This window comes from Triturus cristatus, chromosome 5_2 (genome assembly GCF_964204655.1).
Source record: "Triturus cristatus chromosome 5_2, aTriCri1.1, whole genome shotgun sequence".
NCBI lineage: Eukaryota > Metazoa > Chordata > Amphibia > Caudata > Salamandridae > Triturus > Triturus cristatus.
The window spans coordinates 956,819,121-956,963,299 of record NC_140588.1 but is presented as its reverse complement, the minus strand read 5'-3'; positions in this window follow the sequence as shown (position 1 = coordinate 956,963,299).

Genomic DNA, 144,179 nt, shown 5'->3' with positions numbered 1-144,179 from the left:
GGGGGTACTTGCTCTTCCCGAATCTGTGCTTGCTGGCGCAGAAAAAGAAAGAGCTGATGTCAGCGCGCGTGTGCGCATCTAAGTAGCTCCAGTGACGTCATCTCAACTCCAACGACGCACGCGGAGCTGCACGACGACGCCTACTGACGCGCAGGGGAACTGATGACGAAAACTTTCCGGATCCAGTCTGACGCCTGGGGGTAATTCTAAGGTAAGGAATCTTTCACTACATGTTTCTTTCAGATATGAATGGCCATATTAATGACCCAAGTCTGCCCGGCCGGCAATCACAATGATTACCGACCGGCGGAAAAGCGGCGGATGGACTTTCCGTCCGCCACGTTACCCACTGCCATTGTAATCTGGCGGTGAGTAAATCAGGTTGCTATGGCGGGCGGATCACCACCGTCGGGCCGGCAGTGGCGATCCGCCTGCCATCGTAATCAGCCCCTAAGTTCGAGAAGACGTGGGGTCCCTGCCTGAAATACTTATCCAACACCTTCCAGGAACTCACCTTTCCAATATACCTACGCAGAGGGTTTGGGTCTACCTGTCAGTCTAAAACTACACACACAGGCTCTGCAGTGGCAGGCCTGAGGCATGGTTAAGGAGCTACTTAAGTGGGTGGCCAAATCAGTGCTGCAGGCACAATATTAGCATTTAATTGTCAGGCCCTGGGTACAGGGGTACCACTTTACTAGGGACTTAAAAGTAAATTAAATATGTCAGTTAGGGATAAACCAATGTGAACAAAATTAACACATTGGTCTTAAAGCAAGAAAGAAAAACAGGGAAGAAAGCAGGGGAACCCACCTAGCTGAAGGGGGATATTCCTTTTTTAGTACGATTTCCCTCACCCACCAAAGCTGGCATGCTTCATCTTCGGGAATCTCCTCCCACCGTGACAGCTGATTATGGTGCAGGCAACGAACCTGGCAGTGGACGAATGATAGCTGGGTCCACCAACAAAGGAAAGAGTGCACCCTGAGCCCCACAACAGGGTCCCCGAGTTAAGGCACCTCACTTGACAACTGCAGGTTGACTGACAGTGGATCCATTCTGTATTTGATAATGGACCACTGTTTGGTTTTGTACCTCTACACATTACTTTCTTTTGAGCAGCAGCACTTTTACTCACAGGTCCTTAAGAATGCCAATACACTTCTGTTGAGGGTAAAATGGCAACCTTCTGTTGTGACACAATGAAGCAGGACTAGTTACCTCTGCCATGGCCACTTGTTTTACCCGCATCCCAGATGTACACTAATACATTTGCTTACACATCCTGTAGTCAGTTTTAACCCCGATCACTTGCACACTCACCACTTGTTAGCTCACCATAGAGACTACCATCTCTCTATAACACATTGGCAGAGCTCCTCCCTCACAGTGAATGAATCTTAATCAGCTGTCACAGTGCTAGGAAATACCTGATGATGAAGCATGCCACCTTTAGTGGGTGAGGGAAATCGTTCTTAAAAAGGAATATTCCCCTTCAGCTAGGTGTGTTACCTTGTTTTCTTCCCTGTTTTTCTTTTAATTTTGTGAAAAGTATTGATTGATTGGGAGTCAACACCTGCAGGTCTATAAATCTCCTCTGGTCCTCCTCATTGTGATTGATGAACCAATTTTACCATGTTTAGGGGGAAGAGCAAAATCACTTTAGCACTCGTTAGCAGTGGTTAAGTGCACAGAGTCCTAAAGCCAGCAAAAGCGAGGTCAGAATAGTGGAGGAGGTAGGAAAAAGGTTGGAGGTAAGACTACCCTAAGGCTGTCAGGTCTAACACAGATTCATAGTATTATATGCATATTGCTAAACTAAAAAGGTAAATAATTTCACTTCACACTAATGCGGCTGGGTGCAAAAAATACAAATAGAAAAAAAATAAAAAAGGGTACAAACTGTCCATTTGACCAAACTCTTCTTCATTTGGCATCAGAAAAGCAGGAACAGTCTTTTCTCTTTCGTGCTGGAAAGTGGTTTAACTTTGTCGTGTAGTCACCATATGCTGGGGTCTCTGTCATTGAAGTTGTGGCATTTGAAGTGGCCTATAAATGGTCTAGGCGACACCCCTTAGTTTTCAGCTTGGCAACTGCTGGTGCAGGAAATGGGCAGATCCACTGGAGGATTTCATTCAAATCCGGGAATTCCAAGGATGGTGATATTCCATTGGACTAATTCCTGCTGGAACAGATGACCCACCATACTGAGCATACCTAATTATTGTCAGTAGCCGTGCTTGGCAATGAGCTTACTGCAATTTTAGTGATCAAATTAGTTGGTTCACATTGATGGACGCCATTGAGGGTATCTTTACATGAACTTCTAGGATGGTTTCTTGTAAACAGATTATTCATCAAGAGACTGGTCTCACTAGAGAAGCATTTAATTTACAAAATGACAGAGTCCAATTCTCACTCAAGGCAGTCAGCCATTCATATCCGAGGTAGAATGCCAAGTTTTCATGGCACTGCTTTTCAGTTGGATAACCAAAATTCATGTTGTTGGTTGAATCTAGCTTTTATTTCTTTAATTGAATTGCGGAAGGAAGAGAACACCACAGCCGGTGAACAAAGAACTGTTGGAAATTTGTTGAACAACTTCAAAACAGTGAGCGGAAAAATTATGGAATAAGTCCAAAACAGACTTAAAACTAGGTATTATGCCAGATCCAATAGTTTGAAGAAGTGCAAAATGCGAGCTTTGTTTGATGAATTGAAGATGGTGCGGGAAAAATCTGAAAATAAGTAGGATACTGGGTATGTGGTAGTTTGGGAAATCTCTGATGAACGATGGCTGTTTGTAAGTCAAAGGTTTCTGTGCCGAGTTTAGGAGGATCTCTGTCTACATTAATTATCACAATATGTTTGTTTAACTTATCAAGGCATATATTATCCATATCTATTTTGGGCCAAGAAACATTTTGAAGAACTTTCCCAGGGGTGGATACAAGTTTATACTACAACATTTTAGAGGGTTTGATACAGGTAACACATATGGTTGGCCACTGGACATTTCAAATCATATTTCATTTGTGATTAATTAATAGGTACAATTTTTCAGGAGTGTGTGGAATTCTTGAATGGCTGTAACAGGGGCAGCTAATAATTTACAGATTAAACCTGGCTTCAAAGTGTTACAGGGATTCACGCAGTGATGGAATCACAGAAAAGTGTCCGACCTAGAGGATTAGAACACCCAGTTGTACATACGAATGAGGGATTGTCTAGGGTGTAACAGTAGAATTCAAACAGTAACACCCAGATGCTTAGGACTAAGGTTTTGTGCATTTATTCAAACGGCCCAAAAACGTATACTCCTGACACTCATTAAAGTGGAAGGTAGTGATAGACAGATAAATTACTTCATGTAGGAGCCACGTTAACTTATGTGTGAGTCTTCTGCTAATGAAACCAGGGCATTTTCTATCTTTTCTATACTTAAAAAAGTGTAGGTGGATTCTTTTTTAACCATAGTTCTTTGTATGCCTAAGTCAAATTGTAAGGCTTGAAAATGATGCTCTCATTTATGAGTTGCCAAGGCACTTTGTTAAATTTTAGGGTCAATAGCGCCCAATTTAGCTGTGTAATAGCTCACAACTGAGCCTGTTCATACTGTATACAATTTAAGACTTTTTTAGTAGGTGAAGGGCTGATGACTATACAATGCTTATAAGCGTACACTCATTTGGAGAGTGTGTGCATGCTAATGTCGATAACTTGAAATATAGCTTACACTATTTCTCCGTCTACTTCCTGAATTCTTTCGACAGCTCATTATAAATAGCATATCCTGCTGCAAATATGAAGTGTTTAATTTTAGCCAGATGAAGACTCAGGAACAAGTGATTGGAATCCATATTTTCACTAATTGTAGACAGGCTGGAATATGCTAAACAATGTTGACACAGCTTACCAACACTGTATGTGATGACAGCTACTGTATATTCATTATACCTAGGTCTGGCTGATTAGCTAAAAGACGAGGAGTCTTGTATAGAAATGTGTGCATGCATACGTCAATATCAACTGGCCATAGGATTATCCTTTCAGTGTATAACATGGTCAAAATATAAGTACCATTCTGGATCATATCATTTAATTCGGAATCAGTAATGTTTTCCTTCCTTTGTCAATTTGGAAACTGTGAGGAATTGACCTTTGAAATTGAAGGTATCTTTATGTATGTACTCGTTCCAAATTGCTGGATGATTGTGTTCAGAAAAACAATTTCTTTGGGGATCTTGCATGGTCTAAATAAGGCTTCTTTATTCTGAATTTGCCAAAATGTTGTTCCCCAAATACTTTTCTGATCCATATTTTCTTTTGCAATGTAATGTAAGGTGGATGTGTAGAGTGTTGCTTGTCACCAGTGAGTGTGTCCAGGCGCTGAATTCTTTTACGTTTCAATACTCATAACCTTGTATAGCACGTTTTACCACAACTCTGTGGTAATAGACCACTGTGTGATTAACAATCAGGTTCATTTGAGGTCTTTCCGCTTTTTATGTATAATAGAAGGCTGATAGGTCTAACCAATCAGCACTGTTGAAATAAGGGAATTTCATTAGAAAATTTCAATGGCTATTTGTGGTGGAACCTTGCAATGCTCCCACTATGTATAATTATATATTTCTCAGGGAGTACTGGTTCTGTGGATGTAGAGGTGACCAAAGTAGTGGAAAGAATAGGTCTTTATGATTGTCAAAACTGTAATTGGCATGATGATGCATATTAATAGAAAAAAACACTCCGATAGTAATCTAGAAGTAGAATCATGGAGATATGAGCTATTCATCATGAAATCAGCAACAAACAACAGGCAATCAATCAGTAACGTTGAAAAACTGTGGAGCGTCTTGGCATGTCATCTAACTCAAATTAATAATAATTTCATGAAGCGCAATGTCTTGAAATGGCACCATTTCAATGTAAGTTGGCTCAGGGGGTGGCTCACAATACACTACAGTAGTAGTTGTGATGGTGGGATTGTAAAAATTGCAGCATCCGGTTTCTTGATGAAATTTGGCACTTAGTGTAAAGCTGGAGACACAGCAGGCTCTACAGCCCCCAGTTTGGGACTCAAGATTTCAGCCTGACTGTTCTTTATTGGAGTAGTTCCTTCAGAGTAGGGAGATGCTTTGAGGTTCTTCTTCAAAGGAACTTGGTGTCAAGGTTGGTCTGCTGAAGAGAATCTGCCACGTAATATCTTTGAACATGATCGATAGACACCTTCCTGTTCTTCTTTGAAGCAGACAGTCGAGGAAAGATTATAGTTCATGTGCCTTCTACCCCAAAAACTGAAATGAGTGGTCTTGCAGATGGCCCAAACACTTGCTTATGAGGAATATTTTCTTGAACAAGCTCTCACACTTTGAGGAGCCACCTGTCAGTAGCTTTAGAGACCTTATCTTCGCTGGTGACATCTAGTTGAATGCATCAAATTAGATAGCGTATCTCTCACATCTTGGAAGCCCTGTAAGCATTTAAACAATAACCCGGGTCAAACTTTTGTTCTTCCACCACCTTTCCAGGAAATATTAAAATTGGACCCATACACAAATACTTAAAAAATCATCTTGTACGGAGTGCAACCACCTAATAATCCTCTAAAAAAACCATTTAATGCTTCATTGACTCCATACAGATTATGTAGCCAACTCAGTCCTGTACTGAATACCCCCGTGCTCAAAGCTTGTTTAAGCATACCATTGGCTCACTCTATCAACCCATTTGATTCCTGACAGAATGAGTGTGAGTATTGCAGGCATACTCACAGAGTAGATATAGCATCTCTAAATGCCTTTAAACAAATGCCGGGCCATTGTCTGAAAGAAAGGTATGAACTGCACCCATTGATACTATGCACTGCAAGTCTTTTATGAAAACTCAAACATCCGCATTACTTTGGGGCCAAACCCACATGAATGTGTGGCATGAATTGACAGCAACTAATATAACCTTATATTGGTTTATTAATATAATTGGCCAAATATGGTTGAGGAAAATTACCCCAAACGGGTGGCTGGAGATAGTAAGGGAAGTCTGAGCTTGTCTTTAGACAGTTGAATGTTTTATTTGTTGGCAAATGTTATATTGCCATAATAGATTTTAGCTTGCTTAGGTAATTATGGCAAAGTATCTTTGCTGTAGCATGACAATTATGACACTTATGCCAGTGAATGAGGACACTAACCCCTCATGAGCTGCTTTAACTAGGTATAATATAATCTACACATTATTTTTTTTTTTACATTTGCTACTCCGGGTAAAGATACCATCAGAGTGCTACCTAGAGCGAAGGTGTACGAGTATTTACATGGTAAATTCTTCTGGATGGTTTTCACCTCTAGCTGTTGCTGGATTCACTGCCAAAATGTCCGTCTCAATCTTGGTTTGAGATCTGATGAATGACTGCGTTTGTGCCTAAGTCGGCTGCGCAGTGCGCTTTAGCATGAATTCCTTCACTTTTATGGGCCATGGTGTGTTGAACATGAACCAAAAGCATTGTGTCTTGTTAGACATCCACCTTTCTCCAGAGTTGTTTGTTTGTTAATGATTTTCCCTTTGAATCTCTTAATCCGTTCAGGCACCAATGTACTAAATCAACAATGTATCTTTGCACACAGAAGAATACATATGCACTGTTAGTGTGGGAACTGAAGAATCAGCCTACTGTAGCACAATCAGCAAGGCATGAATTTCTGACGCTGTGTAGTGAAATCATCTAGAATTTTAATGTGTGTATGCAGCGGTTTAAATTAGCTGTCTTCTAAAATTCACTGCACCATAAGCCATGGAGTAGTTCTGTTTAGTACCAACTGTAGGCTATGCAGGGCCATCCATGTAGAGCACGCTCTTGTAGTCCTTGAAGGGGAAAGTTTGAGGAGTTTGTGGTATGTTTTCTGTATATTGTAGAAATACTTGTGGTGTGCTGAGAGTCAAATAGTACTCAAATTAACTGCACTTAAAGAAAAAGCCCACTGCACCCAAGAAGATGTAGAGCAAGAACATTAGGAATACTTTCCTTTGTCGTTGCTTCTAGAGTAGGAATAGGACAAAACATAATGATACGTTTCTCCGGCAGCAACAGGAATGTGTTAAAAAAGGCTGTCAGCACCCCTGTAAGAATTTTCTCTATGGTAGTGAAGTTTGCTTCAGCTATAGAATACAAATGTAATTTGTAAAAAATTGTGTTTTTTTGTTTTACAAAGTTTGAGGTTGTTAAGGAATTCTGGGTAACAGAACCTGCTGGGAGTCACACAAGTCACCCCATCCTGGATTCCCGTGGATGTCTAATTTTCAAAAATGTATAGGAAAGCTAGATTTCCCTAGGTGCCATCAGAGTTAGGATCCAAAATCCACAGCTAGGCACATTGCAAAAAATGGTCCGTTTTCACTGGAAAAATGTGATGAGTCCATTTTGCGTTTTGGGCTGTTCCCTGTCGCGGTTACTAGGCCTACCCACACAAATGAGGTACCATTTTTATTGGGAGACTTTGGGGAATGCTGGATGGGTGAATGTTTGTGGCGCCCCGCAGATTCCAGAATTTTCCATCACAGAAATGTGAGGAAAATGTGTTTTTTTTCTACAAAGTTTGAGGTTTGCAAGGGATTCTGGGTAACAGAACCTGGTGAAAGCCTCACAAGTCACCCCATCCTGAATTCCCCTGGATGTCTAATTTTCAAGACGGTATAGGTTTGCTGGGTTTCCTTAGGTGCCGGCAGAGCATGGGTCCAAAATACACAGCTAGGCACATTGCGAAAAAGGGGTCAGTTTTCACTGGGAAAATGTGATGTGTCCACGTTGCATTTTGGGCTGTTTCCTGTTGTGGGTACTAGGCCTACCCACACAAGCGAGGTACCATTTTTATTGGGAGACTTTGGGAAATGCTGGGTGGTTGGAAGTTTGTGGCTCCCCGCAGATTCAATTTCGGAAATATATAGCTTTCCTTTATACCTATTTTTCACTCTTTATATTTTACCAAATGAAGTGCTTTAAACCCGGTACACAATGAAAAACCATTGCAAGACGTAGCTCAGTTATTGGCTCTTGGTTCCTCGGGTTCTTGGTGAACCTACAAGTCCTATATATGCCTGCAACCAGAAGGGTCCAGCAGACGTAACAGTACATTGCTTTAAAATATCTGCCATACTTAGAAAAAGTTACAGGTGAAAACGCTGGTCGAAATGGCTTTTTTTTCAACTCAATTTCAATATTTTTTTATTTACAGCTGTTAGTTTCTATAAAAAAAACCTTGGAGGATCTACACAAATGACCCCTTGCTGAATTCATAATTATGTCTACCTTTCAGAAATATATAAAATAGGAAAAATAGGCTATGTATCAGTAAAATTCCAAACTGTGTAGAAAATGTTGGTTTTCTGACAAACATCTGCCTGTTCCTGAAAGCTGGGAAGATGTTGATTTTAGCGCCACAAACCCTTAATTGATACCTTTTGCAGGGAAAAACAGATACTTTCTTCTGCAGCACTTTTTTCCAGTTTTTCTCTGAAAAATAAAAATTAGCTGTATTTTGGCCAATTTCTCGGTCCCCTTCAGGGGAATCCACAAACCCTGGGTACCTTTAGAATCCTCAAGATGTTGGAAGAAAAAGACGCAAATCTAGCGTAGATACCTTATGTGGACAAAAAGTTACAGGGGCCTAAGCGGGAACTACCCCAAATAGCCAAAAAAAGACTTGGCACGGGGAGGAGGCCTAGCAGCGAAGGGGTTAATGTATATTGTAATTGTTAATTTAACGTTGAAATGTGGATTGTATATGATTATTAATGATAATGTAACTATTTTAGCGATATTGTAGTCGATATTGTGTGAGGTGATATTTTTGACATATCATATGTTTATTTAAAGGTAACAATATTTTTGTTTCCGATATTTGTGTTTTTGATATAAGGAAAAATCTATATTTTTAACAACGATATTAGTGTTCTCAATATTTGTGATTTTATTAGTTAAGTATAGGATGTCCATATTTTTGTTAGCGATATTTATTTTCAGATATGTTTGTGTTTCTAAATTGTGTGTATTGATATTATGTCAGTGATCTGTTCCTGCAACAACATTCAGATCTATAGTTTAGTGGTGACTTGAGTGTGACTTTACCCATGATGGCATTCGTGTTGGTGTGATATGTGCAAGATCAAGAGAGGTGCATTGCCAATAAATATTTGCGCTTTTAATGATTTGCATCATCATCATAATGTCACTCAAGCTGAAAATTAGCAATTGTATGGTTTGCTAAACAGCTTAGAGCTCTTTTAAAAAGCAGATAAACGTAATACCTCCTCATCAAAACGTTTTTCAGTGAGTGGTGAGGGTATATAAATGATATACTATGTCAAATCATAACTACACATCTTCAGAATGCAGTCAGTGGTCAGATTTGAGTTTATAACAAGAGGCCATTTTATGTGTTTGCAGGACCTATCTGCTGCAAGAGGCAGGGGTATGTGTTGAGTGCTTGGCAAACAAATGACATCATAATCATACTTCATGTTCCATACATCAATTCTGCAGTAGCTCAACAAGGGCCACAACTGCCAGCATGTACACTGTTTATTAGGTGGTCAGGCTAACAGTAGTGCTAAATGTTTCAAGGAGTGGTTCTGTGTACATCTACATTCATGTTCTGTGGCCCTTTCAGCCAACACAGGCCACAGCCACAACCGACTGTGGTTCATTTAGAGTTCACAAGTCCCTATTGGTACTGGTTGGAGAGATTGGTGTTTGAAGGATATATCTGCATAACAGGGCCGTGGTATATTTTGAGTAGTTAGTACAAGATCATGGGCATGGGAGTATTTGTAAACATGAAGAATCCAAGATTTTGGAGTTACATAGTGAAAAAGAAACTAAAGCTGTATAAAATAGTGATAGGTGCTGATATGCCCTCTGGTATTGAGAAGAGAATGATGGGGAAGCTGATAGTACCTGACCTCCTAAAGCACTGAGAAGGCATTAGTGGACTGTAACGATCCGCCACCCTACCCGACCCTCTTACCAACCTTTCGGAACCGACATGGCATAGAGGAGTCTGAGGCGAGATGGTGGCATCCCAAAAAGGGATGTCAGGACCACATGCAGTCCCATTTATGCCAGGCCTTCGACAAAGAGGTACGTGCGAGGCTCCACTCTGAATGTCCCAGGCCTGATTTACCGGGCAAAGTAGCGGAGACCCCTGAAGTGGATCTGACCGTTGTCACATACCTTAAAAGTTTTGCATAGGCCCCCAAAAAGAGGATTCACAGGGACTGGCGTTCCTGCCAGGGCAAGTTACTGGATATTTCTGGGCCTCTGACTAAAATCCTAGAGCTGGGGCTCCAAGCCATGGCCATTGATCCTGACGATACGTGCGGTTTGCCAATTGGGCAAAGTTAATTGCGCTATCTCCAGCAAGAGACGAAGGTCTATTCTCCTGAAGCATGACCCCAAACTTACTGAACTGGCATCATCAGAGTAAGGTCCGATTGCGCAGGGATTGCTGTTTGACCTATCTAAATCAAGCGGGGGAATCGTGGGCTTTTAAATAATAAATGTTAATTATTATCCAGGTCCAGCATACATGCCCAAAAGACAGTGAAACAGAGTTGGTATGCAGATCCTAATAGTGTCGCAGGTTGTGATTAGTAAACAAAAGGTGCCGGGGTGTAAGTCAGGGGGCAAGCAGGAGAAGGATACACTCCTTATGGAAAGGAGACCCTCACACACCCAACAAGCGGGTGTCTTGCTTCATCATCGGGTCTAGCTCCTTATCGGGTCGGCGGTGCAATTCCCGATCAGGCACCCAGACGGGGCCTTCTTTGCGGAGATCTTTTTTCCAATGCCGATGGGTGTAGTGCGTGTGAGGGCCCTTATAATAACTAGTGTAGGTGAAGGTGATGTGTAGGGTGGGTGAAATAAAACAGGAGTTAGTGATCCACTCAAAACTATTTTAATGAATTGTGGTCACTACCCTGATTAAAACCAAAGTGAAACGCACATTCTCACTCTTAAGTGTATGAGGGTATGTGCTGAAAAGGTCAACATGTTTCTTGCCTGTTTATTTATTAAATGGCAATTCTTCAGGACCAGGATATTAGCTACCTACATTTTTTTGGTGGTGGTCACGACCTCATGGAGGTATCAGTGGTGACCACACGTACAGCACCCTAAAAAATGTGTGGTACCAGTAATTTTACATCACAACCTGCAAAATAAAAGAAGTAAAAATATTAAAAACAACACGGCTAGGACAATGCGAAGTACCAGGAGTGCTCTACACAGTAATAGCATATTGATAACGTGCTTGGGCATGAGTAAGCCGTGACATGCATCAACTGTGTGAGGTATCAAGGAGGCACGCTTAACAACCAGCAGTGAGAAAAAACATAGATGAACCCAATGTAGGGAAAGATCACTATTAAGATGCAGCACGAGGTAACTCACCCTCATTAGGCTTGTGGTAGCGTCGAAACCAATGTGGGAGAGCACTAAATTATAGAGTCCTAGAAGATTTTAAAAAATGAGACAAAGTGGAACAAGATCCAAAAGTAGCTGAATCATAAGGCCGTATTAAGCCCAACGGATCAGCGGTTAGCTATCCTCAATTATGGCGGGCCGAGGATGGGTGAGCGGGCAGATAGTTAGGAACAAGTTAAGAGGCCAGCGGGGGGGATTTATTCGCACCACCGTCCTTTTCGCCAGCTTCCCACTGAATATGGAGTTGCCGTGCCTAGGTGTAGCGAGAAAATGACCCCATAACCAAACCACCTGTCCATACTAGCCAGGTCGGTCTCCTAATGCACTCAAAAGAGGCTCGCATCCGCAGTCTCATTTGGTGGAACCTCGAATGTAGCGTGCCACCCATGGCGTCCCCAGCCCCTGAACCGATCTCAGTCATGATTGCATGGAAAGGCACGACCCATCCGAATTCCCGAATGGAAGCGCTGCAGCCTAGAGCAATCGTGTAAACCTCCAGGTGTGTCACGTCTCAAGCATCGTTGCCCACCAGAACAGGGGCAGTAGATACAGCGTTTTAGTACTCACGGTTCCGTAGTTGGGAACCTTCCGTGTTCCTACCACCTCTCTCTCTACACCTCGGTCCAGTTTGTCAAGAAGGGAACTAGCATCCATGCCTTAAAAAAACGCCCGCCGGTGAAGAGCGGGAGGCGGTACTTCCGGTAGGACCAGCGGTCCTTGTGAATTTCGGAAGTCTGTACCGCTAACCTCCCGTAGAGGAAGCGCATGCGCGGCTCATGAGCGGTCGCTACCATCGCGATTCAGTCAACTTGATGTATAATTCACACAGTCTCATGGAATGTAGGAAACGAAAGGAAGTAATTCCCACAGTCAACACAGGGCAACAAGGAGGAGGTGGCGTGACCCTGTATGTGATATGTACTGCATCAAGTATGGATAAATGTGCAATGTACAATCCTGCAAATAGAAGTATAAGCGGCTGAAGAGTGAGAGGACCACATGAGGTAGTGAGGTCATCTCTAATGTGAAGAGACAATGCAGAGTATGGGCCGAATGTGGGATATTGTGCTAATGGCAAGAGGGAGTGGTGAATAGGACGCTGGAAAGTAAGGTCCATAGATAACACTGTAAATACATAATTAATATCATGGGTAAAGGGATCAAATCTCATTAATGAAATTAAGACTCATGAGGGACAAGCACCCAGAGCGGGGATGAAGTTAGGAAACTCCAAGGTATGTCCTCATTAAGGCCATTTGTGTCCGAGGTCAGTCGCAGGACCCAACGTTGTTCTAGGCGGAATAGCACCTGTTTAGACATGCCAGGGTGTGATTCAAAATCTACCTATTGGAAAGAGGCAGGGGCATGTCGTTCTGAGTGGTAATGTGTTGTCATCTTAGTGTTGGTTTTGGCACATCTGAAGTTACTTTTATGTTCGAGGATGCGTGTCTTCACTAGTCTGGTGGTCATACCTATATAAAGTAGTCCACATGGACAGGTCATCATGTAGATGCAGTTTGACGAATTGCAGTTAGTGTGTTTTGAGATTGTCCAGGTAGTCCTGTTAGGGAATACCACTTCTTTGCTAACTTTTGTTTGGGGACACACAGAACAAGAACCGCAGGGATAGTGGCCCTTCACAGGAGGAAGATCCCATAACACTCTTTGAGATCTGATTTGTTGTCTCTTTGGTCTGGTGTGAATAAGTAAATCTTTGAGATTGCTTGTCTGTTTCAACGCAAATCTAGGTGGTTGTAAATCCAGATCCTCAGTGTTGAGGATTTTCCAATTATGACGGATGATATTCCTGATCCTAGTAGAATCAGGGGTTAATGTAGTGACGCAGGTGATGGACTGCTCGGGTCTTTTAATGCTAATTTCCAGTAGACTCTCCCTGTTGTTGTGTCTTGCTCGTTTACGGGCTAGGGAGACTACTTGTCTAGGGTATTCTCTTTTGATCAAGTCATTCATGAGAACGGCAGACTCCCTCTGATAATCTACCAGTGAGATTCAATTCCTTCTTATGCGTAAGAATTGTCCGAAGGGCAGGTTCTGTCTTAGTGACTTGGGGTGGTGACTGCTGAAAAGTAACAGGCTATTCCTATCTGTTGGTTTGCGATACAGACTAGTAGTGATACGTTGACCCTCTAGGCGAATGAGAAGGTCTGGGAAGGGAACGTCTGTCTCAGAGATGGTGTGCTTGAATTTTAAGAAGGGATTTAAGGTGTTAATCTAAGTGTAGAATTCGGTACATCTCGTACGGTCTCCTTTCCAAAGGATCAGGATATCATCAATGAATCTTTTCCAGAGCAGCACGTTCGCCAAGTATGGGTTGGTTGGATTGTGGATTTCTCTAGCCTCAAAGGCTGACATGTACATGCATGCTAGACTCGGTGCGAACGTACTGCCCATAGAAGTACCCTGCGTTTGATGGTATAGTTGTGTGTCATATTCAAAGAAGTTCTTGGTTAGTGCCAAACTGGTGCACTCCATAGTGAATGGCACTGGGCTGTTGGAGCTCCACTCATTATTGCTGAGCGCATCCTCGATGACTTTGAGGGTGGCTCCCTGAGGTATGTTGGTGTAAAGGGCCTCAACATCCAACATGACCAATAGATCTATTTCTTCTGGATGTTGGACACCCTCTAAAAGACGAAGGACGTCAGTCGTTTACTTAACAAAAGAGGGTGTCGTTTTGACCAAGGGTTGGATGAAGTGGTCGACAAATTGAGACAACGGTTCCAAAGTAGATCCAATCCCTGATACAATAGGGCGACCAGGCACAGGAGTGGTGCCTTTGTGAATCTTAGGAAGACAGTAAAAGTAGGGGATTTTAGGCTCTTTTGCTATGAGGAAGTTGGCTTCTTTCTTGGTAATTCAGCCTTCCACTTCAGCAGAGAAGACCATTGAACTAATTGTCCTATTCAATTGAGGAGTAGGATCTTCCTTAATAGGTGTATAGTATCTCCTGTCACTCAGCTGTCTGCGACATTCGGTGTCATAGACAAGTGAGGACATAATCACTGTCGCGCCACCCTTGTCCGCTTATTTAATGACGATATCATGGTCATTAGCCAGGTCTCTTATGGCTGCTGACTCACTGGTAGATAAATTATGGTAAGGGGCTCGAGTTGTCTCCACATTGAGATCTTTGAGGACCGCCTGTTCAAATGTCAATACTTCAGGGGGGACCATGCTACTGTTGGGAGTGAAAGTTGATGGTCTATGAAGACCGGAATCGTCCACAGTTGGTGATGGACGATCTTGAAAGAAGGCCTGCAGTCTAATCTTACGAAAAAAGCTCTGGACATCACATATATCACGGAATTTGTCTGTCTTGGGTGTAGGAACATAACCCAAGCCTTTCTGGAGTACCTTTTCTTCCAAAGGAGTAAGAACTCTAGTGGATAAAATGATAATCAATCTCTCTTGTCCCTGGTCTGGCTCCTGGTTTCCACTGATCGTGCGGGTTGTTCCTGCCACTGTACTCTTTTTTGCCCTCTTCTGTGCCCTCTTCCTCTGCCCCAACCTCTGTCTAAAAAAGGTGGCTCAGCACTATGTGGGAAGAAAGGTGGTGGAGGGCCTTGGTGGTACATGGGGTACTGCCAGAACTGGGGTCCCTGGTATGGGGGTATGTTGTATGATGGGTACCCTGGAGGTTGGAAAGGTCTCGTTTTTTTATTGTTGTTCCAACTGCCTGTACTCGAGTCACTGTTAGTTGAGGAGCCCCGTCTAGAGGTACCTGAATTCTCATCTGATGAATAACCTGTGCTGTTGTGTAATCAGCTTTAAGGTAGGGGCATACTATTTCTGTGGAAAACTTTTTGATATCTTTCTGAAGTTTGGAGATTTTTTGTTTCATTAGGTACTCCCTATTATCAGCGAGCTCGGCATTAATCTCTGCTAATTTAGTTTTATATGCTGTTGTTTGGATGATAACTTTGATTGCGCCCTCAGCTGCCTAAATCCTGATTAGCAGAGCATCTGCTATTCATTTAGCGGTATTGATAATGAGGATGAGCCAGTCCCTAGTGCACTTCCATGCTACTAGGGACCACTCCTTTTTAAATGTCGCATCCTCCAGAAAAAGACGAGGAAAGTTATTCACAATTAGCCCATTCGGGGCTATGTTGGCTCTAAGGTATTCAGTCATCATCGCACCGTGAAGTGTCACCTTAAGCCACTCATGTTTCAAATTGGATAATGAAGTCCAATCTTCTGTATGGCTACCAGAGGCGGAACTGCCATCGGGTGCCAGCAGTGATGGTGTTCTAAGTATTTCTGCTGCTGCTTCGTCGTCAAAGCTGAGTCCTTGATAGTTTTCCATGTGGAAAACGGGGGGTCCAGATGGACCCGTAAATAATATACATAGATCGTGACAATGGTGGACCTAGGTCTAAGTAAAAGCTGGTCCAAGGGGACGTAATAGAACCACCTGGTATCCTATATTTCCCACGGGGGTGACCCGTGCATACAATCTAAATCAAGCGGGGGAATCGTGGGCTTTTAAATAATAAATGTTAATTATTATTCAGGTCCAGCATACATGCCCAAAAAACAGTGAAACAGAGTTGGTATGTAGTTCCTAATAGTGTTGCAGGTTGTGATTAGTAAACAAAAGGTGCAGGGGTGTAAGTCAGGGGGCAAGCAGGAGAAGGATACACTCCTTATGGAAAGGAGACCCTCACACACCCAACAAGCGGGTGTCTTGCTTCATCATCGGGTCTAGCTCCTTATCGGGTCGGCGGTGCAATACCTGATCAGGCACCCAGACGGGGCCTTCTTTGCGGAGATCTTTTTTCCAATGCCGATGGGTGTAGTGTGTGTGAGGGCCCTTATAATAACTAGTGTAGGTGAAGGTGATGTGTAGGGTGGGTGAAATAAAACAGCAGTCGGTGAGCCACTCAAAACTTTTTTAATGAATTGTGGTCACTACCCTGATTAAAACCAAAGTGAAATCACACCCTGGCATGTCTAAACAGGCGCTATTCCGCCTAGAACAACGTTGGGTCCTGCGACTGACCTCGGACACAAATGGCCTTAATGAGGACATACCTTGGAGTCTCCTAACTTGATCCCCGCTCTGGGTGCTTGTCCCTCATGAGTCTTAATTTCATTAATGAGATTTGATCCCTTTACCCATGATATTAATTATGTATTTACAGTGTTATCTATGGACCTTACTTTCCAGCGTCCTATTCACCACTCCCTCTTGCCATTAGCACAATATCCCACATTCGGCCCATACTCGGCATTTTCTCTTCACATTAGAGATGACCTCACTACCTCATGTGGTCCTCTCACTCTTCAGCCGCTTATACTTCTATTTGCAGGATTGTACATTGCACATTTATCCATACTTGATGCAGTACATATCTCATACAGGGTCACGCCACCTCCTCCTTGTTGCCCTGTGTTGACTGTGGGAATTACTTCCTTACGTTTCCTACATTCCATGAAACTGTGTGAATTATACCTCAAGTCGACTGAATCGTGATGGTAGCGACCGCTCATGAGCCGCGCATGAGCTTCCTCTACGGGAGGATAGCGGTACAGCCTTCGGAAATTCACACAGACCGCTGGTCCTACCGGAAGTCCCGCCTCCCGCTCTTCACCGGCGGGCGTTTTTTAAGGCATGGATGCTAGTACCCTTCCTGACAAACCGGACCGAGGTGGAGAGAGGTGGTAGGAACACGGAAGGTTCCCAACTACGGAACCGTGAGTACTAAAACGCTGTATCTACTGCCCCCATTCTGGTGGGCAACGATGCTTGAGACGTGACACGCCTGGAGGTTTACACGATCGCTCTAGGTTTCAGCGCTTCCATTCGGATGGGGCGTGCCTTTCCATGCAATCATGACGGTCCACTGAGATCGGTTCAGGGGCTGGGGACGCCATGGGTGGCACGCTACATTCGAGGTTCCACCAAATGAGACTGCGGATGTGAGCCTCCTTTGAGTGCATTAGGAGACCGACCTGGCTAGTATGGACAGGTAGTTTGGTTATGGGGACATTTTCTCGCTACACCTATGCACGGCAACTCCATATTCAGTGGGAAGCTGGCGAAAAGGACGGTGGTGCGAATAAATCCCCCTGCTGGCCTCTTAACTTGTTCCTAACTATCTGCCCGCTCACCCATCCTCGGCCCGCCATAATTGAGGATAGCCAACCGCTGACCCGTTGGGCTTAATACGGCCTTATGATTCAGCTACTTTTGGATTTTGTTCCACTTTGTCTCATTTTTTTAAACTCTCCTAGGACACTATAATTTAGTGCTCTCCCACACTGGTTTCGACGCTACCACAAGCCTAATTTTTTTTTTTTTTAATATATTTTTATTGCAGGAATCAGTAAATCGTTACATAATCGACCAGCATTATATAACAAGCAAGATCAATGAGACACACCCCTCCGTCCCCCCGCCGTAAGTTTCTTACACAGCCATTCAGCCCACAACCCTAGGGTCGGGCGGCGAAATTCAATGGGGGCTCAGAAGGATGTCGAGGCTGGTCCGGATGATCCACTGTCCGTCATCTGCTTTTCCAAACAAGCCTATAAACCCAGAAAGAAAAACCCCACCCTCAAAAACGCTACGAACCAAAGAGAACCCACCCAACCCCGCCATCAGCGCACGGCAACAACCTCAACAGGATCTGCTAAAGGACCCATGGGGAAAGCAACAGAGCTGAAAAGTGCAATCGTCTATCGGGACTTGGGGCGAGCTGCTTCCTCACTTTCAGAGTCGCTGGGGGCGCAATAATCCCTAAGGGCCTGCACTAACGTCTCCCACTCCAGCGCTGCCTCCTGTGCCTTCTCATTACGCTGCCTCCAAGCTAGCTGGTATCTTAGCGGCTACCACAAGCCTAATGAGGGTGAGTTACCTCGTGCTGCATCTTAATAGCGATCTTTCCCTACATTGGGTTCATCTATGTTTTTTCTCACTGCTGGTTGTTAAGCGTGCCTCCTTGATACCTCACACAGTTGATGCATGTCACGGCTTACTCATGCCCAATCACGTTATCAATATGCTATTACTGTGTAGGGCACTCCTGGTACTTCGCATTGTCCTAGCCGTGTTGTTTTTAATATTTTTACTTCTTTTATTTTGCAGGTTGTGATGTAAAATTACTGGTACCACACATTTTTTAGGGTGCTGTATGTGTGGTCACCACTGATACCTCCATGAGGTCGTGACCACCACCAAAAAAATGTAGGTAGCTAATATCCTGGTCCTGAAGAATTGCCATTTAATAAATAAACAGGCAAGAAACATGTTGACCTTTTCAGCACATACCCTCACACACTTAAGAGTGAGAATGTGCGTTTCACTTTGGTTTTAATCAGGGTAGTGACCACAATTCATTAAAATAGTTTGAGTGGATCACTAACTCCTGTTTTATTTCACCCACCCTAAACATCACCTTCACCTACACTAGTTATTATAAGGGCCCTCACATGCACTACACCCATCGTCATTGGAAAAAAGATCTCTGCAAAGAAGGCCCCGTCTGGGTGCCTGATCGGGTATTGCACCGCCGACCCGATAAGGAGCTAGACCCGATGATGATGCAAGACACCCGCTTGTTGGGTGTGTGAGGGTCTCCTTTCCATAAGGAGTGTATCCTTCTCCTGCTTGCCCCCTGACTTACACACCGGCACCTTTTGTTTACTAATCACAACCTGCGACACTATTAGGAACTGCATACCAACTCTGTTTCATTGCTGTTTGGCCAACCGTTCTTGAAAGAGCTCTGTAGGTTTGTTGCCACCTTCAACAACCTGGACAAAGCACAAGGATCCCTTTGCAAGGTCTTCAGACCGGTTTTTGGCAGGGCCAGACGATTTTGAGGGCCTCAGTTCGGCCGTGGGTACTAACAGGGCCCTTAGAAGGGTTACTATGAACAACCACCTCATAGACACTGTAGCACACCAGAGCAAAGTCACTATCACAGTTCTCTAAATACCCTGATCCTGATCAGTATAGCGACATTTCATTCAATGTAATTGTGTCCATTCAACTGTGCCAAATAACAAAGAAAGCTTCAAACAATGGTCCAATTCCACGTCGAGATGTCAATAGTTCAACTTTATTCCAAATTCACACAGCAGCCGACGCGCGTTTCGTCCAACAGGGCTTCCTCAAGGCTCCAAGATGAATTTTTCTTTCATGTGATCAGTAAATCTCTCGCAAAAGAATATGGTGACAAGCTGTCGGGACGCAGGACAGCAGTAAGGACGTAATATGGTCCCAGGATTGATGATCGTTATATTTTAAACAATTCGGAATTTACATGCCTAGACTGATGGTGACTGGATCTGTTACTACGTACTTTACAGTTCACATTTGAATCCCTGAGATAGGATCATAACGAAGACCTACAATTTTTGCGAGATATTTACTGATCACATGAAAGAAAAATTCATCTTGGAGCCTTGAGGAAGCATCTTTATCATATGGGATTCTCCTCTCAAAGGAAACACCTAGTTCCTTTGAGGACTACAACCCCCTCTCTGAGAGGGAGGAGATCAGGGATGTTTTAGGTGCCTACTCTATTAGGATATTCTAAATCCACATATGAAGAGAATTAGTGTGAGTGAGGGCACAGCGCAAAGGAAAAACTAATGTGAGGAGAGTGAAAACTAAAACTAGCTAATGAGCGTAAAAAGTGTTATTTATTCCAATACACCCACTGCCAGGATTAAAAACAGTGCACCAGCGGTATGGATTTAAACCGCATTAGTGTGGTGGAAGATAAGGGTCAACATGTTTCAGCCTCAAAGCCCAGTCGTGGGCAGGGCTTTCATCAGGATCTATAATGATGCTGCTGCTTATGTGCTAAAATGATTAAACAAAAAAGGATACAGAACACAGACGCTATTTCAAGATCGTCTGTTCCATGAGGAACTGCTATCTACAGTAAAGAGAGAAGCCAAAATTCAAGTTTTTATATAAACATTCCTTTGAATGCTTAACACGGTGACTACAATAATGATTCTGTGAAGATGAAGAAAATGAGACTTCCTTACCCGCAATTGCTGGGTAAGAGACCTCACCTCTACCTGGCGACAGCTCAGGAAGGGGGCACCGCTCTGGAAAAAACGGTGCAAGTGTCATTACCACGCCATGTGCTATCATAGAAGTCCAAGGGTATTCTAACCAATTTAGGGAACTTAGATAGACATGAAATATAGAGGATAAGTAAAAACAAGGGAACCTGGTGGGAGACTGAGATCCTATGGGAGACTAGCAAAACGTCAATACTGGTAAGTGAACTACACTTGGCAACGCCCACTACAACAAGCCACTAGATGCGGCCCATTTACCTACAGGTATATAAAAGATAGGACTTAAAATTAGAACTAAGTCTTGCATCATGTCTAAAGGGATTTGTAAATATAGACATGGCCTCTAGAAGCATGACTGCCAAGCCCGCAATATCAGTGCTCTTAGTCCCAAATCCAATATAAAACTGGTGCAAAATCGATATGAACAACAACATAAAAAAATTAATAAATAAAAGGTGTATAAAGAGAAGCACAGCGTAAGCGCCGCCAAGACACTCACCTCTCCGTCGGTACTACAGATCCGATTGAGCCTGTAACCGGAGGTGAGTGCCTGAGGTAACCCCGCTCTCTTTTATATTGTCAGAGAAAACAGGCAATGAGCCTCAGGAGTGACAGAGACTCAGCAGGGAAAAATCATTCAACACGCAAGCGCCGGTACAGAAATACTATACGCCCGCGCATGCGCGCGCAGACTCGTATAGCCAAATTGGCGAGGCGGCGTTAAATTTCTCGACATACGCCTCCCACCATTCTGGAATTATGAAATTAAAAGACCCTGGGCCAACTAGTGTATAATTTCACTCTTTTAATATGTTTCCAATATTCACCTGCCACATGGTAAGTGAACAGCAACCCAAACACTTTAGAGCAAGAATTTGAGAGCCGCGCATGCGCAGAATGTCATACACATCTTGGGAAATGTAGGCACACGGCCATATAATTCCTGCAAAATCACCCCGTTCCTAATACACAGATTTAGAGAAAGGGGACTCGAGAGCCACACACGTGCAGCATTAAGTAGATATCCGGGAATGTGGTTCGTAAGATGCCGGTCCAGTATGAGATATAACCTTTCAGGGCCTCTGCAGAACATCAGTATTCAGTGGAAGAGAAGGTTTAATATAAAGCTCATAGAATGTGTAATGGTCATATGGACCAAGGATACATAAATCAATCTCGGCAGCTGTCCCATACTGAACCAACATAGTATGGCAAGGCACACTGTCCATCAAAACCACAATTCGAGTGAAAAGACATTAACTCCTGTTGTTCTTATATAATCATCTTCAGGCAACTAGTCATTCAAGGGCGATCAAACATATCAGCTCGAGAAGTTCAGGTGTATGAGTAGGGCGTGAAGATGCCCATAGTTTTACAAGCAACCCATTGCCTCACATCTCCAAAAAACATGTAGTCACTCCTCAAAAGTTTAGGGAAACAGACAGTTTAGAAAAAGAGAATGTCGCGGACCAAACTGCACAATAATTATTGCTCAAGCAAAAGGATAGTGCCCGGTCCTATCAAACATCATCTCTGACCCTCACTTCTTCAAAGACACCCACGGGATCTCATCATTAAGGCTTGCGCTGTCACTATTAAGTTTGTGCACCCACCTTTGCTCTCGTCTGAATAGGTATGTAGAAACGTCAGTAATGTGTGTTGGAATAAATGGTCTTTCCAACACTGTCCATTTCAGATCTTGCGGAGAGTAATGGGCTGTAATAAAGTGACTGTTCAATTTCATTGAGGCCTTCTTACACCTAATGGTGCTTTTATGCTCTAAAATGCAGGTTTTAACTCTGTGTATGGTCATGCCCTCATATCGGAGTGTGCAAGGGCAAGTGATTAGATAAATCAAGTTGTTGCCTTTACAATTCGTATGACTGGCCAAAACCCAGGGTCTTGGCATCCCAATGTTAATCTCCGTTGTATGCGTTGTGTGCGGACAAGCCGCACAGGTACCGCAAGGAAAATGTCCTTTCACAGGAGGTAGACCCCACAGAGTGTCCTGTTGTGCCTTCTGAACCTCTTGTGGGCATGTGTGCACCAATCGATCTTTGATGTTGGTGCTACTTCTGAAGGCAAAAAGTGGGCGTGGAAGTGGCGTAGTACCAATGTTCAGAATCTTCCAATTAGAAAAAATACTTTCTTGATTTTATTCGAAAAGCTGCAAAATGTGTTAACACAAGTCAGTCTGTTGGATGTCTCTTTCAGGCAGCTGGGCTCTAAAAGTGCTGCCTGTTATTATTGGCTGCATGTTTCAAAGACCTTTTGACAAGTTTCCTCAGATAGTGTCTGGCTTCCAGTTGAACCGACAAATTTTTTTCATGTTCTTGGTATTTGGTAGTTGATGAACAGTTTCTCCAGATGTCGGGCACATCCATGGGGAGTGTTTTCGCCCCCAGTCTGGCAAACCTCTGTGTTCACATTTTTGAACAAGATCATATTTTCAGCAGTGATAATCCATACAGAGACAAATATACGTCTATGGAAACGGTATATCGATGACATGCTGGTGATTTGGAGAGGTGCACCCACATCGATTACTGATTTCAGAGTATGGCTGAATAGCCGCAATGAATACTTGAACTTTACTTGTGAATATAGCAAGACCAGCCTACCATTCTTGGATGTCAGGATTTCTCCCTCAGATGGGGACTAAGTACTGAGCTATATAAAAAACCTATGGCCAGGAACTCTCTCTTGTCATATGAGAGCTTTCACCCCAAAGCCCTACGAGATAACTTGCCGTTTGGGAAATTTTTACGCATCAAGAGGATTCCAATTTTTACGCATCCAAGGATTTGATACTGTTTTGTATAAAGAAGGAACCCCTGACTACAGGACTTTAGATTACACCTGGATGAAACTCTGCTACAGATATCCCAGAACTTCGACAATCTACACGACTAGATGACTGAAGAATCTCTCTTCGAGTAAAGGAGTTACTCCCCTGCTTGGCAGGCACCAAAGATGCATCTGTCAGGTCTGCATCTCCGAAGCTCCCGCCGGACGCCGAAGACTTTGCAGCCCAGGAGCTAGGTTTCCAGACTTCCCAGAGACTGTCCCGAGTCCCCAGCAAAGCTGAGACCCGTAGCCCTCGTGGGTACCGTGGAACCGGAACCCCTGGACACCGTGCACATTTGCAAGTGCATCAGCTTCTCGACGTCCTTTGAGGCTGTTCATTGGCTTACTTGTAGCCCAGACCCCGAGCACCTTTCCCACCAAAGATTGCTGGCCTACACTCCACAAGTGTTCAGTGAGCCCGCCCTTTGTGTGTTTGCTAGAGGCTCCTTCGCGATCCCTGGTCCGTCGACTGGTGGGTCCCTGTGAAGGCAACTCTTACTTCAATTGGGCTTCCCTGGTTGCTCCAGACGTGCCCTGAATCCCCATGGCTTGGGGAGTCCCCAGGACCTTGCTGGTCCGCACCGAAGCATCTTTTCTCTTCCTGCTTGGGTTGCTGTTGCCAAGGCTTGTTGTGTCCAATCCGGGCACCGACACTGCAGCACTCATCATCCTTTGTGGGACAGCTCGAAGCCTCCTGGTCCTCGTGGCTGAAGAGTCAAGCTTCCCCTCTAGTCACCTGAAGCACCTGACATCGGTGGCCATTCGTCTATCATGCCCCTGGTCACTGGCAAGTGACCCAGACTCTGCCCCCTCTACTTTTAGGTTCCTCACATCTTCGATCCAGGCTTGGATCTCTTCGGACACTTTTCATCTTCCCGGTAGCAGCACTTTTCAGCAAGCTGCCATTGAAAACGACTACCTGACCCGACACCATTTGACACCTATGCACCCGGCTTCCCTGGGTGAGGTAACACGAGTACTCCGGTGCTCCCGTGGGTGTTGGCCCTAGAACCATCTAAGTCCAAAAGGGTTTGTTCCTAGTCCACTCCTAAGTGTCCTTAAACTTTAAAATTCTAACTGCGACTTTCCCCATAGAAGGTAACAGGAGCTCGCGGCTGTGTTCTCACACTGCACACGTCCCCCGTGGGTCCCCTGTGTCACTACCTTGGGTGGTTCGTTGGGGTCCCAGCGATTCTACAGGCTCTAGGCCTTGTGTCTAGTCAAGTCATGGTTCTTATACCACTTTCTTAATATATGGTTTGGTTCGCCCCTAGGGCGTATCGTATATTGTGCTAATTTACAGTGTTATTTGAAGTGTAACTTATCTGCTTTTGCCTTTAGCCTCATAAAGAGACTAGGGGTGTGTGTTTAGTAATAAATACATATATTTTATATATATACCTGGTGTGGTCTCCTTTCATTTAGCCACTCAAGAGATTATAGACTGGTAAAACAAGCTGCTTTACATTCCTTCAAGACTTAGCCTGAAGGCTGCTCTCCATAGTTACCACTAGGATAGCTTTCATTAAAGGTTGTTTTTCCTATCATCAATAAGGGGTTGTTTGAACTGGCGCGAGGTGTCCACTATGACTAGTGTATAGCATATACCAGGCCAACTTCTCACATTGGTGTGCAGTGTGTGGGATTCCAGCTTGCTATTGTTTTACCAGATAATCTCAAGTGAGTGACTAACTGAAAACCACTAAAGGTACCAGAGATACATATAAATCAAGCTTAAAATTACAGTAAGTTCTACTGAACTTAGAGTTGTGTGTCAAGGGCTTAGCACACCCTTTCTACAACTCAAGAGAGTTTAGTAGGCCACACTAGAGTAGGTAGTGCATACACCAAACCTTACTAGTGATGTATTCAAGGCCAGGAACCAATGGGTCCCTGCCAGAAGCCAGTGGGCTTCTACCATCCAAGTATGACAAACTCCCATTCTTGGAATTGAGAGCATTGTGTAGTACTAGGAGCCTGAAGACAGGGAAAAGTGCAAACACCCAACGCCTCATAGAGGTACTGCTGTTGGATAATCTCAGAAGGCCTTAAGGGTCTGAAGGGGTAGGCAGAGTGGGTGGGGCAGCAGATGAGGAAGGGCCTAGGGGTGAAGATACCCATGACCTGACCTCTGAAGCTGGCCAGGAAGATGACAATGATCTTAACCTGGACAATGCAACTCCTCCAGAAGATGAGGAAGATGGCCACAATGGCCCTCTCTTTACTCCACCTGGACGAGTTGGGAGTGTGCCTAGAAGGTCCAGATCTCCTTCTCAGGAGTATAACCATTCTGACACCTCCATAGGGACCTCTGTTCCCTCTCATAGGAGGGAATCCTCTCATGAGAGGAAGGAGAGACTGCTCAAGTATGAGGAAGCTCAGCTTAGGATCAGAAGAGAGCAGATAGTCTTAGAAAGGGAGTCCCTAGAGCTTCAGAAAGCTAGAAAAAGATTGGGACTAGAGTCCCTTGGTGGCAGCATCATCCCTATTGTTAGGGAGCGGTCTCATGACCATAGAAACCTAAACAAGATTGTCCCTCACTATCAGAGTGGGGATGACATTCACAAATTGATTACTGCACTGGAAAGGGTCTGTAAAGTACAGAGGGTCCCCCAGGAGCCGTGGGCAGCAATCTTGTGGCAGAGATAAGCTCCTCACTGTAAACGAAGAGGATGCTGATGATTACCAAAGCTTGAAGAGTACACTGATTGAAGGGTTTGGCCTAACCACTGAACAATATAGGTTAAAGTTCAGAGATACCCAAAAGGCACAGAATCAAGACTGGGTGGACTTTGTAGATTGTGCTACTAGGCTCTGGAGGGCTGGTTACTTGGCAGCAAGGTGTGTGATTTCAAAGGATTGTACAACATAATTATGAGGGAGCAGATCCTTAATAATTGTCAAAATCAGCTGTTGCATCAGTACCTGGTGCACTCTGATCTGACCTCTCCCCAAGAATTGGGAAAGAAGGCAGACAAATGGGTCAGAATCAGGGTGAGGCAGAAGGTTCAGAACCAAGGTGGTGACCCAAAGAAGCAAGATTCTAAGAACTCTGACAAGGGTGGGGAAAAGGATAAAGACCAGAAGTCTTCTCAAGGTCCCCAAAAATCTTCATATGGGGGGGGGGGCCCAATCTAACAAAGGTAAAGGCCAAAAGAAACCATGGTGTAAAATCTGTAAGCAGAAAACCCATTGGACTAGTGACTGTACAAAGTCCAAAGACTCAACTCCACCCACCATTGCCCCTAAGGCAACTGTTCCCCCTAGTGCAGCTACAATCGGTGGCACTCAGAATGAGGGTGTAGTAGGGTTAACCCTGGGTTCTGAGATGGACTCTGGCCTAGTCCGAGTTCCAACTCAGGCTGTCCTGATCTGTGATGGATGCATGGATAAGTCCTCCTTTGTGAGTCCCAGTAACTTAGGCAAATACAGACAGCAGCCTTTGAATAATGGAAAAGAGGCTTTGGCATTCAGGGACCCAGGAGCAAGTGTCACAATGGTGACAAAAGATCTTGTGGATCCTGGGCAGATTATACTTGATGAAATGTACCAAGTGACCAATGCTAGGAATGTCAGGACAGACCATTCCTTGGCAGTTGTTAATTTCGCCTGAGGAGGGGTAACTGGCCTCAAGAAAGTTGTGGTAGGTGCAGACCTCCCCATTGAATGCTTGCTTGGCAATGATCTATAAACTTCAGCTTGGGCTGAAGTGGAGCTCAGGACAGATGTAGAAATGCTAGGGATCCCTGCACATGTATTTGCTGTGACCAGGTCACAGGCCAAAATGTCAAACACTGAACAGGCCCTGGATTATGGAAGAATGGACCAGGTGCCTCCCAAGAGGAGGAGCAGCAGGGTTAAGGCAGTGCCTTCCCCCCTGACTCAGAATACAGATCAGCCTCCTGAGGGAGATGATCTTAGTCATGAAGAAGGAACTGTCCCAGGGGAGCTTGAGCCTGATCAGGTTGAGTTCTTGGGGTCAGGGGGCCCTTCCAGGGCAGATCTGAGCCAGGAGCAGCAAAGCTGCCCCTATCTTGAACCCCTCCGAAAGCAAGCTGCTGATTAGGCTGCTGGGAATGCTAGTGGCACCCATACAACTTATTGGGATGATGGACTCCTATATTCAGAGAGTAGAGACCCCAAGCCTGGTGCTTCCAGGAGGTTGGTAATACCTTTGAAGTTTAGGGGCTTCCTATTGACACTAGCCCATGATATTCCCCTAACAGGACACCTGGGCCAAAACAAGACTTGGGACAGAATTGATCCTCACTTTCATTGACCCCACATGTCTGAAGACACCAAGGAGTTTTGTCGCTCCTGTGTAACCTGTCAAGCCAGTGGGAAGGCAGGTGGAACCACAAAGGCGCCCCTGATACCACTACCTGTGGTGGGGGTTCCCTTTGAGAGGCTGGGGATTGATATAGTTGGCCCCATGGATCCTCAGACAGCATCTGGGCACAAATTTATCCTGGTGGTGGTGGACCATGCCACTAGGTACCCAGAAGCAATTCCACTTAGGACCACCACAGCACCTGTGTGACAAGGGCCCTCTTGGGTGTATTCTCAAGAGTGGGTTTTCCTAAGGAGGTAGTATCAGACAGGGGTGCAAACTTCATGTCTAGTTACTTGACTGCAGTGGGGAAGGAGTGTGGAGTGAATTATAAATTCGCCACACCCTATCACCCACAATGCAATGGTTTAGTTGAAAGGTTCAACAAAACCTTAAAAGGCATGATCAAAGGTTTCCCAGAAAAGCTTGGGCGCAGATGGGACATCCTTTTGCCCTCCCTTTTATTTGCCTACAGGGAGGTGCCTCAAAAGGGGGTTGGTTACAGCCCTTTTGAACTTTTGCTTGGCCATCCTGTTAGGGTTCCTTTTTGTCTAGTGAAGGAGGGATGGAAGTTACCTCTCAAACCCCCTAAACAGGACATAGTGGACTATGTGCTTGGTCTCTGCTCCAGGATGGCAGAGTATATGAAAAACGCAACTAAAAACCTTGAGGTTAGCCAGGAATTGCAAAAGGCCTGGCATGACCAAAAGGCTGTGCAGACTGTTTACCAGCCAGGGCAGAAAGTGTGGGTGTTGGAGCCTGTGGCCCCATCAGCCATCTAGGACAAGTGGAGTGGCCCCCATACAATTGTTGAACAAAAGGGAGAGGTTACCTATTTGGTGGACCTTGGAACTCCCAGGAGTCCCCATAGGGTACTCCATGTCAACAGACTGAAACCATATGTTGACAGGGCAGACATGGGCTTGCTCATGGCTACTGATGAGGAACAGGAGGGAGAGAGTGACCCACTCCCTGACCTGCTCTCTCAGAACCCTGATGATGGTTCAGTAGATGGTGTAGCCTTGGCAGGCAACCTCACTGTCCAGCAGCAAACTGACTGCAGGAAAGTTCTCAGCCAGTTCAGACGTATGTTTTCTCTGACTCCAAGCCAGACTACCTGAAGCACTCATGAAGTGGGCACTGGGGACAGTCTGCCTGTTAAAAATAAGATTTACAGGCAACCTGACCATGTCAGGGACTGTATCAGGACAGAAGTCCAAAAGATGTTGGAATTGGGAGTCATTGAACCCTCAGATAGCCCTTGGGCTAGTCCAGTAGTCCTTGTGCCTAAACCTCACACCAAAGATGGAAAGAGAGAGATGAGGTTTTGTGTGGATTACAGGGGTCTCAATGCAGTCACTAGAACTGATGCCAATCCCATCCCAAGGGCAGACGAGCGGATAGATACTTTGGCCTCAGCCAAGTTTCTAAGTACATTCAAGTCAAGTCAAGTCAAGTCAAGTTATAGGCATTTCTATAGCGCAAGACATATCACTCCGAGGAGTCTCATGGCGCTTGCAGCGGCTGGGAGCGGAAAGAACTGGAGAAGATTACTGATCGAATAACCATGTCTTCAGATTGTTTCGAAAACAACTATGAATGGGGGTGGATCGTAGGTCAACAGGCAATTTGTTCCAGGAGGCCGGGGCTAGGTAAGAAAAAGATCTACCACCTTGTCTAGTGGTGTGTATTCTGAAGAGGGTAAGCAAGGACTTGGTACTGGACCTAAGTGCCCTCTGAGGCTTGTACCAGCAGAGTTTTCTGGACCAGTATTGTGGGCTCTTCCCATAAAAATACTTATGTGTAAGGCATAAGACCTTGAAGAGAATGCGCTTTCTCACTGGAAGCCAGTGTAGAGCTCTAAGACATGGGGCAGAGGAAGTTCGATGAGGCAGGTTCAGGATCAATTTGGCCGCAATGTTTTGTAGAATCTGCAGTTTGTTTAAAAAGGTTTCGTTGATGGACTGTAAAAGTGCGTTGCCGTAGTCCATCCGGTTGGTGATCAAACCCTGAAGCAAAGGTTTTTTGGCTTCCAAGGGGATCCATTTAAAAACTTTCCGCAATGTGCGCATTATTCCGAAACATGTACTAACAATATGGTGACCTGGGCCCTCATGAACAGTTGATTGTCCATGTAAAAGCCCAGATTACGAACCACCTCTTTGGGGACAGGACAAGTGCCAAGGTCGGAGGGCCACCAGTCTGGAGACCAGTGTTCTGGCGCTTTCCCAAAAAGCATGATCTCAGACTTTGTACCGTTCAGTTGAAGATGGTTACTTTTCATCCACCTGTTGACGTGCGACATACAGTTTTTAAAACGCACCATGGTTTCATTCGGGTCAGGACCCAGTGTGACTATGATCTGAGTGTCATCGGCATACGACAGGACATCAAATCCGTAGGCTCTAATCACTGGGGCCAGTGGAGTCATATAAAGATTAAAGAGGGTAGGACTCAGAATGGAACCCTGTGGAACACCCATCGTGACAGATCTTGTAGAGGAGATACTGAGTCCCGACTGAACAATGGTTTTACGGTCCGAGAGGTAACTTCTGAACCATTTCAGGGCCTTACCACTGACACCAATCTCCCACAGCCGATGTATTAAAGTGCTGTGAGAGATGGTGTCAAATGCAGCCGACAGGCCGAGGAGTACAAGAATAACCGATTGATGTCTGTCCAGAGCCCGCCTGATGTTGTCTGTGACCTCGACCAGTGCCGTCTCAGTGCTGTGAGCAGCTCTACACCCGGACTGTGAGGGGTCTAGTAAATTGTGACTCTCCAAATGAACAACAAGTTGCTGATTAACAAGAGATTCCAATACTTTCCCGAAATAGGGGAGTAGAGAAATTGGACGATGGTTGGAGAGAAGTTTAGGGTCGGCCGTGGGCTTTTTCAGGATGGGCTTCACACGGGTAGTCTTCCAGCTTGAAGGAAAAACAGCTTCTGATAGTGATTTATTAAAGAGATCTGTAATGTTTTCGACCAATGCAGGGGAAATCGTTAGAAGTAGTTTTGGGGGGGATCAAATCAGTGGGGGAACCGGATTTTCTCTTTTGCAGGGCCTTAAGGACTAGTTTAGGACCGACCTTAGTAAATTCATCAAGAAGATGGGAAGGGGCCGTGCGGGCATCGGACTCGTTGACTGGGTCTGAACTATTGTCATAAAGAATCAAGGATTGGTGGATGGTTAGAATTTTTTCTTCAAAGAAGTTAGAAAGGGTGGGGAGGAGCCTAGCGCTTGACCAAGATGGCCGCGTGAGCTCTGAGCTCCCGGGACCCACGCGCCCTCCGTCGACTATCCTGTCTTAAATCCTGTTTTCTATGCACGGCATCTCGCAGATGACTCATTGCGGAGGCGATTGATGCCACCCAGGCTCGGATCGCCCACCGGGAACCGGAGTTGTGCACGGTGGAAGATTGAGGCCTATCCCCGAGGGATGCCAGGGGCTGGCGTTGGCAGGATGCCCGGCCTCTAATTGAACAACAACGGCCTGGCGAGGTGTGTACTGGCGGACGGAGAGCGCCGTACTTTCACTTTCACTTTCTCGCCCTTTGTTTGCCTTGGCCCGGGAGTGTCTTCTGCTGCTTTACAACCCTTCGGACGCCTTGCGGCCTACTCTGACTGGTTATTGCAGATCTGGCTTCTCCTGTTCCCTCTGACTGAGAGAGGGTCGTCTCTTTGCACCGGATTGCTCGGTGCCAGACATGTCGGGTAAAGCAGAGATGGACAAGCTGAAACCCAAGGCTACCAGGCGGGGAGCCTATACCCAATCCAATAATATGGATCGCTATGCCCAGCAGAGGGGATCGCCTGGTGGCTCGGGCCAGTCGCTGGACGTACAGAAGGCTGCCTCATCCCCGACCTCGGACCTCTCGTTGCAGGATGTCATGGGTGCGCTCGAGGGGATGCAGGCCTCGATTGGGAGACAGTTTGATGCCCTGGCGCATAAAGTGGATACCATCTTGGTGGATGTTAACCTGATCCGCGCGGATTTGGGCAAAACTAATGAGCGGGTTAAATCCCTTGATCTCAAGACCACAGGTCTCGCTGATGATGTCTCGGAACTTCAGACCGAAGTTCGTAAGCTGCGGGCCGAGAATGACCTCTCCGCCCGCCGGCTGGAGGACTTTGAGGGCCGGGCCAGGCGCAACAACGTGCGCATAATTGGGGTCCCGGAATCCTCGGACGAGGTCTCCGCAGATCTGCTCGTGGAGGACTTGGTGCTTAACCATCTGAAGCCTAAGGGCCTTGGGAAGTTTTTTGCCGTCGAGCGGGCTCACAGGGTTCCTGGCGGGAGGCCCAGGGCGGGAGCCCCTCCGAGACCGATTGTCGCCCGGCTTTTTCACTTCCGAGATCGGGACGCTATCCTGCAAGCTTCGCGGGTGATGGGCCCGGTCCCTTTCCAGAACGCATCAGTGAGTTTCTATCCTGACTTCACCCAGCTGGTGCAAAAGCAAAGGCAGAGTTTCCTGGGGGGGAAGAGACGCCTTCGGGAGAGGGACCTGAAGTATGCTATGCTTTTCCCTGCCAGACTTCGTGTGGTGTATGAGGACCGGACTTTCTTCTTTGAGTCGCCTGCTATGGCCGGAGACTGGTTGGACGCTTTGCCCCGATGACGGACTGGCGGGGACGCTGCCACAGACGTGGAGGGTGACCGAGATGGGCAGGACTGATGCCTTTGGAGCCGGACTGACTTGCTTGGATAATGACTTGAGCTGATTGCAGTAATACGGAGGGTTGCGGGAGGACAATGGGAGCTCTTCGTCCCTCAGGGTACTTTTTGTAGTTTTGTGTTATGGTAGGGCGACAGGCACACTGCAAGTTGGGGGGACTTTGTAAGCTGCAGCAGGGGTGCAGGGTGGGGGGGAGAGTTGGGATTTTGGGGTTGTTGTTGGGGGGTTTGTTTTTGCAAGGCGTAGAAATGGTTGTCAGGGTTACTCGATGGTGGCTCTTCGGGTGTGGGGTGGGCCTCGTTGTGTGTGGGGATGGGGGGTAGGGGCCTAAATATTATTAGCTGGAATGTGAATGGCTTGGGAGATCGTATTAAGCGGGGGATAGTCTTGCAGTTCTTGAAACGGTCTTTACCGGATGTGGCCCTACTGCAGGAGACACACCTTATAGGAAATACTTGCTATGCTCTTAATAGAAAAGGTTACAAATTCATCGCCCATTCGGGATTCTCCTCGGGCTCCAGGGGTGTGGGCATCCTAGTTAGAGCTTCACTACCTTTCAAGGTGGACTCCACCGTTGTTGATGATAGGGGGAGGTTTGTGGCGGTGGCGGGGAGGTGGGAGGGAAGAATGTTGGTTTTGGTTTCGGTCTATGTCCCTCCTGCCCTGCAGGCCTCCACGTTTGCAGATCTGGGAAGGGCCCAGTTGGACCTTCCGGAGGGTATGCTAGTGGTGGGGGGAGACTTTAATGCTGTTGGCTCTGGGTTTCTCGATAGGTACCCGCCCAGGGACACCGGGGGGGCTCAGAAGTGGCTTCCAGACTTTATAGATACACTCGGATTGGTAGACTGCTGGAGGCTCCGGCACCCCACACAGAGCCAATATACCTTCCACTCCAGGGCGCATGGTAGTCTCTCTCGGATAGATTACCTGCTCACTCTGGCTGCGCACGCCTCATTGGTAACTGAGGCTAGGCATATGGCGCGGGGCATATCTGATCATTCGCCAGTGTGGGTCCGGCTGGAGGTCGGCCGCGAGGGAGGGGGCAGGGTTGCTCCTATTAACCCCTGGTATTTTCGTGATCCCAAGATGCGCAGTGCGCTGTTGAAGACGGTTGACCGCTATTTTAAGGACAACCAGGGTTCCGTTGACTCGGCTGTGTCGTTGTGGGAAGCATTTAAGACCGTGTTGAGAGGGGAGGCCCTCTCCTTGGTAGTAGCCGCCAAGCGACGGAGAGGTGGAGAGGTTATGCAGGTTGAGGAGGAGATCGCGGCTTTAGAGGTGGCCCTGGAGGGGGAGGTTACAGAGGCCTCACTGCATGATCTGAGCTTGAAGCAAGCGGAATATAGGGACCTGGTGACGAATGCCGCCAAGACCCTCAGTAGGGAACAGCAGGGTCGTTTGTACGATGTAGGCGATAAGGCCGGGAAACTCCTAGCGTGGCTGGACAAAAAAGAACGTGTTAATAGGGTGGTGCCGGAGCTGACGAGAGAGGGGGGAGAGGTGGTTGTTGATCCCGAGGGTATAGTACAGTGTTTTTCGGATTATTTCCGTATGGTTTATGCCTCGGTTTCGGATAGGCCAACTGAGGACTCGCTTGACCTCCTGCGTGACATCGCTCTGCCCTGCCTTTCTGATGTAGATAGAGAAGATCTCGATGGAGATATAACGGTTGATGAGGTGGCGGGTGCTATCCGCTCGCTGAACTCGGGCAAGGCCTCAGGCCCAAATGGTTTGCCGATCGACTTTTATAAGCTGTTCCCGGATAGGGTTGCCCCTCACCTGCGCGCCATGTTCGTGGAGGCGCGGGGGGATGGGTTCCTCCCGCGAGACCAGCGATTGGCGACGATCGTTGTGATACATAAGGATGGTAAACCCCGGGATAAGTGTGCCTCCTATCGGCCAATATCACTCCTTAATGCTGAGCCGAAAATTCTGGCCAAAATTCTGGCGGGCCGCTTGGTCAGGGTGCTCGGAGACTTGATCCATCCAGACCAATCGGGTTTTATCCCGCACCGGAACACTGTGTTAAACCTTAGGCGTCTTCATGGCGTGATTGCCAGGGCGAGCACGCTGCAAGAGCCAGCTATTGTGGCGTCTCTTGATGCCACGATGGCTTTTGATACAGTGGAATGGACATATCTGTGGGCCGTGCTTGCCAAGTTCGGCTTTGGCCCTGGTTTCGTGAGCTGGGTGAGGTTGCTTTATGAGGGACCCCTTGCGAGTGTTGTGGTAAACGGGCGGGCGTCGACTCCGTTCCAGCTTGGGAGGGGCACCCGGCAGGGTTGCCCCCTGTCGCCTTTGTTGTTCGCCCTCGCCCTCGAGCCACTGGCGGCGTGGATACGCTGGCACCCGGATATACGTGGACTTAGATGGTCGCCCGATCACGAGGACCGTATTTCGCTCTATGCCGATGACATCCTGTTATATCTCGCCTCGCCCAAGAACTCGCTTATAGTGGTCTGTGACGTTCTGACGTCTTTTGGTAAGAACTCGGGTCTCGTCATCAATTGGAGTAAATCATATCTGTATGTCCTGAGCGGCGATGTTCCGCCTGTCCCGCGAACTTGTTCGATACAGATTGCCCAGCAGGGCTTCGTGTACCTGGGGATTTTTATCTCCACTGATCCCACTCTGCGTTATGAGAAGAACCTGCTACCTCCCCTGGCGCGTTTGCGGCGGGATGTTGCGGGCTGGCGGAGGATGCCGCTCTCCCTCCTCGGGCGCGCCGCCTTGTTCAAAATGATGTCGCTTCCACGGTTCCTCTATGCCTTGCAGAACACTCTTGATTGGGTACCGGCCAGTTACTTTCGGGAGGTCGAAAGCCTCCAACGATCGTTGTTGTGGGACGGGCGGCCGCGCATAGCGATTGCTAAGTTGACGCTTCCGTGGTACGACGGGGGTATTGCGCTTCCAGACATTCGGCGCTATTACTGGGCCACCCAGTTGAGCGCGATTAATCATGGATTCTATGGTCCGGCTCTAAGCCCCGGCTACGCCATGGACCGATGGTTGCTGCGTGGCGGTAATTATCATAGGGCGTTGTACTCGCGGTCGCTGGACTCGTCTCTCACAGGGCCCACTGGGGTGGCGGTGCGGGTGTGGAAGTTGGCTACTGACTCGCTGGGCTGGAAGGATAGGCTCACCCTTGCAACCCCGTTGTTTGATTCTGAAAAATTGGGGAGGCTTTGGCACACGAAAGGTTTTGAGAAGTGGGACTTGATCGGTATCTCCAGGGTGGGAGATTTGCTGATTAAGGGAAGGGTGAAGTCCTTTGAAGAGCTGCAGAAGGAGTATGAGTTGGGGAAATCCGAGTTCTTCCGCTATCTTCAGGTGCGTCATGCCCTGCGGTCAGTCCTCGTAGAAGGTGAGAGGGTGCCTGAGTCCTCTCCATTGGAGGACCGGATCCTCGATGGCCATATGCCAGAGAGTACGATCTCTCTTATCTATAAGAAATTGATTAATGTTCAGGCGGACCTGCTATTGGGGCTACGGGACCAATGGACTAGGGACGGACTTGAGCTGGACGACGAGGACTGGCAGTCTGCGGTCTCCTCTCCTAAGGAGGTCGCGATCCCGTCGCGTCTACGGCTGGTGCAGCTCAAAATACTCCACAGAGTCTATGTCACGGGGCCAAAGCTGGTTCATATGGGATTTTCTGAGGAGGGCTTATGTAGGAGGGGCTGTGGTATGGTAGGTACCTTCCTGCATATCATTTGGGAATGTGGCGTCATCACGGAATTTTGGAGAAGAGTCCATGCGGTAATGGGGGAGGTGACGGGCATTGCTATGCAGCCGGAGGCGCGGTGTTGTCTCCTGAACGTTTGGGGGCCTACTGATCACGATGAAGCACAGACCCAGTGGGTGACACTGGGTAACATGGTGGCTAAGCGAGACATTGCGCGCCTGTGGGGCTCCGTGGGACCCCCCACATTGGCTGCGTGGAAGGAAAACATGGACTGGAGTATGCTCAGAGAAAAGATGGTATATTGTGCTGGAGGGCGCCCTCGGAAGTGGCACGCCATCTGGGGGCGCTGGAACCACTATAGGGGGGGCATATGCCTTGCCCCTGATCTGGATCCCCCCGAGGAGCAGCTCTCCCCTTAGTATTCTTTCCAGCTCTGTACATCTATTTGATTGTTAACTGTCTTCTTGGGTCTCTGCTTTTCCCCCTTTTTCCTCTTATCACAGCACTGTGACTGATAGACGAGGGGGTCCGGTCTCCCCTGAGGGGCAATCACCAGTTGCATTCAGTCTTTTTCGCCTTGCTTGGGTTTGGGGTGTGTTTGCGTTTATTTAAAATAGAAACTTTTTGCTTCTCCTTTTATGCACTGTGGACGTTTTTCTGTACTGCTTTCTTGGAGCTGCCGAACCTCCGGGTTGTCGGCTGAATAGCTGTGTCCCTGTTTTTTCATGAATAAAGGTTTTCAAAAAAAAAAAAAAAAAAAAAAAAGAAGTTAGAAAGGGAGTCCACCCAGTGTTGTGAGACGGGTACGGACGGTAGGTTCCTAGGGATTGTAAATTCCTTCAGGACCTTATAAAGCTCCTTAGTGGAGTTGCCAGCCTCATTTATTCTGTTGATTAGGAACAATTTTTTTGCCATTTTAATTTCCGACATGTAGCTATGGTGAGCTTCTTTATAAATGGCACGGTCCTCAGAGCATTTACTCTTACGCCATTTGCGTTCCGCTGCACGACATGTAGTCTTTGTGACTCTAAGCTGATCAGTGAACCATAGTGCAGTTCTTATCTTGGTCTTTACCAATGCCGGAGGGACAATTGTGTCCAGTACAGTTAAGACTGCTTCCTCCAGGGTGTGTAATGTCTGATTTATGTTTTGGTCAGAGCTAATTAGGTCGCGGGGAAAGTGTTCAAAAAAGAGAGGCAGGGTTACTTTATGCCAAGGTCTTCGTAAAGAAAGATCAGTTTCCGGGGGCTTTTTTATGAACATATTTGGAATTAAAATTTTTAAAAGGTAATGGTCGGTCCATAATAGTGGAACAGGGGGTAGTACAGTCATCTCGGGCCGATTGGTAAAAAGAAGGTCCAGAGTGTGACCAGCCATGTGGGTGGGTTCATGCACCAATTGGGTAAGGCCTAAAATACTCATATTAGAAATCAACTTTTCTGCATCTGGGTTACACAGTGCATCAATATGATAGTTGAAATCCCCAATCAGAAGAAAATTGTCTGATGCCAGAGCGTGAGGAGCTAAAAGTTCCAATAGTTTCTCTGGGAAGTTGCCTTTGGGTCCGGGGGGGACGATACACCAGAGCCCCCCTCCAGGATCCATAATGGCAACCCTTCATTTTAAAAATACAGATTTCTAGGTGGCTTTCGACATGGACTTCCAAGAAAGTTAAATCAAGGTCGCCAATGGGGGCTATTATCAAACCCCCTCCCTTTGTCTGAGTCCTATCTGCTCTCATTATTTTGTATGGGGGGGGGAAGGCGACATGTATGTCTGGCAGGGCGTGTTCATGAAGCCAGGTCTCTGTGAATAAACAGATATCTGGGGCCTCTTGATCTAGAAGGGTCCAGAGATCAATGGAGTGCTTGGGAATGGAGCGGGCATTCAGATAGATTGCACTAAGTTGTTGGTGCGTTACTCCGTCTGTAATGCGAGGTGGGGCAACCTCTTCAGGTCTAATTGTGTAAGGAGTATTTGAGATTATGCTAAGACTCGATACGTGATAGTCTGAGTTGAGAGGGGTAGAAGTGTTTAGTTCTATGAGTTCTCTCCTCGAGTATTTTAGGATAGTCATATTGGAAGTGACCGGCAGGGTAGTTCTAGGAAGGGGTTGGACTTAAACGAGGGGAAGCAATTTCACCGTAAAAAGAACAGAGGTCCTGGCGTCTGGCGGCGGTCAGGCGCGGACGGGCACAGACGGGCTTGCCTTCGGCGCGCCACTGCGCGCATCTGCGCTCCTTCCCAGTTTAAATAATAATGACCAGAGAAAGGCTAGAACGCCGAAACGCCAACCTGCCACTTCCGGGACCGGAAGTGTATACTGCCAGCCGACCCTCCGCTCAATCGGCACAAGCCGTGGCGGAACGGGGTCTAGGCAGGAAGCTACAGGCAGGTAAGCTCAGAAACGATATGTAGCACAGAGATGGGTAAAAACACACAGAAAGTGTGAAGCGAACAACAAGTTTAATTAAATGAAGTAGCGACTCGTTTTGTAGATTAAAGCAATTCACACAGAGGATTTTACCGAGTGCAGTTTAAATAGTACTGGCAGATCAGACTAGCTGATGATGCAAAGCCAAAGCCAGCATTTTCTACCCCTGGTGGGCATTATCAATTTGTGGTAATGCCCTTTGGTTTGAAGAATGCACCTGCCACTTTCCAAAGGTTGGTAAATAAAGTCCTTACAGGTCTGGAAGACTATAGTGCAGCATGATATTGCTGTCTTTAGCTCCACCTGGGAGGATCACCAGGTCCACCTAAGGAATGTTTTGGAGGCCCTGCAAAAAGCAGGCATAACTATCAAGGCTACTAAGTGCCGGATAGCGCAGAGTCAGGTTGTGTACCTGGGCCACCTTGTAGGTGGAGGCCAGGTTCAACCATTGCAGAGCAAAATCCAGACCATAATGGACTGGGTTGCTCCAACTACCCAGACTCAGGTGAGAGCCTTCTTAGGCCTGACTTGGTATTGGGGGAGGTTTGTGGCGGTGGCGGGGAGGTGGGAGGGAAGAATGTTGGTTTTGGTTTCGGTCTATGTCCCTCCTGCCCTGCAGGCCTCCACGTTTGCAGATCTGGGAAGGGCCCTGTTGGACCTCCCGGAGGGTATGCTAGTGGTGGGGGGAGACTTTAATGCTGTTGGCTCTGGGTTGCTCGATAGGTACCCGCCCAGGGACACCGGGGGGGCTCAGAAGTGGCTTCCAGACTTTATAGATACACTCGGATTGGTAGACTGCTGGAGGCTCCGGCACCCCACACAGAGCCAATATACCTTCCACTCCGGGGCGCATGGTAGTCTCTCTCGGATAGATTACCTGCTCACTCTGGCTGCGCACACCTCATTGGTAACTGAGGCTAGGCATATGGCGCGGGGCATATCTGATCATTCGCCAGTGTGGGTCCGGCTGGAGGTCGGCCGCGAGGGAGGGGGCAGGGTTGCTCCTATTAACCCCTGGTATTTTCGTGATCCCAAGATGCGCAGTGCGCTGTTGAAGACGGTTGACCGCTATTTTAAGGACAACCAGGGTTCCGTTGACTCGGCTGTGTCGTTGTGGGAAGCATTTAAGACCGTGTTGAAAGGGGAGGCCCTCTCCTTGGTAGTAGCCGCCAAGCGACGGAGAGATGGAGAGGTTATGCAGGTTGAGGAGGAGATCGCGGCTTTAGAGGTGGCCCTGGAGGGGGAGGTTACAGAGGCCTCACTGCATGATCTGAGCTTGAAGCAAGCGGAATATAGGGACCTGGTGACGAATGCCGCCAAGACCCTCAGTAGGGAACAGCAGGGTCGTTTGTACGATGTAGGCGATAAGGCCGGGAAACTCCTAGCGTGGCTGGACAAAAAAGAACGTGTTAATAGGGTGGTGCCGGAGCTGACGAGAGAGGGGGGAGAGGTGGTTGTTGATCCCGAGGGTATAGTACAGTGTTTTTCGGATTATTTCCGTATGGTTTATGCCTCGGTTTCGGATAGGCCAACTGAGGACTCGCTTGACCTCCTGCGTGACATCGCTCTGCCCTGCCTTTCTGATGTAGATAGAGAAGATCTCGATGGAGATATAACGGTTGATGAGGTGGCGGGTGCTATCCGCTCGCTGAACTCGGGCAAGGCCTCAGGCCCAAATGGTTTGCCGATCGACTTTTATAAGCTGTTCCCGGATAGGGTTGCCCCTCACCTGCGCGCCATGTTCGTGGAGGCGCGGGGGGATGGGTTCCTCCCGCGAGACCAGCGATTGGCGACGATCGTTGTGATACATAAGGATGGTAAACCCCGGGATAAGTGTGCCTCCTATCGGCCAATATCACTCCTTAATGCTGAGCCGAAAATTCTGGCCAAAATTCTGGCGGGCCGCTTGGTCAGGGTGCTCGGAGACTTGATCCATCCAGACCAATCGGGTTTTATCCCGCACCGGAACACTGTGTTAAACCTTAGGCGTCTTCATGGCGTGATTGCCAGGGCGAGCACGCTGCAAGAGCCAGCTATTGTGGCGTCTCTTGATGCCACGATGGCTTTTGATACAGTGGAATGGACATATCTGTGGGCCGTGCTTGCCAAGTTCGGCTTTGGCCCTGGTTTCGTGAGCTGGGTGAGGTTGCTTTATGAGGGACCCCTTGCGAGTGTTGTGGTAAACGGGCGGGCGTCGACTCCGTTCCAGCTTGGGAGGGGCACCCGGCAGGGTTGCCCCCTGTCGCCTTTGTTGTTCGCCCTCGCCCTCGAGCCACTGGCGGCGTGGATACGCTGGCACCCGGATATACGTGGACTTAGATGGTCGCCCGATCACGAGGACCGTATTTCGCTCTATGCCGATGACATCCTGTTATATCTCGCTTCGCCCAAGAACTCGCTTATAGTGGTCTGTGACGTTCTGACGTCTTTTGGTAAGAACTCGGGTCTCGTCATCAATTGGAGTAAATCATATCTGTATGTCCTGAGCGGCGATGTTCCGCCTGTCCCGCGAACTTGTTCGATACAGATTGCCCAGCAGGGCTTCGTGTACCTGGGGATTTTTATCTCCACTGATCCCACTCTGCGTTATGAGAAGAACCTGCTACCTCCCCTGGCGCGTTTGCGGCGGGATGTTGCGGGCTGGCGGAGGATGCCGCTCTCCCTCCTCGGGCGCGCCGCCTTGTTCAAAATGATGTCGCTTCCACGGTTCCTCTATGCCTTGCAGAACACTCTTGATTGGGTACCGGCCAGTTACTTTCGGGAGGTCGAAAGCCTCCAACGATCGTTGTTGTGGGACGGGCGGCCGCGCATAGCGATTGCTAAGTTGACGCTTCCGTGGTACGACGGGGGTATTGCGCTTCCAGACATTCGGCGCTATTACTGGGCCACCCAGTTGAGCGCGATTAATCATGGATTCTATGGTCCGGCTCTAAGCCCCGGCTACGCCATGGACCGATGGTTGCTGCGTGGCGGTAATTATCATAGGGCGTTGTACTCGCGGTCGCTGGACTCGTCTCTCACAGGGCCCACTGGGGTGGCGGTGCGGGTGTGGAAGTTGGCTACTGACTCGCTGGGCTGGAAGGATAGGCTCACCCTTGCTACCCCGTTGTTTGATTCTGAAAAATTGGGGAGGCTTTGGCACACGAAAGGGTTCGAGAAGTGGGACTTGATCGGTATCTCCAGGGTGGGAGATTTGCTGATTAAGGGAAGGGTGAAGTCCTTTGAAGAGCTGCAGAAGGAGTATGAGTTGGGGAAATCCGAGTTCTTCCGCTATCTTCAGGTGCGTCATGCCCTGCGGTCAGTCCTCGTAGAAGGTGAGAGGGTGCCTGAGTCCTCTCCATTGGAGGACCGGATCCTCGATGGCCATATGCCAGAGAGTACGATCTCTCTTATCTATAAGAAATTGATTAATGTTCAGGCGGACCTGCTATTGGGGCTACGGGACCAATGGACTAGGGACGGACTTGAGCTGGACGACGAGGACTGGCAGTCTGCGGTCTCCTCTCCTAAGGAGGTCGCGATCCCGTTGCGTCTACGGCTGGTGCAGCTCAAAATACTCCACAGAGTCTATGTCACGGGGCCAAAGCTGGTTCATATGGGATTTTCTGAGGAGGGCTTATGTAGGAGGGGCTGTGGTATGGTAGGTACCTTCCTGCATATCATTTGGGAATGTGGCGTCATCACGGAATTTTGGAGAAGAGTCCATGCGGTAATGGGGGAGGTGACGGGCATTGCTATGCAGCCGGAGGCGCGGTGTTGTCTCCTGAACGTTTGGGGGCCTACTGATCACGATGAAGCACAGACCCAGTGGGTGACACTGGGTAACATGGTGGCTAAGCGAGACATTGCGCGCCTGTGGGGCTCCGTGGGACCCCCCACATTGGCTGCGTGGAAGGAAAACATGGACTGGAGTATGCTCAGAGAAAAGACGGTATATTGTGCTGGAGGGCGCCCTCGGAAGTGGCACGCCATCTGGGGGCGCTGGAACCACTATAGGGGGGGCATATGCCTTGCCCCTGATCTGGATCCCCCCGAGGAGCAGCTCTCCCCTTAGTATTCTTTCCAGCTCTGTACATCTATTTGATTGTTAACTGTCTTCTTGGGTCTCTGCTTTTCCCCCTTTTTCCTCTTATCACAGCACTGTGACTGATAGACGAGGGGGGCCCGGTCTCCCCTGAGGGGCAATCACCAGTTGCATTCAGTCTTTTTCGCCTTGCTTGGGTTTGGGGTGTGTTTGCGTTTATTTAAAATAGAACCTTTTTGCTTCTCCTTTTATGCACTGTGGACGTTTTTCTGTACTGCTTTCTTGGAGCTGCCGAACCTCCGGGTTGTCGGCTGAATAGCTGTGTCCCTGTTTTTTCATGAATAAAGGTTTTTAAAAAAAAAAAAAAAGAAGTTAGAAAGGGAGTCCACCCAGTGTTGTGAGACGGGTACGGACGGTAGGTTCCTAGGGATTGTAAATTCCTTCAGGACCTTATAAAGCTCCTTAGTGGAGTTGCCAGCCTCATTTATTCTGTTGGTTAGGAACAATTTTTTTGCCATTTTAATTTCCGACATGTAGCTATGGTGAGCTTCTTTATAAATGGCACGGTCCTCAGAGCATTTACTCTTACGCCATTTGCGTTCCGCTGCACGACATGTAGTCTTTGTGACTCTAAGCTGATCAGTGAACCATAGTGCAGTTCTTATCTTGGTCTTTACCAATGCCGGAGGGACAATTGTGTCCAGTACAGTTAAGACTGCTTCCTCCAGGGTGTGTAATGTCTGATTTATGTTTTGGTCAGAGCTAATTAGGTCGCGGGGAAAGTGTTCAAAAAAGAGAGGCAGGGTTACTTTATGCCAAGGTCTTCGTAAAGAAAGATCAGTTTCCGGGGGCTTTTTTATGAACATATTTGGAATTAAAATTTTTAAAAGGTAATGGTCAGTCCATAATAGTGGAACAGGGGGTAGTACAGTCATCTCGGGCCGATTGGTAAAAAGAAGGTCCAGAGTGTGACCAGCCATGTGGGTGGGTTCATGCACCAATTGGGTAAGGCCTAAAATACTCATATTAGAAATCAACTTTTCTGCATCTGGGTTACACAGTGCATCAATATGATAGTTGAAATCCCCAATCAGAAGAAAATTGTCTGATGCCAGAGCGTGAGGAGCTAAAAGTTCCAATAGTTTCTCTGGGAAGTTGCCTTTGGGTCCGGGGGGACGATACACCAGAGCCCCCCTCCAGGATCCATAATGGCAACCCTTCATTTTAAAAATACAGATTTCTAGGTGGCTTTCGACATGGACTTCCAAGAAAGTTAAATCAAGGTCGCCAATGGGGGCTATTATCAAACCCCCTCCCTTTGTCTGAGTCCTATCTGCTCTCATTATTTTGTATGGGGGGGGAAGGCGACATGTATGTCTGGCAGGGCGTGTTCATGAAGCCAGGTCTCTGTGATTAAACAGATATCTGGGGCCTCTTGATCTAGAAGGGTCCAGAGATCAATGGAGTGCTTGGGAATGGAGCGGGCATTCAGATAGATTGCACTAAGTTGTTGGTGCGTTACTCCGTCTGTAATGCGAGGTGGGGCAACCTCTTCAGGTCTAATTGTGTAAGGAGTATTTGAGATTATGCTAAGACTCGATACGTGATAGTCTGAGTTGAGAGGGGTAGAAGTGTTTAGTTCTATGAGTTCTCTCCTCGAGTCTTTTAGGATAGTCATATTGGAAGTGACCGGCAGGGTAGTTCTAGGAAGGGGTTGGACTTAAACGAGGGGAAGCAATTTCACCGTAAAAAGAACAGAGGTCCTGGCGTCTGGCGGCGGTCAGGCGCGGACGCTCCTTCCCAGTTTAAATAATAATGACCAGAGAAAGGCTAGAACGCCGAAACGCCAACCTGCCACTTCCGGGACCGGAAGTGTATACTGCCAGCCGACCCTCCGCTCAATCGGCACAAGCCGTGGCGGAACGGGGTCTAGGCAGGAAGCTACAGGCAGGTAAGCTCAGAAACGAGATGTAGCACAGAGATGGGTAAAAACACACAGAAAGTGTGAAGCGAACAACAAGTTTAATTAAATGAAGTAGCGACTCGTTTTGTAGATTAAAGCAATTCACACAGAGGATTTTACCGAGTGCAGTTTAAATAGTACTGGCAGATCAGACTAGCTGATGATGCAAAGCCAAAGCCAGCATTTTCTACCCCTGGTGGGCATTATCAATTTGTGGTAATGCCCTTTGGTTTGAAGAATGCACCTGCCACTTTCCAAAGGTTGGTAAATAAAGTCCTTACAGGTCTGGAAGACTATAGTGCAGCATGATATTGCTGTCTTTAGCTCCACCTGGGAGGATCACCAGGTCCACCTAAGGAATGTTTTGGAGGCCCTGCAAAAAGCAGGCATAACTATCAAGGCTACTAAGTGCCGGATAGCGCAGAGTCAGGTTGTGTACCTGGGCCACCTTGTAGGTGGAGGCCAGGTTCAACCATTGCAGAGCAAAATCCAGACCATAATGGACTTGGTTGCTCCAACTACCCAGACTCAGGTGAGAGCCTTCTTAGGCCTGACTTGGTATTATAGAAGATTTGTAAAATGTTATGGATCCATTGTGACTCCATTGAATGACCTCACTTCCAAGAAAATGCCCAAAAAGGTTCAGTGGACAGTTAGCTGTCAAAAGGCATTTGATGACCTGAAGCAGGCCATGTGCACTGCTCCCATTCTGCAGAGTCCTGATTACTCCCAAAAGTTCATTGTGCAAACAGATGCATCTGAGTTGGGGGTAGGGGCTGTACTGTCACAGTTGAATGATGAAGGTCAGGATCAGCCAGTAGCTTTTATTAGCAGGAAGCTGACCCCCAGAGAGAAACGTTGGTCAGCCATTGAGAGGGAGGTCTATGCTGTGGTTTGGGCTCTGAAAAAGTTGAGGCCATACTTGTTTGGTAGTCACTTCATTGTTCAGACAGACCACAAGCCCCTCTTATGGCTAAAACAGATGAAGGGTGAAAACCCCAAACTTTTAAGGTGGTCCATTTCCCTACAGGGGATGGACTATACAGTGGAACATAGACCTGGGAGTAACCATGCCAATGCAGATGAACTCTCCAGATGTTTCCACTTAGAACATGAAGACTCAACTGGTCATGGTTAGTTTAATGTCCCTGGGTTTGGGGGGGTTGTGTAGGAGAGTAGGATCTGCTTCTTATGGTTACCCCCACTTTTTGCTGATGTTTCACTGGTTTTCGACTTTAGTCTGGCTGGGGCCCTGCTATTCAGGACCCCAGCCTAGCTGCTTCCTCTCTAAATTGATTCCTAGTACCTTAGGTACACCACAGATTGGATTCTGGGGTGCCCTTATAAGTCCCTAGTATACGGTATACTATGTACCCAGGGCATAGGTACCCCAGAGCCCTACCAGGGGCTGCAGAATGTATTATGCCACCCCTGGGAAGCCCTCCAAAATGACACCACAGGTCTGCTACTGCAGCCTGGGTAAGGTGGTGCATGCACCCCTTACTGAGATATAGGTTCACTATATCTCACTTATCTGTACATATAAACCTATCAGTCACCCCTATGGCAGGCCTTATCAAAACTGAACGCAGGGTGCTTGGTTTTGTGTGAGAGCATGCCCATGCATGAGCAGAGCCCGTTTGCAGCCTTCGGAATCTCTTCTCTGGGGTTGTCTGTGATGCAGCCTGACCATATACTCTTAATTGCATTATAACCAAACGGTAAATGCTAACTTTGGACTCGCTGCACGGAAACATGTCGTGTTTGGTGTCAAAAACCTTGGAATCATACCCCTACACTAGTAACTGGTGTGGGAGTATGATCCCACCCTTCTAGAGGGAGAGACATGACAGCACCGGTATACCCGGTACCAGCTAACAGAGCCCTGGCATCACAAAATGTATGCTGCCAGCCACAGACAGGGGTCTGGCATCCTGCTGCTGACCGAAACTCCGGCAGGGGAGGCCTGGACAATAGGTTTCCTGTCACAGGGAGGTGTGTTACCACCTCCCAGACAGGCCTTAGTGGATTGGGGCTGAGTGGGAGCACTCCAAGAGTGCTTTGAAGTCCTGCACTGGGGGCACATTTGGTGTCCCTGTGCATAGTCCAGTTCAAATCGGTTGCAGGGACTACCAGCCCCTGCTCTGGCGCGAAACTGGACAAAGGAAATGGGTGTAGCCACCCCTCTTTCCAAACCCTCCCATTGCTGGGTCCCCCAAGTTAGTCCAACCCCTTCCTTGGGTATAAAGAAGGAACTCCTGACTACAGGACTTTAGATTACACCTGGACGAAACTCTGCAACAGAAATCCCGGAACTTCGATGATCTACATGACTAGATGACTGAAGAATCTCCCTTGGAGTAAAGGAGTTACTCCCTTGCTTGGCAGGCACCAAAGACGCATCTGTCCGGTCTGCATCTCTGAAGCGCCCACTGGACGCTGAAGACTTTGCAGCCCTGGAGCTAGGTTTCCAGACTTCCCAGAGGCAGACCCAAGTCTCCAGCGAAGCTGAGACCTGTATCCCTCATGGTTACCGTGGAACCAGAACCTCTGGACACCGTGTACATTTGCAAGTGCATCAGCTTTTCGACGTCCTTTGAGGCTGTGCATTGGGTCATTTGCAGCCCAGACCCCGAGCACCTTTTCCACCAAAGATTGCTGGCCTACACCCCATGAGTGTTCCGTGAGCCCGCCCTTTGTGTGTTTGCTCAAGGCTCCTTCGCGATCCCTGGTCCGTCGACTGGTGGGTCCCTGTGAAGGCATCTCTTACTTCAATTGGGCTTCCCTGGTTGCTCCAGACGTGCCCTGACTCTCAATCGCTTGGGGAGTCCCCAGGACCTTGTTGGTCCGCACCGAAGCATCTTTTCTCTTCCTGCGTGGGTTGCTGTTGCCAATGCTTGTTGTGTCCAGTCCGGGCACCGATGCTGCAGCACTCAACATCCTTCGTGGGACGGCTCAAATCCAGCTACTGGTCATCCTCGACGCCTCCTGGTCCTCGTGGCTGAAGAGTCAAGCTTCCCCTCTTCTCACCTTAAGCACCCGTCATCGGTGGGCATTCGTCTATCGTGCCCCTGGTCACTGGCAAGTGACCCAGACTCTGTTCCCTCTGCTTTCAGGTTCCTCACATCTTTGATCCAGGCTTGGATCTCTTCGGACACTTCTCATCTTCCCGGCAGCAAAACTTTTCAGCAAGCTGCCATTGAAAACGACAACGCGACCCAACACCATTTGACACCTATGCACCCGGCTTCCCTGGGTGAGGTAACACGAGTACTCTAGTGCTCCTGTGGGTGTTGGCCCTAGAACCATCTAAGTCCAAAAGGGTTTGTTCCTAGTCCACTCTTAAGTGTCCTTAAACTTTTAAATTCTAACCGCGACTTTCCCCATAGAAGCTAACGGGAGCTCGCTACTGTGTTCTCACACTGCACACGTCCCCTGTGGGTCCCTGTGTCACTACCTTGGGTGGTTCCTTGGGGTCCCAGTGATTCTAGAGGCTCTAGGCCTTGTGTCTAGTCAAGTTGTGGTTCTTATACCACTTTCTTAATATATGGTTTGGTTTGCCCCTAGGGCCTATCGTATATTGTGCTAATTTACTGTGTTATTTGAAGTGTAACTTATGTGCTTTTGCCTCTAGCCTCATAAAGAGACTAGGGGGGTGTGTTTAGTAATAAATACATATATTTTATATATATACCTGGTGTGGTGTCCTTTCATTTAGCCACTCAAGAGATTATAGACTGGTAAAACAAGCTGCTTTACATTCCTTCAAGACTTAGCCTGAAGGCTGCTCTCCATAGCTACCACTAGGATAGCTTTCAATAAAGACTGTCTTTAACCTATCATCAATAATGGGTTGTTTGGACTGGTGCAAGGTGCCCACTATAACTATTGGACAGCATATACCAGGCCAACTTCTCACATATTTTAAACCCATTGTTGATGTTGCTTCTGTAGTGGTGGCTAAGCTTTAAACAAGCATAATCGGAGCCTCCAGACCTTACATAGAATTCAAAATTTGCAATCATTCATAATAAGAATTTTCAATTCCATTAAGGACAAGGAAGTGTAGATTATCCCACCCATGCTATGTATGTTTTACAGTTCAGCTACATAATGGTTCTGTTTTCCTAATGTTCCCTCCCTATTTTGAATGTCCTGGCATTATGACATGTGTGGTGAGGTCAGTTTTATGGCTTCCGTTTTGCCTTTTATCAGGTTTGGATGGCAAATAATTCCTGGAGTAACGGATGTTCCTGGGCATTTGGATCATTGGTTTGGTGAAGAGTTTGTTCCCCATGTAGATGTTCAGATCGATGTCCAGATGTTCATCGGTTCCTGCTGGTCGGAGTTACGAAGCGGACCTAGGTTGGATCTCAAGTTTGCTGTGCCTGAGAATGGACGCCCTGTCTTTATGAAATCCTGATTTTGGATGTTTCTAGTGTTGTCTGGTTTCGAATTGCATTAACTGTTTCTTCCGAGATCTGTACAAAAAAAAAGGACACTATGTCATGTTGTAGATATTATATAGGGCAGTGGCTTTATGGTTGGTCACGTGATAGTAGGGTATCATGGGAAATGTAGTATTTTACAAAAGTGTATTCTGATTGGCTGCTGTTAGTAAAAGTAGTAAAGAAAAGAGAAACATAATCTTCGCCTCCATGTCCTTAATAGAATTGAAAATTCATGTCACGAATGCTTAAAAATTTAGAATTCTCAACCTGCAGAGAGCTGAGTCCCAACGCGGAAACTAAAGAAGAAGACGAAGATGCAGAGAGTTGGTCCAAGTACCGGTGGATACCACCAGCACATGTGCAGATGCCCACCACAACTCTGGAAAGTTGTGGCCACGGGCGGTGAGTAAATGTGAAGGGGAGGTGGATACTAGAAATCTGGGGACAAAGGGTGAGGGGAGGGGAAGGAAGATACTCTTAAAGATGAGCACCTAGGGACCTAAAAGAACGAAAAGCAACCAACCAGAGCCCCGTTGTGTAAAAAGGGGACCATGCCTACCCTCACCCCCCCCCCCAGTGAACCAATCAACTTATACTTAATAGCACCCCTACTCCAAACCTATGAGCACTAAAAGTAAAGACAGGGTAATAGTGAGGTGATAGTTACTTTTCAAAAACCGTGAATCTTACCTACCTTAGCTTCATTTATTTAGGGGCGCTGGTGGCAAACATCAACCAGGAGCTGGAAAAAAAGAAGAGAAAAGCCATCACTCTACCTTGTTGCCCAAGGAGAGACCGAAAAACAAGCCAAAGTTCATACAATCTACTTATCCCTATTTTGTTCTTTATTCTTTTCTAATAAAGCCATCATAAATAAATAAATTGAATATGCCTCCTAAGCCTTATTTCCGACCATCCCTCCAAATGGAAGAATAGCACATTATGTGATATATATAAACACGGGGAAGATGCATTTTAATTAAGCTCAGACTGCAGACATGCTACACCAAATAAAAGGCACAGCTGGAAGAAGACCACACTGCTGTGCTTCCATAAAACTTTACATTTATTACTAGGTTTACGTAGGCAGGATCTGACTCCCTACAGCACTGAGAAGGTATTAGTGTAAAAAGCTCACACTGCATGAGTGCTAGGGTACTGAAAAGGTGCTATCAGTCACTAGGATGATACTTCTCAAAGAAGCTGGCCCTTTCTGGCAAGACGTTATTGGAGCAAGGTAAGAGAGTAGGAGATCCTACAACACTGAAAGAGCTCACCACTGCCAGAACCCACTATCAATGAAAGAGTAATCCTGGAGCTCTCTATCACTGAGAAAGTCTTATCAGATGAAGCTGACATTATCTACTATTCTAAGGCACTGGAAATGAACTACTGGAGAAATGCCTAACTATGGAAGTTCTGTGGCACTAAGAAGGCTCTGACAGAACCCCAAGTCACTAGGAAGGTACTTATCAAACAAGCTCACACTTCATGAGTGCTCTAGCATCGAGAAAGTATTGGTGGAACCTTCAGTCACTGGGAAGGTACTTCTCAAAGAAGTTCACACTGCATGAGTGGCCTAGCTCTGAGAAGGCACCTATGGAGCCCTCATTTACTGGGAAGGTACTTTTCAAAAAAGCTCACACTGCATGAGTGCTCTATCTTCGAGAAGGCACAGATGGAGCCCTCAGTCACCAGGAAGGTACTCCTCAATGAAGCTCACACTGCTTGAGTGCTCTAGCCCAGAAAAGGCACTGAGTGAGCCCTCAGTGCTGTAGCTCTGAGAATGCACTTATGGAGCCCTCAGTCACTAGGAAGGTACTTCTCTAAGAAGCTGGCCCAGTCTGTCAAGACATAATTGAAGGAAGTTCAGACTTCTGAGGTTCTATAATCACTAGAATCACCCAGCACTGCCTGAGAGCCCACAGCAATAAGATGTACAATAGAAATGGAAAAGTGGGTAGAAGCAGAGATTAACTCAAATAGAAAGTTAAAAGAAGCTGGAAACCATTGGCGCTGCACAGGTGTGGGATGCGTAGCCAATACAGTGTCCAAAAGAGGATCACCTACCGCTGTAACTCTCAGGAATAAAGAAGAAATCATAATATGCTCCACACACACAAATACATATAGAGGGCCTTATTCACAAAGGTAAACTTACACTTTTATGCAAGTTTACATTTTTTTTCTTTTTTAAACTACAAGTTAATAGCCAGTTTACGACTGTGGAGACTCAGCAGTCGGGCAAAAAACTCAGTACATAAAAATATAAAACAGGCCCATCACAAAAGTGCAAGCTTACCTTTGTGAATCTGGCCCTCAATAGCCCAAAAACTGTCAAATGGGAACAGGGCCAGAGAGTGGCGGCTTGAAGCACCAGGAGCCGGTCAGAATATAGGCCTAGGAACGAAGTGCGTTGTTAGCAACCTATTCTTTTCCTATAAGCAAAGCATGGAACCTTAACCTCAGGAGTTAAATGATAGTATAGAAAGTCAAAACAAATAATATCCGTAATACGAACATATCTAACGATGTTTAAAATGCTAATAAGTTAGAACTCACTGCTCAAGTCCTCTAGCACTAAGACAGGGGAAACGGCCACTACAACGCATCCGTTTCCACGCAAACCTTAACCACGCATGCATTACAACGCATGCGTGGTTACCGCGAAAGCCTTTACCATGCATACCTTTACTACGAGATACGTAGTAAAGGCATGTGTGGTAAAGGCTAAAATTAGAAAAAGGGGGCTTGGGAGGTCTCCCCCCTAAAATTAAAAAAAAAGAGTGGGAAAAAAAGGGGGCTGGGGGTGTCCCCCTCCCCCCCCCCAAAAAAACTCACCTGATGTCACGTCGAGAAGTGCAGGCAATTGGCGTCGTTTGAGAGGAAATGGAAAGAAACTTCCTCTTTATGACGTACGACATAACCACAGAAGATGGAGAGGCAATGACGTGAAGAGGTAAGGGGAATTTTAGTTTAAAAAAATATATATATATAAAGAATTGAGGGTTAAGGGCAAGGGTAAATATGAGAAGGATTGGGGCCTGGGGGGGTCACGTAAGGGTACAGGGGAGGGGTATAACCTTTACCAAGAGTATGCCCTTACCATGCATAAATTTGATAACGAAAATCGTTGTAAAGGTATGCGTGGTAAAGGAATATTCGTGGTAAAGGTTATGCGTTGAAAAAGCATTCCGTTGTAACACATGCGTGGTAAAGGGCAGGCATGCGTTGCAACGACATACAACCCTGGCAATGACTGCCAGAGGAATGCCTCTCTGCTGTAGCCCTCTGGTATTGAGAAGGCACGTCTTAAAATGAATGATTCCCCTGGCTGTTTCAATACTGAGATAAACACTGTCATAAGCTTCCGTTTCGACGCTTTCGCTTTCGCTTTCGCTTCAGTAAAAACGCAAACAGCGAGGACCGTTTTTTTTAATGGAGAACACAACATGTTTTCAGTCTTACATCAGCAAAACCTATCGACAGACTTTTCCTTGACATGTGAAAACTACAGAAATAAAAGAAACAAACGAATTTCGATTTTGCAGTTAAAAACAACGTACATCAGTAAGTAAAAGCAAATTACTGGAATTCACAAGCATCGAATACTTTGAATGCTGTGACCAGGTAGCACCAGACTAGTCGCTTTTTAGGCAAGTCGATTTTTTAAATAACCTTTATTTTTTGCTTTACAATAAAGGTCACAATGGGTGTGTAGTTAAGAGCATGCGGTCTAGTGGGATCCGAATACAAGATACAATAATTGATCCAATATATCATGACAGTTGCCGTTTATATAAAAGCCCTCCTCATCAGTCTCACTGTCGCTCGCATCGGAGGCATGTTGATCACTCATAGTTGCCTCAAAGGTTAGGACATCTCTGCAGAGCACCCTCCATGACTATTTACTATCTTTAAATAGTAAACACACAAGGAAGAAAAGGCAAAGATAAATATTTAACTCTTTTTTGTTGTATAAAAATATTCTGCACGATCACACTATTCGACACAAGATGTTCCTGCAAAACAATAAGGCTGAAAATCTTGTCGTATTTGAATTACAATGGCAGGTATTTATGTCCATCAGGAGATCTACTGCACGAGATAATTATATACATCATCAGCATTACTGTACCAGAGAATTATGCTTTTCACAAGAGCAACTCTTCCAGGAAATTACGGCCATCATCAGTTACTGTATTAGAAAATCAGTCAACTGACTTTCACCAGGGTCTCTGCGCTGTACAGTACGGTCAGTTATGAAATGAGACAATTGTTTCGATTACAAAGGTCTGAAAAATGTAAATGTGTTGTCCTATTTTAGTGTGACTGCAACATGCTGCTGCTTGCCATGCTTTCTTGCTCATGCTCTCTGCGACTTAGGCGTGTCAGTCCAGGCACCCGAGATGTGAAATTTTCAAACCAGCTTGCACACCTGTAACTCTTTACATTTTTGTGATTAGTGAAGCCCTTTTTTTTATTCAAGTGAGTTCAGCTGGGCACCTGTTACTACTCTTGGTGAATGAATGAATGACCAATTTGTATAGCGCGAACATATACCCGAAGGCATCAAGGCCCTGCAACAGTTACAACTATCTGGCAGGAGCATATCTTCAGAGGTCAGATTTACAAAGCAAAAAAGCCAGGTCTTCAAGGCCTTAAGAAAAGGAAGATGTGGTTCTACGCCGGATATAGGTAGAGGAAGAGTGTTCCAAAGACTGGCCGCTGCAACCGAGAAAGCTCTTCCTCCCCATCGTGACCTCCTATATCTCGGGACAACCAGACGATTTTTATTGGCTGAACGAAGTTGTCTGGTAGAGACATTTCGGTGAAATATGTGCCTGATTCCCTTTGGTCCTGAATTGTGTAGTGCCTTATGCACAATACACAAGGCTTTGAATAAAATTATTTTTTCTGCTGAGAGCCAGTGCAATTTCTTGATGACAGCCGAAATTACGTGGTATCTTGTGTAAAGTAGTGAGTTGGTTCCCCAAGCAACACACAAGGACACTCTGGCTCGTGGACTGCAACACCTTTAATTGCACAAACTTATTGGGAGCGCCGGAGCGGAGCTCCGTACATATTGAATTCGGCGCGCTAATGCCGATCTAACGAACATGGCCGTTACGGGATGTCCGCTGACATCACACGCAGTGTGCGTCACAGACTAGACCGCTACACCACATCTCCCCCTTCATAAACACTAAAAAGCTACTGCAACCCTCTATGCAACAACAAAACGACCCCAGCTGGAACAGTCTTACTTGTTGTCCATGCTGAACTCCTCGAACCTCCTTGGCAACATTACTCTCCTCCCACATCGTGTCCTCGCACTGCACCCCCTTGGGGTCGGGGTGGTCTTGACCCCGTCCAGGCCAGATGTTTCACCATCTCCTCTGAGTCCTGCACCACTCTCGTCTGTCGCTTCCTGCTCCTCCTGGTTGTCTGGTCCGGGTCCTGTTCTATCCTCCCTTCCTTGTTGCCCTGTTCCCGACCAGGGACTACCGTCTCCCTCGCTGGATCTCCACCTTTCTGCGCCCGAGTCCTTCGTGGCACTGGCCACCCTTTTGTCACCAGACTCCTCTCCGGGTTCCTTCTCGTGGGCGCGAGTGCATCTTGCCATGCGATCTTGGGACCATATCTTCCCGTCGCTGAGCAGGGCTGACCTGGAGTAGGGCTCTACTACTTGGAACGGGGATGTGAACTTGCTGTCTCCTTTCTTCCCTTGCGTGGGCACTTTGACTCTCACCCACTCGCCCCTCTCGAGAGCGACGTCCTTAGTGTTGTGTCTTTTGTCATAGTATTCAGTGTACACTGCCTGCGCTCTCTCCAGGTTCCTGCGTACAACTGCTGGGGACCAATGGCTTTGTACTGTGAGTCTTTTCCAAGCCACGTTGTCCTTCGTGAAGGGTTCTCTCCCCCTGAGTACACGGAATGGGCTGTAACCCGTGGAGGCGGGTGTTATTCGGTAGGCCCACATCAACCTCTTTAACTCCTTCTCCCAGTTGACTCCTTGGCTGATCGCAGCCTGCACCGACCCCATTATTACTCTGTTAAATCTTTCCACTGCTCCGTTTCCCGCAGGGTGATAAATCGGCGTGTGCCGGACGGCGATGCCGTTCCTGTCCATGAATGCCTCCAACTTGGCCGATGTGAATTGCGGCCCGTTGTCGCTTAGCATCGCTTTGGGGATTCCTTCCCTGATGAATAAGTCCGTGAGGAATTCCAATATTGTTTCTGTCTCTGCGTTGTCATTCACATGGACTTCCGGCCATTTGGAGTACCGGTCAATGACCACCGTGAGGTACTTCTGACCACCATTTGCGTCTTGTATGGGGCCAAGTACGTCAATTGAGATCTCTTCCCATGGGTTCTCGGGGCAATCAAAACTACCTAGAGGCGGACGCAATACTCTTTGTGTCTCATCTGCGTTGCTACATTGCTCGCACGCCCTCACGTGTCGTTCTACCGCTATGTCTATTCCTGGCCACCAGTAGTCTTCTTTCGTTCTCCCCTTAGTCTTCACTATCCCCAAATGGCCTTCATGGGCGATGGCGACTATGCGTGGCCTCAGCGTGTGGGGGGGGGACTACTTTGCTTCCTCGCAACAAGAACCAGGGTTGATCCCCTATGGACAGTTCTTCCCGGACCTCCCAGTATTGCTTCAATTCTTCATCCATTAGCCTCTTGTCCGGCCATCCCTGGGTTACGTATGCTTTAACTGCTCTCGTTTTCTCGTCCCTTCCATATTCCGTCTCCCATTCTTGTCCGCTTATGGCCCTCTCGTGATCTCCGGTGAACGCCACAGCGTACTCCTCCCATCCTCCTTCGTCCTGGGCCTCCGTAACTTCCTTGGACGCAGCTCTGCTCAGAAAGTCGGCCACCTTGTTTTTGTGCCCGGGCAGGTACTCCACGTTGTATACATAGTCCAGGAGCCTCAGCGTCATCTTGGCGATTCTAGGGGTGGCATGTTCATGCCCGCAGGATGTGAGGACCTTCACCAGCGGTTTGTGGTCCGTGCGCAGCAAGAATCTTCCTCCCCACAGGAATTGCCGGAACCTCTCCATCGCCCACACCACTGCAAGCATTTCCTTCTCGATGACACTGAACTTGCTCTTGTTGGGAGCCAATGTTCGGGATGCAAAACTGATCGTGTTGGTTGCTCCCTTGGTGGTTCTTTGTGTGAGTACCGCCCCTAGGCCCCGGTCGCTGGCATCCGTAGTCAGCACCGTGAGCGCCGTTGGGTCGAACCCTTGAATGGGCACCGCCTCGCTGATGTGTCTCTTCATTTCCTCGAACTCCTGCTGTTGTTCCTCCTTCCATCGGAACGTGATTTTGTCCTTGAGCAGTGACCTCATGTGGTGGGTCTTGGAGGCAAAGTGCGACACAAACTTGCTGTAAAATTCCGCCATGCCCAAGAACGTTCGGATGTCTTCCTTGTTCGAAGGCATGGGTGCGTCCTTGATAGCTGCCACGTTGGATGCTTTGGGTTTGATGCCTTCCTGACTGATCTCGTGCCCTAAGTACGTAACTTTGTTCATGCCAAATTTGCACTTGTCCCATTGGGCCATGAGTCCGTTCTGCTTTAGCACCGTGAGCACCTCCTCTAGCTTTCTGTTGTGATCCGCTAGGGACGTTCCCATGACCAAGATGTCGTCTTGGAAATATTGTATGCCTGCCTTCTTATGGAACAGCCGGTACATGAGCTTTCGGAAAACGGCTGCCGCTGAGGCGAGTCCGAATGGCATCCGTACAAACTTGTAGCACCCGAAGGGCGTGATGAAGGACGTTAAGTGGTTACATGACGGATGCAGGGCAATCTGGTGGTAGGCCGACGTCAAGTCCACAGTGGAGAACCATTTTGCTCCTTGGGTCTTGGCCAACATCTCGTTGATCCTAGGGAGCGGGAATTTGTCCACTACTATGTTTTTAGATCCACACACAGCCTCACCTACCCGTTGGGCTTCTGCGCCACCACTAGGGGTGCCAGCCACTCCGCGTTGTCAATCGCCTCTATCACCCCATTGTCCTCCAGTCTCTGCAGTTCTTCCTGCACTGCTGCCCTGGTCCGGAATGGGATGTTGCAGGCTTTGTGGGACACCGGCCGGGCCCCCTCCTTCAGGTGTATCTTGTGTGTGAACTTCGCTAGGCGACCGATGGAGTCCTTGAAAACCTCCGGGAATTCTTCCTTCCACCGCTGTGCCTCCTGGTCTGGACTGTCGTCGGTCATGAGCACTTGCGTGCGTCCACCCGGGTTCAGTTTTATTCCTAACTCCCCCTGGTCCTTCCAGCCCAATACTGAGGGTCCTTTCTCCGCCACGTATAGTTTTCCCTCGCACGTTCTGCCCTTGAATTCAAACATGAGAGGGCAATACCCCACCATGGGTATGGGCTCCCCGGTGAACGTTACCGGATGAATGTCCGTTGGTTTCAGGCGATATTTTGTTCGCGTGGCGAAGTCTTCATCCCATGTCTTTCTCCTTATGATCGTGTAGAGCGATCCCGAGTCCGCCACCATGGTAACTCGTACTCCTCCAATGCACATGTCGCACTTCGGTTTCTTCTCCACCGAGCTCTCAATGCCCAGTATTTGTTCTTCTACAATTAAGATCTCGTCGTCTTCCTCGGGGTTCTCATCTTCTTCCCCTCTGCCTGTTTCTTGTGCTACATACTTCACTTGTTGCCGCGGGGATTTCCTCCGGCATACTTTTTCGTAGTGACCTAGCAACCCACAGTATGCACACTTCGCCCCGAACGCCGGGCAGCCTTTGTCGTTGGCGGTGTGGGTGCCACTCCCGCACCTGTAGCACACGTTCGTGCTCCACTGTCGCTGTCCTTGGGGTCTCGCGGTACGGGGTTGGAACCGTCTGTGGTTCCTCGTGCCTTGTTGTCCTGTCGACACCTTGCCGTCCGTGACCTTCCTATCTTCTACTTTGCACACCGCCAGCTCTGGCTGGCGTTCCCGTTTGGCCGCTTCCGCACATCTCCTGGTCAACTCAGCTTTCTTCACCAAGGATACGACCGTCTTCAATGGTGCGTCGCCGTTGGCCCACAGTTTCTCTTGGATGGAGGTGTTTACCGTGTGCATGATGATCTGGTCTCTGATCAGTTCTTCTTGCAAGGTCCCGAATTTGGACGTCAGAGCCAGTTTTTGTAGGGCCGCCACGTACTCATCGACCGTCTCCCCTTTGTTTTGTGCCCTGTGGTAGAAGTTGTACCGGTCAATTGCTGTGCATACTGCTGGACGGTAATGGGCATCCAGGTTTTCTATAGCATGCTGGAACACATTGTCGTCCGCTGCTTGTCTCACTTCCTTCACTAGGTCTTCATACACCCTTTGTCCCGCCGGGCCCAATTGGTGGAGTAGGATCTTCTTCTTCCTCGAGCTCGTGAATGCTGTCTCGCCCTCCTCCTCCAATGCCGATAGATAGTTCAGGAAATACCTTTTCCAATCCTCCCATGGCATCTCAGGTTCTCCGACCTTCGTAAGAAAGGGCACTGGATTCGTCAGTGAAAACGTTTGCGAGCTCATCTTCCCACCGGAACTGTGGCGTCGCCGACTTGTGGCGGAATTTCCAGGCGAACTGGCCTCTTGGGCGCCTCTGTAATCTCCGCTGCGTCGTCCTGGCCGGACTCTCCACTGTCCGTGTGGTGAGCACTGGTGTCTGCCAGCTTGTGGAGTCTTCCCCCCCCTTCGGGGCACGATTAACGCCGTACTGTTGCACGTGGCGAGGTCTGTGGGTGCGCACCCGCTTACCAGGCTCGAATCTGGATGATGTGACCAGAAGGCGCTTCCTCCTCAGCACCGCGCGCTCTCCGCTGCTCTGCCGCGCTCCCAATTGCGTCCTCCGAGTTGCCCAGCCTGTGCTTTGCCACCACGTGGGTTCTGGATGTAAGTGTGGGCTCCTCTGCTACCACCTCGTCGCCATTGTAAAGTAGTGAGTTGGTTCCCCAAGCAACACACAAGGACACTTTGGCTCGTGGACTGCAACACCTGTAATTGCACAAACTTATTGGGAGCGCCGGAGCGGAGCTCCGTACATATTGAATTTGGCGTGCTAATGCCGATCTAACGAATATGGCCGTTACGGGATGTCCGCTGACGTCACATGCAGTGTGCGTCGCAGACTAGACCGCTACACCACATCTTGGAACATCTAAGACCAGTCTTTCTGTCGCTTTCTGCACCAGTTGTAGTTTATTGATGGGGTCCCACCTTTTCTGCTCTGCCACCACCGGTCCTTCATTGTTGCCTCCGGTCCTAGGAAGAGGATCACAACAACCATACTGCCTGCCTGCACTCTTTGGCGCCCTCCAACAGCGTCACAAACAGCGCCTGGAGGCGCTTTAAAAACGGGCTTGGCTACCGCAGCGCAGGTCTCGGCTTTGCTGCTCTGCCACCACCGGTCCTTCGTTGCTGCCACCGGTCCTAGGAAGAGGACCACAACAACCATACTGCCTGCCCGCACTCTTTGGCGCCCTCCAACAGCGTCACAAACAGCGCCTGGAGGTGCTTTAAAAATGGACGCGGGCTCCCGCAGCGCGGGTCCCGCCTTTGCTGCTCTGCCACCACCGGTCCTTCGTTGCTGCCTTCGGTCCTAGGAAGAGGACCACAACGACCATACTGCCTGCCTGCACTCTTTGGCGCCCTCCAACAGTCTCACAAACAGCGCCAGGAGGTGCTTTAAAATCGGACGCGGGCGGGCCCGTCTGCGCCCGTCAAATACCGGATAAGGCTGGGCTGGGCCACCCCCCTTGATTCTTTCCCAGTATGCTTGTATTCTTGCGGTAAGACTACTTATCTATATTTAAGTGGGACATGAACTATATCGTATCTAATCTACACCGAACTCTGACCACTGAACAATCGTTAGTCCGATTTTATGTAAAGCATCATCTTAACAAACTTTCTGTTGAGGACTTTTATGGCATTAGTACGATACAAGCATGTATAAGCATGCGAATTGAGGATATCAAAGTATATGGATAGATTGTTGTGTTAATTCTGAGTTATTATTTTGCTATATTCCTATATTGATTGTACTGTGGTTAAATTATTGAATATAAGCGTACCTGTTTTCGGTACATGTTGCTCTACCTTCTAATACTGCCCCCAAACTGCACAAGTTGTTGATGGATATTGCTTGCTTGCCTAAGCCTTAACCCCACTAGGCTATTATATCAATTATAGCCCTACAAGAATAGCTCCAATACCAAAGTATTTGGGCAACAATGGGGAAAAGGAAAGCAGCGGAAACAATGACAGGGAGGAAAAAGATAGCAAGGACACAAAAACAGGCTAAATCTGCAGCAGAGAACTGTACTTTAGCTGCTATTGACGATTTAATAGAAGAGGTAGAAAATATGTTGTCTAATGGTAAAGAGTCCAGCACCAAGGGGAAAAGTAAAATCTCATCCTATTATAGCAGAAGAGACAAAGCAATCTCAGCAAGGCCCAACAGCCCAACTATTATAGTACACCAAGCCCACAATAAAACACCATTGCAACCATTAATTACACCTCCTTTAAAGACAGGATTGGGTACTGGCAAGACACCCCCCCTACATTAGATAACATAGATAATATAGATAGGAATCAGGAAAGCCCAATACATAGAGAGACTATAAATGTAGAGTGCTCTAATAGATACTTACACTTAGTAGATAGCTTGGAGGGAACACAAGCAGAGCAAACAATTGGAAAAGATGCAAGTAGTCCTATTAGACTGAGTATTATCGGGGCTCACACGCAGGTACAGCCACATGACACCCATTCACTTGTGTTGGAGCTCTATACGAAACTAAATGCAGTCCAAGAAGAGGTTCTAACACTTAAAAGGATAATTGAGGTACTAACTACTCACCTACATATAAATCCGGGAGGTGTAATTAATGCACTAGGGCACTGAAAACATATAAAGAAGAGATCTCATCATAACAACGCGGAGAATGCTTCACCTAGAATGCCATCCAAAGCAACATTAAATCATTCCCTAAACCAAACTTCAAATCAGAGCAAAAATACAACTTTAATACCTTACCCCCCACCTACCTTGAGGAGCTATGCGACTAATATGCGAGAGCTTCCTAGATTGCCTACATTGCACCAACAGTTGCAATATATAAACACAAACCTAGAAATTCTACACCCAAATAGACCATTACAGGGCGCTCAGGACCTTGGGATGGAGTATAGGGGTCCCGAGTGGAAACATGGACTACACCAGGCACCTCACCATCTGATTAAGGAGAAACTAAATTCTTACAACGTGTTTCTTACCAATGTCCCAAGATTAAAGCCGGGTACCAGGGAAGACAGGGATTCCCTTGTAAATAAAGTCACACATTGGATCAGGACGAAACGACAGTGCCTCTCCATAATAAGATCTGATATAAAAAGTGCTGAACGGATACAGCAAGATGAGGGGGATCTAGATGACATAAGGTTAACATTTTATTCTAAAACTATTGCTGAGAACGTAATAACCATGAACCTAAGAACTCATTCTTTTTTTAATTCTAAAATCTGCCTCAGGCAAAACAAAACCTGTATAGACAGATGTAGCACTGCCCCACACGCTTCGGGGGGTAAAGCAATCTTGAAGCTGTAGATTGACTGAACCAGGAGTGGAAACTGTATTCTCCAAGGGGAGGGGGGGGGGGCACATCGTACTTAATGGCTGGGGACCAAGATGTAACTGAATTGGATGACCAACTTAATGCGGACGCATTTCATGAAGGGCACAGCCCTAATGAAAGCCAAGCAATTAATATTCTGGAGTCAGAAGGGTTTAATTGTATAAATAATGATGGCAGCCCCACCAATAAACCAATGTATCCAACTCCAGATTGTGTGAAGATGGTGTCTTGGAATATAGCCGGCCTTTCAAAAAAACTTTAAGAACCTGACTGGCAGGATTATATTGATAATATTGATCTCTGCCTTTTTCAAGAGACTTGGGCAAGGGAACCACTAATCAAAGTAGGCTATAAAACATTCAGCATAGAGGCCCAACAATCAACTAGAGGAAGGCCATCAGGAGGCATCTTAATTTGGATAAAAAATCATGCAAATGCTTCTATAGAAATTTTACCTACTGTTACAGATGACATACTGGGTTTAAGATTAAAATGTCCAAATAAGTCGTGGCTGTATTTATTCAATATATATATAAGACCAAGAGAGCGTTCAAAAGAATCACCATTAATTCAGCATTTAGAAGAAGTCCTTGACTCTATTAAATCCAATGGGCCCTTTATAATTGGAGGTGATTTTATCTGCTGCTACGAACCCTTGTCGGGATTAGATACAATTTTTGAGGAAGAAGACCTAGCAATGGGTCCTGAGGACAGAAAAGACTTTGGGATGCTCTGTCTCTGCAATGCAATTACTTAATTTTACTATAGAGAAGGACTAAGGTCTTGCAACAGCAGATCTCCCTCAGATCTTGAATGCTCTAATACCTTTTCGAGAGGTCTTTCTTCATTCCGGATAGATTACATTATAAGTGTTGCTTATTGGGCTTACGTGCAGGACTTTAAAGTTGATGACAGAAGAGAAAGTGATCATTTCCCTTTGTGTTTAGATCTCACAGGGTAAGGTAATATTTTATTATATGCTTAGTTAATAAAAAACATTGCATAAAAGAGAAAGAAATGACATAATAAAATGATGCAGGCAATGTGTGCTTAGCTAAATAAAACAGACAGTGTTATCACATCAATATTTAATTCCTGTAAAAAGCTAAGGCCGTCTTGCAGTATGCAGAGGTCTTTACGCTTTAAAACCATCAGATTGAAATATTAAAACAATAGTTAGCCCTTTCCAGTTAAAACTACTTTTTAAAATATATATAAAAATCGGCAGGAGGTTATGAGTTGCTGTCATTTGGTTCAATGTTATGTTCCTTCTCTGTCACATTTAGTTTCTTTCCCGCCTCGTCGAGGAAGCGTACTAGATGGCAGACCAGCCGAATATCCTTTCCTTCAAAGCAGGCCTTGACTGCCTGTCTACAAGTTCTGATATGTAGTCTGTTAAAAGCGGGTTTTAATGTAGATCTTCTTTCCCTGTCTAAGCATTTGCATGTACAGACAATGTGTAAAATATCTTCCTTAGCCTTTGCACACAGTCTGCAGGATGTTTTGGACTTTAGCCGTTTCCAAGGCGGTAGGTGTGGCAATATAGATAGAACGCCCAGCCTGAAGTTTAGATTTTTTTTTTTTTGACCTGGTGAATCCAGTCCTTAGATAGGTTTGTGGGGAGCAGTTTTTATAGCTCTGAATGACGATCCATCCATGTGCTCTTTTGGAGAGGGAGGCTTTGTCTTCGAAATTAGATATAATTTTTACTGTTTTATTGACAAGTTCCTTAACCCCTTCCCTGCTCATGACGGAACCGTTCCGTCATGAGCCACGGTTGGCGTGTGCTCATGACGGAACGGTTCCGTCATGACAATCCTGTCGGCGGCCGCTCCGCCTGCGCGGCGCTGTTTCCCCGCCTGTGCGGGGCGACAACGCAAATGGGCGGAGTCATGACGGAACCGTTCCGTCATGAGCACAGCTCAACTGTGGCTCATGACGGAGCGGCTCCGTCATGAGCACAGGCCCACCGCGCTGCCCCCCTGCCCCCCCCAGCGCTGCAGCGGAATGTCCGCAGCAGCGAAGGGGTTAAAAGTTTTATGGACCCCGATTGTGTCCCAGAGAGCTTCTAAGGCCAAGCTAGCCAGGGCTCCTTTAATTAAATCAAAGCTGCACAGTCTTTTTTTTTGGTTAAGTTCATTCCATAGTAAGTCTTTTAGTGAGCCTGGTGCTGCTCCTTTGATTTTGTGCCAGCATTTCAGGTAGGCTCACTTTCGTGCGATTTGTTGTTTCAAAATGCCGAACTCTAACCTGATTTGAGCTGGTGATGTATAGCCTGGGAGGTTAAAAATGATTCTGAATGCCTTCAAAACTGTCCTGTCTAGGGTCTCGGCGTCTCTCCCTCTGAGGCACTCACTTCCGTAGGTGACGGTTGGAAGGAGTTTTGCACAGATTACCTGTAACAAAGGGATAAAGCTCGGGCCACCTATTTTTTGTTTGATGTTTTTTAGTGCAACTGCCAACAATGTTCCTTTGCCGTTTATAGATACTTTTTGCGGGAGAAATGTGCCTTTAGTGTCCAGAATTATGCCCAAGTATTTAAATTCGCTGACAGTGTCAAGTTTCTTCCCTTCCAGAACCCATTGGAAGTGGTGTGATTTCTTTTTCGGGTTGATAATCATCCTTTTAGTTTTGCTCAGGTTTATTCGTAGACCATTTCTGATGGAAAAGTTGCTTGTAGTATTTAGCAGATGTTGTAAGTCAATTGGAGTACGGCTAATCAGGACCAGGTCATCAGCGTATAATAAGTTCGATAGAGGGAGGCCGCAAAAAGTTTGGAGCATAAGGGCTGCATTTATCCAGTTCAGGCGAGAGATCTGCTAAGAACAGGTTGAACAGGATGGGCGCCAGCACGCACCCCTGCTTCAAACCCTTGGTTGTCGGAATTCTCCGTGATAGGCTTTCTCCAGCCCCTAGCTTAATTTGGATCCAAGTATCACTGTGTAATAGAATCAGCTGGTTCAGGAGTTTGCTCCTGATTATCATTTTAGACAGTTTTGCCCAGAGTTTATTCCTGTCAATACTGTCAAAGGCTGCGGAGTAATCTATAAAGCAAAAATATAGCGGTCTTTTGGTGAGTTTGGTATCGTCTATTAGAAGCGATAAGGCCAATATGTTTGTTGATGTGCCCATGCTTTTCTGAAAACCTGATTGGTTGATAGGAATAGATGCCGTTTCCGATACCCATTCTGTAATTTCTTCCAGCAGTAACACTGCATAATATTTGACATCATTATCTAGTAATGCAACTAGTCTGTAATGCTCAGCGATGTTTTTGCTGCCTTTCTTATGTATCGGAGAGATGATGGATCCTTTCCACGATTCTGGTATTATCTCTGTTTCCATGATGTGCAGATACAGTGGTAGAAGTTCAGATGCCCAGTAGTCCAGGTCACGTTTGTATAGGATCGGTGGTATACTGTTTGGGCCAGGCGCGCCCTCGGTTCTGCCCTTTGCAATTCTGTTCTTGATTTGTTTTGATGTAAATGTCCATTTGGGCTCAGTTTCTTGTGTACACGGGGCTGTGACAGTCTTGCTGTTCTCCAGGGGTGCTTGTGTATTAGTTAAGTTATCACTGTTGAAATAATCCCAAAGGTATTTAGACAAGTCCTGTTCTGTAATGTGAGAATTTGTCCCAAGTGTTCTTGGGTTCTGTATTCTCTTCATGGTATGCCAGAACCTAGTGCTGTTTTTTGATTTTGCATCATAGAGGATTTTAGCCCATGCTGTTTCTGTCCTTTCGTGGCGAGCTTCCCAGATGAGTTTTCTCTTGCTATTTTTTAGTGATCTGAGTTTAGCTAAGAGGTTAGCATCTGGGCCTGCCCGGTAAAGCGCTTGTGTTGTCTTGTTGATTCCTTTTTTAAATTGCTTTAAATCCTTTAGTTGTGATCCTCTCAAGAGATGATTTTGCGAGCTCAGAGATGGAGAGTGGGGCCTGTGTCGGATTGCAGCCGCTCTGGTTGAGTCCGTCCCCTCTTCATTGGTGTATAATGTGCCAAGAGTTTCGGTGAAGTTGCCCCATGATGCAATTACATTCGTGTTATCCTTCTTTTTGTCCTCCCAGAGAGTCTTTTCTTCAAGCAGGAAGTTCTCCAGGTTAGGAATTTTGCATTTGATTCTTCCCAGATTTATTGTGTACTCTGTGCATAGGCGGGCTGGTTGCTCAGTAAATGCGGTGCCATAAGCATCCAGAGTGATCTCTTGAGGGAGGTGGTCACTGTGATCTGAGATTCCTATCCTGAAGTTGGCTATTTTGCTGAAAAGGGAGTATGACATGAAGGTGTAATCAATAGTTGTATTTGCTAGGGCGCTGTAGTATGTGGCCGCCAGCGGGCGATCTCCCTGAAAATGCCCATTCAGTGCCACGAAACGTAAGTTTTCCAGGTCCCCGAGGAGTTTTTTGGCTGTGGTAGTTGGCTTGCCCCACTTGCTTGCTTCCTGAAGGGGGATCCCCCAAACAGAGAAGTGCTCTTCAACAATTCCTTGTCTTTCATAGGGCCCTGTTAGAAGCATGTTGAAATCGCCTGAAACTAAGAGGTTTGGGGTAGCTTCTTCCTCGAGTAGTCGTGATATGGCGGAGACCAGCTGTTTAGCATTGTTTTTTTTTGTCCCTTGGGTGAAGGTAAATATTAACTAATATTAGCTGCTGATTGTCTGTGAGACCTGTTAGTTCAAGCTTGATTGCTTGTGTGCCATTGGTTGTCGCTAACATCTTGGATAGTTCCCTGGCAGTAGATATTGTTTCAATGGAGGTAAATATTGCAAGGCTGCCCTTTGGGTGACCAAACTTAGATTCTTTGCAGGCCGGAAGGTGATATGACTTGTACCCTTGAATGTGAAGAGGCTCAACCAACCAGGTCTCTTGCAATAGGATAAGGTCAAATTCTTGAAAATAAAGTAGAACATCTTTGTCCGTGACTTTGGACCCTAATCCATTGATATTCCATGAGCAGAACCTTATTTGTTGCATGTTGTTAGGTGTATTTCTGCTCTGTCAGGTGTTTCTTGATCGGGAGTTAATAGTACGTGATATCCAGGACCAGCTGTTGGCGATCGTGTTGTTTTCACCCATTAACCTAGGATTCCTGGTGTTTGGTTCTGTGCTGCGAGCGTCCTTAGGTACTGAGTAAACTTGATCTCACAGGGAAATATTTCCTGCTACACTCATTATGTAAATGTAAATTGATACTCATTGATACAACCCGGAACGGGCACAGAGGTTATACAGCCTATAGTAAGCAATAATAGGAGGGCAGTAAAATGGCCATCTATACTGGAAAAGGTAGAACGCCTCACTTGTATTTATAATATTTTTAGTGACTTCGTATCGCTTTTTTTAAAAGTGCGTCCTGAAGTCATACCCATAACACAGATCAATCAGAAGTTAGTAGAAAATATAAAACCCTACCTAACTAAATCAGAGACTGGGAAGGCCAAACATAGTAACAAGATGCGGTTGTCTAACCCATGGTTAAACAAAGAATGTGTAGCGGCCAAACAACGCCTCATTAGGGCTTTGCAAGCTAAGGAGATAGTTATGATTAGGCAAGAAAGAAATGCATATAATAAAGTTCTGAAAGTAGCCCGTAGAAACTGGGAGGATGCTAGCTGGGAAGATTTGATAACAGCCTCAACGGCAGGTGACCAATGCTTGTTTTGGCGGATCATTGCTAATGGTAGTAAATTAAGTAATCCGGTCCAAGATTATAATTTGGACCCTTGCACTTGGCATAGACATTTTGACCATCTATATGCCCCTCCGGCTATAATAGTCAGAGATCCCACATGCAGTAACGAGGAGCTCATGATGTCAAATGAGATTGCATCCTTACAATTCAGCATAGAAGATACCACACTGGCCATAGCTGCTATTAAGTCATCGAAAGCTCCTGGCCCCGATAAGATACCTGGGGACCTCTTTAACCATGCGCCTGAGGTGTGGGCCCCATATATTAATCTTTTATGCAACACAATTGCTAGAGGGCAGCCCATTCCAGAATCTTGGAAGGGCACGGAGATCGTCCCGATACACAAGAAGGGCAGTAGGGACGATCCCGCTAATTATAGACCTATCAGCTTGATAGACATAATGCAAAAAGTTTATGCCAAACAGATCTTAGATAAGTTAAATGACTAGATGATTGAAAACGATGTACTTTCCCCATGTCAAGCGGGTTTTAGAAGGAGAACTAGTACCATAGACCAAGTGTTCAGGCTCGTAACTATAGCCTGGAAATACACAAGGCTGAGATCTAGCCACTTATATGTGGCCTTTATTGATTTAAAGGCTGCATTCGATTCAATCCCCAGAGATCTGTTATGGATAAATTTGTTGCAGCCGGGGGTACCAAAAATTATTTTAGTTCAGTTGATTAGGCTTCACAAGGACAATTTTGCCAAAGTCCGTTAGGGCAAAGGGGGCAACTCACAAACGAGATACAAGTTAAGAGAGGCGTGCGCCAGGGCTGCGTCCTGGCGCCAACTTTGTTTCTCTTATATGTTAATGATATGGTTGAGTTCCTGCAAAAATCTAAGCACGATTCCCCAAAACTAGGAGGGAACCATCTATGTGCATTAACATTTGCAGATGACACAATCTTGTTGTCGCAAACGCCAAAGGGCCTGCAAAATCTTTTAAATACTCTTGATGAATATTGCAAATTAAAAGTCTTGGAAATAAACCCAGTAAAAACTAAATACATGTCCATAAAGCCCCATAAGTGTTTTAAAAATGATATATTGTTGAATGGAGCGATTTTGGAGCGCATTTCCAGTTTTGTTTATCTCGGGGTGACCATCGATTCAAAACTTTCATGGAACATCCAGATAAAGAAATTGAGATATATTTTAATGCAAAACTCAGCACCAGTTATAAAAAAACTTTTTGCAACTATGACAAAGGCTACTACACCAGCCCTAGAAGTCTACAAGCCTAGGCCTCAAACTGCTGCCTTGTATGGCTCAGAGGTGTGGGGGGGGGGGGAGGGGAACTACTTAATTGCCCTTCCCCAAAATACACCTGTGATCCCCCTTATGTATGATCTGGGCATAAAACGAATTGAACAAAGGGCGGTTTGGATGATCTTGTCATATTGGATTAGAATATGGACCACCGAGGAATTGTAAACCTATAGACAAGCATTGAGTGAATTATTGGTTCTTGACATTCATATCACTTTCCCGTGGTTGGCCCATATTCGCAAATGGCTTTTTGTAGATTCTGGGAACAACGGAGTACGATGACCCCGGACTCAAAGCGGGAAATTAAAACCATTTATTGGAATTTTATTAGGCACAGTGTCACTTTAAATTGTAGATCTGGTACACTTACAATTCAATTCCTGATGTTCAAAACAACCGCCTGTTTTGAATCGTTTTTAGATGAAATCGAACCTCAACTCGCTAATGTATTGTATCTGAAATTCAGATATGGTACTCTCGAGATAAAGGCTTTTACATCTAAGTGGGGAACGATACAGGAAGGGGGAAAAGACTGTAAGTGTACACAGTGCCATTCAGGAAGCAAAGAGGACATTGCACATGTCCTATTTTTCTGCCCTGCTTACACAATTCCGAGAAGAAAATGGATAAAACCTCTGCGCAGAAATTTGAGTATTAGAAAATACACTGAAATGATGTGTATATTAAAAACTGATAGCTCCAAGTTTATTGTATTTGGTGTCAGTAGATTTTTACTGGCTATACATTTTATAAGGAGGAAGAAAGAGCTTAAATTTTAGATTTAAAAATTTAAAAATCTTTAGGATCTCATTCCTTATGGGAGTCCTATGAATTTTAAATGTTCATGTTGATATAGCCAATGATAGCGCAAAACCACTTTTTAATTTTTGAATTATGTACTGCTAAAGAAGCCTTGATGATATTGCACTCTGCATTTCGCACTTTATGGAACTCATTATTTTGGTGCTAACTGTAAATAATAGGTTTTATGTACTATATAGTAACCAACATGAGGACCAATGTACTGTATAAGCTTTTTTAACAAAGTTATTAGTATTTTTTGATGCTTTGATGATTCTGTGAATCAAATAAAGATGCTTTGACAAAGTTTATTGATGTTGGCCCAATTTGTATCTTAAAAAAATGGCATTGCAAAGTCCATCTACGATAAAATCAAAGATACAGCAGCTTGCTTCTGTGTGGCAAGAGAAAGAAATGGGAATATCTTTCTAAGGGTTCTTATGACCCAAAAGCACGAGGACACAGCCCTATTAACCTGGTGATTGAAAGATAGACTGGTGTCAACTATGACACCAAGATTCCTTGCTGATTCAACCGGAGAAAGATATGATCCCAATGTTTCTGGCCACCATGAGTGGGTCCATTCGGGGTGAGGATTACCAAACATCAAAACCTCAGTTTTGTCGCTGTTGAATTTAAGGTAGCTGTCTCTCATCCAGAGTGCCACCGACTTCATGCAGTTATTAAAATTGACAGCTGAGGCTTCTTTATCTTCTGTGGTAGACACAATTAGTTGTGTGTCATCTACATAGGACATTACCTCCGGCCTGAAAGATCTAACCAGTTTTGCCAGTGGGAAGACATATATATTAAAAAGGGTGGGGCTCAAGGATTACCCCTGTGGGACTCCACAACAATTGAGAATTGGGTCTGAGTAGAATTGGTCCATCTTAACTTTTTGTGATCCATCAGTTAAGAAATTAGGGCTTCATTTAGAATTGGATGGTGTTATGTTCCCGGGTTAGGCCCATGTATTAAAGCTGATCATTTCTTACATTGTTCTCTTTTGCATAGTAACATTTCTGCGGTAAACAATAGCTCATATTTGCATGCTCAACAATGTTGGATTAGTTTCCCTTAAACTACTTTGTTTACACATCTAGCTTCACAAAATATTATCACAATGCCTCGAACATCATGTAAAAGGCCTCTTTACACACTATGTACAAATGTCGTTCTAGCTTCATCTACAGGGCGACAGAGCTATCTATATATCCATATCATTGCTAATGTACAATGAACATCACAAGGCTGCTTTCTATTATAAATAATGAACATCCCGATAGATCAGTAGAGAAGGTACTTCCGCTGACACAGAGGGTCTCTGCAGGCTGAGACTTCACCATGCAGAGGTCTGACATCTTGTGATGGGGGCCTTCTTCTTAGACATATGTCCAGTTTGTGACCAAGATGGGGTCCTTCATTCTCTCCCACTAGGTTCTGGAGGTTGGATTGTCCCTTGGGGAGTTTCTTGGCTCTACATACACACACACTCTAGATGCACTTAGAGTAGGGTTTTGCATAGTAGGAGTACGCCTGATTACTTGCTTGTTTATATGCCTGCATACATACACTCTTTTAGCACCATGGTAGAGCTGTACCAGCTATTTACTCTTCTAGTGCTCATAATCACTTTTAAATAGCAAAAAGGGGGAAGCAGCAGCATTGCCTATACACCAATGCCTGAGGGAGTTCACTCCTGCACAGCAGGAGCGGGAATTACCTAGACTTACCGAGGAAATCTATGCCTACGCTAGGCAGAGATAATTTGGAGCCAGACCTGGGAAACCACAGGTTAAGAGTAGTTCTGAAAAGGATAACTCTAAGCCAGCAGCCGGTTCTTCAAAGAAGAGATGGGACAATAACAAAAAAATAAAACAAAACAGTCACGGAGTGGGTCTCCTCAGCAGGAATACACTGACAAAAAATATAATCTGAGAAACTGTGATAATATTAACAAGCCTGATAGATATCAGGATACAGATATATGACCCACTCATTCCTTTCTGGACTCATCCGAGAGAGATTCAGTGAGAGGTGGACGGTCAGAGCTCAGATCAGAAGAGCATGTGAAGCTGAAAAGGGAAGCTCATTGCACTTCAGATTACATCCTTAAAGAGGATAAACAAAATACTCAAAAACCTCAGTTTAAAAAAAAAAGTAGTGGGATTAAAATAAGACATGCCCAGACTACGGAGGACTCTGCTTCTGAATGGGGAGAGGGCAGTGACAATGTTGGACAGCGCAGCAGAAGTCACAATAGCTCGCCGGAACCTGATGGATCTTCTGGTGGTAGTAGTGCTGAATGGGCATATCAAGGTGGAAATGCGTAATACAAGGGTAAGTGTCCCACATCGCTTATACAAAATAATGCTCCAAATGGAGGAGGTCATACCCAGGAATGTCAAGGCTCTCTTTTGGGAGAACCTGACACATGGTTACGACGTTCTTTTGGTTGAAAAGGACTGGCCTCCTGAGTTCCTAATGGAATGCCTATTAGCAGAAACGGTTATCTTACCTGCCTTCTCTGACCTCGTTCCAGAATCAGATAAACATTCATACGTGCCAGAGTGGGCGTTAGTTCTAGCTCCTGCACTTTACTGCAATCATGTTGGGTGGGATGATGAGTCTCCTCACCATGAAATACCATTAAAATCTGTTCTTCAACTACGGAGACAATACCCAATAAAACATGAAGCTAAAAAGCCAGTTAGAGAAATCCTAGAACAACTTGAGTACCAGGATGTAATAGAAAATTGATCCTTGACCATGAATAATCCCTATTCATATTGTCTAGTTTTAGACTATAGCCATTTGAACACTTCCACACGAACATTAGCTGTACAAAAAACATATAGTTCTGCACTGATGAATAACATTGTGCGGAAGAAATTCAAAACAACCCTAGATATCTCACATCTATTTTTCTGCCAGAATATTGAAAGCTGAAAGCAGATATTTGACCGCATTTTCAGTGCTAGGTTTATAGCGTTAATTTTGTTGTTTACCTCAAGGGTATAAGAACAGCCAGGGGCAGATTTCAGCCAGGGTAACAGAGTTACTTCAAATTTTTGATGAGGAGGCATTGTCGTATGTAGACGATATTTATCTGATGGATGACGAACTAATGGAACACTTGGCTAGACTCAACCACATAATATTTAGGTTTGCTCACATGGGTTACAAATTTAATTTAAAAAAATCTAAAATTGCCTCAAAGGGTGGCTGCTGATCGGCATCGACCATCTAGGGGATGTCTGGAAAGGGGATTCCCCCGCTTCTTTGAGCACCTCCAAAGGGAATACGACTTGCTTCCCTCACAGAGATACCACCACATACGACTCCTACACGCCTTACGATCCCATATACCGTGTGGTACATCCATTCCAGAATATTCCCCAATTGAAGACAGGTTGTTGCTTGACCCCATAATGGAGAAACCCACATCAACCATTTATCGTAAATTAGTAAATAATATGCCTGACCCCTTGGTCAAACTTTGAACAGCTTGGGCCATGGATCTTGGGAGTTTAGACGAGGAAGACTGGCAGGATGTGCTGCAGGGTCCTAGAGAGATAGCAATCCTTTCAAGGTTCAGGCTGGTGCAGTTTAAAATCCTTCACTGTACTTACTACCCTCCTACGCACCTGTATGCATGGGGAAAGTGCCAGTCGGCGTCCTGCGTAAGGGGTTGTCAACAGGTGGGCACCTTTTTTCATATCATGTGGGAGTGTCCGGAGATCATCCCCTTCTGGACGAAGGTCACTGACACCATGTCTAGGGTAGTGGGGAAGACGGTTCAAATGGAACCAAAGTGGCTCCTGTTGATGATAAAAGGGGACGTTGATTGGTCAAGATATTTTGGAATATGGTTGGCCCTGGCTGCGGGTGGAGCAAAATGAAATATTGCAAGGGGGTGGGGGGCGCAGACAACGCCTCAGTGGGAGGACTGGAGGCGGGACCTTGATTGGTGCCAGAGGGCAGAAGAGACTGTATATAAAAGTAGCAGGTGCACTAAAAAATGGAAGAAGGCGTGGGCGCCCTTGCGGAAATACAGAGAAACTGGAACACTCATGGAAGGGTAGTTGTGTTGAGGGTTGCTGATTGTCCCTGTGGTTCCCTAACGAGTTTTTTCTTGTTAACACTTGTATTCTCTCTCATGTGGTATGTAAACACTGTTTTTGTACTGTATGGTCTCATGAGCATTGCTAATAAAAAAGATTACCCCCCAAAAAAAAAACAAATCTAAAATTGCCCACCTCAATGTCCTGTTTCTAGGATATGAACTGTCAAGTGAAGACAAAGGCCTGGCTGCAAATGTTTTTGAAAAATGCACATTGCTCAAACCTCCAACGAGATTACAATCCATTTTAGGATTCCTACATTTTAGCAGAACATACATTTTGGATTACGTAAAACAAGTAAAACCGTTCCACAATTTAATTAGACCTGCTTTTTCAATCAACCATTGGACACAGAAACATACAAACATTTTACGTTCCATACAAGCAAATATGATAGCATCCAAACATTTGCACACATGTGTGAACACAACTAACCTGGTAATCCGCCTAGTCGCCAGAATCACAGGGTACACCTATATCACTTTCAATGAAGGTGATACTGTACCCATTGCAAACAAATCACATTTGTACACCAACAATGAAATGCGTTTTACACCTACTGAAAAAATTCTCACAGCGGTACAAACTGCTGTAGTGAGAGAGAACAGTGGTCCTGGACCTATATTTAGAATGAATTAATCAAATTACTTTGTATTTTATGATTCAGTTAACCATAACATTGAATGAATTAATACAGCAAAAAAGAGAACGACCTGGAAAGGAATTCATCATATGTTTATTCAATGATGTATTGGATAAAAGCCATACATGTTATATTAATCAAATGAATTAATCAAAAGGAGGTTGCACCAGAGGAAGATGTGCAGTGAAAAGGAGAGGGTGCTCAAGTGTAAGGAAATCAGAAAAAAGGATACTTCAACATATTATCTGGAATTTAATATGTCAGGGCAGGGAAGCGCGGTTACAAGTCACCGTCTTAGCTGGTCTGTCCCAATGGCATTCATATAATCTTTGACTTTTGTTCAATCACAGAAATCAATTCTGATGCAGCACATTGAAAAGGGTATTTCGGGTACAGACTAAATACAAAGGGGCGTCGACGTTTCGATCCAAGGGACTCACCAAGTGCAGGAGAGTCAGAGCATGCCTGAGAAAACAGTGGAGCCAAAGAAGACCCTCAAGAGGACCCACAGACAGAAGGCACAGGAGTCGGATGAGGACCTCAAGCAGCTCACCAATGATGCAGGCCCACGGTGCAGAGGATATGGTGAGGACAAAGATCTTGGTAGCAAGAGATGCTGGAGGATGGAGCTTCTCGGAGCCCGAAGATCTCTGGAGAAAAGAGTCAACAAGCCTTGGCAACAGCAAGTCGATGCAGTGCACTCGGGTACTACTCCAGTGGTTCCGATGAGGGGTACTAACTTCAAACTTGCTGAAAAAACAGTGCAGGCCTCGAGGGAGTTGCAGAACCACCACCTGTGTTGCAGAGCCTTTCAGAGTTCGTGGGATGTCAGAAGCAGCAGACCGGTCAGGTTAGTTGCAGTGCCTGCAGATGCAGGGGAGTGACTCCTTCACTCGAAGGGAGATTAGTTTGGGTGTTTTGGATGCCCACGGGCCTGGAGAAGAACTTGTATGGAGCACAGGCACAGATGATTCAGTAGACTGGCAGGATGATGACACCAGGAGCAGCAGGAGTCTTCCAGATGCAGTCTTGGTTCCCAAAGCAAAATCCAACAAAGTCCAAAGTGCCCAGACGGTTGGAGATTAAGTGGTTTCAGATCTGAATCTTGTCCCACAACGAATTTGAAGAGCCACCCAGAGGTAAGCCCTTAAGCACCCTAAGGAAAGGTACCTCTCAGAGGAGGGGCTGGACAGTGGGGAGGTTTCTCCCATGTCCTTTGTCCAGTTTCACATCAGAACGGGAGCCAACAGTTCCCTGAACTGGTTTCAACTGGAGTATGCAAAGAGAGCACCAAATGTGCGCTTCAGAGCAGTTTAGTGGTGCTGGCAGGTGCCCCCACCCTAGCCCAATACACTAAGTCCTGTCTGGGAAGTGGTCACACTTCCCTGTGACACGAAACCTATTGTCGTACCTTCCCCTGCTTGAGCTTGGCTCAGCAGCAGGAGGGCAGAATTGTGTGTGTCTGTGGTCGGCAGCAGTCATAGCTTGCTGTCAGACTCTGGAAGACTGGTATCAGGAGCACAAAGGGCTTCCCGGAGGAGCCCCACAGTGCATGGAATCATACCTCCAACACCGTTTATTGTGTTCGGGTATGATTCCAACATGTTTGATACCAAACATGCCAGGGTTCGTTACAGCCAGTTTAGAGTTAACCATTGCTTAATGACACATGACCACTCTATGCATTGTAATGGCTGACGCACTAACAGTGCCTGAAGAATGTACTCCGGGGTTTGTCGGGGTGTCCTGCTCATGCAGGGGCACCCTTACACTTATAATCAAGCACCCTGCCTTCAGGATTGAAAGACCTTCCTTCGGGCCGACTTATAGGTTTTAAGTGTAGTGACATCAGATATAAGAAAAATGAAATCTGTCGTAAGTGGTGCTAGCACCAGTTTACACAGGCTCTAATGGCAGGCCTGTAGTCTTAATTTATTTGAGTGGTCGCCCATGGGTGGCATAATACATGCTTCACCCCATGGGTGACCCCTGGTGTACCATATACTAGGGACTTACAAGGGTACAGCTATAGCCAGTCTAGGGGGGTACCTAAGTACTCACCATGGTCCAATTTAGGGAGGAAGCACAGAGACTGGGGTCCTGATTAGCAGGATCCCAGTCAAACTAGTCAGAAAACCAGCAAAAAGTGGGGGTAACCATGAAAGCAGATCCCACTTTCCTACACCATGATAAGTGATGGTACTTTTAATTATTCAGATCCCAATTGGAAGGGGGGTTGGTTTGGCCTGTGGACACAAACGGGGTGTCAATCTAGATTCCTGGATAACACCAAAGGGATTAGGATCAATAGACCTGATCAGCGATATCTACAAACAGAACAATCTGGGGTGGTGACATCATACAGTGAGAGAAGAAGCCTAGACTAAAGACCTCAACACTCTCGCAGGTGAAGCAACAGTTGTAACTTCTTTCTAATGACATGGATCTCAGGGATTTTCTATTAGGTCCCCGGAACCCATGTTAAAAGCGCTTCTTGTACTGAATATTCAATGAGCTGTGGAAAATTTCTCACCAGGAGGCTGCTGAGAGATTGTATGAGATCAACAGGGTCATTGTGGAAAAGGCTTTGGCTGTGGTGGACAATAGTATGCTTACTTTATCGCCCAAAATGTATTCACTGGGCAACATAGTGTCTTCTGCAATTGACATTATACAGCAAGACATGTCTATTTTACAGCATGGACAGTCACAATTACGGTCCATTGTAATATTGAGCTGGACGTTGCAAACACTACGTTCTGGCCACATGCCATGGCGTTACATCAATAGTACGAGTTTGTTTTCTGCATACGATCTAACTGAAATCCAGAAAGTCATGGCACGCAGAGATGCAAAGTATACCATGTTTCACATTGAGAAATTAGACCAATTACCTTTCACCGTGGCTGAGACACCATCCACAAACTGGATAATCCATGGTTACATCACCCTACCGGTCACGACTTTCCAATTTCAATATTGTCTCCAATACCAGCAGGTAGGCAGCTACGAAACGCTAGGGGAAGGTTATTTGCATGAGTACTGGGCGTTACCATTCACGTTTGGATGCAGGAATGGGGACGCAGAGGTTTTCCTTAGTGGTTCTGACTGTGAGGATGCTTTAAGTGTGTCCATAGTTTGCAAGGACATTTCACTTCATAGTACATGCAATGCTTCAGTGGCGAACTTGTCCTGTTATCTGAAGGGTTCTCCGGCTGCCAAGATTCATCCAGTTTTCAAGCTGCTCTCCAATGGGAGCTATTTGATGGTGAATAATCAAGATTTCTGTGGAATGGAACTGGGCATCGCTTATCTGGTGACGGTTAATTCCATAGTCACTTGTTGCACACAAGTATTATTTCCACCTGCCTGCACAGTTAGGGAGGCAACGCTAGGGCCTTCGATAAATGTTTCCAACATATGCTTTGATTCTCTGAGCAAACTGAAAGCCATGCTTTTTTAAAAGGATGCAGCCTTAACTTTGCCCAGAGAGACGTTTGATCTCCAGGTTGCAAGGTCCTCGGCTAAGATACAGACACTACTTCACACTAACTTTCCACTGCATTTTGGGGAACTGGTTCACCGCATCTTTAATATGTTTGATACAAAGGGAATAGTGCACTCTTTTAAGTGTATCGGCTCTGGACTGGTTGGCACCTTTCAGACAATTTTTGGAGTTATACCATCTTTTATACACTCCGTGCTGGGAAGCGTTTTTGGAGGATGTCCCAGTTCAACCCGGAATGGAGATAGCACTGCTTTTGCTGCTGTGCTGTGAGCGCATGGTACACTGCTTTGGCATACCTTGGCTTTGAGAACTGAATGAGCACTGATTCTTGGCCTTCAGGCCTGTTCAGCTTCACTGCGTGCAACCTGTATTCCACTGCCTGCTTTGCAGCCACGAATGCATATTGGATCTATGCCTAGGATCTTAATCGGTCGCGTCACTGGACTTTGAAGTACCGATGGACCCCTTAAAGGCCCATAGGTATTGTTGTCCCCAGTGTATTCTATTGCTGATGAATGCATTCTTTGAGCCACCCTGGGATGCTTTGGCTCCTAGCGAAATGGACACCGGCTCTAAGATACGCTTACAGGATGCCGACCTTCCCTTAGCAGCTGATGTGGGAAATGGATGGAATTACCTTTGCTCTATATACCTGCTTCGAGGTGAGCCACTGGGAACATCTGCGGCCACTAGAAACATCAGTGTTGCGTCTTCCACTCTGAACACTTAAACAATTGGCTTTTCCGTGTGGTGGGAACCATTTGACCTGTTTTAAAAAAAAAACTGAAATGGAACAACATCTTTTTGCTTTATTTTTCTAGGCACAGTGGCTTTCAGAGTGCTTGGTATTTCAAATATGTATAATGACTTTTAAAGGCTTTAATTAATATTTTGAAGGAAAGCTTGCTTTTAGATGATTTTAAAAGTGATTTTAGACCTTCTTTCGTTTGAGGTATGGCCTGTTGGCTTTTTATGGAACAAATCTTTTTACTGATTTAGTTGAAAGGCATATCAACACATGTACACAGCCAGTTGCCTACAACCACAGGGGCCGGCGGCTATAGGACGATGCATAGAGTATATATATATACGCACACAGCTTCAATGCCTACAACCCGGAGGCTGACATCGCTTAAAAACATGCCTGAGGAATAACATCAACGTAAGCCGGCAAAGGATAAAGCCGGTATAGAAACAAGAACCCACCAAATGGATAGAAAACTCCGCCCTCCCTCCCACCCCCAAAAAGAAAAGGGGAAAACAGAGGGGAACCCATACCAGGTTCTTCAGGTGCTAGACAGCGACCCGACCCCACCCACCCGGCGCGACCCCAGTCCTCCCGCTAACCCAGGCGGGAAACTTCCTAAATCTGAGCTGGAGGTATCAGATGTAGGACTTGCAAGAGTTTGGGGCAAGTGACCTCATGGAGGTCTTTCGATAGTAACGTAGTGAAAGGAACCCATAGTTCTGTATATTTCTCGCCCTTCTGGTCTTGAACCAGCGAAAGGTGTTCCATAGCTCGGGTCATTCAGAGTTTATGGAGCCATGCCGTGTCATCTGGGACAGTGGTAGTTCCCCAGTGGACCAATATCGCTTGCCACGCCGTGAGCAACGCTAGCGCCATCTGCCTGCCTCGCAATGATTGTAACGGGAAAGTGAATAGATTCAGGAGTCTGAGAAGAGTGTAGGCCGGGAAGCGAGGAATCTCAGCGACAGATGCTGTGTTGATATCTTTGAGCACCTAATCCCAGAATCTCTCCAGCCTCGGACAGTGCCAAGGGAGATGTGCTAGGGAGCCCGTCAGGCCACAGCCCCGCCAACACTCCTCTGTATGGTTCTTGTCCCATTGGTGGATACGAGCGGGCGTAAGATACCAATAGAATGCTACCTTGATTGCGGATTCAGTTCCAGCAGTATTGTACGCCGTGTGGTGGGCTCTGTAATGGATGTTGTCCAATTCTGTGTCCGTAATAGCCCACCCCAATTCTGCCTCCCAGCGGAGTTGACCTCTGGAGCGCTTCACTTTCTGGTGTGGCGCAACAAGGACATAAAGTTCCGCTATGAGATGCTTGTCATCTTTTTTATTCGCTATCCATTTCTCGAGAGGGGTAAGCTTGCGAGAGACATGTGGTAAATATAGCCCAGTGCCAGAGCTATGAGTTATAGAACTTGTCCGTTCGGGGAAGGTCGAGGTCTTGGTGAACCAGGGCGAAAGGAATGATACCATCGAGGTTGAATAAGTGGCCCAAGCGCTTACAGCCTGCTTTCCGCCAACACTGGGCAACCTCAGACTTGCATCCCGCGGAGAAATCCGGGTTATCAACCATCGGCGTCATCGGGGAGGGAAAGGTTGTAAGGCCTCTCGAAAGCGCCACTGCGTCCCACACCTTCATTGTCGCTGCAGTGACTGGGGAGGAGTAGAGACCCCACAATCTTGATTGACAAGGGAGTCATATTTCGTGCCAGACATTCGCACCAGCTACCGCCTGGTCCATGATGGTCCAGTGTTTCTCAGCGAGTAGGTGGTTCCACTCCAGCACATATCGACATTGTGCGGCCTGCAGATATCTGTGGACTAGTGGTAGGTTCACCCCACCGTCACCTTTGGGGTGCAATAGTTGAATTTATTCATGGCGAGCTGTAGAGCCCGCATGGCTTTAGGTGGAGGTACTAGAGGCAAAGTCTGGAACAGGTAGAGTACCCTTGGCAGGACCATCATTTTTACCGCGGCAATGCACACAAACCAAGACAAATTGAGTTTAGTCCATCCGTCCAGCGCTTTCCGAGTCTGGTCCACCAGAGTTGAGTAGTTCAGCTCGAACTTGCGTGGGAGCGAGTGGGCCAGGAGAATGCCAAAATAGGGCATGGGGTCGCTAGACCAATGCAAAGGGAGGGTTTGCCGGCGGGCCTCTACTTGCGCTTGGGGCAAGGACAAGTTGAGTACCTGGGATTTGCCAAGAATGACCTTAAAGCCGGAGAGTCGTCCAAAGAACTCAAGTTCTCTGACCAACGTGAGGGAGGGAGGTGAGAGGTTGCGCGAGGGAAAGGATGACATCATCCGCATAGAGGCTTATTTTGTGGGTATCCCCTCCGAACCTGAGACCTTGGATGTCCGGGTGGTCACAAATTTTCTGAGCGAAGGGTTCCATGTAGAGGGCGAATAGAAGGGGCGAGAGTGGACACCCTTGCCTCGTACCCCTGGCGATCTCAAAGGGGGACAAGAATACTCCATTGACTCTAACGAACGCTCGGGGGGCATGGGAAATACACTGCACCTATTGGACGAAGCGGGGACGAAACCCGAAGCCTCGCAGAGTGTCGAATAGATATGTCCAGCACACCCTGTCGAATGCTTTTTCGGCGTCGACTGAGAAGAGCACGGCTCCTACCTGGGAACGGTGAACACTGTCCATGAGGTGTATAAGGCACTTTGTACTCCCGCCACCCTAGCGGGTGGGAATGAACCCCGCCTGGTCTGGATCGATTAAGCCCACCATTAGGGGGGTTCATCCAAGACGCCAGTATGCCCGTGAAGAGCTTCAACATCGATGTTAAGCAGGGAAATCGGGCGGTAGGAGCTGCAGAGTCCTGCGTCCTTGTTAGGCTTAAGGATTACAGAGATCGCAGCCTCAGACATGGAGTCCATAACCACCTCACTGTCTAGGAAAGAGTTGAACAGCCGGGTTAAGAGAGGAGCCAAGTTGTGACAGAATGTTTTATAGAACAGGGCCGGGTAGCCATCGGGGCCCGGGGATTTGTTGAGCTTCAGCGGAGCAATAGCTGGGATAACCTCATCTAACCAAATGGGATCTTCCAGGGGTTCCGCCTGCGCTTTAGGGAGTCGGGTAAAGTTGCTAGACTCCAGATATGCGCCTGCATCAGGGGGGCCGGCCACATCCGCACTATAGAGAGATTGGTAGAATTGTTTAAACTTCTCCACGATCTGGGGGTCCAAGTGAATTTCCTTGCCTGTAGACCGCTTTAGGGAGGAGATGGCCCCAGCCACAGCCCTGGTGCGTAATCTCTGTGCCAACATCCTCCCGCATCTATCGCTGCCCAGATCAAACTTATGGCGGACGCGCAGCAAAGCATACTACGCCCTGTCAAGGTCTATACGTTTAAGAAGCATCCGCTTCTTTTCCAATGACCACCAAACCCTCAGGGCCCCTGTGCGCTTATGTATCGCTTCTAGTTCTGCCACTTCCTTTTCCAGGCTCTGATGGGCTTCCTTACGCTTTTGGGTATCAGCGGAGGAGATCGCTCTAAGTTCCCCGCGGATTACCACTTTGAGAGTTTCCCAAACGGTAGCCAAAGAAGTCTCCCCAGTGTCATTGCGTTGAAGGTAGTCCAATAGCTTGGCACACTCTCTACAATGCTAGGGGAATGTAAGGGACCCACTCGCAGCCGCCATCTAGCAGGGATGCATCCAACCCCCTCTGGTCTTATGTAAATAGAGATATGTGCATGGTCAGAGATGGAGCGTGTAGCTATAGAGGCATCACTAATCCTGAGGAGAAGCAAGTTAGAGACACGGAACGTGTCTAGACGGGCATAGGATTTGTGAGCTGCAGAGTAATGGGTGTAATCCCGCGTGGTTAAATGCTTAAAGCGCTAGACATCGTGAAGGCCGCTATCGGCCAACCATTGCTTACCCTCCGAAGAGAGGGCAACCACGTGTGTGTAACGCTGACCAGAACGATCACAATCGTTGTCCATGACCAAGTTCAAGTCCCCACCCATAACCAAAGCAGAATCCAGGGAGGCCAGGCCTTCTGCAACATGCCTACGCAAAAAGGGCTCTTGATGTGCATTAGGTGTGTAAATATTAAGCAAAGTGAGAAGCCTGGCCCCCACTGAATCCGCAGTGTGAGGACCCTGCCCTTGGACTCGTAAAAAGTGGACAATACCTTGCCCTCAAATTTTGCCCCCAGAAGAATGGCCACCCCGTTCTTTTTCGCTGCGCTTGAAGACCAGTATTGACGAGGGAATCACCACGTGCGCATACCGGTAGTATCCTTAGCTATCAAGTGGGTCTCCTGGAGCATACAAATATCCCCCTCAGAATGTTCCAGTAAAGAAAGAATAGCAATGCGCTTTGCAGGATGGTTCAGGCCCCGGACATTAAGACTTACAATTTTCAGGTCTCTAACTATATCGTTGAGGGTCAGTTTGTGATGCGCAGCCATAGATTACAAGGAGAAAAAGAGAAAATGTTGAGCTGGATAGAGTGCGGGTCAATGAGAAGGAGATGGAAGCACAGGGCCTGGTACGGAAAACCCATAAAAGAAACAACAACAGTCACAAATAATAAGACGCCCCTCAATAACTCAACCCCAAAACCGAAGTTCGTCAACAAAGAAAGACCCAAAGGGGTTGTGACACTGGCGGAAAGGCACAAAGCAGAACACCTAGTAAACTAAGGACTGCGTAGGGGCATCCCGCAGATCTGGGCAAAGGGGCAGTCCCACATGCCCCCCAGCTTCACTCCGTGATACCCATCCCTGTGGAACTGTGTGAGATGCTCAAGGGGAGCTCGGACAATCTTGAGGTTGAGAAAGGGAGGAGAGAACAGCCTCCCATTCCTTCGCCATCACCTCTGGGTCTGGCTTCGCAGAGGCTGATGATTTACCTACAGTTTGCCATCGTGAGAGTCTCTGTGTAGCCCGGTCTCTAGGGCCTTCCCTCCGCTCTGCAGCTGTAATGTTTCCAGCCCCAGCAGGTTTAGAGCCTCAGCAAGCGAGCGAATCTGTCGCAATTTCCTTGATGTTTAAAAATTATGCGAAAGGCATGGCCCAACGAGTATAGAATTCCGTTATCGCGGAGATGGGAAGTGACCACTTTGAATTCTCGCAGTTTCGTTAACATGGACGCAGTAAGATCCTGGAAGAGGGCCGGAGAGTGACCTTGAAACTGAATCGGTTGGGCTGCCCGGGCTTTGCGTAGGATTTGCTCCTTGAGCTGGAAGTCATGTACGCAGATGAGGATGTCGGCCGGGGGGGCCTTCGCTCCTCTGGGCAGGCCCACACGATGCACCCGGTCCATCTGCACATCCCGAGGGGTGTCATCCTCCAACACTTGCCGAAAGAGGGCCAAGATGTAGGATCTGAGGTCGTCCCCCTCCGCACGCCAGGGCACCGCTCGGATGCGTATGTTGTTCCTCCGCAAACGGTTTTCAAGGTCTTCGGCGTGGGCCTGTAGGTCCAGGTTTTGGTCCCGCAGTCGAAGTACCTCCTGCTGCAGCTGGTGAAGGTCATCTTCCCGGCTCAGTTCGTGCTCCTCGAGGGCGGCCACTCTCTCGCCTACCTCATCTATGTCCCGCCGGACATCTTTGAGATCTGTAGACAGCTGGCCCTTAAAGTCTAAGATGTCCTCTTTGATGGCAGAAAACAGCTCCATCCTGAAGGCTTTCGTAGCCGGGCCGTCCGCCCCCTCCAGCGACTCCGATTTGTCCCAGGTCTCGGGCGCCATGTTTGCTGTATCAGGACCGCTTGACTGCTTAAGGAGCAAGTCTTTGAGGGACTTCTCCCTCTTTGCTCGGGCCAATGACATGGTGCTGCGGTGCGCCTGAGGGAGTATCTATAGGAAGTCTGTGGCAACGTAGCCCAACAGCCCCGCTGGGGCGAAGGAGTCGACAACTCTACTGCGCCGGCCGAGGGCCGTGGGTGTAAGCTGCAGGGTTGGTGCCCACGGGGCGTGCACTCGTGTTGCGCAGCAGGTGTGTGCCAAAACTTGCGAGTCCTCCACGATTGGGATCTGGGCGTTCCGGGCGACCCTCCACTCCTTGGGGACCTAGGCGCTCACGCGGTAGGCTGGTATGTGGATGAGCCTAGGTCTGCTCGAGCTGGCGGCGGATGCGGGGCCCAGTGGAAGCACACGGCGAGTGAGTTTCGTGGGGCGCGCGGTCCTCCAAAGGGGCGCACTGTTGTCGAGTGACCCCTAATGCCAGCATCAATCAACTTCTACCATGCGCCGAGATAGTGGGCTTCCAGTCCTTGCCCTCTGCCAGCAGCGAGGGGGGGCTCGGGGATGACCTTGACGTTCAATTGGGCCCCCACCCCAAGTCAAAGCCAGGCCAGCCAGGCAGCCGCAGCAGAGGAAGGACCCTGTCACGGGTAGGACCGCTAGAGGTGGGCAGGCCCTCACTCTCCGGCGACCCAGATGGCTGACTCAGGGCTCTCCATGTGGCGATGGGGTCTGTAGCTCCGTTGGGCGCCGACCTCCGTGCTGGGAAAGACAGGCTGCGGGCCCGATTGCTCTTGGTAACTCTGTAGAGTGCTGCTTGCAAGCCCCAGGCCTAGGGACACCAGAGGGGCGGTCTCTGCCAGGGCAGGGAAGGAGACAAAATGGCGGTCGATCTGCAGGCCACAAGCAGAGCAGCCACTATTACTCCGCGCTGAGCCAGAAAAGCGTTTACCGTGGGTCAGGACTGACTACTCAGGTGCCTGCTGATCAGGACAAGGGCTCAGGAGCTCATCTGTGCAGTTCCATTGCGTCCAGCATCCAGGTCCGCCAGGAAGCACAGCCGCACCTGCCGCAGCCACTGCCGCAGCTCTGCTCGGTCCAGCTAGGAACCGGGGCAGGAAGCGCCAAGGAAGCCACCAACTACCTCCGTACCAACACCGGAGTAATCTTGCTCAGATTCCGGTTTCCATATGCTCACCGGGGACGGGGCGAAAACAAAGCTATGCAATGACGGAGGGACGGAATTTCACATCCTACCGTGCTGCCATCTTGGCCACCCCCCCCGTTGGCTTTTTAGATATCGACCCTATGAGGAATGGGTGGTATGTTTCCGGGTTAGGCCCATGTAGCAAAGCTGCTTATTCCTTACATTGTTTTCTTCTTCACAGTAACTTTTCTGCAGTGAACTTTTGCACATATTTGCATACACTACAATGTTGGATTTGTTTTCCTGAAACTACTTTACACATCTAGCTTCGCACAATATTATCATGACACGTCGAACATCCTTTACAAGGCCTCTTTATACACTATGTACAAATGTCGTTCTATCTTCATCCATGAGGTGACAGAGCTATCTACATATCCAGAACATCACTAATCTACAACGTTCATCACAAGGCTGCTTTCTATTATAAATAATAAGCATCCTGATAGATTAGCAGAGGAGGCACTTGAGCTGACACCCAGGGACCCTGCATGCTGTCATCTCGTGAGGGGTGTCCATTTCGGGAAGATTCTTGGTTCTACACCCACACACACTCTAAGTACACTTAAAGTAGGGTTTTGCATAGGAGGAGTACGCCTGATCACTGCTCTGTTTCTATGCCTGCATATATACACTGTTTTAGCACCATGGTAGATATGTACCTGCCATTTACTCTTCTGGTGCTGATAATCACTTTTCTCTGCTTCTGTCGACTGATTATCGCAGCACATGTATTCTATACAAGAATAACGTTGGTTCAATAAATATATTGAAAACATCCCACTGTGTATTCTGTATATTTCCCAGAGCACTACTAAGCATGAGTGACTGAGAGAAAGGTTCTGATCTGTTTCCACAATCCCTTAGGGGTCAGGGTTGTCATGTTCAGTGGTTGCCAGAAACCATTCGCTCCCTGGTAAGGTTATGGGTGCTAACGGTGGCACTGTGAGCTATCTGGTCTATAGGCCAACATATCCTGTGGGGGTGCCCGTATTCAGTCTAGACACCTCACCCAAAGTCTATGTTGTTCAATCCAACACGCAGGTCCTACAGATTAGTGGGAACTACATGACAATGGATAGGATAACAGCCGACCCCACCGACCTCAAGAACTACCGCCCTATCTCGCTGCTCCCGTTTCCTGCAAAAGTCATCGAGAAGACCGTCAACAAGCAGCTGACCGCCTTCCTCGAGACGAACGGATCCCTCGACCTCTCGCAGTCTGGCTTCCGGGCCAACCACAGCACCGAGACCGCCCTGATCGCAGCTACCGATGACATCCGAGCCCTGCTCGACAACGGAGTAACAGCGGCCCTCATCCTCCTAGACCTCTCCGCGGCCTTCGACACAGTCTGCCACCGAACCCTAGTGCAGCGCCTCAGCAACGTCGGAATCCAGGAGAAGGCACTGGAATGGACCACCTCGTTCCTCGCCGGAAGGACACAGAGAGTCCGCCTCCCCCGTTCAGATCAGAAGCCACCGAAGTCATCTGCGGCGTTCCTCAAGGCTCCTTGCTCAGCCCAACCCTCTTCAACGTCTACATGAGCCCCCTCGCAGCCATCGGACGCCAACACAACCTCAACATCATCTCCTACGCCGACGACACCCAGCTGATCCTCTCCCTCACCAACGACCCCGCCACCGCCAGAGCCAACCTACACGAAGGGATGACAGACGTAGCCAAGTGGATGATGAGCAGCCGCCTCAAACTGAACTCGGACAAGACGGAAGTCCTCATCCAGGGATCTTCACCCTCCGCCTGGGACGACTCCTGGTGGCCCCCCGCCCTGGGCAGCGCACCCAAACCAACAGACCACGCACGCAACCTGGGCTTCATCCTAGACTCCTCCCTCTCCATGACCAGACAAGTCAACGCCGTCTCCTCGTCATGCTTCAACATCCTGCGCATGCTACGCAAGATCTTCCGGTGGATCCCCAACGAGACTAGGAAGACGGTCACCCAGGCCCTCGTCACCAGCCGTCTGGACTACGGCAACTCTCTCTACGCCGGAAACCACCGCCAAACTCCAGAAGAGACTCCAGCGGATCCAGAACGCCTCAGCATGACTCATCCTGGACATCCCCCGTCGCAGCCACATCTCCAGACACCTGAGAGATCTGCACTGGCTCCCGGTCAACAAGAGAATCACCTTCCGCCTCCTCACCCACGCACACAAGGCCCTACACAACCAAGGCCCAGGATACCTCAACAGCCGCCTCAACTTCTACGCTCCCTCACGCCAACTTCGATCGACCGACCACGCCCTCGCCGCCGTCCCCCGGATCCGAAGAGCCACCAGAGGAGGAAGGTCCTTCTCCTACCTGGCCGCCAAGACGTGGAACTCCCTCCCGACCCACCTCCGCCTGACCCAGGACCACCTCGCCTTCAGGAAGCAGCTCAAGACCTGGCTGTTCGAGCAGTAGGGGACCCCCCTCCCCCAGCGCCTTGAGACCCTCCGGGTGAGTAGTGCGCTATATAAATGCTGTGATTGATTGATTGATTGATAATCCATCAAAATGTGTCAGATAATCCAATCCATCATATTAGCCGTGCCATAGACTAGAATGCACTTGTGGTACAGAGGACAGGCTATCAGCCATATTTTCGACGAAGTAGCCGACTCACCAACTTCTCAAAAAGCCCTTAAGCATGTGACTGATATTAGCAACTAAGGGCCTTATTACGAGTACGCTAGTCTGACCAACACCACCCGTCCGCTATGGTACGAGAGTGGCACTGAGACCTAAGTGTGTTGTGTGTGTATCCACTGGCGTAACGAAAATTGAGGGGGCCTCCCTGCAAGGAACGTGACTCAATTAAGAGCTCTCCGGCAAGAGTGCTGTGCTGAGGGGGCCCCCTGGAGCTTGGGGCCCTCCCGCACTGCGGGGCTGCGGGGACCTGTGTTACGCTCCTGTGTGTATCACCAAGATGTAGCAGGAAGCATTGAACACAGTTAGACCAGACTTTCACTTAACAATCCTATGCACCAAGTTAAGATGGAAATGTATCCATTGGGAACTTGTGTGGAAGACGGCCTCATGTTTGGCTCATGTCATGTCAGACAGTCTAACGGGATTATAATTTGTTATGTGTTTATTGACTGTGCAATCAGGAGTTTGTTGTTACTTTAATTAATTGCAGATATAAGTCATTTGAGAATGTGACTACTGGATGAAATGGTTAGAAAGGAGGATGGGAGTCCTGGAACTTGGATGTAGATGCAAGAGTTTAAATTCAATTCACTGCACTAGAACTGTAGACTGAGGAGGGACAACCGGATCTCAGAGAAGATTCTACTGGAAGAATATATTAAAATGTGGTACACTGGTTCAACTTCCCCAGATTTTCTGTGAGTAAATGGTTAGTGATCAGAGGTGTTCAGATTACAAAGTGGCCAGTGGACAAGTGGGAGCATACAGTCCGACCTCACTCCTAGCTTGAGCTGGCAGGGAAAACATGTCAGGCTCACCCTTTCCCTCTCAACCTGAAACTTTCCCACTTTGAGAATGAGTTGCAGCAGAAAACAGCTCTCCTGGGTTTGAGTGAGGGTGTTGTACGGAAAAATGGATGATCAAAAATTAAAATAAAATAAGGTCCCCTCTTGAGGGGATCCTTAAGCAACCAACGGGTGAGAGGCTCTTGCATTTTTAGAGTATTGGATCAATTGTACTAATGGTGATAAAAACTAGGTCTTTTTGAAGACCTAGGGCCCGATTCACAGAACTAACTTAAGACAAAATCCTAAACTTACTACCATTTTGGTATTCACAGAAGGCACTTACTTATTTTGGTATTCACAGAAGGCACTTACTCATTTCGGTATTCACAGAAGTTAGGAGTCCTAACTTTAGGACTCCTAAATGCCTTCTGTGAATACCGAAAGTCTTAAAATTAGGATTTTTCTCAGTTTAGTAGTAGTATAGTTAGGACTCCTGACTTTAGGACTCCTAAATGCCTTCTGTGAATACCGAAAGTCTTAAAATTAGGATTTTTCTCAATTTAGTAGTAGTAAACTTAGGACTCCTAACTTTAGGACTCCTAAATGCCTTCTGTGAATACCGAAAGCCTTAAAATTAGGATTTTTCTCAGTTTAGTAGTAGTATAGTTCGGACTCCTAACTTTAGGACTCCTAAATGCCTTCTGTGAACACTGAAAGTCTTAAAATTAGGTTTTTTCTCAATTTAGTAGTAGCAAAGTTAGGACTCCTAACTTTAGGACTCCTAAATGCCTTCTGTGAATACCGAAAGCCTTAAAACTAGGATTTTTCTAAGTTTTTCTAGTAGTAAAGTTAGGAGTCCTAACTTTAGGACTCCTAAACTGAGAAAAATCCTAATTTTAAGACTTTCGGTATTCACAGAAGGCATTTAGGAGTCCTAAAGTTAGGATTCCTAACTTCTGTGAATACCGAAGTGAGTAAGTGTCTTCTATGAATACCAAAATGAGTAAGTGCCTTCTGTGAATACGAAAATGGTAGTAAGTTTAGGATTTTGTCTTAAGTTAGTTCTGTGAATCGGGCCCATTGTCTTTAAATCTGAACCAATTTTTTAATGGACACATTCATATTGCAGGCCATACTCTGCTGAGCAAACATTCCTTACCTGGACAGACCACCATTTAATTACATTTAGTATAGCTGTGACAGATTTGTCAAAGCAGGTGGCGAAAGCTAAAAAACTATTCTGCAGAGTCTGGTCGATTTATCATGCCAGAAAGGTTTTCCAGTGCTGTGACTTGGAGTCATGGGTCCCTGGATGCTAATATAAATGTGACGCTAGACAACTATCACTAGGCCTTAGCGGCAACATTGGACAAAAACACACCCTTTAAAATGTCTAAACAGACTTCTTCTAGGCCTCATGCCGCCTGGTTCACCAATGACTTACGCCTGCTGAAGGCAGGCTGTGGGAAACTTGAAAGACGATGGTGAAGTACTAAGGACCTAAATGATAAAGCAGCTTTTGAATTTGTTCTGATGGCATATCATGCCCTTATTAGCCTGCAACCAATGCGATTGCAATTTCCCATTCATTCCTATGGGCCTAAAGGCCCATAGGAATGAATAGGAAGCTATTCCTTATTTGCGACTCGCTATTTGCGAGTCACAAATAAGGAAAGTGTAGGAATCGCTATTATTATAGCGATTCCTACATGCATAGGATTTTGCAACTCGTCAATGCGAATCCTTAATATTCGCATCTAAGGACTCGCAAAATCCTAGCATGATGCATGTGCCCGCTAGTGTCATCAACTTTGATGAAAGCCAAATTGGGCTCTACCCTGGATTTATGCCCCTCCAAAATTGTGGCTTCTTTATCTGCGGAATTAGCACTGGCAGTGCTATCTTTATTCAGCCTTTCTTTGGAATCCGCTAATGTACCTTTTGCATGATGACCGTTTCGGTCATTCCTATACAAATAAAAACGAAGGATGACCCCAATAATTTGAGCAATTATTGTCCTGTCTCTCTTCTTCTTCTACTAGGAAAAATACTTGAGAGTCATGTAAACAGAGAGCTAATGGCATTCCTGGAAGATTATCTGATTCTGGGCCCCTCTCAATCAGGATTCCGAGCAGCCCATATTACTGAGACCTCTCTGGTGGCAGTTACAGTTTCCATCGGGCTCTCCTTGAATGCTGGTGCCCTGGCTATGCTGGTTCTATTAGATCTCTCTGCGGCATTTGACACCGTTTCACACTCAGTTTTGATTAACCGACTGTCTGAGATCGGTGTCTGAGGTGTTGTCCTGCAGTGTTTTGCTGATTTCTTAAATCGGTCCCAAATTATCACACTGTTTTCAGTCAAATCTCGGCAGGTTTCTCTCACCAAGGGAGTGCCCCAAGGCTTATCGTTGAGCCCAACTCTGTTTAACATCTATGTGGCTCCCCTGGCACAACATCTCTGGTCGTCTGAGTGGTGCCTTACAGAACTGAGAATCGCCCTGTGGTCTAGTCAATCGGCAAAGAACGTAGGGGTAAAAATTTACCATGAACTGTCAATGAAAAATCAGGTAGCCTCAATTAGAGGGACTTGTTTTGCTACCATGCGCATGCAGAAGAAGGTTTTCCCTTGGCTTCCTGCCTCCACCAGGAAAACACTGGTTGGGCTCTGATTATCAGTCACCTGGATTACAACAATGCCTTGATTATGGCAGCAAACGACACCCTTCAATCCAAATTGCAGGCTGTGCAAAATACAGCTGCGTGATTAGATTGTAATATCCCGGCAGGCTCTTCATCGGCCCTTATTCTTAGCTCCCTCCACTGGCTTTCTGATTTTTCAAGGTGTGTTGTCTTGTCCACAAAACCCTGCTACGAAATTCTCCTCAGCATTCGAAGGACAAACTGTCATTACTGTCCTTTACGCACTCTCAGATCTTGAGCTAAGGCTTTGTTAGTCATTCCTAGGATTCGTGCCTCTAGCTATGGTGGCAGAGCTTTCTCTTACATGGCTCCAATGGCATGGAATCAAATTTCTGTCCATCTACCCATCTGTCTGGATTTCACCCAGCTGAAGAGACTTTCAAAAACCTGCCTTTTTTTGTGATTGTATGTTGTACTTGAATAGGCTGAGCGACGAGATACAACTTCGGGTGTGATTTGCACTGCTCTATAAATAGATATAACATTAGGTAGACCGTATCTAACTCAGAGGGCAGGGTGCAATGTATTTAAAAAGGAGGACATGTACTTTAAACATTTTTACATGTCTCGGTAGTGAAAAACTCCCAATTTCGTTTTTCACTACTACAAGGCCTATCTCTCCTATAGGATGACATTGGGATTACATTATTACATCTTTTAAGTGTCATTCCCAATTGTGCAGAGATAGGCTTTTCAAGTTTGATGTCACTGGACTTCTAAATTGAAATCACAGTTTATGGTGAAGTTGGATTTTAAATTACAGTTTAGCATATGTCACTTTTAAAAAGTTGGCTTTTACTTACTGTAGCCGTTTTGGTGCCTGCAGTCTGTCTCTGTTCAGTATGGGGTGGGTGACAGCTGGGCTTTGGCCCCACGGACCCAATCCCCCGGAGACTGCCATTTCTCACTGTGTGCCCTGATTCCACCCAGTTTGCATGTTGGGGATCACAGGGAGCTTCAAGGCCCCCTCAGTCCCAGCTGGCTAACCGCCTCCTGCGGGAGCCAGCATTGCTGTTGCACACAGGGAGCTGCTAGAAATGCAGCTCCCTGTGTGCAAGAGCAGTAGTTTCATCTCTGAAAACTTCGCTACCAGAAGAGGGAACGGCTTGGCAGCTCCAGCTTCCTGGGAGCTAAGTGTTTGCTTTTGCTTGGCGGGAGCTGTCACTTATCCCGCCAAGCAAAAGCAAACAGATATGTCCTGGGGTTGGGCACCCTCGGACTTAGCAGGAGCTGGCCCTTTGAGGTGGTGGCCCCCCAAGGCCATATATGGCTCCAGGAGGTTGGCCACGGGGCCCCACTCCTTTCTTGTGCAAGGGCCTATGCCCCCCGCAATAATGCAAACATGAGCCCTGGTGAGGTGGTGGTCCCTGGGGCATAAATAAGCCCAAGGAGGGGGCCCCGTGTGCCCTCTCCTCAAAAATCAAACTACACATGCCCCCGGGACCTGGTCCAATATTAAAAGCAAAGGTGAAAGACTACTCTTTTTTTAATTCACTGCGATATTTGCATATTTTGCTTTGAATAAAAAAAAATGTTTTTTTTGACCTGCCGACCCCAAGACCAAGGCTAGGTGGTAGGGCATTCGTACCCTACCCCCTTTTCTTTTTTGGGCATTTTTTGGGACACGGCTGATGCCGAGTCCCAAGATGACTGCCAACACTTCCTGGTTGAAGCCTGGGCAGTCAATCAGAGCTCTTCAGATCTCTGCATGAGCTCGGTATTATTGGCAAAGGCTTCGAAACCCTAGATCTACAAATTTGGATTTCCTTTAATTTCTCACAAACTAATGAACGGATTTACACCAAATAACAAAAAGTGTAATCTGTGAACCAAAAGCTACCATTCTGCCAAATTCTGTGAAATTCCGTGAAGTGGTTCGGGCTGCAGGCGTGTCTAAAGACTCCATGGGTATTAACACGGGAAACTCACTTTTTTTTACCCCCTCCTTATTACTTGGCCCCCGCTTGACGGATCACCCCGAAACTCTCCATGCACAACTAGAATCACCGGGGCACTTTTGGGGGGAAAATTTCACAAAGATTCGGCAAACGGTGCCAAACATATAGGTAAGTCAAAAAACGCTTTTCCTATGGAAACATGGTCCTAACTATAACAACCTACTGGCGACTTTTTTGCAAATACTTTAACACAGTTTGATGAATAAACATGACATTTTACAAAAAAGATCTTATTGTGCATGGAAAGTTTCATGGTGATCCATCAAGTGAGGGCCGAGAAAATGGGGAGTCAAAAAATGTGTGTTTCCCATTTTAATTGCCTTAGGTATTTTGTTTTTTTAAAAGAATTTTATTTTTGTCCATCCAGCAGCATGTCATCACAATACATAAAACATTTTACATATGCACAACTTAAAGGTCACATAAGATTGGTCACATTTAAGACATATACCACTTTTTTAATTGTGCACTTATGTATAATTTAATAAATGACCTCCGTGGACATATCTCCTAAATTTGCTTTGCCATGCTGTAATACAATACATTATATCCGTATCACATCTCTCGATCGTCCTTGCTTTCCATAGTTGGTTTTGGATGTTATATGGCTGAGAACGTGCCCTTATGGTGTATCGACATCCCCTTGCGCTGACTGCAGGTATTGTACTAGTGGGTCCCAGAAATCTCTAGATCTCGAGGCCTGTGGTATGTCGTCAGCATGCGCCTCTAATGTCTCTCTGCAATAGGTCATGTCAGCGATCCAGTCTTTAAGCCTTGGGGGTCTCTTGCTCCCCCAGCGCATTGCTATGCGCCGTTTGGCAAGCAAGAGCGCAACTGCCAGGAATTTCCTACGTCTAGCTAACTTGAGTTTGCGTATACCTAATATGCACACCAAAGGGGTGTTTGGAATCTGCTCTGATAGCATGGCGGTGAACGTATTTGTGATGTCTTGCCAGTACATGTAGAGTTGCGGGCATGCCCACGACATATGTAAGAAATCCGCATTCGGCATTTTGCATCTCTGACATCTATCGTTTTCCCTAAGTCCGAATTTGAGTAGCTTGACCGGAGTGTAGTAAGTTTGGTGTATGAACTTAAAATGAATGATGCGTAAGTTACAGTTTGATGTAAGAAGTCGGAGTTGTGTCCAGCTATATTGCCAATCCTGTTCGTCTATTGGTTCGCCAATGGCTAATTCCCACCTGCGAGCTGCAATGTTTGGCCCTCTTACCTGTTACTCTTGAGTTGCGTTGTAGAGGCGCGTTACTACGTTTTTTCGTGTAGGTGCTATCAAGAGTATTTGTAGTGCATTCAGTTGCGTGGGTTCCTCCAGAAAAGATTCATATAGTTCCCTAATTGCCATGCGTAGTCGCAAACAGGCGAACTTTTTTAGTGGCGATTGATGTGTGCAAAGTGATGGGTCCTCTGATGAAATAAAGTGATTGTGTGGGACCGTATCGCCCATAGTGGTCAGCCCCATATCCGCTAGCAGTGTTAACATTTTTTTCTCCTGAGTCACTGTGAGTTTGGAGTGTCGAGCCAGCGGGAGCGCCTTGGCGTATATCGGGAGCTTGTGTGCTCTATGTGCCAGCATGTGCCATGCTCGGGATGTACAGTGAACCGTGTGTATTGTATCCCGTGGCATAATTCTCTTTGGGTCCGTTATAAAGGCTGTCAATGGTGAGGGGTGTACACTGTCATGTACTATTGCTATGTGTGGAATATGTGCATGTGGTCTCGTCCAATAGTGAGCATGTTGTGCCTGCGCACAGGAAAAATAGAGCTGGAGGTCTGGTGCCCCAAAACCCTCTTGGTGATAAGGTTGTGTTATGATTTGCCAGCTGGTTCTGGCTTGCTTTCCCGCCCATGTCAAACGCTGTAAGACCGAGCGTAGTCTAGTGAAAAATGCTTGTGTTAGCCATATCGATATGTTCCAAAACAAGTATAAAAACCTAGGCAGTACTATCATTTTCTGAAGCGCTATTCTATCCGCCAAGGAGAGGGGCATTTTAATCCACTTATCTACCTGGTCTTCAAGTTTCGTCAAGGCTCTACCATAGTTCTCCCTAAATACCGTGTCTGGGTTGCGATGTATCCATATACCAAGGTATTTTACTGGTTCCGTCTGCCATTCCAGGGGGTAATCTAGGTTTGGTTGTGGGGTTGCTGCTGTGAGGGGGATAGCTACTGATTTGTCCCAATTAATTTGGAGTCCTGAATAGTGTTCAAATCTAATATATTCTCTGATAAGTGGATTGAGGTTGGTGTCGGGGTGACTAGTGTAGAGGACCATGTCATCTGCATAGAATGAGATGCCGATGGGCCTAAGGCCAAATTGTAGTGCTGATCTGTAATGTTTTTGACGAACTTTGCAAGCTAAAGTTTCTAATATTAATGCAAAGAGCATTGGTGATAAAGGGCAACCCTGTCTGGTACCCCGTGTTATATCAATTGGGTCCGACGTCAACCCGTTTATCCTGACACGCGCCTTAGGTTCTGTGTACAATAGCGCTATCCATCTAAAAAATGGCTCGGGAAACCCCATCCTATGCAACACTGTGAACATGAAGACCCACTCCACTGAATCAAAAGCCTTCGCCGCATCCAGTAGGGCCGTGGCTGCTGGCATGTCCGGGTCTAATTGGTGATATAATGCGAATATAGTGCGTATGTTATGTGTGGTTGACCGTGTTGGCATGAAGCCTGCTTGATCTGGTAGTACCAGGTTGCACAGTAACAGTTGTATTCATGTTGCTATAATTTTTGCTAATATTTTGGCGTCTATATTAATTAAGGATAGTGGCCTATAAGAATCACATCTAGTTAAGTCCTTACCCGGCTTAGGGAGTGCTTTCAAAAGTGCTTACCGTAGGTATATGGGGAGTGTGCCTTCCTCATAAGCTTCCTCATACATTTCTGCTAGATGAGGAATTAGTAGATCCCGAAATTCTTTATAAAATTCTCCTGGGAGTCCATCTAGACCTGGAGCTTTGTTGTTGGGAAGGGAGTTAATTGCCTCTCTGAGTTCGTCTTCCGTGATATGATGGCAGAAATATTCACAGTGTGTGTCAGATAACCAAGCCAATGCTATATCGTCCAAATACTCATTTATTTCAGATGTGGATGTTGTCGACTGAGTGGTATATAGGTCGGCGTAATATTTGATGAAGCAGTCTAAAAGAGCAGGGGTGTTGTATAATGGCTGTTGGTGCTCAGCGTTAAGCTGAGTTATGTACGCTTTGTATGATAAAGTGCGGCCAGGTCTCCCGCCCTCTCCATAACACCTGGCTGTGTATTTACGCAGGACATATTTTATCTTGGCGTCCGCAAACTTATGATATTTGCAGTAGCGGTCCGTGGAGGGAGTTCCGTGGGGCGGTGAGGCGGGTCGGGGGAGGGGCAGGGTGGGGATATGTAAACACCGGACATTTGGATGAACGGAGGTAAGTACACATTTAAATAAATAAAACGAATTTCGTTGCGCGGGCTGTATCGCATTTTGCGATGCAGCACGCGCAAAGGAATTCGTTTTATTTATTTAAATGTGTACTTACCTCCGTTCATCCATATTCCGGTGTTTACATTTCCCCACCCTGCCCCTCCCCCGCCCCGCCTCACCGCCCCACGGAACTCCCTCCACGGACCGCTAGTGGATATTTGTCTATTAGTCGTCTGATTTCGGCTAGTGTGGCATTGTTATGAGTTGTAGTGTATTCCTCCGCAAGCCTTTTAATGTCTGCTTCCGTCATCCTTAGCTGTTTTTTAATATCTTGTAGAACACCCACGGGTTTGCTAATGCAATGACCGCTAATAGGTACCTTAAAGGCCTCCCATAGTGTTTTAGCGCTGCTAACCGAACCGGAATTGTGGTCAAAGTAGTCCACAATCGCCTCTGTCAAAACAAAGGTTACAGGGTCGTTACAAATAGGAAATAGACATTAAAAAACCTTAGAAATTTATTGAAAAAACAAAGGTTACAGGGACGTTATAGTTCGGCTTAGATTTCACTCGTACAAAACCAGTGAAAATCATCAGTTATAGATACCTGAGCTTACTTTGACTTACACCCCTGCAATGCACTGCTTATGACCTCACATACTACATCGCTCATGACGGAGGAGATGGGGAGCCGGCTGGGACTGCGGGGCCTAGAGGCTCTCCCCGCAGTCCAATAGCACACTGGGAGCTCTGCCTAGGTGACATGTCCAGGCCCTGGGGTATGGGGGCCCGGGACCAAATTCGGCCCATTAAAGGTCTGTAAGGAGCAGAAACGGGCAAAATAAAAGTCAGCAATGAGCAGAAAGAGGCAAGATAAAAGTGATAAACGAGTAGAAAGAGGCAAAATAAAGGTGAGAAATGTGCAGAAAGGTGCACCATAGAGGTCAGAAACAAACAGAGAGAGGCGAAAAAAGACAGAAAATGCGCAGAGAACGAGCCGAACCTACTCAGGTACTCATTCACCCACTTGCAGACCCATTCAGATACTCATGCACCCACTCACTGATTAACTGAGACACGTACACCCACTCACAGTCACTCAGAGGCTCATACACCCAATCATAGAGCCACTCAGACTCACATATCCACTCACAGAGCCAGTCAGACACTCACAGACCCACTTAGACACACACACATCCAATCACAGACCAACTCGGAGACTCACAACCCACTCACAGACCCAGAGACTCATGCGCCCACTCACTGACTGTCATGATTGCTCAAGGGTGGATGGGGGCAAATGGGTTAGTTGCCTCTACACATAGGGTTTCCTTCCCCTGTGTGTATGATGCTGTGTCTGGTGTGAAACAAGCGCCTCAAAACAGGCAGTTAGAGCCTGGCAAACAACAAGTCCCAGAATTCCTTGGGACGCATGGCCAGAACGAGAGTCAGGCACTGCCTGGAATGCCGGCTCCATAAAGTTCCTCTCCTTCCTGGGGTCGGGGCTTGACAATTTGGCCATTTCCTGGAGTTCATCGCAGCGGATGCGTCTTCCCGCTGGCTTCCGTTCCTGCAAAGGAGTATTTCCCCCCGTGGAGTCCGTGTCTTCAATGGACTATTTCCCGCACTTGATTGCGGGACAGTTAAGGATTGTGCCCCACTGGAAGTCAGAGCTTCAGAAGGTCTCTCCTGCTCCCGGCCTCTATTTCAAGCTTCACTGAGTTCTTTGTCTCTCGCTGTTTCTTACGGACTCTCCATATCCCGGTATCGTATCCAAGACGGGAGTGAAGTGCTGGAGTGCTCCTCCCGCATTCGTGACATTTGCTTGTTTCTAGCCCACCTTCGTTGTTCCTTGGTGCGAGGAGCGTGGGCAGTCCTCAAGATACGCACCGCGCTGTGGACTGAACAGCAGAGGGGTGCAATTACTGTTGTGTTATTCACTAGTCTGTCTTTATGTCAAAGGTGATCAGGCCTTACCCTGCAAAGGAGCAGTGTTTTGGTTCCTGGCCATAGCAGGAAGTACATGGGCTTTATTACTGGATTGTGACATTGTGACTATTGCTTATATATTGATAGTATCCTTGAGTTCGAGACCACTCTCAGATCCTGGTTTTCCTATGTCTCTCAGTGTGTGTGATTTTTAAGAAAGGATTACTGATTCATGCTTCGTTTTATAGTATTGCTGCATAAGTGTTTGTGACTATAACAAATCGGTTGAGTGTTCCGTCCTATTGGTATGTGTGCAACTGCCTGTTTTACTTCTCACATATCTCTCTTCTCTTTTGTATCCTTACCTGTGGGGTGGCTTCTGAAGAGGTACCAACATCCTAGAACAGACTTGAGTACAAAGAAGACACTATCCTAGCAGCAGTGTTTTTTGTTTTATCCACTTCCCTTTTCCCCAGGGTGTTCCCTTGCATAGTGGTGTATCATTACTTTATGTGGGGTTACGCTCAGGGGAGTAGGGGGGCTTCTCTACGCTCCTTCGTTCCCGCTGGTGGCTTCAGAGGTTAGTGGCATTACTTGTTTTGCGCTGCTGACCGATCGTGACACTGACCCAGTCAGATGCTCTAGCCCTCACTCACAGGCCCACTTAGACACTCATGCATCTACTCAAAGATACACTCAGACTCACACCCTCACTCATGGACACACTGAGACACTCATGCTCCCACTCAGACACTCATACACTCACACACCAAGTGACACACTTATGGAAGCTTTTCCAAACTCACTCAGACACTCACACACCCATTGAGACACTCACACATTCAGTAACACACCCACTGAGACACTGTTGCACTCACTTAACACACTCATTTTCAAAGGTTACAGGTTACTACAGTTAGGAAATTGAATTAAAAAAACCTTAGAAATTCATTGAAAAAAAAGGTTACAGGGATATTGAATTTAGAAAAATCTTAGAAATTCACTGAAAAGAACAACGGTTACAGATACGTTATAGTTAGGCTCACATTTCACTCACACAAAACCAGTGAAATTCAGCAGTTATAGTTACTTCAGCTAACTATAACTTACGCTCCTGCAATGTGCTTCTTATGACCTCACATATTACATCACTCATTACATATTAAGTGACATCACTGATGACATTTCAAATGACATTACTGATGAGATCCACAAAAACACTTGCACACCTACTCATACCCCTATACAACCTCTCATACACCCACTCACACACCCATACAACTGCTCGACCCATTCACAGACCCACACAAATGCTCACATGACCACTCACTCATCCATAGAGCCACTCACATACCCACTCACTTACTGATACAGGCACTCACACAACCACTCACTTACCCTTAAAGCTACTCATACAATCATAGTCACTCACATACTCACCCAAACAGCTACTCATACACCCACATATTCACCTATACATCCACTCACACAGTCACTCACTCACCCATACAGCCTCTCAACACAGCCACCCACTCACCCATATAAGCACTCACACACTCCTTCATGCACCCACACAACCACTTACATACCCATTCACACATCCATACAAGCACTCACACATCTGCTCACTCACCCATTAATCTATTTATAGACACTTACTTTACAATGCAGCCAGTCATACGTCAACTCACTTAATGAAACAGTCACTCAAACAGCCACTCCCTCACCGATACAACCACTTACATAGCCAGTCACTCACTTATACAGCCAAACACCCACTCACTCACCCATACAGTCACTTACACACCCACTCACCCACACATACAGCCATTCACACAGACACTCACTCACTCATACAGCCACTGACACACCCACTCACTCACCAACATAGTCACTCACACATACACTCACTCAAACAGCTCCTCATATACCTTCTTGTACACCCATACAGCCACTCACACACCCATACCCCCACTCAGACACCCACTTATACACAGATACACACAGTCACACAGCTACTCACATAATATATGTTAGAAATTGTATCACTCATTAGTAGTATAGAAAGTATACTATTTTAACTTATGTAGTGCCTTGGTATATATGTTTAACAATATCCACAAACTGAGAGACAAGGGAGTGAGCCTTCTCTAGCTCCCCTCATAAATACATTTAAACTCACCTAAAGAGAAGGACTGAAGAAAAATAGAAACAGAGCGAGTATTTACTCTGTCTTTGAAAATATTAGATGTGCTTACAAAGGGGTTCAAAGTGTGAGTATGTTGGAGATATAGAGACTTAGGGGAAAATCATTAGTTTTTTTAAGACTGCCCTCACCCACTATGTAGTGGCATGCTTCATCATAGGGCCGCTGTCAACACCCTGGTGCAGACCAACACACTGGGAAGAGCGCTAATTTTTTTTAGAAAAGAAGGGAAGAAACATGAAAGAATCGAAAATTCTCCAAGTGAGGGATCCCTAATGCAGAAAGAAATACAAATTAAAACGGCCTAAGAGGGTACCGTATATACTCATTTATTAATGGCCCCCCTTGACAGGATTAAAAAATAAGTGTTGGGTGTATAGGAGGAGTTACAGGTCCTGTACCCCATCTGCTTGTACTGACATGTTTCAGCCATTATCACCTGCCCTAATCAGACCCCCCAGGATATAGCGGCATGGATTCGCAAATTTAGCGGCACAAATATGGAAATTTAGCGGCACAAATATGGAAATTTAGCGGCATTTTCGCGGCACTTTATTTTACTCATAATCATTCATTTTCAGCCTTAAATCAATGGAAACTCTTTTAGCAGAGTATTCCACTTTGTATAGGCAACCTGGAATATGGAACAGAGGAAGCAGCTCACAGGTGAAGGCTGTTATCCTTTGGAAATGCAATTCTCCATCCCTGGTCCCATCAGCCCCTCGGACAGACTCCCATCTAATCCCCGCGCTGCACTCATGTTATGAGCGCAGCGTGGAGATTAGCCTGAGCGTTCCCCAATGGCTTTACAAGTCTTGGCCACCTTTCCGACTACCCCTTGCACTTAGCGCATGGCTGCTTGCATTCATCGGCTGTCTTGCCGAGTTTCTCACAGTGCGACAAGATACATTGAAGGGTTGTATCCAGAGTAGGAGGTATTGTATTATGGGCGTCTTGGGGAGTGATAGTCGAGATGCCAATCAACTGCTCTGTTGGTGAATAATCCCACTTCAGATCTTTTCCCCTGGCTGCATTTTGTCATCCTCGTTTACTAGTCACTTTGCGCGCTGTGATGGCTGAATCAACACCACTTATATCAGGCATACTGTTGTTTTCACTAGATTCCGTGAGTGAGCCTGACCCGTCTGCTAACCATGTCTCATCGGACAGCGAAAAGTAACAGTCATTAGTCTCAAGATTGTAGTCAATTGTCTCATGCTCCATCCTCGAGGCTTGCGCCAGTGACTGTCGAACTTTTCTAGACCTCCGTTGTGGTTTAGTTATATTTTGGGGGCATCTATACCTTTACTCCACCACCATACTTGGACCCATTACTTAATTATCCAACAAACCCCCTCCAGATCTGCAGTAGCCTCAGATGTTTGGGGTCAGGCTGTATCATTTTAGCTGTCACATATATTAGTCAGGCAAAGGTGAACAAGTTATGGCATTTACCTTATGCATGACAGGCGGCACACTCAGCTGCTTTCCGGGCTTTATCTCCCTTCCCTCAGGCTTCGGTACATCTTCCGCTAAAGTGGGAATTTCTCTGACCTAGTGAAGAGCCTCACCAATGCCAGTATCCCCAGTAACCCCAATCGGCGGCTGAAAACCTCCAGTCCAACGGCTGATCCCCGCAGAAGCTCCAGCACAGATGAACTGACAGGACGTTGCTGGGGCATAGCCCAACCTTTCCCCTTCCTTTCACCCGTAATCTCCATCCAGGTAGCTGGTGGTTGTCTTGAGCGCTCTGCTGTACCGATGCTGTAGATGCGAGCGCCACTCCGGAGCTCGAGCTTTTGTAAAAATTGCGGCATTTTTACAAAAGTGCCGATTTCGCGGGCACTTTTGTAAAAATCGCGGCATTTTTACAAAAGTGCCGATTTCGCGGGAAGCCGCGAAATCGCGAAATCGCGAAATCCTGGAGGGTCTGCCTAATGGGTCACTGGCCTTCCTCAGAGTATTGGTCCCTCGTAGTTGTTTCAAGTATTTTAAAGTCAAATGTTGACTTGCTTTAAATGATTATTTAGACCTTACTTGTTTCTTGTGAGTAACCACACTTGCCATTTGCATCTGAGTCTCATTAGGGATTCTCTTAAGCCAGATCGAAGTGGGAACACCGCCCTATAGTCACACAATCTTCAAGGGTCAGCGTCTCTAATTGATGCCACTCCGCATCCTCTGACGAGTTTAAATATATGTTTAACACTCATAAACTTTTAGAAAACACGCACACACACTGGATGATGTCATCAGTGATGTAATGTGAGATTTCACCAGTGATGTCACCAGTGATGTCACTTACAATGTCATGAGTGATGTAATATGTGAGGTCATAAGCAGTGCATTGCAGGGGCATAAGTTATAGTTAGCTCAAGTAACTACAACTGCTGATTTTTACTGGTTTGATACGAGCGAAATTTGAGCCTAACTATAACTATCTGTAGCCTTTGATTATTCAGATAATATGGCTTGGCCTGTAAAATACTTCACACATTTGAGGTTGGTTGGTATCAGCTTTGTATTTTTATTTTGGTATACGTAGGTTTGAATGGTTCACGACATGAGAACAATTCTGCAATTTCATTGTTATAATTAGATCTTTCTTCTCTTCTTCTCCAAGGTGGGACTGGAGCTTCACTGCATACACCTTCGAGAAAAGGAGAAAGCACAGGTAAGTACAACAACCTTTATGTTACCCTTTTTTCTCTCTAGTGCCGGTAAAGCTATCTTTTCCTCTGCCTACCTGTCCTTTATCCTGAGTTTTGGATGATTCATCTCCTTTCACTTCTTACATGGAGTGTCCTCCTGTTTTTCCCCAATAATGAGGTAACATGGAGGGGTAGCGTGTTTTAAATGGTTTCTCTTTATGGGGTTGAACAAACAAAAAAAAAATCATCAAACCGTGACTATGGCTAAAACTAAACAAAATCCAGGGCAAAACAGGGGGGTGTGGCTTGCCGGGCTGCGGAATGGCTGCTCCCTGAGAGAGCTCCGCCGGCCGAGACACAATCCGTCCACTGATCCGTGCAAAAATGGTTGTGGACTGGCTGTTTCTTTACATCCCGCACGTCTGAGTACTTGTGGCATGCAGCGGTGACAGCGCTTGAAATATCGATGCGGTGGAGCAACAATTCTGGCCCGTAAGGTTGTGAGTGGCAGGCGCGAAGGCGGCCCTGCGGCAGAGGCCGCCATTTTGTGACGAAGCTGGGCAGACAGGCAGAGGTGGGAGTGCGGTGATCGGCACAAATGAGGTGAGCTGCAGCGACGGAGGTACGGGACGGGAGACAACTGACCCGGAGTCGCGGCTTGCTGGACACTGTAGGAGGCGGACATCCGGCTCTGGGGGGAGACCCATTGGGGCAGTCAGGCTCTCTCCTCATCGGGGGTGGCACGGTGGGCCCCTGGTGCAGCATGTGGTGGGGCTACGGCCACGCCGGCTCCAGGTTAGAATCTGAGCAATAGCTTTTTGTGAATAACATCACCCTGTGCCTGCCTGAGGGGTCTTCATTGCTGGCACTTGCCGGAGTGCGTGGAGGGGTACAACAGGGTCATCGGGGACCAGCTGTGATAGTCCGACCCTACTGATCGTTGGGCGTCACGGAAGGTGGAGCTGCCCAGGCATGCATTGTGGGCTCTGGGGTGCGAGAGAGGGAACCGGGGGCGCACTGCGGCCTGGGGACACCTAAGAACTTTGCGACATGGGCAGGCAGGACGCAAAGCAGCCCAGACTAAATTTTGAACAGCGAAAATCAACAAGACAATTGGAGCAAGATGGAGACACGGCCTCTGGGGGTGCGACGGAGGGTAGGCAAGAAGAGTATGGTGAAGACATGAGATCCCTCATGCTAGAAATGCGCTCTAGCCTGCGCACTATAGACGCAAAGCTGAACAACCTTACTTCCCAGATGGAATCGGTGAAGACGCAGGTGGGAGTACATGAGCACCGACTAGATGTTCTCGAGAATAAACAGTCGGATTTCCACGATTTTCAGGTAGAGACAAAAGACCAGCTGTCGCAAATGGACAGGCTATTGGGGGTAATCAGGGCAAAGAACGAGGATTTGGAGGCCAGATCGCGACGAAACAACGTGCGCGTCACGGGCGTTCCGGAAACCACAGCAATCTCGAAAATGGAAGTGTACATCTCTGACCTGCTGCGGGATCTGTTTGCGACGCACCTGTCACCTCAGTTCGCAGTGGAAAGGGCGCACCGCACCCTGGGGCCTCGGCCACCGGTGGGGGTGCCGCCACGTCCTATATAGGTCAGAATTTTAAATGATCAGGATTGAGATGCTATACTGCACCAGGCTCGCACAATGGGGCCATACAGGAACAAGGGAACCAAGTGGCCTTTTACCCGGATTTCACACCTGCGGTCCAGGCGGCCAGGCGGGAATTCTTGCCGGCGAAGCGGATCCTCATGCAATCTCAGATCCCCCACTCCTTGCTCTACCCTGCCAAACTGAAAGTATCTCATGATGGCTCCACTCACCTTTTTACCGACGCCAAGTCCGCATTGAAGTTTGCCAAGCATGTGGGCGGGAAGCCGAAAAAATCCAGCCCCCGACCCAGCGGCGCTGCCGAAAACCAGCTAAGTGACAATGACTGAACCATGGGTGGTGGTCTGCCTTTGGCTGTACTGTTTGCGCAATGTTCAAGAAGGGGGGGAATTTGATGTTAGCCACCGAGAGGGGTGAGATAAGTTGACTTAGATCTGTTTTTTGATATTGTGGTTCTCCCAACCTGAATATTGTAGTCTGTTTTGGAGCTCATTGTTTGGACTATTATCCAGAATTCTCTGCTTATATCTCTGCTATAGCATTGCATACAGACACTGCTCGTATTGTAGAAGGAATGTGTGTATTGATTGTAACCGCAAGTTAAGGGTGGTAGTGTTAATAATATTTGAGCCATAGGGATGTTCCTGTTTAGGGCACATTGCAAGTCCAACCATGGTAGTATCTTGGCCACCCTGCGCAGGCAGGGTTTACCGCTCAGCACTCTTTCTTCCCCATGGGAAATTTCCAGCGTGATTTCGATTGTATGTTTTTCAAGCGGGGGGGGGGTTGTGCTTCAACCTAGTTGGGGGGTTGTTGTGGGTGGTTGGGTGGGGGTGGGGTTTCAGCTCGTTTGGTTTGGGGATGCGTGGTCTCGTCATGGTGGGTACGATTTACATAAATGGGAAACACTCCATTGGTCAAAGGGAAGATCTGCTGCAATATATTTGTCTGACATACACTACACGAGACTACCATAAATTGTTTGACTTGGAACATACGCAGCCTTAATGACTGTTGGAAGTCCCGCGTGGTACATGCCTATCTTGCAAGACACAACATTGACATATGCCTGCTGCAAGAGACTCATCTCAGTACCCCGACGTCTGCGAGGCTCAGACATAACAGATGGGGGTTCTTATACTCCTCAGTATACTCTAATTACGCTAGAAGGGTGGCAGTTCTTATAAAGCGTGGGTTGGACTGGAGGGAACGGGAGGTTTACAAAGACACTGATGGGCGTTACATCATACTCATGGGTTATTTGGGAGACACATTGCTTGCTCTGGTGGCACTGTATGGACCAAATGTGGATTCACCAGAGTTTTTCCAGGAAATTTGGGCAAAAGTCAGGGCCACGGGTTGCACCACGTTTCTTTGGGGTGGCGATTTCAACGCCATACTTCATGATGAGTTGGACAGACAGGGCACGGCCAGGCAGCACCACACGGCGGCTAGTAAGGTCCTAAATACCCTGCTAGAGGATGGCGAGATGGTGGACATTTGGCGATTGCGTAATCCATTGCTTCGGGAGGGTACGTGCTTCTCGGAACACCGCCGTGCTTGGTCTAGACTAGACTATTGGTTGTTGTCAAGAGAAATGACCGGCTGGGTGGTTGAGGTCAGGCACCTGGCGAGAACAGTCTCAGACCACTCCCCCTGTCTTCTGACGTTATCCCTTCCCAATACTACAAGGGGGGAATTCACCTGGAGGCTTCCCCCAAGGGCGCTCCTGGATGATTTGTTCAGGGAAGAAATACGTACAGATATATCTGAATACTTTACACTGAACGCCGGGTCGGTGGGCACGGAGGCTGTCCTCTGGGAGACCTTTAAGGTGGTTATCAGGGGGAAATGTATCTCCAGACAGGCAGGAGTATTACAGGCTATAGGAACCACCTTGGGCAACATTGAGTCTAAGATAAAAGAGTTGGAGACCCGCAGACAGAGTGGTGGAGGCGAGGCCATACTCGCTGACCTAAAAAGCCAGCTGTTAGAATACGAGGAAGAAGCTCATAGAGAAGTAACATTTTTAGGGAAATATGCTGAAGCACGCAGATACGGCGAGGGGGACAGACCGGGCCACACGCCTGCTGGCCTGCTTCGATCCCGGCGGGCTGTGGCATTCATTCCCGAACTAACCAGCGTAGGTGGTACCAAGATCAGAGGCTCCCCTGCCATCTTGGGGGCGTTCTCCTTGTTCTACACGCAGCTCTATAAAGCTGGGCTAGTGGAATGCCCGGAGGGCATGCAGACATTTCTAGATTCCGTGGCCCTGGCGTGGTTTAATGATAGACACCGGGAATACATGCACCTGCCATTTACAATAGAAGACGTGAAAAGCGTCATCATGGGCCTGCCCCCGGAAAAGGCACCGGGCTCGGACGGGCTGACTGCAGCATTCTACAAAGCATACGTAGAAGAACTTGCTCCCAGACTCCTGGCAGTTTTTGAGGAAGCACACGAAACAGGGATACTGCCTCCATCTATGCTTGAAGCCACTATAATCACTCTGCTGAAGCCGGGCAAACCGATAATGAGCTGGACTCATACAGGCCATTATCACTTATAAATGTGGATGTTAAAATTCTGGCTAAATTGATAGCCAATAGGTTGCAGCCTATGCTTCCCATGATTGCTCTGCCGGATCAGTCGGGCTTCATTCCCGGCAGATACACCTTCCATAACCTACGTACGGTATTTTCAGTGATACACTACCTCCATCCGGATGTGCAGGCGGCGTTAGCCTTTCTGGATGCCACTAAGGCGTTCGATACGCTCGAATGGCCGTATTTATTTAAAATTCTGGAAAGGATGGGGTTTGGCCCGCTGTTTCTCCGGTGGATAAAGTTGTTGTATACTAGGCCGTCGGCCCGGGTGCGTGTAAATTGTATTATCTCAGACCCCCTCCCAATCACACACGGTACACCGCAGGGGTGTCCACTATCCCCACTTTTATTCGCAATAGTGATGGAGCCTCTAGCTGCGCGGATTAGACATCATCACACAGATAAGGGGATCGGATTTAGCGCCCGCAGTCTGCTAATATCGCTTTACGCAGACGACGTCACGCTGTACATTGCGGAGCCAGAGCGTAACCTAGACGTGGTACTGAGGGAATTTGGTGGTCTGTCCGGTTTATCTATTAATTGGAATAAGTCGGTGATTTTCCCCCTCACAGATAACACCAAAGTGATCACCTCGGAATTCCCGTTGAGGTGAGAGAATGACGCAGTAAAATACTTGGGTATCTGGATCAGCCGCAATGTGCAAGAGCTCTGGAACCTTAATTTTGGCAGGGCTGTGAGTTGGCTGAAAGACAAAGTAGCACTGTGGAGAGGTCTCCCATTGTCGCTGGCGGGCAGAATTGCATTGACCAAAATGGTCATCCTGCCTAAGTTCCTATATCTATTCGTGAATCTGCCACTCATACTCACTCAGTCATTCTTCAATTCGTTGCGGTCGCTACTGCTCTCGTTGGTGTGGGCATGTGGGCAGGCTAGGGTATCGTGGGACTTGTTGACACTGCCGACCAGACAGGGTGGGCTTGGGGCCCCGGATATGAAGTTATATGCGCTTTGTGCGCAGGTGCAATTTTTACAGTATTGGGTCCACCAGACACCTTTTCAGCCACATGTAGCAGTCGAAGAGGCAGTGGTCGCTCCGGTGCCGTTGCATGTGGCAGTATATCAAAAACACAAAAGCCCCTTGGATGGGGTGGATACTACCGAAACGCTCAGATGGGCATGGGAAGGACTGCGAAGAAGAGCCATGTTACCGGTACTGTACGCTCCCTCGATTCCAATAGCGCAGAACCCGCTCCGGCCTAACATACGTGACGAGATAAATAAAAAAATCGCGCAGGCGATGAAACTCCGCACCTTTGCAGACCTATACCCAGGGGGGGTATTTAGGGAATACCCGACGGCCACGGATGGTGAAAGGGTTCCATCCGGAGAAATATTTTTGTTTTACAAAAATCGAGCGGCTTGCCGGGAATTGCACGCTAGCTTCCCATCCCAGCCGCCAATTTAAATGCCCTGGAAAACCTGTTGACTACGCCATCACCACGCAGATTGATCACCTGCTTGTACACACGCATGCAAACTGATGCCCCTGCGGCGACTTCTGGAGCTCGCCCCCAATGGGACGCCGAATTACCCACTCTTTTGTCCGATATTGAATGGGCCTATTGCTGAGCCCAGATGACGGAGCTTTCACCCAACTACAAACTTCAACTAATTCATTTAAAATGTTTACACCGTTATTATAGACCGCCCATGGGTTTACAGAGACAACGACTGCTGTTGGCGCTGTGGGGCGCCTGCTGCCTTGTTTCTCCACATGGCTTGGACATGTCCAGACGTTGCTGTATACTGGACAAAAGTCTTCAACATTATTTTTTTTTTTTTTGAAATATTTTTATTAACTTTGCAAACACAAAAGAAAAAGACCACTCATCAATCTTCATGTATGGCAGGAGGTTACTACAGGCAGAATTAAACAGTGCAGTAGTATTACTATTGAGACAGAAAGACATGAAATACGGAACATATCGCCTCTCCCAGCCCGCACCTGTGCATCCGACCATCACATCACTCTTGATCACTGAGTTCATCTTCCGACCCTTCCGGTGGGGGCTCGCAAATATTCCCTCTGTATACATTCCACCCGCTCCACACCTGTGTCCATTTCCGGGGGCACCCCCTATGTACATATACCGATTTCTCAACCACCATTACTTGGTCCATGTCACGTATCCATTGCGCCAGGGTAGGCGCCTGCCCCGTACCCCATCGTTGGGCTATATTGCGTTTTGCCAGCATAATCCCTAACGTAACCCATAGCTGCACCATTCTCTTATGATCAGTTTGTTCCCATATGTTAAGGAGACAAAGCCGGGGCTCAGGAGGTGTCACAATTTTAGTCACCTGGGAGAGCGTATGCATCACCGCCCTCCAGTAGACCTCGATGGCAGGGCATTCCCATATGGTGTGGAAGAAAGATCCCTCGTGACCACAGTTTCTGAGACATTGCGGGGACTCTGCACGCCGTAACTTAAAGAGGAGTGTGCGGGTGTAGTAGGTGCACTGCAAGATTTTGAGTTGGACTAGTCTGAGCTTGGACGAAATGCCCACCTCCCTGGGGGACGACAGCGCGGACTGCCAGTCCGTCTCCTCGAAGTCCCCAAGTTCTGCCTCCCATTTACTCTTAAGGGTCGGGAAAGGATCAGGGCGATTATTTATTATTTTCCTATATGTGAGGGACGTCGCTCTTTGAATAAGATGTTCTGTCAGGAGCCGGTCCTCTAGGGGCGATGACTCCGGGAGCCGAGTCCCCGGTGGGATCGCCGCCCGGAGGGCGTGGCGGATTTGTAAGTATCGGAATGATTCAGATTCAGCCATGTCGTACTCCGTCTGCAATTGAGGAAACGCAACCACCTCTCCCCGTTTCCAGAGGTCCCCGACCCTGGAGATACCGATGAGGTCCCATTGATGGAATCCCTTGGTGGTGCGGAGCACCCCGAGCCGTTTCGTGTCCCAGAGGGGCGTAGCCTGGGTGATCCTTCCGGCCCAGCCCATTGCGCGCTGTGCCGTGAACCATAGCCGGAGAGTGTGGGACGCGGGCCCCTCCGGAGGGTGACCTTTTTTAGGGTTGTATAGGGCTCCCAGCACCCCCTCCCCCCCCAACAGCTGTCTATCCATGCGGTAAGCAGGGTCATCCTGAGGCGCGTGGAGCCATTGGTTTACGATCATAAGTTGCGACGCCCAGTAGTAGGTCTTGATATCAGGGAGGGCTATACCACCATCGTACCAGCCGCAGGTGAGCTTGTGTAGGGCTATTCGTGGTGCCTTGTCTTCCCATAGGAGGCTGGTAACCTCTGCATTGATAGCCGTGAAATAGGAGGCTGCCACCGGGAATGGGGTATTTTGTAGCATATATAGGAATCTAGGGAGGGCCAGCATTTTAAAGAGCGAAGCCCTTCCCAGCAGCGTCAGAGGCAACGAGCGCCAGTGTTTGACGTCTGCCCGTAGCCTGTGTAGGGGCTTCATGAGATTTTCAGCCACAAATTTGTCGCGGTCCGCCGTCACATAAATGCCAAGATATTTGAAGCCATCAGGGGCCACTCGGATATTACAACCCCTAGGAAGGCGGGGCGGGGAGCCCTGGAGCATGTAGAGGATGGATTTCTCCCAATTGATCTCATAGCCTGACCTCCTCCCGTATGATGCACAGATGTCAAGGAGACAGGTAATGGAGCGTGCCGGCGAGGCTAGGTACAGGAGGACATCATCGGCGTACAGGGAGATACGGTCCTCCCATCCCATCGTCCATTTGAGCCCCCTTATCACAGGGTCCTGCCGTATCCATGCAGCTAAAGGTTCTAGTGCCAGCGCAAAAAGGAGCGGAGAAAGGTGACACCCTTGTCTCGTCCCCCGGCCCAGCGGGAAGGCGTCCGAGACGTGGCCGTTAACTACTACTTGCGCGAGTGGCTGGGAGTAGAGAAGCTGGATCCACGCGCAAATTTTGGGGCCAAGTCCCATGTGGCGAAGAGCAGCAAACAGGAAAGGCCATTCTACCCTGTCAAATGCCATCCGCGCGTCTAGCGACAGGATGGCCGCGTCCTCCTCTATCGAGGAGCGGCACGCAACAATGCCGTGCAGACGTCGTATGTTCAGGGCAGTGTTACGGTGGGGCATGAATCCCGACTGGTCCGGGTGTATTAGGGTATGGAGGTAAGGCTGTATGCGCGTCGCAAGCACCTTCGCCAGAATCTTCGCCTCCGCATTCAGTAACGAGATCGGGCGGTAAGAGGAGCAAAAGTGCGTCGGTTTGTCAGGTTTAGGGATCGCCACTATCGTGGCCATCCTCTGATCACGGGGGAGGATCCCGGACGAGAGCCCGTCCCTATACATAGCTAGTAAACGTGGGACCAGTAGGGAGGAGTTTTGTTTATAATATTCAATCGGGATTCCATTAGGCCCCATCGCCTTCCCGGGGCGAAGGGCAAGAATAGCAAGCGTGAGCTCCTCAGCCGTCAGGTCCGCATCCAGGGCCTCTACTCCAGAAGGGGGCAGCCGAGGCATCGCGATGTCTCGGAGGAAGAGCTCATTGTCTGCGACGGTAAAGGAGGCCTCCGGGGTGTAAATCTTTTTGTAGTGGGCCGCGAAAGCCTCAGCTATCTGCCTGGGCCCCGATATATAGTCTCCGGGCCCCAGCTGAATCCGGGCCACCCAACGCGCCGCACGGTCCCCTCTCTCCAGCCATGCCAGGAGTTTACCGGCTTTGTCACCCAGTTCGTAGATAGTGTGGTGTGTTGCCACCTGTTTAGCTCGTGCCGCCTCCCAGAGATGGGATCTGTATTCCTGCTGCGCTAGGCGAACCGCATGCGCAGAGTCCTCATCAGCCTGCGTGGTATGGAGCGTTTCTGCCTCGTTCACCCCCCGCTCAAGCTCGAGCACAGCGAGTCGCTGGGTTTTCTTATGTGCCGTAATGACGGAGATGGCCTGTCCCCGAAGGACAGTTTTAAAAGCCTCCCAGAGGGTTGATGGGCTCCCGACAGAGTCAGTGTTTTCAGTGAAATAGTGCTTGGTCGCCGTTTTAAGGGCCTTACTGATTTTAGGGATTTTTAGAAATCCAGGGTGAATAGGGAACACGGTGCGGTTACAAAGGTCGATGGCCGCAAACGAGATGACCACCGGTGAGTGGTCCGAAATGCCCCTCGGGAGGTGTGACACTTCAGACATCCCTTTGAACCCAGCGGGCGATGTGAAGATGTAGTCTATGCGGGAAAGAGTGTTGTGTGCACCGGACAGGAAGGTGTACTGCCTCTCCTCTTGCCTATACGCCCTCCATGTGTCTATGAGGCCCAACGCCACAGTAAATTCTCGGAGAATGGGGGTGTCACCGCCGTGTGCCCTATTTGTCGATCGATCGAGTGAAGGGTCCATGGTAGCGTTAAAGTCTCCGCCCATGACCAGCTCGCCCTGAGGCAGCGCCAAAAGGAATTCACCCAATGCCCTGAAGGAGGTCTGGTGCAATGTCGGGGGGATGTACACGGTCACTAAGTTGTATACCTTCCCCTCCCATTGGCAGGTCAGTGCAGCAAAGCGACCATGTTCCTCTCGACGAGAGTCAAGAATAATCAGGGGGGAGCGCTTGTTGATCAGTATACCCACCCCTCTGGATCCAGTTGTAAACTCAGAGTGTATCGCCATCTTGAACCCCCATCTGTCCAGGGCTTTGGTGGTAGTGCCTACTAAATGCGTTTCCTGCAATAGCGCCACCGCAGGCCCTCTGCGCTTAAGGTATTGCAGCACTAGTCCCCGCTTAATCTTGTCCCCCAACCCGTTAACGTTCCAGGACAGAATTGTGAGAGACCGACCGCGCTGTTGTGTGTGGACTTCTAGGAAGCTAGCATTCGTCTCTGATGCCATAGTGGGTGATGCCATAATAGTGTATGGGTGCGGGAGAGGCGAACGGTCTAATGTCGCCCCTGTGTGACTGCACATGTCTTTCTAGCCTGGCGGACCAATGAGTAGTGAAGAAACCTAAAAGAGAACATAAACAAACAACCCAAGGGAACTCCATACCCCCCACCCCCCTCCCTGCCTCCCTGCCCAGCGGATTTAGAACTACCCGCCACCCCAACTTAGCAGAGTGCTTAATTCCCATTAACTTGATACTTGCGTGTGGGGGGAAGCTGCTCACAGTCCTGACGCCGTTCCCCACACCATATGTTCATCCCTTCACATGTCCAAAGGTATGATGAGGCGACAAGGTCAAGAGTCTGAGGCCCCTTTTTGCCTCCCGGCCTCCACGTACTCCATGCGCCCCGCTCCAGGCCCAACCACCATCCCCAAGGAAGGCCATTTATGGATAAGCTCAATCTCAGGGCACGCCATCCTCCGCCCCGGACCCTCCGACGTCCAAGTCCCTAGGGGAGGCGGAGAGGCTGCCATGGGCACGCTCCGTGCGACTCTTCGCCTTCGTAGGACGCCATCCCTCAAGCCACTCCGACACCTCTGCAGGCGATGCAAAGAACCATGCACGACCCTCAGCCTCCACCCGAAGCTTCGCCGGGAAGAGCATGGAATATTTAAGTTCTCGGGTCCGGAGTTGAGCCTTGACCGCTGTGAAGTCCCGTCGCTGCCGCATCACCGTTGCCGTGTAATCCGGGAAGAGGGCGACTGTGCTGTTGTCCACCCGGAGTGGGGGCGCCCCGCGGGCCGCCTGGAGGATCGCATCTCGGTCGCGGAAGTTGAAGATCCGGGCCAGGATCGGGCGCGGGGGGGCCCCCGGGCGGGGCCTCCCCCCCGGCACCCGATGCGCCCTTTCCACCGAGAAGAATTTTGAAAGCCCACGAGGCTGCAGCTGTTCGGTGATTAATTTTTCTACAAAGAGGTCCAGAGCCGGGCCACGCTCACTCTCCGGTACCCCCACGACCCGGATGTTGTTTCTTCTGGACCTGCCTTCCTGATCATCAAGCTTGGCCAGCAGCTGTTTCTGCACCTGTTCGAGAGTTTGTATGCGTTTCTGATGGTCAGCCGTGTCGTGGGTGAGGGTGGCAGCGGTCGCCTCTACCTCGGAAAGCCTGGAGTTGATTTTGGCGACATCGGCCCTGAGGAGTGTAACCTCTGTGGAGACAGTGCCGATCGAGGCCTGCATCTGAGTCAGCGTGGCCATGACATCCGCAAGCGTAAACTCCGCTGTCTTATCCGGGGGGGGGGTTGCACCCTGGTCCTTAAGGAACGCATACTTTTCAAGCTTCGCTTGTGCCCCTCCGCGGTGACCCTTTCCCCCCATGGTATCGGGCTCTTGCTGCGTCCGCCCCAGGCCCAGCCGGGACCCGGGAGGTCCGGAGTGTGTAAGACACGTGTGGGGGGGTGCGCCCGCTGAAGGCTCCGTCCGCGTCCGGGGCCGCGATGCGTCGCAAACAGGAGTTATGGCAGCACTCGGACCGAGCCCCAAGATGTAGTGCAGGCCGGTCTGCTATGGCCTCCGGGCCGTTCCCTGCAATGTCACTGCTGTATGCCGGGCCCCCGGGCGTCAGGGACCGCACAGTCTGTAAGGCACAGTAGCGCCCGCAAGAATACCAGTCTGGATTCCCACAACCAAGCCACCGCTTCCCAAATGTCTCCAACACACCAGCAGTGGGAGACCATGTGTCGCCTACCAGGCGAAGCTGTGCTGGTCGATACTGAGGCGGTGTCCTTCCCTCGTGTCGTCGGAGGGCAGCGCTCCCCGGGGAGACACCACCCCAGCCGCGTCTAAGGAGAGGTCCGATGCTGTAAGCAGGTGTCTGGCGGGCCCCGATAGCATTCCCCGGGGCCTCAGATGTGGCCTAGCGCCCAGCTCACTCTCTGTTCCTCGTGCATCAACCAGGGCGCACCGGGCACGCTCTGTCTGTAAGGCTGGCGCAAAAATGTCCGGAACACTCACCCGCTGGGTTCCAGGGCAGGAACGCTCACTCAGCGGTCCCTTCTACGTTGTCTCCACCCCGGCGCAGGAAGCCTCGCGGCCCCGGTCCCGGCCGGGCCGCCACGTCCAGGCCCGGAGGGGGGATGGGCGGTCACCGAGACTCCTGGTTCCAGGCACGCAGGGCAGGCTCCCCCGTTCGCGCAGCGGGGACGAGCGAAGGCCAAAGCAGATAGCGCCCCGTCCCTTCTCCTGCAGGGAGCGAGAAGGGGCCACGAAAGCAGCTCTCTTTGGGACCGGCGCGCTCCAAAGCTCCGTCCCGCACGCCGGGCGACGCAGCTCCGCCCCGAGGTCACCCCAGCCCGGTGAGCCAAGGCCCAGCACTTCGCCCGCAGGCAAGCCCCGTAACTTTGGATTGGGGCGGCCGAAGGGGCCCGGAGCCTCAGCGATGGGATGCGGAGGCACTCAGGCTCAAGGATCCAGCACACATATGGAGGTTAGTGGTGAAGGGAAGTCGGATAGTTACAGGATAGACTGGCGGCGTGGAGGAGCTCGAGGCTCAGGCGGCCATCTTCATCGCGAGCCAAGCTCCGCCCCAGTCTTCAACATTATTAACCAGATCCTGGATGTACAGGTGCCCCCTTCTCCGGTATTGGGCCTGTTGGGATTTGTTAAATACACACACATTAAAAAGCGTAGGCTACACGCACTGCTTTTGTTATTCGCAGAGCGACAGATTGCTATTGGTTGGGGGAAGCGCAGGAAACCCACTATCAAACAATGGCTGAGAGAAGTAACATATGGCCAATCCCAATTGACGGTGTTCTGGGAACTCATGCCGCCTGCATCTAGGCCCAGGGATATCTGGGAGCCGTTTCTAGACTGGGCCCGGGCGAAAACTACTGGTTCTGCTACAGCCGTGGGTGCTGACATCGTCATGATGCCTAGGGACCCCCCTGATTGAGTTAGGTAACTGTAAGGCCCCACTGTGTTTAGAGGTGCAAAAGACGGCGTGTAGGGGAGATGCCCTCCCTGTTTTCTGGTCAGGACCAGCACCACAGGCAAAAAAACTGTAACTTGGATGTGGCCTCCCTGTTCACATTGAGTAGTTCATACAGTATTTTGTGAGTGAATTGATAAAATGCTTGTGTTTTGCACTTTAAATATGAATATTGCTGTTTCGAACCGCGGTGACGTTCTGTCGCATACTCTGTTTTGTTTGTTTTGTTTGTTTTTCTTTTGTGAAAAATCTATTAAAAAAATAAAAAATCCAAGGCAAAACAGAATGCGGAGTGTCCCTGGCAGTTTGCTTTGAGTTCCCAGGGAGTTGATATAAATTATTTGGCAGCCTTGCGTCTCAGCCTAGCCCGCCCAATGCTTCTTCCCGCTGCAACAAACGCCACCACTCTTGCACCTGTGAAAAGCACGCTCCTCCAGGAGTGCGGTGAGACGAAGCATGTTGCCGGAGGCTCTCGCGGTCTGTGGAATAGGCCCCAGACTTGTCCTTTCCTTCTGGCCGACAGGGGGTTCTTACGGGCTCTCATTGGTTTTTTGCCTCACGGATCCTCTGAGACTGATGCTTTTCTTTCCACGTTCTCCATGCTCTCTGGGGTCTACGTTGGGGAGGAGGGGTGCAAGCCAAACCGAGACCAATTTGTGTGTATAAAAGGCCGCTTTATTGAAACAGGTGCATATCACAATTTATCAACTCAGCCAACTGCCTTACAAAACTAAAACCTCACTATACATGAATTACCTGACCCCTTGTCCCCCCCCCACTCCTACGATCCCCACATCAAATCCCCCACCCTGCCAAATACAAAATAACATTACATAACAACCATATTACACAATATTACACGATATTGCATTTACAAATCCTGGCCTACAATGACCCAAACCCCTACCTGCCTTTGTGCAACTGTAACTAACAAACATCTAGTTTAAACTTAGCCTACCTGCTTACCCCTTCCCTGCCCCTGCTCACAAACTACTAACACTTAACTAAAAACTTCAGCCAATCTTGGTCAACTTTTAACGACCCCGCCAGCACCTGTTCCAAGCGACGAATATACAACTTAGCTAAAACCCCTATGTACCTGTTCCAATAACCGTCCTATGGAAAAAAAACCTGACCCCAAAAGAAAAACCCAAAAGACTCCAGAAAAAGAGGGAGGGAGGGAGGGAGGGAGGGAAAATGCTAAAAACTACAGCGCTTCCAGCCACCAGGTCACCAAACCTAAAATGGTGGCTGGGAGAGCGCGAAACCAGCCCTTAAACCCCTTGGGCTATCTTACAAAATTGGGCTACAATTGGGCTATTTCCAATGTAGCCCAAAACCCCAAAATGGCCACTGTTCGGCTCCCCCCTACCCCCTCCCAATCTGCCCGGGGGGCAGACCTCACTGTGCTCGGCTGCCTCCCAAACCCCTCTCTGGGAGGGAGGGGGGCAAGCCAAACCGAGACCAATTCTTTTTTTTTTCTTTTTTCACTTGGTCAAGCACAGAGAAGTTCCCATGTCACAGTTATGCATATTATCATTTACATTACATATCCGAGCAATCACAATGTTATACCAGTACATCATACCTTACAATATCTGACATAGTACTGATTTACTTGATACATAGAGAAAGGGAGTCTACTGAAGAGAGCAGGTACCCTGCATACTGGGATATAGAGGGGGATCCCGTGATTTACAAGTACACACCCATTGCCGGTCCATAATCAATCTTCAGCGTGCGTGGATTCTAGAAATTTAACTAGTGGTTCCCAGAAATTTCTTGGATGGGAGGCTTGTGGTAGCTCTTCTGCATATGTTTCCAGCTGTGTTTTACAGTATACCAGATCTTCAATCCACTGTTTGCATTTTGGTATAACCTTGCTACCCCATTTCATTGCTATACGCCTCTTTGCTAGTAGAAGCGTGTTAGACCTGGCACCTTGGCGTGAGTCTCCCTTCCACTTTTTTTTCGCTGTGCCTCATGTGTTTTGCTGGTGTTAGCTGCTCAGAGCACTGTGCCACTGCCAACCAGTGCCACAGTGCAAGTGCTCCCTATTTAAAATGTATATGTTGGTTGGATTCCATGATTGGCTTATTTGGTTTACTGTCAGACCCCAGTAAAGTGCACCAGGAGTGCCAGGGCTTGTAAATACAAATGCTGCTGGTGGGCTTGCAGCACTGGTTGTGCCACCCACAGAAGCGGCCTGGTAAAATGTATCTAAGGTCTGCCATTGCAGAGCCTGCGTGCAGTCTGGTACTGTCATGCTGACTGGGTAAGTGCACCCACTTGCCAGTCCCTAAACCTTCCCTTAATTTCATATCAGTCACCCCTATGGTAGGCCCAAGGGCAGGGTGCATTGTAAGCATAAGGTAGGACAAGCCCTGATGTGTGTGGCATGTCCTAATAGTGAATTACAGCCATTTTCGTTTTTCACTATTGTAAGGCTACCTGTTCTCCATAGGCCAGAATGGGCTGTTAGAATTGTTACATCCTATGATCCTAACAGACCCAGGGAACATGGTAGAATTTCGAGTTTAGTATGCCTGAACTCAGAATAATAAAATACTTCTTTTAGTAAAGTTTATTTTAATATTCTGTGTTTGCAAATACCACTTTTAGAAAGTTGGTATTTGCTTGCTTGACCATTGCAGCCCGCCTCTGCTATGATGTGTATCTGCCTGTCTGGTTGTGTGAGTGACAGGGCTGGGGAAACCCAGAGGGGCAGGGCTAGGCAGCCTGGTGGTGAATAGGAAGATTGGCAGTCAGATGGGTGGGAGGAGTGCACCTGGGCTCTGAATAGGGTTGTGCTCTGCTACCACAATGCTGGCTCCACCTCCTGCGGAGCGGCTGATGTCTCTGCCCTGCACTCTGAATAGATAGGCAGAGTCATGTCAACAGAGTGCTCAAGAACTGGTTTGCACTGGGCAAAAGCCCCTCAACCCCAGAGGAACAAAGGAATTAGGGGTGTAAGTATTGCGACCCTGCTCCCAAGAAATTAGATCCTGCTGAAACAAGAAGAACCTCTGCCAGAGAAGAAGGCACTTGGAAAGCTGTAGGAGGAGTAACTGTCCCTGACCTGGCGGATTGGCCTGCAGTGGTTGCCTTGCTGCTGAAGGAGAGGAGAAAGACTACTAAAGACTTTGCTTCAACTTGTGCTTTGAAAAGATCTCCAAGGGCTTGGACTGAGCTTGCCCCCTGAACGAAGTCCCAGGACCAGTGGACTTCACCCCCAGCTCCCCAGAGTCTTTTGGAAGTGCCTGCTGCTGTTGTTGGGCCTTCTGAGGGACTGCGTGTCGCAAGGAGCTGGAAGCGCGACGCAAGGAAGAGAAGCGTGCCGCCGTCGGAGCCGCTGTCATCGCATCTCGCAGAGAGTGTCGCTGCTGCAGCACCGCATCGAGCGGAAGCGTCTCGCATCATTCCGGAAGTGTCTCGCATCGAGGAGGAAGCGTGTCGCCATCGTAGTTGTCGCATTGCACCGCAACCAGAAAAGCGCCTCGCATCCACGGAGAAGCGTGCCGCCGTCGGAGCCGCTGTCGTCGCATCTCGCATAAGGGGTGTCGCCGCTGCAGCATCGCATCGAGCGGAAGCGTCTCGCAACGTCGGAGAAGAGTGCCGCTGCCAAGGCCGCTGTCGTCGCATCTCATCAAGGGTGACGCCGCTGTAGCTGACGCATCGAGTCGAGTCTTCTCGCAACATCGGAGAAGCGTGACACATCTGGAAGATCCCGTCTTTATTTCTTTTGCACCCAGAACTTCAACGCATCTGCATCGCTGCAACACTTTTGTTGCCCTGCGTGTCGCATCTAAGGTACATTGACTTAAAGTGTCGCATTTAAGAACTTAAGAGAAACTAAGCAATCTTCTACCACCTAAGCAACCGTATTGTGTATTTTTAATCGTTTAATGGTCTTGTGATAATCCTATATAAAGAATCCTTATTTTTAATATAAATACCTGTGTGGTGTCCATTTGTAGTGTTGTCACTTGGTTACTGTATGTGTTCACAAATGCTTAACCTATAACGCTCTGAGATAAGCCTTGTCTGCTCGCGCCAAGCTACCTAGAGGGTGAGCAAGGGGTTGTTTTAGTAGTGTAACCCCTTACCCTGACTAGAGGAAAGGTTCCCTGCTTGTCACCAGTACCTACCTGTGCCAACCAGAGAACCCGGATTCTAACAAAGTGCTATTGCGAGGAACTTACGTCTACAAGCTAATTTGATCTTGTACATGCCTAGTAGACATGTTTGGGGTGTATTAGGTATCAGCTCTACCAACATGGTAATAAGTGTATTGGTTACCTCTGCCCAGTAGGAATGAAGTCGCAGGCACTACCAGGCCATATGCAAGATGTCCGCTGCGGGAACTCCGCATCTGTGACAGTGGTTATCCTCTCTCAGACCATATTTTTGGAATTGTGCAGGTGTGTAATACACTTGATGGAGACATTTAAAGTGTATAATTTTCAGATTGCAGTTCGAAGTCAGTATTTGTAGTTATGTGCAGCTGTAGTCCCATTCCTCAGCAGTGATATTTACACCTAACGTGTCTTCTCATCTTGTTTTAGGTCTATCCTGAGCATTGAATTGTTCCCGTTGGGCCGTATTATACAGTTTCGTAACTAGACCTTTCCGCGTCGGGGACACCAGCAGGGTCTGTAGCACATTATGAGTCAGCGGTTCATCTGGGAATGTAGGATATAATGCTTTAAGTGCTGCGCGCAGTCTCATGTATGCAAAGGTTTTCAATGGGGTATGATGTGTGCACAGAGTGATATAATTTTGTGATATAAATGTCCCATGTGAAAAAACATCCCCCATTCTATCAAATCCCATCTCATTTAGTAAGCGTAGCATTTTAGTTTCTTGTGTCACTGTGAGTTGCGGGTGATGAGTCAATGGGAGCGCCAGCGCATACGTAGGGAGTTTGCGTGCACATTTGGCTAATGTATGCCATGCTTTTGAGGTGAAACTCGTCGGGTAAATCCCTGCAGGTGGAATATTTCGTCTTGGCGATGAGATAAGTGTAATAAGCGGGGTAGGAAGCATGCTTTCATGTTCCACCGTGATATGTGGTATATGGCAATGTGGGTGTAGCCAATAGTGGGCATATTGTGGCTTTGCGCAGTAATAATAGAGTTGAAGGTCTGGAGCCCCAAAACCTCCCTGTGTGTATGGCTTAGTGAGTTCTTTACAGCCTACACGTGCATGTTTCCCCGCCCATGTCAGTCTAAGCAAGGCTGTACGGGAGTTTGGCAAAGAGCACCTGCGGGATCCATATAGGTATATTCATAAATAAATAAAGAAACTGTGGTAACACCACCATTTTTAGGTCTCGCCTACGCAGCGCGTCTGGCGAATCCCTTGCGGGAGCGAGCTTTGACACCATACGTTTGTAATTAACTTGCAAACATATGGTGCCCCTGCTCGCTCCCGCAAGGGAAACAGGCGCAGGCCCCCTCCTGTCTCCCCTCCCCCTGCTGCCTCCTCCTTTAGCGCGAGGTGCGCGCGTTTGTTTTTCTCGTTTTTTATTTATTATCAACAGCAGTGTAAGTTTCAAGGTGCGGCATGGACCTGCATTATTTAAAAAAACTGCAGCCCAGCCCAGCTCTTTGCCCTGCTCTGAAGAGAAGCCGCAGTTGGCCAAAGAAAGCGTGTTTCTGCATTTGGGAACACTGGAGGTTCATGGCTTGAAAGTTACACCAGTGATTTACCTCGAGTAGGGTGCAAGCAGGGGGCCTATAGGCTTCCGTAGAAAGGCGCTTCCTCGCAATCCACCATCGCCCTATGGTTTGCCTACACTTTAGTCTTGAACTGCTCTCATCCATTGGAAAACGCTGGCAAAGGGGACCGATGTGTCATTAAGGATTACTTTTGCAATACTTGTGTGCTAGTTTGGTACAGACATTGCTCTCTACCTCCCCCATCACGTGATCAGCAGTCTGCAGTTTCTGGTACTCCCACACCCTGTGCTCTCTTCCAGGGGAGGGTGAGCAGAGTGGCTCTAATGATTAAAAGCGTGCAACGTATCTTGACTTTCTTGAGAACTTGACATCAATGCTAGCAAGCTCTTGGGTTTAGTAACAGGCAAGCTAAAAAGCAGCCCTTGACGCCATTTTCAGCTGGAATCTAGGATAAGACTGGGAGGGATTCAAGGACTCAACTCACCCTATTTCAGAGTATATTTAACCAGCACCCACATATCCAATATGCCTGGGCTTGGCAAGTCTACAATAATTGTATTCATCTAATTATTGTTTGATATATTTGTTTTCTTTTTTGCAAACCTATGCAATGGTAATTGAAAGTTTAATAGTAATTGACAGCAAAAATGCCACCTTTTAAAGATGGTGTGTATGTGTTTGCTAAAAACAATAAAATAACAAGCATTGGCATAGCTAATAGGTCTCGCTTTTGGGACCTTATAAGTATTTAGTTATGCAGCACAATATCCTTGGTGTAACAACATAAACTGTTGCATGGCTAAACACTTATAAGGTCCCAAAGGCGAGACCTATTGGCTATGCCAATGCTTGTTTGTATAGCAATTCTATCGGTGAGTGATAGTGGGAGACAGATCCATCTGCTAATTTGGTCTTCTAATTTAGTTATCGCTTTCCCATAATTTTCTCTCAGGACTAAGTCTGGATCATGATGTAGCCAAACCCCTAAGTATTTTTCTGGGTCTGTGTGCTATTGTAACGGATAATCAATCGTTGGTCGGGTTGTCCCCGGGGTAAGCGGGATCACCATTGATTTATCCCAGTTTATACTGAGGCCAGAGAAGTATTTAAATCCAATATATTCTCGGATGAGTTTGTTGAGATTTATGTCTGGATGTCTCGTGTAGAGGACCATATCATCTGCATATAAAGATATTTTTATGGGCTGTAGATGAAATTGTAAGGCTGTATCGGCATGTTTTTGACGAATCTTACATGCAAGGGGTTCTAGTGCCAGTGTAAATAAGAGCAGGGACAATGGGCAGCCCTGTCGCGTGCCCCGGCATATGTTAATAGAATCAGAGGTATTACCATTTATAAGTATTCTAGCGCTGGGTTGGGTATATAACAGAGTTACCCATTTCAGAAATGTTTCTGGGAATCCCATTCGTCTCAGGACTTGAAACATGTAAGGCCATTCCACAGAGTCAAATGCCTTAGCGACGTCTAATAGAGTCGCAGAGGCCGGTAGGTCCAGGTGTAAGTGATGGAGCATTGCAAATATAGTCCGTATAGTTTGTGTAGTGGAGCGTGACGGAATGAATCCAGCTTGATCCGGGTGGTTCAGGTTGGTCATCAACGGTTGGAGTCGGAGAGCAATGATTTTTGCCAGTATTTTGGCATCTGTGTTGATTAACGATAGTGGGTGGTAGGAGTCGCATCGGGTCTGATCTTTTTCAGGTGTGAGAAGTGCAATGAAGAGTGCCTCACGCAGCGAGGGGGGCAGTATACCCTCCTCATAAGCTTCCTCATACATAGCCGCTAAGTGAGGAAGTAACACATCTTTATGTTCTTTGTAGAACTCCCCAGGTAAGCCATCTATACCTGGTGCTTTGTTATTTGGTAGTGAATTTATAGCTTCCCTCATCTCATCCTCCGTTATGTAGTGACTAAAATATTCCCGATGTGCATCAGAGAGCCACGCCAGGGCAATATCATCCAAGTATTTATTTATCTCAGTTGGGGATACCGTCGGTCCGGCAGTGTATAGATGAGCATAATGGTCCATGAAGCAATGTATGATAGAGGGGTATCATATTGAAGTGTATTATTGCTATCTGCAATATGAGTATGTACGATGCAGTGTGTGTGGGCCGCAGCTTACTGGAAAGTGTTCTACCTGGCCTACCACCTTTTCCATGTGCTCTGGCTGTGCATTTTCGGGAAAGGTATTTAATTTCGTCATCTGCAAACTCATGATATTTATATATTTTACTTCAAATTTCACCTAAGAGTGTAGGATCCAGTGAGGACATGTATGCGGTCTCCAGTGTCGTAATGTCTGCTTCAATGTTGTACAACTGTGTCTGAATGTCCTTGAGTATACCAGCATGTTTTCCTATACAGAAGCCCCTAGTCGTTACCTTAAAAGCCTCCCACAACACTTTACCACTACTCACTGAGCCTACATTGTGTGTAAAGTATTCCGTAATAGCCTGCCATAGTTCTACTCTAAATACTTGATCCTGTAGTGCACTAAGATTAAGGCGCCATGTAAATTGACGTGGAGTGTGGGTGGGGATGGCCAATTCCAATCAAACTGGTGCATGATCTGAAAGAGTTTTGTGCATATGCATGATCGCAGTCGTCCAGGTGTTTATGTCTGCTGTGGCCAACCAGAAATCAATTTGTGACCAGGTGTTATGTGTGGTGGGTATGCAAGTACCCTCTCTATGGGAGAGATGGCGCATCCTCCATAAATCAACCATAGTATAGTCATGCATACCGTCCTTAAGCACCTCGTTGGAGTGTTTTCCATATCGATCATTACAAGTGAATCTATCCATAGCGGGGTCTATGTATGTATTAAAATCTCCACCCCATTATTTCGCAGAGGGTGGAAATGTGTGTAATTTGGCCCATATGTCAGTGAAAAAACAGGGGTCATCTATGTTTGGCCCATATACATTAACTAGGGTCATGACGGTTCCCCCAAAATTGCCTTGCACAATAACATATCTCCCTTGATCATGATTATTGAATGAAGCAGATTAAAGGGAACATTTTTCTTAATTAGTAACAGGACTCCTCTAGCATAAGCGGAGTAGGAGGACGCAAACCTGTAAGCAGCCCATCTGGCCCCCACCCGACACTCTTTTACGCTAGTAAGATGTGTCTCTTGTAGACAAGCAACATCTACCTTGTGTCAATCTAAATAGGCAAAGACCTTACGTATTTTCTGTGGATTGTGTAGGCCCCTGACATTCCATGTCATAAACGTGATCTTCCTCATGGTAGATGCACTGCTATCCATTGCTGACTACAGTGGGTATAGAGCTAGGATAACGGCGTCTAGATCTGCATAACATAAAAACAATTCTCTCCGTGCCGACCCGACTTTTAGTTTCTTCACCCTTCCTACCCCCCACCTACTTCGCCATCCCAATTACGGCAAAGACAAACCCTTTACATTGATGAGCATACCCCTTCCCCTTAAACATTACTTCCTAAACAAAAGAAAACTAGGTTGTGGTGTACACAACGGTGGCGGGAGTAGCCAGCCTAATTCCCCAAAGAACAATCTACACGGGGAGTCATGTTCCGCTCAATAAGTATTACAATGAACACAACATAATGTCAACAACTAAAAAAAACAGGCTAGTGCAGTCCACAGGAGATAACGATATACATATCCCAGGTAGTTACATTTTAAATAGAATCAGCAGTATACAGTACTTGATGCCGGTTAATGCACCGCTAATTACATACAACAGCCACTTATCTGAGTCCATAGTACAACGGTACGAAGCTCCGTCTGTCGCCTCCACTTCAGAAAAGTCCAAGGTGAACTCAGTCCTTGTAGACCACATCCGAAATAGTGCCTAACTCCTCTTGTGCGCCTCTAGGCGACCTCCTGCGTGGCTGTTGTGACGGTTTAATTTTCAAGTATTTAAGTACTTCAGTAGGTGTGTTATATACTCGACTTTTACCTTCATCTGTGATCCTCAGACCTGCCGGGTATATCATTGCGTAAGGAATGTTCATGTCTCGCAGTTTCTTCTTTACATCCAGGATTTTTTTCCGGGCTTCTTGGACCTGCGCAGTGAAATCTGGGTATATAGAGACAGCCATTCCATCATGAGTTAAAGTACCCAGTTCCTGAGCCTTGCAAAGTGCCGCGTCGCGGTCCCAGTAGTTGAGGATCTTGGCTATGATGGGGCGTGGCCTTGCCCCCGGCGGCGGAGGCGGTGCCAACGATCTGTGTGCTCTTTCCACAATAAAGACGCCTGAGAAGCTTTCTCTGCCCATTAGCGTAGTCATTCGATATATCGTTCCATGTTTCCCGTGTTGGTCGTCTCTGCAATACCCAGGATGCGCAGATTGTTGCGGCGTGACCGTGCCTCAAAATCTTCGGTCTTCACCAGTACCGCCGCCAGGGCCTTATCTGCCGCCGTTTGTTTCGTTTGCAGTTGGCGTTGTGCGTCCTCCGCATCCGATATGCGGCGTTCCGCCATATCAATTCTTTCGGTGCGCCTATCCAACTGCTCAGACATTCTATTAACACGGTATGTTAAAGAGTCTATTTTACCATCAATATTCGTCAGTGTCGATTGGATCGTCGTAAACATAGCTGGAAAATCCACTGCCGTGTCTGCGGTTCTCGGTAATGTCTGCGTCTGGCCCCCAGCTGCATCCTCTACTGAACTCTCAGTCATTTTCTTGGACTGTTCAAAGTGCAGTTTGGGTTGGTTTTTGTCCGGTTTACCCTTGCTTGGTACTCGCCTTATAACTCCCAGTGTGCAATGAAACAAATAGTGGGTTGTGTCGTCCCAGCCTGTAGAACTATAGGTCAGTCGTGCGATTCAACCACACCAGTCGACTCAGGTACAGCAAGGTATCAGATTTCAAGACTCCCAGGAGATCCAGAGCCAGGACACTGGTGCCTACAATTTAGGCTGTAAGATGTAAACCCGTAGTCCTGCGCAGCCACAGATTATGCCGTCACACACGTGTTGCATATGCCCCAGTTACCACCCACACTCTGGCATTGGTTAGTAGATACAGCAGGCCACTCGCCGTGTGTGTGGCGGTCAGCACCCTGTCCAGCACAGGGTCTTAATTATCTGCCCCGGTTGTTTAAATCCCGTTAGTGAAGCCTTGGGATTGGTAGCAGTGTCACTGAGGTCAGGTCAACACGTGCAGGCCTGCTTGCACCAGTAGCACAGTCAGGTGGATGGATGAGGCAGTAGGGGGGTAGGATGAAACTTGTACCCAGTATGTATATGCTAAGCTGTATATTCTAAAGGCCTGACAGATGGCCTTAATAAGCTCCAGTGTTGCAATATCCTCAAGGACTGGAACTGCGTGTGCCCCTGAATTGCCTACCCCACGAGGAGCAGAGTTACTCGCTGCACGGGGGCCTCCAGTTGTCGCAGCCTCGAGCACACGTGACGGGGTCTGCAGTGGCACTTACTGCTCGTTTGTTGCTGGGGCAAAGTGCGCTCATCGCCGCCATCGTCCCCGGCCTCCGCGCCTTCCCAGCCACTCTTCTACCTCTCACGGCTGTCAACGGAGCCCGCATGGGTGTCTGAGGAGCGAGGGCGAACAACCGGAGGCAGTCTGCACAGTCCCGCCGATGTAGCTGGTCTGTGTTAAGGAGGGCCCCCCTCGTGGCAATCGCGCGCCCCCCCCCACCGGTTCTCATGTAGTCAGCACGCCGATTGCGCACCTCACCACTATCTAGGCCGCGCTTCAGCCCGGCATTCCTCGGCAGTGTAGTGGGCGTTCGGTACTGGCTGCAGCGGTGATTTTTGACATGGGCATTCCCTCCGCTCTCCAGAGGCAGGACGTAGTGGTTTTAAGGCAGTTGTTGCATCATGCGCTCAGGATATCTGCAGGATTGAAACACATAGCGGGCATTTCCCGGCATGTCTTGCTCCGCCCCCCAACCGAGACCAATTTGTGTGTGTAAAAGCCCGCTTTATTGAAACAGGTGCATATCACAATTTATCAACACTGGCAACTGCCTTACAAAACTAAAACCTCACTATCCATGAATTACCTGAACCCCTGTTCCCCCCACCCCTACGATTCCCACATCAAATCCCCCACCCTGCCGAATACAAAATAACATTACATAACAACCATATTACACAATATTACACGATATTGCATTTACAAATCCTGCCCTCCATTGACCCAAACCCCTACCTGCCTGTGTACAACTGTAACTAACAAACATCTAGTCTAAACTTAGCCTACCTGCTTACCCTTTCCCTGCCCCTGCTCAAAAACTACCAACACTTAACTAAACACTTCAGCCAATCTTGGCCAACTTTTAACAACCCGGCCACCCAGGAAAAGGCAGGAGCGTAGGCGGAAACGCTGCCTCCCCATTTTCCTGCCCCCCCTGCCTCCTAGGTATTACTCGTTAGCACCGCTGTACATTCAACATCCTGGCCAGGACTTCCCTGATTTCAAGCAGATACAAGTCCATGCCAATCCTGGACAAATGGACTCCATCACCCCGGAAAGGTTTCGCTGTGTCATACCTGATTTCTTCATGTGTGATCCTAAAAGAAAAAACAGATGCCTGCAAAAACGCATCATTTCAATATTAAGCTTTCTCCTGGCCTTGTCTACTGCCCCCAGATTAACTGCCCCTCTCCAATCCCTACGCGGAACAAACTCCGTCCAAATTACGGCACAACCCGACCACTGCTATTTTATCAACGACAAGTCTTGCTTCATGCTCCTCATCAAAGTCTAACCTGTTTCCCTGACCATGTCATTCTCCCCCAGATGCAACAACAGGACGTCGGGGCACCTACCAGCCGCCAAAACGCCGTTCAAAACCTTCACCAGTTCCTTCCACCGCATGCCCCCTTTTCCCCTCCAATGAACCGTAAACAAGTCTTTATTAAACCCTAAATTTTCCCCAAAGTAACTGGAGCGGGCCTGGACCTGTGCCCACTTTACAAATGAATGTCCCACTATCCAGATCGTCAGCTCTCTGGCCATAGGACCCATCAACGAACCTGAAACGAGAAAGATTTAATGAGCAGACAAAATACCAAAACCGCGCTACATACCCCCCGTTGCGCTGCACACGTAGCGCTGGTAGCAATCCGAAGACCATCTACCCCTCCCCTCAACCCCTCTTGCTTGCCTCCGACACTGCCCCAATCCTGAAAGAATGCATCCCAAAACCCTTGCCGTCAACCCCCAATTTCGCAAGCGCTTTCCTCAACACTGCCAATATCTGATGGGCCGTAGCTCGCCGCCCATTCGCATGTACAAAAACCAAGCCAGCAGGGCCAGCAGCAAGGTTCCTCCACTGCGCTTCCCACCTACACAGGCAAGTCAGCTGCGGTTCAGAGGCCTGAAGGGACACCCCCTTCCCCTCTGATCTGTTTTAGATTTTTGCAGCCAGATGCCAACTCTGTCCCGATAAGGTGTCACGTCACCCCATTGAAGCCCACCCCCTAGTTTTGTGCCCAACATTTCCAACACTTGAAAAGCCCCAAAACATCCACACCATCAGGGTGAAAAAAAGGCACGCTTCGTACCCGTCCGTACATACCCCAGGCAAAGACTGCAAAACCCTGCCTAGCAAATTCCAAGACAAAGGGTTCCTCAACCTGACTGCCCGACCTTGTTACCGGGCCCACCCCTCCAGCATCCTCATCCCGATTTCTCCTGCGGATGGCGCATAGCCCCAGAACAATTTTCCCACAAATGCAATTCCTGCTAGTTTACCTGCAATTGTAACCCAAGAAAGTCCTTTCTCCATCAAATCCAGCATGAACTGTATCACATCCTCCCTTCAAAGCGCTGGGGAATCCCGCCGCTTAGCTCCCGAGAGCAAAAATTCCTCCCACGCTGTCCTGTATGCTGTCCTCGTGGATTGTGCCAGTGACCCTAAAACCAGCTGCAACATCCTGTGTTGCCTACGTACCACAAATGCTACGGCATGCGGGTCGGAGACCTGTCTGCTTCCTTGGCTAGCCCACAGAATCTCCCCCACTGTGAACGAGACAAAGCATCCGCAATGTCATTGTCCACTCCCGGCACATGCACAGCCCTAAAGGCGATATCATGGCGTAAGCATCCCAAAACAAACACCCTCAGTAACTTTAAAACCTGCTCATCTCTGGCAGTCTGGCGGTTGACAATCTCAACTACCGCCATGTTATCAATTCTGAACGTTAGCTTCCTGTGTGCCAGTTGCTACCGCCACCACCAGTGGGAAGAACTCCAAAAATGCGATGCTCTTACCCCCCCCAAGCCCACTCTGCCGGCCACTGTTCCGCACACCATTTCGCTAGCCAGTGAAGACCAAAACCCTTGCTGCCCGCCGCATCGGAAAATATCTGGACATCCCACACCATGTCCCCCTTCCGCATCAGTGGAATGCCGTTGAAGTTCTGCAAGAAAAACTGCCACATTCGCAAGTCTTCTCTCACACCTGCAGACAGCCGCACATGATGATGTGGAGGTCTCTGTCCTGTCAGTGCCCTGCCCAGTCGTCTGTAAAACATCCGCCCTACTCTCACTACTCTGCAAGCAAAGTTGAGGTGGCCCAGCAACACCTGAATCTCTTTCACTGTGACCTTCCCTTTCGACCACATTGTCACCAGCAGCCCCAATATTTGCTGCTTTTTGTCATCCGGAAGGGGTGCTTCCATCAATTGAGAGTCCAACTTAATGCCCAAAAAAGAAAGAGCCGTGCAGGGCCCCATAGTCTTTTCCAGTGCCAACGGCACCTCAATTTCCCCCATGATCTCATTGAAACTGTCCAGTGCCAACTGGCAGTCCATGGAGTTGGAGGTGCCCACAGAGAAAAAAAGTCATCCAGGTAGTGCGTTACCAGTTGGTGACTTGTCCGCTCTAAGGACAACCACTGAAGAAACGTGCTGAAGCATGCGAACAATGCGCAAGACATAGAACAACCCATCGGTAATGCTTTGTCCACGTACCATTTACCATTGAAATGTATGCCCAGAAGATCCCAATTATCCAGGTGGACTGGAAGCAAGCGGAAAGTTGACTTAATGTCTCATTTTGCCATCATCGCCGTTGCACCCGCGGTCACTACCAGTGACATGGCCATGGCAACTGACGAATAAGAGACCGAAGCCTCCGTTTCATCAATGAAATCATTCACCGAATCCCCTTCCGCCACGACAAATGCTGTATTAAATGGAACTGCCCCTGTTCCTTTTTTGTCACCACTCCTATGGGTGACACAATCAAATTTTCAAGTGGCCAATCCTCGAAAGGTCCCGCCATGCGGCCCTCATGCACCTCTTTGTCCAATTTCTCTTGCACTAATTCAGGATGTGCTTTTGCAGATTGTAAAGTGTCCGACCACCGTCTTGTCCTAGGTCCCCCATACCCTAATCTAAATCCCTCCTGAAACCCTGCCTGCAAACGTTCTGCAGCTTCCCGGTTACGATAACATTGTAAGGCTGCAATCAATTTGCCGGTTCTAACTGGTGTACGAGCCCTTTGGCCCAGGCCCCTTTGCCCCTCGCCCACCTGCGAAAGACTGCTGCTGCTGACCACCTGCCCTAAACCCCCCTGTTTGCCACTGCTGGTTCCCCTGTTGATGACCCTGCCCACCTCCGAAGCAGTTGACCAAGGCGTGTCTGCCTCCACATTTCGAGCAGTCATGCCGAAATCTACAATACTCCCGGGTGCACAGTCCCTTATTAAAGTCCCAGCAGGCTACTTTTGCTGCTGCCTGTCCCATGGTGGGGCACTCCTGAAAGGGCCGATATATGAGCGGTAGCACGCTGGCCATGAAAATAGACTTGCCCGCACCTGACAGCCCCATCGTATGCTGCCACAAGTCTGTATCCAACTCACCCCGTTTTGCCTCCATGTCCCACGCCATGCGTGCCCGAAATTCCTCATCGTATTGCGCCCATGCATATCCACCTCCCATAATCTGGGCCTTCCTGATCACGTCCATGTACTTAAATAGGGCCACACACCTCTCTGGGTACTTTTCACAGTATACACTCACATATATCAAAAAGGCCACCGTCGAATTTTCAATTGTGAGAGGCACTTTCAGCCGCTTGACCAATTTGTATTCCTCCTCTTTAGATCCCTCCTTTGCCCATACTTCTCTGTGTAGAAGCTTAAGCATCTCTACATATTCGCCCTTCCAGATCCGCTCCTTAGTTTCCAGCATTACGTGCGCGCCGAAGGGCTTGGTTTCTCCCATGTAGGGTAACTGCTTTATTTTGAGTTCCTTACTCTCCAACTTGTTCTCGGTCTCCACTGCCGTGCTGACCACTGTCTCTTTCTGGGTATTAACACAGACCCCTGTGTCCCCTGACGCCATACCTGCGTCTCCAGTGCCCACTCCCACAGTCGCAGCCCCGTCTCCCAAGCGCGCCGATGCCTTAACTGCGTCATCTGTGCCCACTCCCATATCCATCACATACATTCCTCATTGCAACCTGCCCCGCTTTGTCCCCTCCTACTGACATTAAGGGGCATGCTCCCCCATCTCGTATACCTGGTTCCAAGGAGTCCGCCTGTCGTCCTGCAGTCTGCCATGCCGAGGGGGCCGACCATTCGTCCTAATGCGATGTCCGACCCATGGGCTCTGCGGGTGTCGTGACACCTGTAACACACTAGACAAAGCATTACTCGGCCCCCCGCGCCCTCGTCCTCAATGTCCCTCAACTCTTCCTCCTCCATGCTCTCTTCCCCATAATCGAGCTCCTCCTGCTCCCCAAAACCCCATGCCCTCTCAACCGGAGGTGCAGACTGCACCCTCCTGTCCACACTCAAATGCGTTTCGCCGACGTTCCTCCGACCATGATGTCCCCTGGACCGTTGTGGCCCAGTGGGTGTTGGGGCCGGCGAGCCCGTCCGGGGCCTACTTATGCCGACCGTGCCGCGATCCCTCGCCGGTACTGGGTACGCCGCATGAGGCTCCACCCTCCCTTCTCCTCAGCGCCATTTGGCCTAGCCCAGCCCTGCCAAGTCTGGCGGCTGCTCTTCCTCCACCTCCTGCAAGAAAAAGGAATGGTCTGGTGTGCTGGGCCTACCCATCTTCTCTCTCCCATCCCAAATCCTCGTTCTGCCTACTCCTAGCATACTCGCCGCCCGTGCCCGCCCCACCACAGTAAAATCCACCGCTTCTGCCCTTTCAAACTGGTCTTCCTCCCCGTCGCTCCATTCCAAGCCTGCCGCGCCCTGCATTCCGGCCCAACTCGGTCCCACCACTGCCCTCAAATGTTCCCCCAAACTCCCCCGCCCCCCCTCGCTTGCCCCCGCCCCCGACTGCCCCATGTCCTCCATCCCAAAACGCCCGGGCCCCCCGTGACAGTGACCCCTCCCCATGATCTGCCCTACTTACCCTGCAACCTTCTTCATTATCAGAGGAGTAGATATCTAACCCCTCCCAGTCCCTCTCACTCTCTACCGACCCCAAGTCAATGGGTGACCCCGACTCCTCTTCTACTACCCATGGGGCGTCCCTGTCCGCCCCCTCTGCCCCCGAAACCCCCTTGACCCCCCCATATCCCCACTCCACCCCCGTCTGCCCTCCCATGCTCTGCCGGGGGGGCCTGAGCCATGGCCTCCTTTTTCCCCTTTGTGCCCTTCCTACCCTGCCTCCCATTGCCCTCCTCATCCCGCAACCTGTTGTCTGCCTGTGCCTGGGGGCCCGCACCCTTGTCCATAGGAATCCCCTTCTCCTTCTTCCCCTTTGCCTTAGGGCTCTTTTTGCCACCTCCGTGCTCTCCCGCCTTAGGGGAAACCAAAGCCTCCTTTTCACTCTCCCCCTGCCACCCGGACCCGCTCCTCCGCTCTCGGGCCCCCTTACGGGCCCCACCCCCCTAGTCCTCGCCGGAGCCTCCACTAAAAAAAAAGCGTCTCTGCGTCAATATTCACTAGCGAGGCCGCTCTCCTCGCATATGGGCAGCCCCGCAACACCGGTGAAGTCTGCGGGGAGACGCGGGACATGCTCCCCCGCTGGTCCCTTCTTCCCCGCACCTCCGGGCCTGCTGACACCCTCCCGCCCACCTGCGACGCGGCAATGACCGCAGGGGCCGTGCTCACAACACTCGCGTGGTCCCTAACACTCACCTTCTCTCTCCGGGCCCACCGGGGGGGGCGAGCAGGCCACCACAGCGGCCGCCGCCGATGCGCGCCTCACCGGGCGCACGCTCTCTGAGGCCTCCAGCATGAGGAGATCCAGCCGGCCGGCATCGCTTAGTAGACGCACCGCTTCGAGTACGCGGTAATCTTCAGCCACCATAATGGCTCAAACGCAGACAAATGCTCTACCCCTTACCCTCAGAAAGGCCTACCTGCCTACTCTACTACCAAAAACGCTAAAAACTACAGCGCTCCCAGCCACCAGGTCACCAAACCTAAAATGGTAGCTGGGAGAGTGCAGAACCAGCCCTTAAACCCCTTGGGCTATCTTACAAAATTGGGCTATTCCCAATGTATCCCAAAACCCCAAAATGGCCACTATTCGGCACCCCCCTACCCCCTCCCAATCTGTCTGTGGGGCAGACCTCACTGTGTTCGGCTGCCCCCCAAAACTCCCATGGATGGCTTTCACTCCTCCTTCTTCCTGTTGGATGCCTTGTGTCTGTCTCCGCTTTCTTTTATTTCTCTTTCCTGTGCCTGCACTTGTCTTGCCTTTGTGTTGGTTTCCTCTGGGGCCATTTCTTGAAAAAGTAAAAGTTATTTTCTTACAACTACAGACATGCAAATGGGAATGGACCAGCAGAGGATTGCAGGTGAGTAGTCCCCTTGTTCCCCCTCACACCCCTGATGTGTGGTGAAGGCATTTGCATGGTAAAAGCATACATGGTAAAGGCAATGCGTGGTAAAGGGAATGTGTGGTAATGGATGCGTGGTACAGCTGTTTCCCCCACACACTGCTACTACTGATCCATAAATTACCATCTCACAGAAGCCTCCAATTATTGAACCCAATAGCCGCTGTATTATTATCCACAGGTCCCTATAATATGATTGCTGGGAAGCCCTATGCCACCATCACGCCAGCCCATATAATAATATGGCAGGGTTCATGTTTTATAGTCCGGGCCCTTGCCTTTAATGTCCAGGCATGTTTTATGCTCCAGGGCTGTTTTTTGGTCCAGAGCCTTTGCCTTTATGGTCCAGGCGTGTTCTGTTGTCCAGGGCCCTTGCCTTTATGGTCCAGGCTTGTTTTATGCTCCAGGGCCTTTGTTTACCACCGCCCAAGAGAGAGACCCTACTTGTTCATATCCAGACTCACCTACGAAGTCATCCAGGGCTACTTCTATTATTATCAGATGGAGGGGCACTGGGGATGTGTTATTATCAACACTCACTGGCTACGTGAGTACCAGTAGTCCATAATCTCTCTCTCATCCACACACACACCAGTCAATAAATATGTCATTTATTCCCCTACATAAGGATCACCCAGATTACGCAAGGTTATCTCCTAGAGGATCGTGTCTTATTATCACCCGCTGACACCTTATTGTCATTAAATCACTAAGACGAGGTTCACTCTATCACAATCACCCGGGCTACAAGTGTTCGTAGTATATCATTACACCCAAAATTTGACATTTCATAAAATACATTGATAGATGTTCGAATTGAAACTCTGGAGGTGACATCTATAAATTAACATAAACCCCTGCATCGGTGTTTAACCTGAACTAGCCAGGGTGTCTATGGGCAAGCTGGATCGTGGCAGCGATGTAGCTTTCAGTGCATTCGGTGCAGTTGCACCGGAGCCAACTGCATGCCAATTCTGGTTGTCATTCGCTACCTAACCATGGAATCGGAGGCCATTTTCTCTGCTTGTGTCGGGCACCGTGCGACCTTTGCTTCAACAGAGGATCTCTGTATCCTATAGATTCGTTGTGGTGCGGACAGAACATAAATTTACCCCGGGTTGTGTGTACCATGAACAAACCAGTGGTTGCGTGCACCATTGTTTGGACGGGATGAAGACATGCAGGACTTAAAAGGGATGTGTGAATGCTGTCTGGAACAGGCACCGTGTCCACCCGCACCGGACGGCCCTGTCTTCTCCATTTCCCGCTGCTTTGAATCTGGCTCCACTGCTTTCTTGTGTAGCCGATGAGGGCAAATTGTTGTTGGGGATGAAATATCTGAGATATATCTCGGTGCAACGCCTCCAATATATTGGGGCCTCAAGAAAGAGCTGCTCGTCTGGAAAGCCAGCTCCGTTCACCTGCGTTCAGATGCTCGGTTGCTGCTGGGGAGAGGCAGTCCGTGTGCCAATAGGTGGGTGACTTAAAGAGTTTCATGGAGCTTTTTTTTTAAAGAGAAACAAGCTAGTTTGACGTGTGGTAATCCATTACAGCCTTTGACACTGCTGAGTCTGGTAAGGAGCTTGACTGCGAGCAGTTTGGTTTGAATTTATGATATTTTCTCCTTGCGAAGTCTGTTCTGACCCGGCCTGACCTTCCCCGCGTGGGGAGTAAGATTTGATCAGCCACTTTCCGTGCATTTGTCAGTGCTTGTAAACCTGTTGTTTAGATTGAATGTGTGGGTCTCGGCTGGAATTTGGAACTTCCTGGGATAAGAGATTCTTTGCTTGTACAATTTGTTTTTGAGCAGGTCACGAGTGGTGTTAAGTATTAGGAAATGCCTGTCATACATATTTACTGTTTTTTGAAGAAAGTTGATCAGTTGGCAGATTTGTTTGTTTTTGTTCCCAAGATGCACGTTCAGGTCGAAGAAACTGACGATGCGAGTATTTACAGCCTAGGTCCAAAAAGATAGTACTGCAAGTACTGGCTGGTTCTATTCTGTTAGAGAAAAACACTTTCTTCCTTGCCAATAACTGTTGGAATGTGTATAGTTTGAGGTGGTTCTCTTTCAACTGTCCTTATCAGGCTGCTATCCAGACACAGCCTTTGTATAAAGTGAACCTTCTCACCTCCGGTAGTACTGGGCTGTCTCCAAACAGGAGTATCCACAACTTGGGCACAATCAAGTGTGAACTTTTCTGCACTTTGCTGTCATCATCCTCTCTGAGGTGATAAATAGGGACAGACAAAAAGGCAGACCTGACCTATAAACCTTCTCAACTTGCACATCAATAAGTGCGGTCCCCCTCTTCACTCCTTCGGTCAACCAATGTTCAGGAAGAACCAATCAACAGTCCTTTACCAACAAAGGCTTCATAGAATTTCTAAAGATAAACTCTGTCTCCATCCTCCTCACTTCAGTGTTGAGATCTCCACCCTTAAGCCACAGGAATGAGGCAATACACTTCCACTGTCTGGGATGGTGTTCTTATCTTTCAGCTTGCGCCATGCTAAACGAAGGACATCCAAAATGGATCCCAATGGCTTTAATATTCAGACTTATGAACACATTGAGTCCTTCTACCTAAAGTGACAAACCGTCCGTAAATTTCACGGACCGTCCATCATTTTGGTTTCATGTCCGTTGTCCGTAATCATTCCTTTTACGGCTGCCTTTTGGCCGTAATTTTGAAGATTAATTACAACGAACTGTGCTGTTCCCATGCGAGAAGCCCCACGAGATTAAAAGTTCTCAGGGGCCAGCTCGCACTTCTCTGTTGAACTACAGAGGCTGCAGCAGCCTCTCACTGAGCTCGCACAGACTGTGGACAGGCCCATTGTCATTCTGACTGAGGCTGATTATCCCCTTGCGAATGACTGCGCCCTCTGCCTTTAGCATATCATGTGCGAGTGAGTGCCTCGGAGGCCAGTGACTCACTTGGAGCAAGTAGGCGAATATCGATTCGTGGAAAGCGCGTCTCGAAACAGGGATAAATAACTATTTGTTGGGAACGCCCTGTGGCTTTCATCGGAAAGCAAGTGAGACGTTTCCTGATTGATTTTCTTCGTTTTTGTCATATTTGGGGCATTTGCTTCTACGCGCGCATGCGCATCTCTGCTTACGATTGTTGCTTGGCAACCACACAGCGAAATGAAATCCTAACGCAGCACACCTCCTACGTCAGAGAACAATCTCTTAGAAAGACAGCAATGCTGCGCATTTCTGCACGAGTGGTTTCCACGATATTTTCGATAACTATATACAAAGGATTTCATCGTCTTTGAAACTCCTTGGCCTATTCACTTCGCTTTGTGTGATCTAACCTACGGTGATTCACACACCTCTTTCAAATAAATACTGGTCGTTCAAAAATATAGAGAACAGCGGTGATTCACACACCTTTTCTACAGACAAGTTCAATCTTAAATTGTGTGATCCAATTTGCGGTGATTCACACACCATGGTGTTTTTTTATTTTTATTTATCAATTCTGTTTATTAAACATAAAAATAAACAAAGGTCATGCGATACAGATATTCGGTTGGCACATGTACAGGGAACAGAATCTGCCCAGGCGTTAGTGAGTTTCATTTCGCTAAAAGAGTCACATCACCAGTATATGCATTTAGTTTCAGTTCATCAAGTGGTCGTCAAAGGAGGGTATAATAGGAGGTTCACATATATCTCCCCGGTATACATTCCATTTAGTCCATATTATCATCCATTTCCTGGGGCATCCCCTGGCCACGTACACTGTTTTTTCTCTCATCATTCACCAATCCATGTCTTCCCTCCATCCCCTCACTGTTAGCGGTGCCGCAGCCCCCCATAATACACTATGGTGTTTTGACTATATAAAAAATATACATTTTTAGTTATTCTCACCTTCTCATTCCTACAATAGTATTTTAATTTCAAGGGTAACCAACTTGTTGGAGGCCTTTTTAATACCTCGGCTCACCGCAGAAACATTATATTTGTTATGTTTTTTTTGTTTTGCTGAAACCTAACTTACATTTTGTATTATAATACATAGGTCTTCATTTTCTTCTAAGCAGATATTTACAAAGTGTCTCCATGTATTGTTTTAGATGATTTTAAGAACACTTGAAAATATTGTCTCTTGTTTCATTTTGCTTTCCTTCTGTATGTTTCTTCTTTTACCATTATAGAGACACGCATACAACTTTAACGTTACATATTCCTCAATATTCTTCAATATGCAATCTGTAACTCCTTCATTCCTTGAATCTCCAGGAGAACCACCTGTTAGATGGGAAGTTTGGTTTGATGCATTCCAAACGTATTTGGGAGCGATAGGTGCATCAAGATTCAGCAGTGAACAAAAAAATGGCTACTGCTACATTCACTTGGTTTTGAAGGCCGCTCTATATTCAAACATCTGCCAGAAATTGTTCATTTACCTGATGATGTGGTGGATGATTATCAAGACACAATACTGAAACTTAAGACCAGATTTGACAAACAACCCAGTTTAATGGTTTTACGTCATAAATTTCTCAAAAGATACCAGTCTGAAAGTGAAGATGTTGACTCCTACATTTCTGCATTACGCAGACTTGCTTCTGTGTGCCAATTTGAGGCTTTTACAGACCAATTGATCCGTGTCCAATTCGTTTGCCATTGTAGAGACAAACAAATACGTCAAAAACTGCTTTCTCTTGCCAATCCTTCTCTAGATGAAACTGTGAAAATGGCAAAGAGCATCGAAACGTCACAAGTGTCCTTAAAAGAGTTAGAAGATAAATCTGCAGATCTCGTTAATGTGGTTGTTTCAAATAATAAGGTCAAAGCGTGTGATAATAAATCATCTTTGTCCAAGACCTCGGCACAAAAGTATTCAAACCCTGGTAAAAGTACTTCGGATTTTCAAAATACAAAACAAATGTGCTATCGTTGTGGAAACCCACCCCACATTAAAGGTGCCGAGTGTCCTGGAGCTAATGTAACCTGCAATTACTGTAAAAAGATTGGACACTTTGCGAAAGTGTGCATGAAACGTAAATATACTAGAAGAACTGTTGCTTGTGTTATGGAATCAGATCAAGAGTCTGATCCCGAAGTTGTATCTGTAGTATCCCTAACAAATGAATTGGTATCCAGTATTGATGAGTCAAGTAAATGCGTTGATCCCATTGCTTAGATTATTGTGGGTGGGAAACCACTAAATCTTTTAGTCGATTCAGGTGCAAAAATGACCATGATAACTCATGATCTTTTTTCCGAAACTTGGGGAGAAAGACCCCTTGAACCTCCAGACCGCTCAACGGTCTCTTACGGGGGACGGAAAATAGACCTTCTTGGGTTCTTCGAAGATGAATTGGTTTTCAAAAACAGGAAAATTACTGGGAAAGTGTATGTAGCAGTAAAAGGACTTAATATTTTGGGGTGGTACCATCAAGGCCTTTTCAAGATGATTCTTAGACCTGGTACTGCTGAACAGGTTCTCCTTGTATCTGATGATCAACAATTGTGTCAATGGAGTAAACGTTTTCCTTCTGTTTTTAGTGAGGGGTTAGGTACTATTAAAGGGTTCAGACACAAAATTCTAGTTAAAGATGGAGCACTCCCTATCAAGCATAAACTGAGGGGTGTACCTTTCAGTGTGCGTGATGATCTGGAAAGAGAACTTAAGTCATTATGCGATCAAGGGATCATTGAGCCAATCGAATCCTCTCTCTGGCTTTCACCCTTGGTCGTCGCACGCAAAAAATGTGGGAAACTTCGCGTCTGCATTGACTTGAGATCTCTTAATAAGGATATCTGGATCGATTCCCACCCGTTACCTAAAATCTGTGATCTTTTTGCTAGTGTAAAAGGGTCCACGATTTTTTCAAAGCTGGATTTAGCAAGTGCTTATCATCAAATTGAACTTGAACCCGAATCACGCCCTCTTACTGCATTCGTATCTCCTTTAGGGACATTTCAGTACAAACGCATGCCGTTTGGCCTTGCCTCTGCGGCTTCAGTTTTTCAGCATGTCATGCAAAATATGTTGGGAGGGATTACAGGTGTGCTTGTTTTCCAAGACGATGTTTTGATACATTCTAAAGATATTTCAACTCATAATTCAACTCTTGAGAAGGTACTTTTGACTTTCCAAGATCGCGGTGTTGTTGTTAAACCAGAAAAATGCATGTTTTTCACTGAGGAGATAGAATATTTAGGTCATCTGGTTTCAGGTGAAGGGATCAAACCAAGGCAAGGATTGCTTGAAGCAATCACTCAAGCTCCAACACCCTGCGACAAAAGTGGTGTAAAATCTCTTCTTGGTTTATTAGAATTTTATTCAAAGTTTATACCTAATTATGCGACCATTGTTAGACCTATCAGTTCCTTACTTTGCAAAGGTTCAACATTTGAGTGATCATCTCAATGTGAATCGGCTTTGCAGTTTGTAAAGCAGTCTCTTGCTAAGAGCAATGCCTTAAAGCCCTTTGATCCTGCTTTAGCCTCCTGTGTTACGGTTGACACCAGTCAAGTAGGGTTAGGCGCTGTTCTCACCCAAGATAGTTCAAAAGGGGAGAACACAATTGCATTTGCATCAAGAGTGTTGAGAGGTGGTGAACTTCAATACTCGGTGATAGAAAAAGAACTCTTATCTTGTTTGTGGGCAATCGAGAAATTCCGACCCTACATTTGGGGAAGGAGGTTTTTATTGAAGACTGACCACAAACCTCTTATTTCTATTCTTGGTGGTGGAAGTAACAAATGCTGTTCCCCTAGAATTCTGCGCATGGTCTCTCGTCTTATGAAGAATCAGTTTGATGTAGTGCATATCGCTGGAGGAAGAAATATCAGGGCAGATTTTCTTTCTCGTTTTCCTATACAGGGCGACAAAAGTAGGTTTTTCTTAGAGGAAGTTGGGGAAGAAGATTCCGATGATTGTTTTGTAGCATCACTAGACTTAGTTGAACATGGCATTCAGACTGCCGAAAGTTGGTTAAAAGCTCTTTGTAATGATGATATCCTTCAACGTGTTTGTAGCTTTGTTAGGTCAGGTTGGCCAAGGGAACGTACTCTTCCTTATGCTTTACAACCTTTTTGGAAAATAGAAACAGAAATTTCTATGGAAGATGGTGTATTGTTAAGGGGCATAAGCTTATCACTCCTCAAAGTCTTAGAAAAGACATCATACTTAAAGCTCATGAGGGGCATTTGGGTTCCACACTCACAAAACGATGTGTTCGTGAATTCTTTTGGTGGCCCGCAATGGACAGTGATATTGATGATGTAGTCAGTCATTGTCACATTTGCAAACTGCTGACAAAGGATTGAAAACTTTCACTCCTCCTCTTCTGCCTGTTGAATGTCCATCTGAGCCATGGTCAAAAGTAGGCTTGGATGTTATGGGACCTTTAGAAATTTTACCTGGGGGATGTCGTTTTATCCTGGTTCTGATTGACTATGCCTCAAAATGGCCTGAATTAAAATTTGTCAAAGAAGCTTCTACAAAAAACATAATTTTGTTTTTGAGAGATCTGTTTTTAAGGGAGGGTTTTCCTGGTACTATGGTCACTGACAATGGCTCACAGTTTACTAGTAGTGAATTTGTTTCTTTTCTTACATCATGTAATGTTCAACACGCTAAAAGTTCTCTTTATCATCCCCAGTCAAATGGCCTTGTTGAGAGAATGAACAGGGTAGTGGGGGATTGCATCAAGTGGGCCAAATCATGTAACTGATATCATTAACTCTATTAATAGTATGTTGTGGTTCTATGGGACCACTCCACATTCAACAACCAAAGTGTCCCCTTTCGACATACTAAGAGGAAGGAAACCCAATACAAACTTTAAGCCAACATGGATGAACAGGTGGATTAAATCAGTCCCAGATATTGACAGTCTGTGTAAGAATTGTACCTCTGAATGTAGGAGACCTGGTTCGAGTTAAGTCGCCTGTGCACGTGAAGAAAGGGGAGAGCAAATTTGGTTCTCCCATTTCTGTCACTAGGTTGGGTAGGAACTCAGTGCAGGTTGAGGGAGGTAAATGGTGGAATGTCAGCAAAATTGTAATGGTCAGGAATGGTCATGATACTTCTACAAATTTTTCACATTTATCCCAAAGTGGTGAGAGTGTTGTTCCTTCTAGGGTGTCTGTCAGGAAGAGTTATTCCTAGGAGATATCTCTCTTGATATGAAGAGTTTTATGTTAGGTCACTTACCCAGGAGGTTTGATAAAATGTAATTGTTCTTATGTTGTTATAGAGTTGAATTTATTTGTCATTTTTTTATATGCACAAGTTTATATTTTATTGTTAGTGAGAAAGGAGGAAATGTTATATATCTCCTTATTTTAAATGTCTGTTTTTACATTATTCTTTTCTACTCTGAATTTTCTTTTATCCTATTAGCTTATATTTAATTTTTATTGAGAAAGGAGGATATGTTATATAGGCTGCAAAGACTTGTTCACAAACCCTGAAGCAATCACTACTCAAGACAAAATGACACTAAAGAGATCCTTCATGGCCCAAAGAGACACAAGAAGAACACTAGAGGAAGGGTCCAAAGGTGTGGTGATTGCTCATAACATGGTTAAGACTACCGAGGGGATGGAACCCTACCTCTATCTCATGCACAACGCCCAAGAGAGGTTTTTAATGTGTCGTTTTAGGCTCAATCTTTTATCACATTTACTGGCAGACCCGCCAGATTTTACTGTGTCAATTGAGCAGAAGGGTGCCTGCGGCTGCGACAATTGGTCTCCGCAGGACACCCTTCATTTTGTACTTTTTTGTTCTTTTTATTTAATGCCACGGCGGAAGTTTTTAAAAGAAATTTTAAAAAGGGCTAAGCTGACACAAGCTAAATCTGATTTGCTCTTTTTACAAAAAGCTCATGAGCCGCTGACATTATGCTGTATGATGAATTTTATGAAAGTTGCGCTGAGACTAAGAAAAACTAGAGGGGAGGTTTCAACGTGATCATTATGGTTATATGTGATCTGCTTTTTCCTGTGGCCCTAATGCAATATAATTATAGTTAATGGACCG